At 39.8% G+C, this 126,079-nt stretch overlaps 1 protein-coding gene across 9 annotated transcripts; it reads right to left on the bottom strand.

The window, feature by feature from the left end:
• Window positions 1–9,701: 9,701 nt before the first annotated feature.
• On the bottom strand, window positions 9,702–82,776 carry dock10 (dedicator of cytokinesis 10). Of its 9 annotated transcripts, none has more exons than XM_061719363.1 (57): window positions 82,550–82,776; window positions 48,803–48,922; window positions 43,523–43,612; window positions 41,282–41,364; window positions 39,572–39,644; window positions 39,166–39,315; window positions 38,764–38,898; window positions 37,664–37,850; window positions 36,708–36,793; window positions 35,945–36,028; window positions 35,678–35,836; window positions 35,217–35,465; window positions 35,005–35,127; window positions 34,307–34,389; window positions 34,096–34,218; window positions 33,927–34,006; window positions 33,660–33,847; window positions 33,430–33,495; window positions 33,229–33,321; window positions 32,947–33,070; window positions 32,291–32,412; window positions 32,023–32,109; window positions 30,875–30,967; window positions 30,538–30,656; window positions 30,194–30,263; window positions 28,871–28,984; window positions 28,633–28,704; window positions 28,409–28,555; window positions 28,100–28,183; window positions 27,908–28,004; window positions 27,726–27,758; window positions 27,343–27,521; window positions 26,590–26,706; window positions 25,986–26,103; window positions 25,755–25,876; window positions 24,909–25,023; window positions 24,521–24,587; window positions 23,980–24,027; window positions 21,748–21,858; window positions 20,205–20,314; window positions 20,011–20,126; window positions 19,087–19,224; window positions 18,812–18,994; window positions 18,600–18,710; window positions 17,541–17,756; window positions 17,386–17,443; window positions 16,637–16,738; window positions 15,976–16,082; window positions 15,750–15,872; window positions 15,539–15,652; window positions 14,338–14,484; window positions 14,008–14,218; window positions 13,290–13,480; window positions 13,109–13,209; window positions 11,148–11,286; window positions 10,865–10,937; window positions 9,702–10,667 (listed from the first exon to the last, which is right to left on the bottom strand). In XM_061719363.1, the coding sequence occupies exons 1-57, from the start codon at window positions 82,655–82,657 to the stop codon at window positions 10,609–10,611; spliced, it is 6,618 nt and encodes a 2,205-aa protein (XP_061575347.1). In that variant the 5' UTR covers window positions 82,658–82,776; the 3' UTR covers window positions 9,702–10,608. The 9 variants fall into 9 exon arrangements, with proteins under 9 accessions (XP_061575347.1, XP_061575345.1, XP_061575346.1 ...); XM_061719361.1 differs by lacking the exon at window positions 82,550–82,776 and adding an exon at window positions 60,080–60,471; XM_061719362.1 differs by lacking the exon at window positions 82,550–82,776 and adding an exon at window positions 60,080–60,471 and having other exon boundaries at window positions 32,023–32,106.
• Between the last annotated feature and the right edge of the window lie 43,303 nt (window positions 82,777–126,079).

The following is a 126,079-nucleotide window of genomic DNA, read 5'->3' as shown; positions in this document are numbered from 1 at the left end:
GCCCTGGAGAAGCGGGAACTTCATTGATTTTCAAGAAGGGGAAAATTCACATTTTTGCTCCTACCTTCTTCCACACAAAAGTTCAGAAAGCTGAAACTAACCATGCTAAGTTGATGACACTCACACAGTATGTGTTTGAAAGATGGGGCTAACTGATGAAATAAGTGTTGTTTGTGCAGAATTAGTGAAATCAATGAAATAGTTAGCATGAATAATGGTGACCCCATATATGATCATACGCCCCTGTGTGGTAAAACTAGTGCAAGTGACTAAGGAACCTTTTATAGACATATGCCAGATACTCTAGTAACCCATACTTTGTGCATTTTTTTACAAATACACCCCCTTATGGTCAAACTAGTTCAAGTGACATTGTCCTTTTGTAGACATATGCCCGCTGCATCTAGTAAGTCATACTTCGGGTGTTTTCGTTTTACAAATAGCGCATTATAAGGTAAGACAATATTGGATGTTGCATTGGATGTTGCCACAGATTTGTATAGCATAATATCAGTACCACCATTAATTCTAATGCTATTCTTCACTTCTTGTTCTGTGGCATGGTCAAAGGCATGGTCAACCTGTCTGCTGCTGGTGGAGAGAGAGGGTCAGGAGGTGATTGGACTGATTGGATGAAATATATGGATGGAGAAAAAGAGAAGCCCTATAAGTCAAGTTGTACCATTTATGGAGAAAAGTTCTTATATCTCTATGAAGAGAGTATCATGAATATTATGTTGTAGGTGTTTTTTGTATTTTTATACATATCCAATGTATGGGTACAATTTCACCCTCAATGGGCAAGTAACCATACATGGTAACTTCAGTGTTAGATACAATGTTACTCGCGATGGGCAAGGAACCATATATGGTAACTTGTTTGACCTTGATTTGCATCAAGAATAAAAAAAAAATGAAAAAAAGAAATAATGAAAAATACTCTGGTAGTAGCCCCCAATAACACTCTAGGGTTGAAATTGTAAATTTCCAAGTATTTCAATGAGTGCCCTATAAAGGGTTAAAGTCAGGCCGGATGCTTTTGAGAAAAGATGTATTTTGTCGCTTGCTTTTGAGACCATATTTTTATTCTTCTATAAAAAAAAACTGCTGTATCATCAACAAATTGGCTGATCAAGAATTCCTTCTCCAGAATAACAATGCCTTGAATATCTGATGAGTTTTTCTGTATAGCCATCAATTCTGCAGCTAAAATGAATAATATCGGGCTAATCCGGCATCCCTGATGAATACCCCGTTTAATCAGGATTCAGGAACCTTCTTGAATAGCCATAGCAGAGGGAAATACTACTGTTAATATTGCTGTAAAGCATTTGAATAACGTTGCAAAAGTTTGAACCAAAACCGAAAGTTTCCAATGTTTGAAGAAGAAGGGGTGCTCTTATGTATCGAAATCTTGCAAGAAATCTTAAAATAAAATCAAACTATCATATGAGATCATTTAATTATAATCAAACATATCTAGGACTAAGCGAGTATTATTGTGAATATGTCTCCCTTTAATAAATGCAGATTGGGTTTCATCAATTATTTTGTTTATCCCTTTTTAAGTCTATTAGCATAGACATGTGATAAAAGCTTGTAATCCACACAGGGAAGAGTAATAGGCCTCCAATTATCTAAAGATAGTTTGTCTTCTGTAAGTGTGATTATGGCCCGTTTCATAGTTAGAGACATAGTTGAGTTGCTTATACATTCCTTAAAAGGCATCACGAATCAAATCTCTAATTTCAGTCCAAAAATGTTTTAAAAATTCCGTTGTAAGACGTTTGGGCCCGGTGACTTTCCAATTTTTTCAATTTTTTGGGTCCAGCCTTTTATCGAGTCCAAGAAAGTGTTTGAATCTTGATCAGAAAACTTAGAGCTATATAAAGTTTCATAAAACATAGATATGTGATTATCAATCATTAACATATCATCTATTTATGAACTTTTTAGCCGGTCTGTTTTTTTCCAAGTCAAAGAAGTATGAACAATTTTTTTCCCCGTCCTCGATCCATCTTGCCTTGGAACGGATTAAATCTCCTTTTGCCTTTTCTGTATAAAAAACATCTAATTTTGACTGCAATTAATGTAATTCAAGATTGTCTTCATCATTCAAATGAGTCTGACTATGTTATATTAGGATATTACTATATTATTATTCTACATTGTATAGTGCTATACCACTCTATATGATAATTATTTATTTGTTTAACTTATTTACTCTTGAATTAATATTGTCAATTTATGTATCTACTTCCATCACCTTATCCACACACACACACACACACACACACACACACACACACACACACACACACACACACACACACACACACACACACACACACACACACACACACACACACACACACACACACACACACACACACACACACGTCGTCTTCTGTTGCTGTTTGCACTGTATGTTAATAAAAAAAACAAAAAAAACAAATGAGTCTGACTACAAAAGTGGTTTATTTTAACAATAATGTCTAGCTGTTTTTTCCTCTTTGAAAAAGCCTGCTTTTTACCTTCGTGGATACAGATTTTTCTAATGTTAAATTTGAGCCATTCCCATTTATTAACCAATCCACTTTCGTTTCAACTGAAATTTTCACGAGTGTATGTGAGAGGGGAAAATTTTCATCTGTGTGCACATTTCAGTTGTATATGTGAGTGGATACAGTTCCAGTTGTATGTTTAAGAGCATTTATGAGAGATTTCACAAGTGAGTGTGAGAGGTTTTCAGTATAGTGTGTAAAAGAGTTGGATTTCATATGTGTTTATGAACGCTAATTCAGAATTATGTCCCTCACGGCACCTCATAGATTTGGCACCTCATAAAAATCTGTCCTCTTGTTAATGATAAGTAACTTGAACTTCAAAATTAACAGTGCAATAGATTTAAGTAACATTTCTGCTTCAGTTCTCCATTAACTTGACGCGTAACCCAAAATTGGGACTATCCAGGATGAATCTGGAGTCCAGGTTAACGTCCATATATATGAAGTCAGGAAATGATTTCCAGGCAGTTAATAGCAGTAGCCTGCATGCATTTGAATCGCTTAAATTGTAAATACAACTTTTTAAACTAGTCCATTAGATAGAAATTATACATAAATAATAGTATGGTGTGATTCTTATTATGAGGGTGTAATCTAATAGTTAAAGATAATTTATTTAATTTCATTTAAATATGACAAACACTTCTTTAAAGGAATATATACATGAAATAAACTCTAGTGCATGAATACATTCTTTAGGAACACTGCCTAGAAACGGGTCACATCTTCATGTGGTCTTTTAATCACCCGTTTCAGTTTACATTGTGAGGAAAACAATGATGAAAACATAATGAATGTGATGTCCCTGAGGCCTGAATGAGTAACTGCCAAAGTCCATGAAAGGGCTGTCGCATACAGTACAGATATGTGTATCACCCTGAAACGACAGTTCCACTGGGAAGACAGTCCAGACACCTGATCCTCTCTGCAGAGGGGCCCGTGTCACATCACTGTTGACCCAGCCCAGATTGCCATGGTCAATGAAAGCAACACCCGTAACCAGAGTCCTTTGTTTTTGTGGTCAGGTGTGATAAAAATCTGTCTGTCGACTTACTCATTAAGAGCGCAATCTAAATTGACCTAAATAAGGAGGCTTAACTTGGCTCTGAGAGACAGTCTTGAAGAAAGTTTCAGTTTCAGTTTGCATCATGTCCCATTGCAATATCCAAAATCTGCAAACGTTTGCTCAAGAATCAGTCACCATTACGGAAGCCAGGTCACTGATTTTAGGTTCCTTCTGCTGATTGGTCAGAACTGGCCGGTTAGTGTAAATGTCATCAACAGGTAGAAGAAACGTTACAGTTTTAACCTTCCCCCTGAAAGAACAAGGAAATCACAATTATGAGGAAATTGTAATTATGTTGCTTGAATTTTTTATTTTTTATGTTTTCTTCCATAAATTACAATACCTGTTTTTATGGACAAATTCCTGCAGAGAGTGCCGGTTGGTGACTTTCTCCATTTCTGCTTTGGATGAGTTGCCAAACACATCATTTCCACGCTGTATTTCTTCCTGTAGTCTCCCCCATCCAGAGTTATTATTATGCCTACCCTTGTCAATCCTCCCCTCTGTCATTATCACCCCGGAGAGGTTAGAGCTTGTGGAGTACCTCCGAACGGTCATGACTGTGCTTTCTGTGAAACAGGATTGAACACAATGACAATGATCAAGACTCTGCTTCTTTTTCAGTGTTATATTTTTGGCTATTTAAAGACTAGCTCAATAAATATATTATGTTTTTGTTATAACAAATATATATAAAATGTTGCAGTTCAAAGTCAAAGTGCATTGAACATAATTTACATATGATTATCAGAGCCATTTATGCAGAGTATGCAGTTGCACTGAGCCCTTGTAGCCACTAACCCCCAAACTACAATGTTAAACCGAATAATAACCTTAAACTATTTCTAAGATATGCATGATCTGGTTTTTGAGCTAAAATGGTTTCTTGCAAAATTGTGAATTTGTAAAGTCAGACAGTGATTTTTGTCTCACAATTTGAAAGTTTGCAAAGTCGGGGTTTTATGATGCACAGGTCTGAGTTTACAGAATTCATACTTTTCAAATTTTGGCGAATTTTGAGTCCTGGACCCTCCTCTCTGCCTGGGTTTCTTTTCTTTCCTTTAAATGGCTCTTATACTTCAACATTCTAGCTCAGCCAGCCTAAGCAAAGTTTGCATTAGACCTAGTTTAGAATTATTTTACTAGCTTAGTTTTTATTAAAATTTTGGATTCACAAGTCTAGCTTTTCTTATTCTTTAAGTGTCACAGATCAATGCATCACCATGAATCATCTCAAAGAGTTTGAACGTGCCCCACCAATCTAGAGATTTACCAAAAATGGTCCCTAACAGAATCTTGTAAATTGACTCCCCCCAAAAAAGGAAGTTAAAAACACCACATTACTTTATTTGTTTTGAGATGTTACCTACCTGTAAGCACAAAGATTTGTCAGGCCATACGTTTTTATTTTCTCTCACCTTTGTATTGTCTCTCCAGGACTGGTGCAGAAGCATTTCGTCTCATGTTCACATTTGGGTTTTCCGCAATTTCAGCCTGCTCCTTCCCTGCCGAGGACCCCAGACCGGCTTCTGTTGGCAGGTTCCCAGATGAATGCTGAGAGTGCTCTCCTCGCAGCTCCCGGTTCTCCGCCTCCAGCTTCTGGATCTCATGGCGCATCTCCATGATGACCCTGGCCAGGCCGCGGGAGCTCTCCATGGTGCTGCCGGTGCGCTGCCAGAACCACGGCTTCCCAAACACCGGCGGGGAATCGCGATCCAGATAATCACCGCGGTTCTGCGGTTTCAACATGTTGCCCACAAGACTTGTGTGGTGCTCTTGCTGTGTTCGCTTCTAGGTTCTCTGTTTCTCTCAATCTCGGTCCAGAGCTTGCTGTGTGGAAATAATGTCCTCCTTTCACCACTTGTACTTCTGAAAGGGCTCCAGTGATCTGGCGGCAGCACACGACGGATGTTTTATTCATCAGTCCTGGCGTCCAGTTTCAGGAAAGCTAAGCAGGCGTCGGAAATGAAATGTGCACTGCTAAATATCTTCAGCGCTTGACTGAAGGAAACTTGTTAGATCTCAGTAACTCTTGTTTTCTGATCGAACAACAGTAACTTTATCTCAAAAGAAGAATCTGAAAATGTGTTTTTTGCAAGGTTTTTTTGTGCTTGTTTTTGGGTCCCACACTCTTGCTCTTGGAATTACAATGAAAGAAAAATAAACGACCCACCCCCCAAAAAAACAACAAAAAACAACATTCTAATAAAGAACATTTATACATAATATATTTGCACTGGACTTTTTTACCAACTACCTCCTCGCACTACTGTAAATAATTCCACACTGGGAATGCTGCAATCACCCATGTACATACTGTAACTCAAATCTGTTGTATAATCACATCTCATCTGTTTATAATCTGTTTATAATATATATTATCACTCATTCATGTCTGACCTGCATCTCATAACAACAGTATTTATTAATCTGCACTGTGTACATACATACTTATATATATGTGTACATCCTGTACATTGTGTTTATTTCACTGCACAAGCACTTCCGGTTGCTAACTACATTCCGTTGCCCTGTACCTTAACATGTGCAATGATAATAAAGTTGAATCTAATCTAATCTAAAGTGGATCAATGTTATGGACCCCGTAAACCAGCATCAGCCGGATTTAGTCTTCAAATATTATATATATGGTGACCTGGTGGTTAACACTGTTGCCTGACAGCAAGAAGGTTCTCATTTCAAAACCTGGCAGGGTCTTTTCTGTTTAATTTGCATGTTCCCCCTGCTTGTGTGGGTTTTCCTGGGTACCATCATCTATCTCTCCAAAAACATGTGTGTCAAGTGGGATTCTAGGGATTCTAAATTGTCAATTGGAGTGAGTGAAAGGTTGTGAGGTTGCTTGTCTATATGTGGCCCTAACATTGACTAATCTTCCGAGGGTGTACCATTGCTTTTTACCTAAAGAGTGTTGGAATTGGCACCAGGAGATCCCTGTGACTCTGAATGCTAATAAGTGGATATAGATGAAGGATTTCAAATATACAGATATCTCTTATAAATACAATACTATGTGGTCATATTTTTCATGGATACCAAAGTGTGCAAATTAATGTGTGCCGTTAAGGCCAAGTTCATTGGAGTCATCCGCTGTCCAACTGAGCTGCTTTGATGCATCTCATGTGGCTGGTTGAAATCCTGTATAAAAAAATTGCACACTCTAAGTGGAATCTTAGTTCAGCTGGCATGTCTGAGATATATGGTGAAGCTACTTTAAAATGAAAATAAAATAAATAATTGAGATTGCCATGAGTCGTCAACTGCCAGTTAGATTTCATGAACAGACTCGCGGGGTGAGCAGGTTTTGTCCTCTAGGAGTGGGACTGAATGGTGCTGGGTGAGAGCAACCTGACCCTGGCAGAGTCTAGGCCTCACGGAGGGAGGCAGACACACATGACCCATGGCTGTGAAGGAGCGAAACCCAATCAGCCCTCCACCTTTAGTTCACAAAACAGGGTATGAAGTGGTCAAGAGGTGAGAGAAGAGACAAATAAGGAGAGAAATACTGATTGGGGAGGACAGAAACATGCGTGGAAGATACATGTATGTTTGTAGGAGGTCAGTGCAAAACTATCTGCCTCACCTCAGGTGTGCAGCAGAAAAAAAGTGAAGCACTAGAGGAAGAAATGTGTCAGCCGCTTTCCCAGACAGGGATAGCAAGAGAGTCACAACTGTCTTTTACTACCAGCTGTTCAGGACCACTTAACTTGTTTTTATGTGCAGTGATCTAACCCAAGGCTTAGCATTAATAAGTAAACAACCACTCTGCTGCTCTCTCTATACAGATAGTAATTATATCCAATAACTGCAGAAAGGAACAAAACTGACATTAGATCACTTGGAAACTTTATCAGAGCACATGATGAATTTTAATGGTTTCACTTTCAATGAAACCCCAAATTAAAACATTTTTATTTATCTGTGTAGTAAACTCAGAACAATGCTTTTGTCGCTTGTATATTAGATAAACTCACTGTAAAAAAAAAAAACAATTGTCTCAACCACAAATAAACTTCTCAGTCAAGTGTATTTTGACACTAGCAACCAGGCAACATATTTAATATTCAGATCCAGTGGATCATAAGACTCATATAATTGCTATTTTCTAGTCCAAAAACAAAGGCAAAAAACTGTTTTTATAATTTCAAATATATATCTACCTCCCATTTTAGTATGATCAGATGAAACGGAAATGTATTACTTAAAGACTTAACAGCAAATATGTTGTCTGAGAAGCACACCTGGCAACCTTAGCAATCTGGCCACTCGCATTTTATTGGTTTTGCTAGTCGCTGTACCATTACACACATTTGTACATCAGTGTGCCTAAATACAACGTATGTGAGTGTGTGTATATATATATATATATATATATATATATATATATATACACACACACACAGCTGACTCTATATACACATACAGGTATGCACGGTCCCTACTTATATGAGGACATAGCATTCACATCCTTAAGGTTTAATTTAAATTTAAACCAAAAGTCAGTTTCTACCCAACCCTATTCTGAATTTAACATAAATGACCAACTGGCCCATAACTCTAAAGAGGGCCCCAGAATTTCTTTCTAGATTTCGCTAGAAAAATGCAAATGAGGCACTGTAACAAAACACAATGTTACATTTACTTCCCATAAATTTATGGAGACCTGACAACAAGTCAAATCCTAACATCAAGTAAAGATCATCATCCTGGCCACAACATAACAGCTCAAACTGCAGCTGCGTTACTTTGTCAGCCCCTTTATAGACTAAAAACTACAAACACTTTTCCTTCTGTTTCTTTCAGCATTTAGTGACTTGAATAACTAGTTAGACATTAATTTGTAGCCTCTCTAAGACCGTAAGACAGTACATTTATTTGGTTGTGCTGATCAACTGAAGGACTGCAAGGCCACACCTGGCCCCAATCGGATCAATTACTCATCAATTAGTTACAAACCCAAGTACATTTAAATTTGTTACACAGATTAGTTGTCATAAAAAAAAATGGCTTCCTCCAGTGAAGACTGTTGGACAAAGTGAAGCCTTGCTTATCATATAAATTATTTTTAAAGATTTCTACATACTTTTACAACCACATAGATTTTCCTAAATCTGTGTTGGAATGAGCAGCGTACACACATAAGATCTGCTCCAATCAGTGCTGAAGACTCATCCCTACTCCCTGGATTTAAATTTAAGCTGAACCTCAGCATCTGGTAAATATGTACTTTTTGGGTTGTTGTTTGCCATTTGTCCTGATGTGCATTATGTATCTATTGCTAGTTTGCAGTTTGTTTTGTGTACTTTTTTTGCCCGTAAAACCCCTTTAAATTAAACGTGGTTGATCTAAATGTGTTATATGAATACATTTCACATCACCTATAGTGTTGAAATACGATATTGGTGAAAACCCTCCTTTTTTTTAACTTTTTCTCAAAGTAAAACCATCAGGACAGCGTTAAAGGATTAACAAACTGTACAATTCTTGACCCTTGAAAAACAATAAGCAACAACAACTAGAATAAGAATATCCGTCATTGTTTTCATCTCTCTAGCTTTTTTCCAGCCTAGATAAAGCTTGGATGTTAGAAAAAATGTAAACAGTTTATTTTGTAAAAATGTTTTCACTTACTGTTTATCTAATCAACTTAAGTTCCTCAATGTAACAAAATATGTACAGGGGAAGATCAAGTTAATCTGTTTGGCAGGATACATTTGACTGGTGCACATACACTACCGATCAGAAGTTCAGACACAGTTTTCCATTAAATTGAATTGAAAAGTGTGTCTGATGGCCGGTCGTTTAGGTACAGCTCAAGTCAATGTTTTGCACTGGAAAAGGTACTTTCACCATAATTAGAAAACTGAATTAAAGCAATTATCTCTTTGCAACAACAGGAGATAAAGTTAGAACAATTCTGATGTCAGGAGAGTATGAAATGCAAAAAATAAAAAGAAGAGTTTTTTTTGCATTAAGACGAATGAACATTACCAAATTTTTATTTAAATGTTATACATAAAACTTTAGTTGTTTTTTTTTTCCCGTTTTTTTTGTAATTCAGCTAAACAAATATTTATATATTGTATATTTTATATATATATAAAAAAACAAAAAAAAAATTCAAACATTTTTAAATATTAATATTTCTTATTTACAATTGAAAACAGTACAGGAAACAATAACAGTATCAATGCAATTTCAATTATAAAAATGTTACAAAACGTCTTTCTTTTTTGTTTCCGTTTGAAAATTGACACGGTAATATTTCCAGAATGTTAGCAAGGATCCAGAGTAGCCATGTGGAGCTGTTCTACATTCAAACAAGAACCGGAGGTGCGTTCAACTCCTCGGGTTCTTAAGACCTGTGTTCAAATCCATTTTCTTTTTCACATTAGTCGTCCTGTGAGGCATCTTTAGATAGTTTGAAGTACATTAATATTCCACGGAAAAAAATGTAAAAAGTGTCATCAAAATGCACCAGAAAGTTGCATATTACATGTACAGCTGAACGCACCTCGAGCTCAGTAAGGTCACTGTTCTCTTAAGGGTTGTGGTTGTGGAGAGAAAGGCGCATGTCGTGTGCTTGTGTGGATGAACATATGTGATGCATGTATTTGTGTGCGTGTCTGTCAGGTTGTTTTGATGAATCAGCTGGCAGGGCTGGGGAATTTATAGCACACACAGACCGAGTCTCTAAAAACCAAAACAAACGGTAACTAACAGTCCAGCAGCCTGGCCTCTATTGTAGACAGTCAACATTCAACAACAGGACTACCGACTACCACAACCACGGTCTACACACTTCTTCCCTTCTTTTCTTTACACGCAGCATCACAGTCCACAAACTTGCTGCTCCCTGCAGCCGGGGGGAAAAAAAAAAAAAATAGGGGGAAAAAAAGTCTACAATCAGCCGCCATTTTGAGGCTCAATTCGACAGTTTCTCATCAATCCATCATTCTATTGGCAGTTCAGTAGGTGCTTTGCCGTTCCGTTCCTGGTTGTCTTGTATAAGGAATCTGGACAAGAACATGAAAAAAAAAAACAAAAAAACAACCTGATATTAGAACAGCAAAATGAAAAGAAACGCTACGTATTATTATGAATGGTACTATGACTCTTGGGATATGATGAGTTGTTAGCGAAAGACACTCTTGCAAACAAGTAAGAAGATGACAAGATGACTTTTGCAAAGGATCTTGGTGACCTGACATACCAGTGTTAGAAAGATTGGACAGAGAGCTGCTAGACAGAGAGGAGGTACTGAAGGCAAGAACACATTTTTCAAGCTGTAATGAGAAAAAAAGATGGAAAGGAAGTAGAAGAAACTATGCAGTTGAAACAGAAAACTCATGAAAAATGCAGAATTCCTTTTTAATTAATGCATGGGGAAAAGATGACAATTTGAATACCATGCAACTGACTCAAAAAAAAGAAAAGAAAAAAGAACAGAGAATGGTAATAACATCTACACAACGTTAGTCAGGGTCTTGTGTGACCTGTTCGTTCATGATGCCCGACAGCTCGGTGAGCATGTCCCGATAGTGAGCTCTCATTTCCTCCTGGTACTCCAGCTGGTCCTCCTTGATGAGACGCTCATTCACATCCAAAGCTTGACCGCAGGCTTCCGCAAACTGCCTGTAGAGGGCAAGCAAGGTCCGAATTACTGCAATCTGCTGATAGTCAATGCTAGTATCATCCTCTTAAAGCGACACTACGTAACTTTTCCACCTTAATATCATATTTCCAGTCATTGTGATGGTACATCAACTTCCAACAGGTTTAATGAAACCTCTCTCATGGTCTGAGGGGTCTGTATCGCCTTCACTGGCACTATGTAACTTTGAGGAGCATGGTAGGAACCCTGCCACACTAAAAAACTACAAATCGTTACGACTTTGACTGCTTTACGGCATACGTCACTTCCCCCTCCTTCCCGATTCGCAGTCGAGACGAAAATGGGCGGGGCGTGGAGCGCAGAGCTCAGCAGAAGCTGGTAACCCGTTGCTGCTGCAGCAGCTCCACATAACAGACGTGGGGAAAAGATCCTAATGGTTTAACTTTTCAACGGTTTCCTGCTCGGAGGCAGAACCACGCAGGCCAAGTATCTGATATAACAGAGTAAAAGAGTGAAAGAGTCGTCGGCTCGCTTTGGATCGCGGCTGTAACGACCAAACACCGGCTTCCACACAGTAAAGCCTGAATTAGTGTTCTGCGTTAAATCGACGCAGACCTACGGCGTAGGGTACGTGGCGACACGCAACGTACGGTGCGTGTCGCCGCGTACTCTACGCCGTAGGCTCTGCGTCGATTTAACGCAGAACCATAAATCAGCCTTAAACCACAAACACTCACACAGACGGGTCGGATCAAAACACGGGTTTTATTCCCCACTTCTCCAGCTAAACGCAGTTGCTCGCCAGCTCTCTGCGGTGCAATTAACCCCAATCTTCAGATAAAACTAGTTTGTTGAGGAAAAAATATGAACTCGTATTTGTAGCTGCAGAGGAAAAAAATAATCTCACGAGGAAAACAAAAATATTGCTCACGCCTCTTCAACATAATATAGCAGTCAAAAAAAAAGAAAAGAGATGTAAGAGGGATACAAAACATGTACTGTATGTTGTACTATTATACACATTTATTGAAACACATGGCTCTTCAGTAGAGATTAATTATTATTATAATTAATAATAATTAATAATCATTATTTTCTCCATATACTGCTCCCTGGCTTCCTTGTTTAAGGTATCCCGGTAAATTCCAGTTCCTTTCCAGCAGTTTAACATCTTTTTTTTTGCGTTCTGTCTGTTCACTTGGTGAAACAGAAAAGCGTCCCGTCTTCTATCATCAAAACAAATGCAGCGACGGGAGAGGATCTTTCCGGCAGTACGCGCTGGTGCTCATGGGAAACGTAGTGTTCTTTCTGGTAAAGCACTACCGCTTTTGTCCAAAAGATGCCGCCAAACTCAGAAAAGCTGAAAGATACGTTGTGCTGCTTTAAGTCTGACTTTAATTATCTGTCGGTCTTCATTCCTGGTCCTCGAGAGCGACTGTCCTGCATGTTAGATGTTTCCCTGCTTTGACACACCATGATACAAATGATGGTGTCACCAACAGAGCTGATGAAACAGTGATGATGGTCATTAACTAGAATCAGGTGTGTTGATGTAGGGAAACATCTAAAACATGCAGGACCAGGAATGAAGACCACTGATCTAAGTATTTGACACTTTCAAATCCATTAGACTATCAAGATATATATTTTTAGAGTGGAGTGAATATGAAAAAAACATACTGTAGTATGTTTCAATATGTTTTGGCAGTGAAAAATTATGTCTATTTTGTCCACTAATGTCTGTTGTTCCTACAATATAATAGTGAAAATGTTTATCTTGAAATAAATAAATATATACTACACTATTTATTTTTTGCACTGAACAGTGCTGAAAAGTATTACCTGAAGATCTCTTTCAGAAGTTTGACCTGGTTATCTGGGTATTTCTTTGCATTCTTCTCCTCCAGAAATGCCCTTGCATAAGCCATAGGCCCTGCATTCACCTGGGGGAGGAAGATCAGGAGATATAAAACTGCTCATCAAGATTAACATACGTACATGTGTATTCTGAAGGAATCCTCACCTTGACGCTGACACTGCCCTGCAGCTTCAGCTGCAGCCGGATCATGTCCACCTCCTCCATGTTGCAGAGCTGGTTAAGCTCGGAGACTTTACGAGACATCTCGTCGATGGCTACCTCAATCGGATTCATTTCCGTGCTCTGCTGCTCCACCACCTGGATTCGCTTTTTTAGGTAAGGGAAGCTGGAACTTGCTGAAGGGAGAGAAACAGGGACTGGTTAGTCAGATCAACTGCATTTGAAGAACACGACAGTATTACAGATGATATAAGTATCTGTAATGTTAGCTTGCCCACCACCACTTTGTATTTGAAGTTTGTTTTTAATAATGGATGAAAAATTTTGTTTTTACAAGCCATTTTCTTTAAATGCTGAAGGTTTTGAATATTTCACCAGCTCATAAGTACCTGGTTTAACAAGAATGATTATTTCTAATGTCTGAGGCAAATTTTAAATATGTATGACTAACTAAATACTGGAACTCATGAATGCATCCATTTACTGCTAGTTCGTGGGTCCCTCTCTCTTCCACATTGCTATAAGAATGTAAAAAGTAAGAAACTGAGCATGCTCAGTCAAATGCAAAATCATCAGATTATTTCTGCTATTTAATGACACCCCATTCCTTTTCATTGGTTTGTCCAACTATACTTTGCAACAATTCTTATTCACTGGGGACAAAATTGGCTCCGAACATAAAAAGACAAAAGCCAATACTCACTGGTCAGTATGGTGCGCCTCTTACACTGCTCCTCAACGTCTCCGTGTTTCTTTCCCGACAGAGTGAAAGGCGTCTCAAACACGAAGCGGTTGATGTTGTGGTGTCTCTCAAAGTCTGTCCTTTTGTCGTGTTGTTCTTTCTCATCAAAGTAGGGTACCACGTAAGTCACCTGAATGTAGGCAAACTTGGAGTCCAAGTCCTTAGGATTCACCTGCATTTATTGAATTTAAAGAACAGAATTATTACTATTTCTGTGAAGTTTCACCAGTGACTTTGACAGCAACAGGCAGTCAACCTGTTCCTCTTATATGGTCAGATTCTGTTGCTCACCTTGTTGGAGTCCTGGATCATCTTGACGTTGTCAGCTCCAAACTTGTCTGAGTAGAGTTTGAGCAGTCTCTGGGAGATTTCCGACAGACCTGTCAGCTTCGGCTCTTTGTAGATGAACTCTTTGCTCTCTTCCTCCTCAAAGAAGCCCTATCACAACACACACAAACACACACACATGCAATAATTAACAAAGCCAGCTACATTGCACAGTCTGATGCTGATGTGAGTGCAACGCAAAGATGAATATGACAATCATGTTGCTTTTTTTTGGTTGTTTTTTCCAGTCTAATTTGATGTTCCCCTTTCTGGTTTCCTGAGACACTGGTTTGCAGGTAAACATACACAAATACCCCCTGTCGTTTTGTTAGATTGCCTCACTCTGGACCAGCAAGGTGTCGGTGTTAAGTTTTGGATGGGAGAGTGTGGAGGAGATTTTAAAAATCAACACTGAAGTCCCTGGTAAAAAGGTGAATGAGATTTATCAAATATTATCTTCATATCCCCTGAATGTTCAGAGGGAGAAAAGCAACTTCACCATTGCTCATTATGGGGGAAAAAAAAATGGACCACAGCAAGCGTTACACACACCCCTCAAAGGGTAAGAGCAGCAAGATGTTAATACTGGTAAAAGGACAAGAAAGGCAAAAGTGGTTAGCACTGAGTAAAATTAAATATCATCCAAAACTTACCGCAATCTTGATTTAGAATACAACAAAAAAAGGAAGAAAAGAGCAGACAGATATTAAGTATACTGACTTAATCATCGTTTTAGACCCATTCTTAGCGTCAGAACTCCTATTGAAAAGTCTCCAGACAGATATCCTGTGGATGTTTGTTTTCATGATTGATGGAAAAAAGGAAAGAAAGAAATATCCTGGCTCTCGAGAGTCAAAGATAAGCCGAGGCAAATTTCACTTATTATGGATTATGCTTTTATCAGTTCACGTAAAACCAGAATTACAAGAAAATGTAGCTCTGCAGAGAACTTCAGGTTTGAAATCTTAGTTTACTTTCCTAAAAAAGGCCTACATGACTTGATTTGTGCTTAATTTGTAATTTTTATCGATAAGATCATAACTGCAATACATTTAGTTTCACATTAGCACGTTAGCTGTTCACTTGAAGTAGAAGCCCTCTGTTTGTCTGCGTCCTGTGTGTGGAGGAAAATTCATCTTGTTACTGACCAATAACTGTTACTCACCTGCCCGTAGAAAGCTACACGGTAGTAGCGACCAAAGAGCCGCTTTTCTGAGTTCACCACCTCCGTCACCTTCAGATAGGAGCGATGGATATCGTAGTACAACTCTGACAGCCTCTGTGGACGCACAGAAGTACAAAGGTGGAAATCGGGTCATTATGCATATTGTCACACACATACAGACACACAGAAGGAGAAGTGGAGCAATTGTTACCTTAAAGTCTCTTCTCTTCTCAAAGACAGCAATCACAGGTTTGTTGATGTCAGCAATGAGCTCATATCTCTCCGATTTCCACAGGTAATCCACACACAGCTCCAGCTGCTCCACCAGGGTGTCCTACATAGTTTAGAGAGAGAGTTATTAGCACCCACCAGTTGGATTTGAAACTGAAATCCTGCCACGTTCATAGTTTTTATTCGGATGAGAGGTTAACTCTCACCTCAGTGTATGGTGTGTCTTGTGTGCCAGTATCTTCCTTCATGGCTCCTTCTTCCTTAACATTCGGGCTGATGCACATGAATGCTGCCCAGCCCATGCAGAAAGATGCTGGGGTTTCAAACGGGTGAAAGTGATAATTCAGGTCATGTCATTCCAAAGATTTCTATGGATATTTCTCACATATGTCCCACATCAGTGCTGGTGTTAGTTTCAGTTTGTAACATAAAAATGCATTAAGTGACTAACACAAACAATCTTGTATGAAAATACAAGATGTTTTTATACTCAAGCATCGCATCTTTGCAGCCTCTGACAGAATTACAAACATCACATGTGAACGTGGTTTCAATCAAAACCCAGTGACACCGAGCATTTTTATCCAGTGAGACTTGTGTAAAGATAAAACAGTCAAGCAGTGACGCAAAAACTTATAACTCCTATGGCAAAAACATTGTTCTTCAATCTACACATTTTGATATTGTATTTGAGTCGGCAGCTGGCGACCCACTGTCCTTTGTCCTTTCAATATCACCTCCTTCCACCATGTTTGCAAGATGTTATGTTAATCATAATTTCCCATGCTCCCCCTCTTTTTTGTCACCATTACTACATTCTGAACTTCCAGCCCCAACACCCAGCGGGCCCCAGGCGCACACACTCACTGTCTTGATCTCGGGAGGTAGTTAGTAAGGAGCTACATTTAAACACAGGGCTTTCATCAGGGGACACAGTGGACATCCGGGCCTTGTCGGCGCTCCAGTAGCCTGTTTGGTGGGAGGGGAGGAGGAGCAGCAGGTTTACAAAGTTTACGTCCACTTCCTTTTGACTTTTTTGCTAAAGGCTCACAAATCTGTTGAGCTAAAGGCAAGCTAAACGAGCTCTGTGAGAAAAGGACATGCAAATGGATGCCGGGCACATACAGCGACGCAGAGACATGCTGTAAACAAGAAAATGTGCACAAATACTGTTTGGTAAGGACAAACAGATTTGTAATAGAAAGAAATGCAGTGCAGGAAAAATGCTTTGACATCAGTTTCTATTTCTAATAGAAGCTGGGAATGGTATGTTATTAAAGAGAAATGCATCTACATGTCTAGTTGGCAGTGAAGGAATCCACCCTCATTATTCCCAAGTTGTCCATAAAAGTTACCCTCAAATCACCACTAACATCATTTACAACTCATGAATGTCTAAAGGGTCGATGGCCAAAAATGTCAGAGACTATGTTAGATGTGAAAGAGGTTTTTTTTGACAAGGGGTCACTCTGATACAGTAACTTAGGTTTAGTGTCAGCAGAGATGCTCAGAAGTTTATTTTATGCACAGATTTGTGTGCATATAAACACAAACAAACAAACAAACCATGCTGCAAAAAGCAGGCAAAGTGAAAGTAACAGCAAATTTGAACTAACCTCTCCTCTTCAGCGATTCAGCAATCAAGGCCGAGATGTGGATGTAGCACATGGCGGCCTATAGAAAAGACAGATAAATCACAGCTAAAGTGAAGTTTACTGCTGTTGAAAAGGCTTGTGAAATGTACAGGAGGAGGAAGTATGACGTGAATGACCTCTGACAAATCGCCGTTGCGGACGTGAACCTTGGCCATGCTCTCCAGCCAGGTGCGTCGCAGCTCAGGCGTGCTAGCGTAGGAGTTGGCCAGACTGTACTGCAGATCCACCAGCATCTCGGGGTCTTTCTCATGCTCTTTCATTTGGGCTGTGGCCATCAGGACTGTTCTGATGCGTTTGGTCAGGTCTTTAACCTCAGCAGGGAATGGAGTGTTCTGTAGGAGACACATTGAGAACATGTACTATTTGAAGCTGAAGCACAGTATGAATAAAAATCATTCATAAGAACAATATTATACAGGCAGAGAACCATATTGTATGGAGGTTTGGGGGAATACGTATAGAACTTATATAGACCCTATAGTTAAACTCCAGAAAAGAGCTGTAAGAATAATAAATCAAGTTTCTTATCGTGACACTACTAATAAATTATTTGTAGAGTCATGCATATTAAAATTCATAGATATTGTATATTTAAAAACATTAGAAATTTTTTTTCGAGTTAAGAATAATAGCCTTCCTGCTTGTTTTCAGCATTTCTTTAAATTAAGAGAAACAAATTATAATTTAAGAAGGCTGTGGGTCTTTGAAAGATGTCGTGTGCGGACTAATGTTAAATATAGATGTGTTTCATTTTTGGGAGTCAAATTATGGAATCAACTTAGTGATGAAGTGAAACTGTGTAAATCTCTGTTGAATTTTTAAAAAATATTGAAAAGTAAAATAATTAAGGATTACAATGCTAAATGATTGGAGTATAATTTGGTTAAGCAGAACAATTTAAAGGGAAATTTCTCTTTTTGTTTCTTTTCATATTGCAGATAATCTGGGTTTTCTGTTGGAAAGTACAGGGTAGGCAAATATAAGCTTTGGCTTCAGCCTATTCCTTTTTCGGTTACAGAGTTTATTATTATTTTTTGTGTGAAACTGATGAGTGTAAACTTGTATGAAAGTGTTTTGTCATTTACACACACACACACACAGTTTGAATAGCAAATAATGTAATGTAACCGAAATAAACAATTCATTCATTCATTCATTCATTCAACCTGCTATACCTTGAGTGGTGCATCTCCATTGGCAAAATTATTGATGATGGCCAGGGACTGCTGAAACCTTGAGCCCCCAATTCCAGCATCTGCGATCAACTGGCTCACGGCTTTGATAACCTGCAGCGGGGAAAGGAGTAAAGGCTTAGTGCAACTCTGATACCAAGCTATGTAATACAGAAATTAAACACTTGCACTGTTATCTCTAAAGTCTCACTGACCTGCAGATGTGAGCGGACTATTGATTTTCCTTTTGTAAACTCAAAGTTCTGTCTCATGAAAAAATACAGCAGCGCAGCTGCCTCCGTCTGTGTGGAGCTGGATCGATGGTTACAGCACTTGAGGATCTCGTAGCAGAGACAGCCACACAGGTCTGCCTTACCCTGGAAGAACGCGCTAGGAAACTACAGAAAGAGAGGAGGATAAAACTGAAATTGAGAAAAAAAATATCAAGGTCTTGTCTTTGATGATATTTGTTTAAAGGAATTTGCAGAACCTTCTGTACAAAGAGCCTGAGTGCAGCAAAGATGTGTCGTAGAGTAGCAGTTGACTGGTTGATCTGAAAGAAGAGTAAGTAGGTGTCCAGCACCTTCTTTATCAGCGTGTTCTGTCCTTCATCCTGCAGCAGCTGCTTCTGTATCAATAAATATTTGAGAATAAAAAGGGAGAAACACATTTAATCAAAAAAAAAATTAAAATAAATCTAATTCATGTTTCAATGCACAAACTTTTCCTGCCACCAGGTGGCAGTAAAGTATCAGGTGTTTTAGATTTTAATTGCATCAAATGTCACATGATTTGTGGCATAATTCTGAGATCCAGTGTTAAAAAATTGTTGATGAAATAGCATACATAAACAATTAATTTTTTTGTATATCGATAACACATTCAAACATTAAGATTTCAGATGTCCATGTTTATTTTGTCCATATGATCTGGATGTTGAACAATTTGAGTTTTTCTATAGCTGATACCACAAAAAAAGGATAATAATTGGCCAGCTAAGAGTGTAATTTTTTTTCTTTTACCTTAATAAACAGAGTAAAAAGTAATAATTGATGGTCATTAAAACGCTGATAAAAAAAAAAGACAAGGGGTGGCTTAGACTTTTTTTGCATAGTAATGTATGCAATACCAATTAAAACGAAAGGGGACCTGTAGAGAGCTCCACTTGGGACTGGAACCATGTGACTTCCCACGAATGACCTACCTTTCCCAGATACATAACCCTAAGTCTAACCACTCGGGAGGTCACATTGTTCCTGTTTAGAGTGTTGGGTGGAGCTCCACTCTCTCCACAGTCTGCACCTACTTACTCTTGATTAAAACAGGTTCTTTTTAATGAAAAAATTTAATTAATAAAAAAATAAAGAAATACTGTAAATTGAGTTTTCTTTGTATGGTATGAAGAGTATCAGACCTTGTGATGGTGAACAAAGAGTTCCAGTACATCCAGCACAGTGAGTGCCACTTCAGTGGACAAGTTGGCCTCAATATCTGTGGGACTCAGCGTATCCCCTTCCTGAATGCTGCCATCTGAAAACAGAACTAGATATGAATAACTCAAATAGACCAAAAGTAAGCATATAGTTATCTCAGTGTGACGTGTGTTACCAGTATCCATCATCTGGAGCAGCTTTGGGTTGGTGAGGGCGTTCTTTCCCCTGATGATGGGCATGGTTTGGGCCCGAGCGTGCCGGTGGCCCTCACCTCCAGATGCCATCCTGGACAGAAAAAGGAAGGATCAGCATCTGATATTAAAGACAGTGGCCACAAGGTTTATCTAGCATGTGTTTTAATTCTTTTACAGCACATGTTCTACTACGTATCTGCGATATGATGAAATAAAACATATAACATATATCAGTGCAGAGAAACACCGAACACTGCAGGAATGAAGAGGAGCATGCTGAGAACACTGTTACGGTCTGTGGCATGGAAACACCAGGGTCACAAAAAATGATGAATACACACAGGAGAAAAAGGGGGATTTCAGCAGATTTTATTATTTTAAGTGGGCGAATATACTTGCTGTTCGGAACGTGTACGGTTACGCATCATGGCCGCCACGCGTATCCTGCGTACGTTTGACGCGTCGACAGGCACATACTGAACACATACGCAACCTGCAGTTCTCGCTCTGGCCACGAGTGGCGCTGGTCCAGGTCGGAGCACCAGCTGACCACAAGTGACTTGACGCGGAGGTCGGAAACTTGCAGACTGTTTTGAAGAGAGGCTGAGCAACTGTTATCCTCATATTTATGATGTGACATTGCCGCTACACAGTGACAAACATGCGGGCGGCAGATCAACACAGTCCTGGTGCAGATACAGAGTCGTGCTCGTTATGTCTGTGCTTGTCGGAAGATGCAGCGGTGATGGTGCTGGTTTTGCCCACCGATCAAACGTGTGCGAGCTGCATTCAGAGGTTCTTCAGTCATCGCTCAACCGACACCGACTTTGCTCCAGATATTTCGGTATTTAATCTGACGACATGCGCATGCATGCTCCAAGCGTGTAACTGGCTGCAGGATGACAGCTCTCTGCTGCGGTCTCAGACTCGCCGTGTCTGGTTTTGAGCTGAATCAGTGGTACCATCCCAGGTAACAAGTCGTCAAACGAAACGGAGGAAATGCAGAAATATCACCACTGTTTCTCATCATCTGTTGCTGCATCGGCAGGATCCCGAAGTCTCTGGTTGAACAGCCCGACAAACCATCTCCGATCGCGCTGTTTTCTTTACCAAGATCGCAAGAGAGGTAGTGCAGTGATCTCCTCTTCATCTGTGTTGGTGTCTTGTTTATTTATCCGTTATTCCACCAGCTGGTTTATTACACTACTACCAAATATTTAATTACTTTTCTAACTCTGGCTCTGCTTACTGCCCCCAATCGGTTACCGCCGGTACGACGCATTCTCCTCGTGTACTACGCGAACGACGTTGCAGTTGGTTGTGAACGTGAACGGACGCGAACGCAGCAAGTATATCCGCCCCTTAAGTGTTCACACTGATGTTGTAAGTTGCACCTGCATTTGATTTGGCTGGAATTTTTTTTATGTTAAAGCCAATCAGACGACATTATTAGCATTAAGAACAATTTCATAAACCAAAGACTCAGCATTTTCCACGTTAACTCTGTTTGTGGAGGGTGATTACCATTGTGGGAAGATGCTTGAGGGTTGAGAGGACTGGGAGGGGTGGTTAGAGCCCTTCAGGGTGCCATTGGCCTGGGTTGACTGAGCCAGCTTTACTGCCGCTGCTAGTTTCCTGTTCACAAGCCAACCACATCAAAGCTAACGTTAGTTAGTTTAGTTGAGACAATCATTGGTTTACTATCCATTCAGTGGCGTTAACTGCGAATGGCATGCTAACAGATGTTCGAGCACGGCTGCAAATCAATAAAGATTCTTAATATGAACATTTTGCAGCATAGAAGTTGTTGGGTTTTTTTTTTTTTTTGCAGTTTATAGCAGCTAGGTCACATTGTTTTCAAGCAAGGCAAAATGAAATGGTGAAAGCAAGATCACCAATGTGACCTTGGTGCTACGAGAGCAGCTGGAGTCGGGAGAAAGATCAGCCGATACAGAGAGGAAGGTCAGCCGGATGGAAAGGCTAGAGGCATAGCAGAGTCAATGGTTTTAGTTTGCCATTAGTATATTATTATGCGAATGTTATATCAATTCTTGGCAGTGTTAGTAGAAAGCAGGGGCTAGAGGTTAGCAATAATGTAAAATAGTGGACAGCATGGGAATTCAAATATGTTGATGCGATGAGGCAGAATGTCAGCTTTATCTCAACATATCATATTCAAACAATGCTGACACAAAGTCCAAATGGGAACTAATTTCTATCCAAGTAAAGCAAATGCTGCCTTAGCCAGGCAACAGAAAGAAAATGCAACTGTTGCAGATGGAGTCCAGCCAGCGGCAAAGCAGGGCAAGGGTTACATGCAACATCAATGAGAAAATAATACATGCATATTCAGATCACATTTGTTTATAATTTGAGTCAGCGCAAAAAGAGTAACGCGACGTAAAGGAGCATCAATATGCATGCTGTCACACTGGCGGTCCATTAACAGCAGCTGCATGCACTGACGGGGGGGAGGGAGAAAGCATGCACGCACTGCGACGGAGAGTACAGTATAACAGCACGGTCGAATGCAGAGAAAACATTCAACTTGATTGTTGCTAGTTGGTGTCATCTAATCTACAATCTCCCGATAGAGAAGAATCTGTATAACAAAATATGGTAGAGGAAGAGCTACTGACTCAGATTCAGCTTCTCCTATTTGCATTGACTTAAAATAAATGTCTCGGTCATGTTAGATTTATGAGTTTTTGTGTGATTCAATCAAAAAACTGCAGTGCCATGTACACCCAGGTGGGATTTGGCCACATTTGACTCCAAATTAGCGTCGACAAAATTCCATCACACTACTTTCACACTTGCTTTAATAATGGACTATGAATATTTATAACCAGGTTCGAAGGAAGCTAAAAGGCAGGTGTGAAACACCAGCAAACGCTCTCCCTTGCTTTCTGGCAAGACATCACCCTACTGTTGCATTTCATCACTCTTGAATTGCCCACATGAAGCGAGCCAGGAGCTCAGAGAGGCAGACACACCGACACAGGCACAGGCGCGAGACTATGAATCCCCTCAAGGCCTGGTATTACAGACGAATGTTAAGTAGCTAGCTGCCCCAGACAGGCGCAACTACATCCAAGAGCCCTCGCCAGCCTTCCAACTATCTTTATTCAGCTAATGTCGCCACACGCAGAAAAGCAGTGTGTTCTTTCAGCCTTTTGTTGGCTTACATCTAAGAATCCTATTGCTGAAAGAAAAAAAAGAGGGCTTATTTAATTAGCTGGGAGGAACCAGAAGATGGAAGAGTCTAACAGCCGCAGTGGCACTGCTCCAGTAAGAATGTACACATGCACCATCACAACCCCCATCCTGTGCTTGCCCGCCACTACAGTACCATACTCAGCAGTGATTTCTTCTTTACAGAAACGTGCAGGAGCACCCCCCACCCTCGTTTCCTTTTCTTCCTTTCTACACGTCGTCCCCCTTGAAGTTCATCCTCTGGTTGTGCACATGCATACAGAGCACATATTAGTATTTCTGCCTGATGGGGTTTGATTCCTTTATTTGCGTGTTTTTGCATGAGCGCGGCGCTGCATTTCCACATATGTGCGCCCATGTGTGAGCATGATTATATGAATTATGTATCAGCGGGTGGGGGCGTTTCAACCTTTGGCAGCAGCATGCACTGTATGTTGAATTAATAAGCTTCTCCCATATCTGCAGCATTATGATGAAAGCATGAGAGCGACACCTGGTCCTCATCTATGACAGAGGAAGCGGAGACGGTTGCAGACTCACCTGGCTATGTGCCGTTTCCCCAGGAACCTGAAGTGTTGAAGACATAGCCTGAAGAAAAAGACAATTCAAAAACATCTAAAGTTGGAACTGGCTTGTTTTTGGTGTGTGTATGTGTGTGTGGAGTGTGTGTGTGTGTGTGTGTGTGTGTGTGTGTGTGTGTGTGTGTGTGTGTGTGTGTGTGTGTGTGGGGGGGGGGGTTGGGGTGGTGGAAGGTAAAGTAAGTGCAAGAGATCAAGCTGAGCAGCAACAGAACAGTCTAGATGCTGACACAAACAGGAAACATAGAAAGTTAATTTACAGCACCCCTCAGTGCAGAGGGAGCTCATGCTAGAATTACAGTCTGTTTTTCTTCTCTTTCTCTTCCTGTGTCATTATTTTCATCTGATCCCTTCTGGCTACCTTCCCTTTTCTTCCTTTTTTGCCCCTCCCCATCCCTGGGAATGTTGTATGTTTTTTTCACTCCATGTATAATGATTCACTACTAGCAAAACATCTAACTGAACCCATGGTAATACTCTTAAGAAGACAGGAGAGCTCTTACTCTAGGATGTTAAAGAAGTCTGAGATCTCCTGGTGAATGGCCCGGTGCCAGTAGGACACCAGAACATCTGGAAATAGAAAACAGAAACAGTCATGTTAAAAAAAAACTAACATGCAGCTCACTGTTAGTGAAGTACCGGAAAAGGTTTTCATAGAGTCAGTATTTCTTTGCTGAGGTTGTGCAAAAGTGAAATAATCAAAGCCTTCTGACACTCTTCTGCGCCCTTCATTCAGATCTATACAAATACAGTGTATAATATTCAAATCTGGCATTCAATATAAACTTAACAAATCACTCAACGCCCATTTGTTAACCACAATTAATTCAACAGGTTTTTGGAGTGGGTGAATCTGGCGAATGTCATCTCAGAAAAACGTAATTTTTTTACCTTCAGATAAGGTTTTCATGATGTGCAGAAAACACATGAGGAGACTTCGGGTCTCTGCCTGGTCCAGTTTGTCACAGCGGGAACCATAGCCGATCAGGGACTGGGGCCGGGCAAACTAAATACATACGCCCGCACACACACACACAGTTAAAGACGAACATTCAGTGCCGTTCATCATCTTGGACATTGTTCACAATGATATTAATGTCTTCAATGTATATTACTGGTCATTTTTGAGGAGCTCATTAACCTGGAAGTATAGCTAGACATGAGGTATTTTAAAGCTACAAGATAAATAAATCTTAGTACATCAAGACAAACAAATGATACAAATAATAAGTAGAAGTTTCAGTATATACACCTGCTAAGATATTATTCCATGGCATTGAGAGAAATGTACTTATACACACACAGACACAGACACACACGCACACGCACGCGCACGCGCACACGCACACGCACACGCACACGCACACGCACACGCACACGCACACGCACACGCACACGCACACACACACACACACACACACACACATATATAAAGGTTCTCTGCTAGACTAGAACACTGCAGCGGATGAGGCTACGAGGATGTGCAAATGCCCGTATTAGAGCAGTGTGTTCAGTCCATTTACCATCGGTGGTCAAAAATTGGTCCTTTTCTGTGCACATTCTTCATATTCTGCATATATAGTGTTGCATTTATTATGAATGTCTCATGATGAAAGAGATGCAAAAGAGTACCGGTATGTAAAATATGCCCCACAGATCAGTTTGCACTTTTTCGGCCAGAGACCATGCAGAGCTTCTCGTAACAAAACCCATGAAGGCTATATCTTTCTCTTTTACCTTCTCACATCCATCCATCTTCTCACTGTTCCTGTCACTGTTGCTAGGGTTGGAGTCTACACTGATCAGAGAACCACGAGAGTCAGCCTGGTTACCCGTAGCAACCGCCAAGGATGAGAAGGCTGGTGAGACGGAGGGGGAAGGGTGTCGCATGATTGTTTGGATTCACACCTTTATACTGTACTTATACTGACTATGACAATATAAAACACATACAAAACAAAGCGCTACCTGTAATAGAGTTGAGCACTTCTTTGGAAAATGAGGCATCTACAGAGTTGCCATGGCGAGTGACGGGAATCACCCCTCCCAGCACTCCCCCTCCCATGCTGACGTCATCTCGAGATCCCTGGGAGGAGTGCAGAGAGAGCAGCACAGAGACAGACTATAAGCAATTTAAGATTTGGTCTATCACCTCTATTCATGATAAAACATTATTAAAACAACTCTGAGCACATAGAGAATCAAACAATACAGTGTAGCCCAGACTATGTGGCTCCAGTCAATTTAAAAACAAAACCATGGCTCTTTCACAGAAATCACAGGGGGAAAAAACACGTACATATGACGGAACAGAATCTATAACCTCAACTCCGGGGAAGATGTCAAAAAAAAGTTGCGTTAGCGAATGTGGAGAGGAAACATATGCACAATAAATCAATGTCAAGGACAAAACCTGCAGAACATTTTAAAAATGTAAATTCAATCAGGCATGTAGCTGTAGAGTAGAACAACTTCCACTTCCACAGGATCCCCATTGTTTTGCTCCAATAACACATTCAGAAAAACAGTAAAAAAAAAAAAACATGGTTCAATAGTTCATCTTGGCTCTTACTTGGTTGCTAGAATTAAAGTAGATGGGGAAGAGGTCCCTGAGGAAGAATCGAGGCATGTTGTCCAGAATCAGGCCGTAAAGAGGCAGGTAGAGAGACGCTATTCTTGCCTGCTTCTCCTGTAAAAAGCAGCAAATTAAACAGACATCACTAAAAGCTCAAGACACATACGTGGCCATCCACCAACTTGAAAATCAATAGACCCACAGAGATTCAAAGCAGATACATAAGATTTGTTATTCTCTCTTACATAGACATGTCTCTAATCAAGAATGATTTTGAGTGGAAAACTACTGAATGGTATAATACTGGATTATTATTACGACAGCAAAGAATTCCTGAGAATTTCCAGATGAAAGCAACAGTGCACTGCCATCTGACATATTCTTCTAAGAATATTGTGATTTCAAACAAATCTAAAATGGCTTTGTCATTTTGTTGTTCTCAATTTTATTCCCAACAACACATTTGGTTTTGGTTAAGACCTGAGCAGGCCCAGTCTGGCTCTAAACAACAGCCCTGCTATTGCGTGGTGGTTGGCAGTATTTATCAGAGGGCAGTTTGCTAACTTGATCTGATCGAGAAACTTCCCAGCATTCATTAAACTGACCACAATGTTTCCTGCAGCTGCTGTGAAAAATCACATGTCAGTGTGTATGTGTTTGTACGGATGAGTCACAATGGAAGAAATTTGGCAGCGTGCTCCCGGCTCATTTTCGTGCATTTCAGTTTTTCTCCCAGATAAACATGTCTACCTTGGTGGCATAACGTGCATCCAGAGAGTGTTTGGCCATGAGGGTCTTCAGGGTGGCCAGCGCTAAATGTCTCAGGTCCTGCTCGTCTTGGAGAGCCAGCCCCAGTTCCCGTAGCAACAGGCCGGTCAGGAAGTGCTTTCTGCAGAACTCTCCGGTCAGATTGTACTCAGGCACTGACACTAAAGGTGAGATGACAAATGGAAACCGACTGAGCTGTGCAAAATTTAAACAAAGCCCGACCCAATATTTGCTTCCCATCAGAGTTAATCCACTTCTAAACAGAAATCCGGTTGCAGTGGGCAAATAAAAATGTGGCAAGCGTAGGAACACACACACTGAAAACACAGACAAAACTTACAAAAGAATGACTGGAACATATTTACCATGAGTGCTTTGTGGCTCTGGGGATGCATGGTCTGATATGGCAAAAAATAAATAAATAAATCATAAGAAAAGAGAGGAAGATTGACAGAGTTAGAAAACAAATGAGAGTGAGAGCTGTTTGATGTATGACATTCACCACAGTAACACTGCTGGTACTGCAGGGGATGAGCTGGGCTCTTACCTGTGATGCGAGCAGATGGTAAGGGCAGGCTGAGAGGGATATAGTGCTCGTGGTTACAAACCTCTCTGAGGAACTCAAATTTCATTTCGCAAAGGACCTGTCAGTCATACAAAATAATAAACATTACCGCACTGTGGATTGTATTGTCTTATAGGTTTTTCCTATTACTGTCCATGTCTATTATTTGAATACCTTGCTGTCAGTAGCAGTGATCATGTTAATGTAGTGGCTTATCAGTTTGAATATGAAGCCTCTGTCCATCAGAGTAAAGCAGCGCTGCAAAAACACAAACAGTTTAATTGGAGATCCAATCAAATATTTAATAATAAGAGTGAAAGATGACTTAATAAACACAGTTGGAGGAATTTATTAGTTAAAAGTTTCCTTTGTAGGCTGTTTGTGAAGTTTACTCTAATGCCTTTTTGAGAACAATGCAGTACAGTTAAAAACATGTTCCTGTGAACATCATAATTTACGTCCATGCAACATTTTTGCTCTGACCTTGACAAAAGCTGCCACGGCAAAATTGGCACTGCGTGTTTCTTCTGCCAGGTCCTTGTACTTCCAAAAGATGTGCTCAGACACCGTCTCCACCAAGTTTTCTACACGGCTCAGGTAGGACGAAGGGAAACGCTGGGGCCTTGGAAGCTGCAGTGTAAAATGTTAATTTATAAACGTTTTCACAAAAGTAAAACTAAAGGGCCGAGCAAAGTGGGACAGCTTACCTTTTCCTTCTCAGAGTCAACTAAATGCTGAGCCATGGACTTGACTATGAGCTCCAAGAAGAACCAGGAGAACTGTAAACAGAAAAAGCCAAAACAACCGGTTTTGCTAAGTATTAAGAAATGACAAATGTAGACCTTTCTCTTAAGTCTTTCAGACACAAACAGCTGACAAAACTTTCACTGTGGTTAAATACAAATTCTCAATTTATAATCAATATGCCCATGCATATAGACGGACCTTTAGGACATTCCTGACTGCTGCCTGCTCGTTACTCTTCAGATCGAAGGTCATCCCCTTTGCGAGCTCTTCATGAACTGTCCTGAAGCCATGAGCCTCAGACTTGAACACATACTACAGTCACAGAGGGGAAAAAAGAAGAAAAAAACAGCCGAGGCTGCTGGTCACAGGTGCACTCAGAGCATGGAGACATCAGTTTGTTTTGTGGTTGTTTTTTTTGTTATTGATCCATCTTTTCTAACAGTTGGAAGGCAAAAGGGAATTGTCTGCAACAAAACAAGCAATAAGCCTAAAGAAACATACTTTTCTTTGGGGTTATGGATTAAATTGGATTAAAATGGATTAAATAAAAAACAGAAATGGCATGCAACAGAAACAGAGGTTTATACAATTAGAAAACAATACTTTTTGTATTATTTTACACAGTAAAGTGAATATTTTAGGGGATTTTAGAGATGGTCTTTTGATGGACATTTTGTATTTTAGTTTTGTTTGTAGCATGCTGAATAAAATTTTGTAATTTTAATAAAATTCTTAAAAGCTACATAAACATTAAAATGTGAACATATATAAAAACATACATCATATATATATATATATATATATATATACCGTGTGGTTTAAGAAATTTTATAGCATACAAGTGAATTAAAGCTACACATCCATATGTGCGCAAACAAGCACGCACACACACGCACACACACGCACACACACGCACACAGAACTTTAAATTGGACATAACTAGTCCTGAACGCCATGATAATCTGTTTCCATGGCAACCTTGATTTCATTTGTTCAGCTCGTCCTCTCTTTTATCCCTTCCTCCACTCTGCAGTTGCCTCTTTAAACTCTGCAGTTCGGAGGCCAACATGAAACGGCTCTGGTGGTTTCTCCTGCCCTCTTCTCATTCTCTTCCTGATTCCCAAACAAACATGTCTTGTGTTTGTGATTGAACAGGCTGAGTGTTTTAGTGTTTGCTTCCAACTCAATCAAGGCCGTTTCTTCCCTTTCGTGTCTCCCGCTTGCTGTCTGAATGGTTGTGCGACCATCTTTGCAAATGGTTCTAGCAACACTCTAGCTGGCCCAAGCACACGTGTGCAGATCACACACACCCAATATACTATAAAGTATGCTTCCTAATTGCTTTCTTCCCCCTCATATTTTCATGTGCAGGGATTTCACTCCACTGAGGCAAGCAACAGCTGTTATTGTGCGTTGTCCCTGAATACACAAACTCATCATACACATAAAGACAAACTTCTTATATTCCACGGATCATGATGCAATGACACAATTAACACATAACAATCTGATAGAGTATACCTTTATGTAGGAGTGCAGGTAATGATCCAGGTTTTCTTCATGGCACTTGCTAACAATGTGGACCAGCACTCTACAGACAAATCACAGGAACAACAGTTTCATCCATCAGAACCTTTGTTTTTCCAACTTCGGAACGGGAATATGTTTTGAAAACATTGCTTCTCTTTGTTTTTCATCAATAGCTGTAAACTTTTGATAATTTAATAAAAACAACAGCAAAAAAAAGGTAATGCACTTTTGATAAAAAGAAAGGTGGAATTTTAACCCAATGTGCTTCTGTTGCGGCACTACAGTCACAATCAGGAACACCAAGTGTCAGGAAGTCCTGCAGTACCGCTGCTTACCTGATGGTGGCAGCAGTGACCTCATCGTTGTCATTCTGAGTCAGAACCTTGAACAGCTGGTTGAAGAGCACTGGCAGAAACCGGACTATGACTGAGATCCTCTCCATGCTGAGTAGACCCTGAAGAAGGGTTGAAAAAGGTGTAAGAAGAAAAACGGTAGGGAGACTTTAAGGTGGAATATATAGTAAACTAAAATAAAAATAAAAATAAAAAAAGAGGCTGAACAAAGCCTGACATTGTGTAGCACTCATTAGACACGCAGCGCTTGAAAGCCAAGGTCGTGATTTCTGCTTCAGTCACAGTTACTGAGCTTTGAGAAGATTTTATTTTCTCTGACCTTCAGGCAGTTGAGGAAGTTGGAGGTAGGAGGCTGAGAGAGATCCAGCTCTCTCTTCTGGCACTGCTGGAAGAATCGGTTCAGGTGGGGGTCCTGGCGCAGAGAGAGGAATTCATGAAAAATCTGAATCCAGCAGCTGGAATATTACTTAGAGAGCACTCTCCGTTTTTTAGGTGATCATTAAAACTGAAAGGTAAATCTCACTTCTTCACGACAGCATTATTGAGCGGTTCAGTCTTTGCCTTGCTTTAAAGTCTTTGATTGAACAACTGAGAAAATAACCATCAAATTTGTAGCTTTTTGGTTGTGAAAATGGTATTCAATTTCTAAAGGATTGAATTTGAACATATATTTAAAAATTTTCAAACTATAGTTTTCTTTAACATCTTACCTGGCAAAAGCAGACCACTGAGAAATATTGAATTATATATTTTTTCTCCATCAAATTTAATTTATTTGATTTTTAGAGTCAAATTATAACAAGGATGATCGAATTTAAACCCATCAAAAAATCCCGGGGAAGCTTTCCAGGGCTCCAAACATCCTCTACTGGGAAAACTTTAAATGGAAATTGTCCATTTCCTATTTTCCTAAAGTGCTTCACTACATTTACTAATGCAAAATGTGCCTCTCGGACTCAGATTGCATTGGTTTACACTTTTTTGTAGTTATGTGGTTGGTCTAATGGTCATTTTATCATCATTTACTTTTGCACACAAGAAGGCTACTGTTTATTCTAATTCTGCAGGAAAATGTAGGATTTATTTGGACCGAAAATGACCAACAATTTAAATTTTTTTTCAAATTCAAGAGTTTGACAAAGCATGTTGCCAACCATTTTCCAAATTTCAGTATTCGTCCAGAAATGCGTGTCTGTAACTTATCCCAGAGTTCACCTGTCAGAAGATGGGCATACAAAACTCAAAAGAACCAAGAATATGCCAGGAATATAGACGATGGGTTTATAATAATAATAAATAATAATAAATTGTATTTATAGAGCGCATTTTCACCTGAAGAACAAGTCTCAAAGCGCTTACAATAAAGATTAGAAAAAAGAAAAATAGAAAAAAAAAAGAAAAAAAAAAAAGCTAAATTAGCAAAAAAGCACAAGGACATTCTAAAAGACCAGGACATCAGGGGTTTACCTGAGTATACACTGTTGAGATGACGTTGGTGGACACTTTGAAGATAGCTTTTCCTCCGTCGACCCATTTTACATCTGCTCCATTCTGCTATAAGGTCAACAGAACAGCTCAAGTCCAAACTCTGGAAAAACTAATTCAGTTTAAGCTGCAAATCTAAAACATGTACCATATCTCACGTATTTATGTTTTTACTATACAGCTTTACATTTAAGCATGATTATACAAACTTTCCTTCCATTTGCAGTTCTATCTTTTTCCTCACTCTCACCTTGGTGTTGCAAGCTTCCTTGATGGCCAGGTATCCAGGCGGAAGGTTGCAGGAGACAGGGATGTTGAACTCTTGAGATGACACACGACCTTCTTTGAGGAGGGGCAGCCAAGAATATCCAACTATATAACAAAAACACATGTTAGAAAAAAGAAAAAAAACTAATGGGGGAATGCAAAATTGTCAGGTCCTCATTGGTTCACATGATCTGGTCAGACTTTTAAAGTTAGATACGATTGTTTGGTTTGTTTGCAGAGAATAGACAATTAAATGATGAAAAACTGCATATTTTATCTTTTGGTATCCCTAACCACTAACAGACATGATTTCTGTTTGTAAACTTTAGAAAAATAAACTTTCATGAAGTTTCAGAGGATACGGGGCCTTTCTCAAATACATATAAGAAGGTGTCAAAGTGGCAGGCTAATCACACCGAACAGGCCACTGTTCGGTGTGATTCTAGGATAGTTTTGTGGTGGAAGGAGCAAGGGGTGACAAGGGATGTTTCTGAATATGTATATAATCATCTGTGTTTTTGAAAAGGAAAACTATCAATAAAAAGATCATGTTTTTATTTTAAAAGGGAGAAAAAAAGTGAATAAGAATAACAGACAACGGGAAATCCTAACCAGACTTAGGACCCACTAGCATCTCACCTGGGGTCTCGAGCGTCTCTTTCCTTTTAGAACTCGTCTTCGCATTGATGTCGCAGGTGACGTGGTAAAAGGAGAAAAGTAGATGGTGCTTTTCATGAAGCTGGGTGGGCAGTTCAAGCTTGACCTGAGGAAACAAAAACAAGTTTTGACTGGATAGAATTGTGAGTCATGAAAAGGAAAAAAACTTGACAAAACGTGACCAAATGCAAGAAGTCCTGAATTTTCATGCAATGAGTTTTTTTTTTTCCAAACTCCTCCCTTTTTTGCATTCAGGGATCTCACCTCATCATAGAAGTCGGGGTTCTGAGAGTGATGTAGAACGGTAGAACAGGCTGCTGTGGTGAAGACTGGCCCCCCTGGTTTACCATAGATGCACTACGAAAACAGAAAACCCCATAATATAGAGAGCGTCACTGAACCAAGAATGAGTCCCATGAAAGCCGGTAAATTTCCCATTACGATTTTACGTGGATAATGTTTTACCTTTAAAGGTTTGGCAACTTCTTCATCTGTGCTGCGAAACTCCACATAGACTGCGATGTTACGAGCCTGTGAACAGGAGAACCATTGTAATATTAATGAGGGAACACATTCAAATTGTACAATAAAAGTACATGAAGAGTGGTGGGAAAGGCAGGAACGCTGAAAGTAATTTTACCATTGAGTTATATTTTTCTACATAAACTTCAAGTACTTTGTTGAATAACACTGACCTTTGCAAAGCTCTTCTGACTGTCGTACTTTAGGTGTTTGGGGTAGACGTAGATCTGGTTTTTGTAGACACGGTGTGGCTGCGTAAACTTGGTGGTGTCCTGAACGAACTCCTCCACCTCCACTGTAGGCTGGTGCTTGCTCAGCTCTTCGAAAGGTTTCACCGGTACGTACGAGGATGTCACGCAGTCTGAAAGAGAGTTTCATGCCTAAGTAGGGAGAGTACGGAGGCGGACAGGGGAGCTGTGTGGGCTTAACAGCAGACATACTTGGGTGCTCCATTGGGATGTAGTCCACAGCGATGTCGATTGTCCCAGGAACAGTCTGCAACTTGCTGGTCTTTTCAGCCCTGAACAGACAAAAGTTGGTAGGAAATGATGCAATCAATGTTTTCCTAGAGAGGAAATGTGACCTACTCTCTCACAAAGGCAATCTCACCTCCTAAACTCAGACACCAACTTTATCAGGTCATCTGTGGAAATCTTGTTGCTCTCCTGTTTGAAAAGAGGTGAGAAACGAGACTCTCGATCGAGTGCCCCATGGGTGTCCTTAAAGACTGACCTGCAATGTAGAGAGAATCATCTGTGTGAGGTAAGACAAAACCAAACTAGAAACATATTTAACTCAGCTTTCAAATACCAATACCAACCTAACAGACCACGCAAATGGCATTCGGTACTTTCCCAGTTTGCTGCAAAACTGCTTGTTGGATTTTAAGATCTTCTGAACGGTCTGTTTAAGAAACAAGGGAAGGTTGACAAAAATAAACGTTAAGACACCACATTTGACATTACTGGACATTCTTGAACCCAGTGGGATGTCATCAACCCCATATTCTGGCTGGCCCTGGAAACGTGACAGAGCAAATAAGGGGTTGTTTAACACAGTTACTCAGGCAGCAGGTTGAATGTCTGCTGATTCACTTAGTCATCTAAACAGGGACTGCATGGAGCGCTGCCAGCAGGGAAAGCCAGGAAACGTCTTGGACAGGATCTCGGAAAGAGCTCATTTCTGAAGTACCATGGCATTTAGTGATGAAGATAAACCTCGGCTTCACAGGAAAACATTTCTTTAAATGAAATCTAAACAGTTTCATTGAATTAAGAGTTACTTGTTTTTTTTCTCTTAAAAATAAATGCCTCAACAGTATGTTTCAAATGCCACTTATTCCATCTGGCTGTAAAAGCTTTATGTTTCTGAATGTTTTTGACCAATGTGAAATATAAATAAAGATCACATGTGATTATACTGACTGTGTAAATCCAAATGCAGCACAGTAACAGAGTTGCTTGTGAGTATGTTTAAAAAAAAAATCATCAAAAATAGAAATAAAAGCGGATTCCTGACCTTGCTGGAGTCCGTATTCTTGATATAAGGTTCAGTGCCACAAGCAATATTTCCCATCAGCACCTTTTCCACTCTTGCCACCATCACTATGTCAGTATGAGGGTTGGTCACTGAGAAAATGGCCTGCACGAAACCCAGTGGAGAAGCATGTTAGAGTCACTGTACAAGCTAAATGAGTAAAGAGAAGGGGATGAGAGATGAGGGATGAGTACCTGCTTGGGAAAGCAAAGCCAGTGCTCCAGGTCATGGCTGAGGTGACAGTCACCCGGCTTTTTCTCAGCAGGTGAGCACAGGCCATTCTCCTGACCTCCCACCCCCGGAGCTGGACCCCCTGTCCCGTTGGTGCAGCCTCCGAGCATCTGACGTACCGCTTCGTGGTTAAGGTCTACGTTAAAGTCTGCAGAAACCTTTCTCCCTTCTCTTACATCCAGGAGAGCCAGCGACACGAAGAAAGGTTCAATCTAGTGGGACAGATTCAGCATGGTTACAAAGTGCTTTCAAAACAAGGACCACCTTCCTTAAGCTCGTTTCCCATTTAGATTAAATGTGAACATTATTTTAGCTATGTTAAGACAATACAATTTCAGCGCCAACAGAGACCGATTAACGCAAAGAATGAAGCATGAGGAGAAACGGTATAAAGTTGTAAAATATGCATGTTTGCTTCACTAACATTAGTGACAGGTCCAGTTTCACTTTCGCTGATGCAACCTTGTAGCATGAGGTTGAGGGATCTGCAGGTTACCATGAATCTTCTACCCAGCTTCTCATCAAAAGGACGGACCGATGTGCTGTCAGCTGATGAATGATCAGACCGTGGGCTCCTCAGAACCTGCAGGTGGAGAAAGATGCGGGCATAAACTTTATTTTAACTCAATGATGTCAATGAAGAAATCCAGTTTAAATTGTCATAATAATTATATTTAAGTAAAAGTTTTACAGGAGTGTCAGGATCAAGGGAAAACAGGTTCAACCGCTCTTCTCTTCTGGCAGAGCGAATTCCCTCGTCTGTCTCAGAGATGTACTGTGATGGGACACACAACCAAAAACCAACTCAGACAGTTACAGTACCTTAGTAACAATTAAGGCAGAAAGACTGTTTGTCTGTTAGTATGTATGTTGTGATTACAGCTGGTTCCATATAGGGTGATCAGAACAAAGACTTTGAGACATGGACTCATTCAGGTTAAGCTGTTGCACAGATAAGCTCAAGTGTGACTGTAGAGTAGTTTGATATTCAGATGAGCTTCTGGCTGTGTTGATGACTCCAAGGTGTCAAGGTACTGTGTGCAGCCATTTAGTGAATCTGCTTAGCGGCACCTGACTGCTTCTTAACATCAACTATATTGCTGTGTGTCATCATGCATTACCATAATCAGTTGGTGATTTGTAGAAGCCCCAAAAAAAACTAAAACTGACAAAAATGGTGCTACGCATCATAACAATCCTTGCATGCAAATGTGCATTCACACATACATGACTAGTGTAGATACAATCATAAAAAACACTTTTATATCACCATTACAGCTAGTAAAATATGTTTGGCATAAATATGGCCAAAGGTGACCTTTTTCAACAGTATTATTTCACTTGTTAAATACACTTCCTTAAATCAACATATAAACATGACAACATTAAGTGTTTGTAGTAGTGTCCAGGTTCCAGGACGATTCCAAAAAAAGAAAGCAGCCTTTGACACCAACCTTTGCCAGCTCTGGATTGATGCCATTCTCTGTAGTATCTTCATTTTCTTGCAAACAGGAGTCACTCAGCGACAGGTCAAACACATCTGCAGAGAGAACAATCAATACTCAGTGTCTGAGCATGTTCCATAACTACCATCATTAGTAAGATCGTTTATCCAAAGTAAGCTTGACACAGATGTTGTGCACTAAAACACACGAATAGTAACCACAACCAGCATAATGTATGCATATTTACATGAGAATAAAATATGTCTCTCTTCGTGCCATTAATGGATAACAAGGCAAATAGGCTTCAGCAGCAATACACTCTTCAAGTTGCCTGGAGATATACACTTCCCAAAAGCCATACTGAACAAAATGGCTCATTAATGGTTAGTCACCACACACCCACAGCCTGATTTAGAAGCATGCTACCGGACCGCAGAGTCATGACGACTGGAGCTGTTTCATCATCCCTTCATTTTTCACTAGTTTCAATGCTCTATCGGTGTATGCTCGGTCTGTGAACCGGTGCCATGCTCCAGCCTTTTTTGCAGAGTAGGAGCATGTAAGTTTGTGTACTAACTAGACCAAGTTGGAGTCACTGTCAGGTCTCATTTCCTGAAAGTGATGTAATGCACCGAGGCTGAATCCTGCAGAAATCTCCCACTAATGCCATGGCAGATGATATTTTTAAGTAAATGCAAGTCCGGCAGAGAGGAAGAGGTTAAGGTTTTGCTGACACTCAGGATAAAATCATACCGCTCCTGAGGGCACTATGATTTATCCACATGTTGGAATCACGCAAACATTTCCTGTCCATCTCTTTTTAAATGCTAGCTTCTCCTCTAAATTACCATTTATGCTTCCATCCTTTTTATAATTTCCAACTGCGATTCTGCCAAGTCCCTCAGCACCCACTGCAAGTGAACCTTATATATGACTGAATAAAAAAAAAACATAACCACGCTCACCCTGTCGATGTTCGTTGAGGTCCAGACTCTTGCGGTCTGGAGCAGGCCCGTCATGGGGACTGATCTGCAAGATGCGGGTCAACGTGCTAATCCAGTCCTCCATGTCCTGTTCGCTCTCCGCGGCCAGCACGAAGTACGTAACCTCGTTCATCTTCAGCTCAAAAGCATGTTTTCTCAGGCGGTTATTCTTTAAGGGGTGAAGAAAAGAATGGGAAACACCTTGTATATATATAGATGAATTCTTCATACTCATCTTTTGAAATTAAAGGTTACATGTAACTTAAACCATTTCAGTCTAAAGCCTACAATGTGTTTTTTGTTTTGTTTGTTTCTTTTAACCTACAAATTTCTCCTGTATTTAGTGTAGTAGTTTGCAGCAGTTTTGAGAGAACAAAGTGTGTGAATCCGTGTCTTCCCTGCATTACTTTGAATATATAGCTGTTTATGTCAGAGCCCCTGAAGTGTTAGAGCTGATATATCTTTATCTTGTGTGCACAAGATAATAACTTGTGGCATTATGTAACTGTCATTGCACAACACAAGTCATTCAAATGAATGGTTGTCAGAGCTGTAATTGTCGTGTGAGGAAGCCTGAATAATGGCTCTGGAGTTGCTCTGCATCTGTTTCACAAACAAGTGTGTACATCGTTGCCTTTAGGAGGCAGTCACGTGAGCGTGAGGAATAACGTCGTAGTCGTGTAGGTGAGTTGTTGCTGGTGCAGTAGCTTTCCTCTGTTGCGGAACCCATACAATTCATAGTGGAAAATATCTTTAACGTGGCGTTACAATCTATCAAGACTGTCCACTGCGTTTTTTGCCGGGGCTTTTTTCCGACGACTGATTGCTGCGCTACTCCTCTCAGCTCAAGCTAACGTTCAAGCAACAAGCATGCAGACAACTTGTAGCAGCAACTTGTAGTAGCAGCTTGTAGTGTGCTGTCAGCTTTTTGAAGGTCAGTTTGCGTTATATGTATACCTAAAATCCTTCACCGCTTTCTGTAAACCGTAGCTACACACTACCATTAATGAGCTCTAAGGTACATGGTGTTAATTTAATGAATACCACTAAACTCCTGCCTTTATGAGTCCACTGATGCTCACCTGTACTACACCTGTGCACGAGTCGAGGAAGATGCAACCTTTGGGTTCCTTGGAGATCTTTTCATCTTTGTAGAAGTTCATAATGTAAGAATTGTCCGTCAGCTGGGTGAGCTGGAAATACCTCCTCTTGAAAGACTGCAGATACAGAAATGCGTTTTAAATAAATAATTTATTTTTATTTCATCTGATTTGCACATAATGTCCCTGATGAACAAATCTGCTTTATAAATCATTGGTTAGCCTGAACTGTGATGAACTGAAGTCACAATTCAGATTAGGACACAATTGTGGAAAAGTTTTAAACAGTTTTAGGGTGAAAAAAGGGGAAGAACTTGGGGAAAAATTGAATGAAGATCGACGGTATGCAGGTGTAGAGAGGGAGGGTGGCAGATGTTTCCTCACCCGGACAGTGATGCTGTTGTTGACGGTGCTGTTGAAGTTCCCCTTGTACAGCCAGCCAGACCGAAACACACCAATTCCTCCCCCTCCACTCCCTCCTCCTCCCCCACCCCCGCCCCCGCCGCCTTTGGATGAGGACAGAGAGGTGGTGTCCTGTAAAGCAAACACAGTCAGTGATGGATGCATTGGCTCTCTATTTATGCGTCTGCCACCAAGCAGCAGATCAATAGAGATGGAGACTCTAGAACAACCGCCTCTCACACAAATTATGTTTATCAGCCTCATTCCACTGAGATGTGATGAAATAATCAATCTAACAAAGCATACTATAAAGGTAAAAGGGTGTAAAAAAGTAAAAATAACATCTACAATGTAACAAAGCACTTTAGAGGAGGCGGTCGTCACTGACCTCATCTTTATCCACATCTTCATAGTCAATCTCAAAAGAATGGGATGGCAGTTTCTCTGCTTTGTAGAGTTTTCTTTAAAGGAGGAGGGAGAGAACAAGGACATAATGACAAACTCGATAAACGATTACAGTGAAACACTGGATGAAAGAGAAAATGGATTTTGGGATTCAATTAATGCACTTAATAAATGACTGTAAGCGTCTGACTCTGCTCCGTCAGGAGTCGACAATAGGTAGACCTTGCTCGATCCCGCTCCACTGATTTCACAGGCGGACCCGTCTTTGTGTGCGAGCTACGGGATAAAATGTCTTTGTGTGTAAGCTGTGAAGTGCAGACAGCATGTCTGCAGTCTGTGGAGGACAACACCGGACCCGCCCCCCCTGCTATAAGTCACACAGCCGTTAAAGCTGACGAGGAAAATCTCTTGGTGGACTACTTTTAGAAAAACAGTGATTGTGGGGCTGGCCAGTGACAGGAATGCCACTACTGGCATACACAAATGAAAGCCTCTCCACTGAAATCACAGAACTGATGACTGCTATAGCTGTAATTCCCCCCCCACGAACGCTCAAGCCCACCTCAGTTCAGCTTGTTCCATTAATCTGAAAACCAACAGCTAGTTTACTAGTAAAGTAAACAAACAGTACAAAAGATGTGGTTCCCACATTTAATATGACAGGACCACTGAAATCTGTGGAATGAAACAGTGCTGGGTTTTAACTTGTGTTTGAGCCTCTTTTTATTTTGTAGTACATCCTTGATGTCACTTCAAAGGTCATGTGAACTGCCTGAAAGAATACAGTGGCACCCCCATGGGACAGAGGAGTGACATTCCTGTGGCTGCAGGACTGCTCTGAGCCAGTCTCGGTGGGAGCCACAAAACTCCGCTTGACTGACTGACAGCAGCCGGGTTTACTGTAAAATCAGAGAGCGATTCAAATTAATGTCTGACTGGAGGACTGACGTCCAAAAAAGGGAAAGAGGGAGAAGTGAAAGGTCATTATCGAGACCAAGATGGTGACCGGGGCTGAGTGAGGGAGAAGATAAAAAAGGGCGTTCCCCCCCAAGAGTAACAACGTGAAGTTATCCTTGCTGTTAGCAGCGACTTATAGGTTTATTTGTTCATGCAAGGGGAAAACAGTTTGTCAAGCTATGAAGTCAAACAAACCTAAATACCTAAATACAGCATATCACCACACAACATAAAAAAAAAATCAGAAAACAACATATTAATTATATAAGAATGTGTAAACAGCAAAGACATTACAATCTGTAGATTAGTATATTTATAATTTCATGTATAGCAGCATGACACGATGATTCTGTCATCAAGGCACTATATTATTGTGAACTTTTCAAAGTTTTCAAAGCCTAAAAGCTCCACCTGCCTAACTAATCACTTAGTTATTGAAATACTCCTGCAACAGCTGATATTAATGCAGCCCTATCGTAACTAAAATGACAGCATTCACAAGCGGCTAATCCTGTCTGCAACTGCCTTTATAAAACATCAACGAGGGATTTCCAGACACTAAAAATATTCACATTTACGCAAGCAATACTTCACTTCTACATAGTTTTACTTAGCTGCTTGTTTGGTATTCTTGATTTTTTTTTTTAAATGCTTATAGCTAGTTTCAGATTAGGGATGCCAGGGAATTTAAAATTAAAAATAAAAGTACAGATAACCATTGTTAAAAGTGTATTACCTTGGCAGCAGGCGGTAGTCTCCAGCATAATCATCATACTTGAACTGCACCACATTTAAGTCGGAGTTGTAATATTTGCAGGCCTGGAGAGGGGGATGACAGTTAAACATTAAAGCATGACTTGCATGTTGCGCTTTGAAAACAGCACTTGACCCAAGTGGTGCACAAATAAATACTAAGCAATGACTTTATTTAGCAATAAATAAAACAATAATAAGCAATAAAACATAAACAAAAAGGAAGAGGGATGAAAAATTGCAAATAAAAGAGGTATATTTGCACCAAATATACAGCTCAACTAGGACTAGAATAGACTTTGAGTTGTGCTTTATAGTGACTGACAATCTTGGTAGTGCTCATGTGGATTTGAATGCTGCCCCAAAGATGATAGTGTGCCACAAAAAAGCCCCCGTCATCCCTATTTTTGTGCCTGGATGTAGGAATGACCTGGCACGATTGGGTCATGCATCTCAGTATTCTGGATGGAGTGTGAGGATATAAAAGTTCAGACACGCATGGTGGCGCCATGCCGTGGAGACTCATAAAAACAAGTAATAAAATTTAAATGGGACCTAAAATGATCAGTTCAATGCATTTTACGATGCACGAATTCAGAAATTTGGAAGAAAAACTAGGAATTCTGAGAAGAACTTCTAAGAAAATCGCATTTACTTCCACAGAGCATTATTAATATGTAGCATTTGGAGTCTCTTTGCTTCTGGAAGATTGTGTGAGGTTTTTCAGTTGTGATAAAGTTAAGAGGTTGGTTTTTTTTAAAAAGATCATCTTCACAGTGAATATTGTGAAGTTTTCCTAACCCAACATAGCCACCATCACAGCAAGTTCTGTTTTAGCTTATTTTAGACAAGAGGATTCACTTCTTGAAGATCTGATGAACTTCCAGATGGGGTGTAGAAATAGGGAGCAACATCCACAAATAAAAAAAACAGAGCTCTCAATCCTATAATAACGGATTTATCATATATCCATCCATCCATTATCTATACCCGCTTTATCCTTTGCAGGGTCACGGGGGTCTGCTGGAGCCTATCCCAGCTCATTTCAGGTGAGAGGCAGGGGTTACACCCTGGACAGGTCACCAGTCCATCGCAGCCCTGCTCACCTTCAAAGATGCTGACCCAACAATTGTCTTTATATGATTTATCATATACGATATGTGAATTTCTGAGAGCTCATCCCCATCATCAGAAAAGGAAAAAAGAAAGTTTTGTACTAACCAATAAATGATAAAAAAAATATAAACAATAGAAAAATGATATAGCCTACTTATCTAATGTGTTCATAATGACAGGAAACAATTATTTAAAAATTGTTAAGGACTGAATTGGTAGTGTTTTTAATTTCAATATATAATTAACACTTCAAATTAAAGATTTTTTTTTTTTGGGGGGGGGGGGGTCGTATTTTAGACATTAAAGGGTTAATGCCAACACTTTTGGTCATTCGGGATGCTAATAATGGCATCTCTGGGAAAGGTGGAACTTGACCAGCTGAAATATATACAGATAATGTGCAATAAATAATTAAAATGAAACCTGCTATTGTGAATATTACTGCATTGATAACATGTGCAGTCTGGTGTGGATGCTGATTAGATTATTTGAATAATACATGCATCTCAATGGAAATGTTGTCCTCCTGAGTGTCTGCAAATAAAGATATCTTTACATCTCCTAAACTGGTTATCTGGTTGATACACGACTCTTGTGAACCGTGGAAGTCGCAGAGGATGCCCGGGTAGTTTCACATCCTGTCTGTTGAAGGCCGTCTCAAGTTTCTGTTCAATCCATCCCTATCCAAAGATATTGAGTTTTTGTTGATTTCACAAATAAGTGGAAGTCCCAAATTTTTACCAGATGCAACTATAGTCAGGAAAGAAAGTAAACACAAACGCACAAAGAGAGACGGACACGCTGGTCTCCAATGAACTGTGACAGTCTGGGGGGGTTTCCGCATACAGTACTCCGATAATTTTAACCAACTGAACCATTGAGCATGTGGCTGATTTGATCTGGAATAATCCCTTATATGGACAAACACCTGGTGTATTTTAGTGGCACGGTGAAACCACACCTCCATTATCAGGAACTACTATAATAAGAAAAGCCTAAACAGACAAACTACCACCAACTGAAACCTTTTCCACTTCACACCACAGAGGTTGCATTTGCAGGAAGTCCAGCAATCAAGAGGATTCACAAAGACACACTCACACCTTACCTGTCTGACCAGCAGACACTCAGACTGCAGTTCTGCCCCTTCAGGAACAGTTGAGATGAGAGTCCGTCTCTCCTGAGGCACCGTGGAAACCTGGAGGGATGAATGAGGCGGAGGAGGGTTGATTACAGGGGAAAAAATGTGGTCTGAACATGACACAAGTCTGCATGAAAAGCCATTCATTTTTCTTTTTTTGAAGCCTTTTCAAAATACTTCCACCTACCATACAGTTGCACAAGTTTAAATTATGTCAATCTGTTATTTCATTACTTTATTGTAAATATTAAGTATTACATTCATTATCTATTTATCTATCGCTCGATCGACCAATACATAGAGGATTTATGAGATGCCGTTATTGTTAAGGCTGTCATCTTTTACAGGAATGTGTTTTAGAAGTTTCACCCCGCCCAACAGTGTTTGGGGAACTCCAAATATTGTTCGGGTCTTCCCGGATCCTTTTGCTGTCACTCCCTTCAGGTTCACATTTAGTAAACTACTGACATTAAGGAGGAGAAAAGCTGAATAAAAAAGTGATGAAACAATGTGAGACTGATCACAGAATGTAGATAAAATATGGATGCCGCCACCAACCCCATCACGTAAAGACAATGAGAAAGTACCTGCAAGTGCGAGGAGTGTCGCTTATGAATCCCACCTTAATATATTTTCCTTACAAGCCATTTTAGTGTCATTAATCAGACTGACCTCTTAGTTTACGTCTTCTTAGCTGTGTGCTTGAGATCTATGAATATAATGTAATGTTTAAGTGTATCTTTTGCTTTAAAGGAGACCTATTATGGCATTTAATGTATATTTTAAACAGGCCTTGAATGTCTTAAAAACAATCAAAAGCTTATTTATTCTACATACAGTAAATCAGAAATTCAAACTCTGGGCCATGTCTCTATTTTTACCGCTTCTAACCTTCACTATGAGGGATTCTGAGGGGCGGGGAGGCTATGATAATGAGGCTCTGTGCTGATTGACTGCCTGAAAGACGTGTAGCAGGGGAGGCACAAAGCCTCGCTCCGGGCAGAAGAGCAGCGGCTGCGTACACCAGGGTTTCCGTTGTCCGGTAATTGCTGGACTTTGTCCGGTAAAATATGCCGAAGTCCGGTATTTTATAATCTCTCCGGTCAAAATGTCCGGTGAAAATACTCACTGGTGCTGCGGGCATATGATTTATTTTTAACGTCAATAAATTCATATAGCCTATGTGACCGGAATTTCAAACATTTGTCCGGTAAATTGAAACCCTGCCGGTCACATTGTCCGGTGCCAATTTTTTCTAGCGGAAACACTGGCGTACACTATTAAAGCGTGTCCCATGCGATGCTAGCGAACTTCAGTGACAAAATCAATTCCATTGCTTTATTTTCTATTGTCTGTCTGTTCTGACTGTCCTAACTGGCTGCGAGTTTAACGGTTTCAGTGTGGACAGAGAGCGTCCGATGTCACGCAGCTCGACGCGATAGTCGGACGCTGGGATCTTAAGCCTGAATTACGGTTCTGCGTTAAATCGAGGTGTACCCTACGCCGTAGGCTCTGCGTTGGTGTAACGCGGAACCATAAATCAGCCTTTATGCGATGCAAAACCTAATTTCTACTGTCCCTCGTTGTTCAAACAGCCCGAGGTGAAGTGGTTAGCACACACTATTCACCGCTTCAGAACAATGGCGGATGCTCCGGCCGGAGGAGTTAGTTGTGGGCGTGGTTTCAGCAGCGGAGGAGACCGAGGCGTGGTTTGCATTTTGGTGACGTAACGAAAATGCGCAAATCTGAACGGCTCGTAGAAGCCACATGACACTGGACGGCTCATCCGGGCGGCTGTACAGACACTGCAGAATTTGGATGCTTTCCTCCTTCTCTGAGTTGTCAGGCTGAGGGGAGACCACTTTATATATGTTAAAGCAAGAAAAAAACGTGTTTTTCATAATAGGTCCCCTTTAAAAAGGTATGCATTTTCCCCATGTAAGTCTAAGGTACTTGGATATGGATTCCAGATCTGTCACTTGTGCTTCAAAATCACCAGGGCAATTGAGGGTTTGAGCAGCCGTGATGCATTCTGGGAGTTTGTTCCACAGGTGAGGAGCATAAAAGCTGAACATGTGGCCCTGGTGACCTGAGAGCTTTGGTTGGTTCATAATGGACCAGGAGATCAGAGATGTATTTCAGTCTGAGACCTTTTAGAGATTTATACCAACAGCAGGATTTTAAAATCTATTACCGTATGTGACAGACAGGAAGCCAGTGGAAAGATGTAAAAATTGGAGTTATATAGTCCACTCTCCTGGTCTTAGTGAGGACTCGGGCAGCAGCGTTCTGAACTAACTGCAGCTGTTTGATAGATTTTTTAGGGAGACCCGTGAGAACAGCGTTACAGTAGTCCGGTCTACTGAAGATAAAAATATCGGCAAGTTTTTCTAACATCAGTCCTTTAATCCTCAATATGTTCTTTCGGCTGACTTTACTACTGTCTTAATGTGGCTGTTAAAATTCAGGTCTGAGTCCAGAACCACTCCCTGATTTCTGGTTTGACTATTAGTTTTTAGGTTCATTGCTTGAAGCTGAGGGCTGACTTTTAACCTTTCTTCCTTAGCTCCAAACATTATTATTTATACAGCACTGCATTTCAATAAGACCAAGACTGAAACGTTGCTGATACCCGTATTGGAGTGGATGTCATTAAGGACCTTTACTAGAGCTGTGTCGGTGTTATGGCCGTAAACAGAGCAGACTTTAGACTCAGGAGGTTATACAACTGTTGAAAAACAGCCTTTTCTATGATTTTACTAAGAAATGGGAAGGTTTGATACAGGCCTTAAGCTGTTCATGAGTGACCTGTCTAGACTATTCTTTTTTTTAATAGTGGCTTAATGACGGCATTTTAAGGCACTGAGAAAAGATACCTGAAAGCAGGAATGTATTTATAATCTCGAGAAGATTTGAGGAAATACAATGTGCATGACTTTCAAAAGGCAAAGTATCAAGGCAGCAAGTGGTGAAACTCAGGCGACGTATAATTTTATCCAGGTTCTTATGGGTATCTTTCAAAAGTGTGTCATGGTTTCTCTACGTAGGAGTACTGACAGTATGTCCAATTTTCTGAATTTTGTCCATAAAGAAAGAAGCAAACTTGCATAGAAGTACAAAGTCTACCCACTCAGGGGGACTTGTTAGCCTGTCAACAGCAGTGAACAAAAGGCATGTGATTAACTCCAAAAGGAGATACAATAAAAGCCTGACTCCGGACTGACTGGGCAGAAATACAAAATCAACACATTCTCCATCATCACCAATCATCCGAAAATATCTTAGGGATGACTGATGTCCTTCCCCGAGGAGCATTTAAGAATGGTTTCTGGAGGTTTATGGTAGCCCAGCATCAACCTCATTTTTTAATCTTATTCTATTTTAATTTAATTTTGTTGTAAAGGATCCAGCGACTTGCAGCGTACACGAATCATTATCACTGTGAGCGTAGCAGCACACCGTTATGCTCAGATTTTCTTGCCCTAAACATCCAATGAAAATTTGGATTTGGTATTTTAATGCAATGCTCATTTATTTCTTCTTGAAATAGAATCTGCTGACTCAAAGATCATAACAGGGGCTCGGTTTCTCTGCATGTATTTAAAGCCTAAAGGCCTCACCTACAAATCATGCAACTTTAATCATAAGAAGTGCATTTTTTGTGATCCATGAAACAGAAAATCAATTCCATCTTTGATGAACAACCACATGTACAGTAAAACGCTGAGATTTATCTCCATGTCACTGCTCATGTAGAAAGCCAGTAAAAATAAGTCAGCGTAAACATACAGATGTTGACTGAGAAGCTGAGAAGTCGGCTGGCCACAGCTGTGTCCACCAGTTAGCTGGCAAAGAGGCACACTAGTAAAAGCTTTTCGTTCATGACTAATCTGGAAAGCCACTTTCACTTTTAAGTAAAGAGACTGCTGATCAAAAAAAAAAAATGGAGGACAGTGTTCTGTAGCCAGAACCAGCAGGCTCCTGCATTAAAGCTTCAGCTTTTTGGTCCACAAGCAAATGAAGACCACAAACAGCCAATTAGGTTGTTGTAATGTGCATTATGTGCATGTGCAGCAAAGCATTAACACAGTAATGAAGGCACTAATGAACAAAGAGCTGAAGGGAGCCACAGAGAATAAGATACTGACTGTAATGAAATGCCTGTAATGCACCCTATACACGATTAGAGTGAATGAATGATCGGTTTCCGTGATGTATTTGAAGGCAAGCCATAATGCCTTTTAAACTTAACTGTATCATGTTGGACTTCACAGCTGATACTTTGGTGTTATTACTGTACACAACTAAACAGAATGGTGAAAATGCTTGGTAGCTTCCCATGGTTAGTAATCAAATCACTGTATTCAAAGGAGATTTAAATTCTTGGAAGAGATCCAACTCAGGTCAGCCGGCATAAACCTGCTGCTGGTGTACGTTATGCTGTTGAGACATGTGCATGCATGTTAATAGACTTTTTGCAAAATTATTTTTTACCCTTGAAAAAATTCAAGAAAAGGTCAAAACTTTAATGAACATCTAGCTTAAAGGATCTGGGCTTGGGTGTCTGGCATACACCACGACTGCTTTTAAACACAAATCCCAATCAAATGTGCCAGTTTGCAACACAGTGGAAGTGAGAAAATGGAACCATTCAGACTCTTTTACGTACTTCTGAAATAAAGCTGTCTGCTTCTTATACTCATTTATACAAGCCTGGATACTTCAGAACCTCAAGCCTCTTCAACAAAATTTCCCCTTGGGGATGAATAAAGTCATCTATCCATCCATCTATCTATTTTATGCTCAGTTGAAGGTGGATGGGTACTACTCTCAGCTGTCTGTTGCATCATCAATTATATATCCAAGTTTCTCACAAGAGCTGCAGGACTTCCCGACCAACTGATGACCCGCATTAAACTGGGCGTAAGACACGTAAGACACGTCCAGCTCTCTCTCCCACTGCCACTTGAACAATGGTGATCATTGATGCCAAAGAATGTTTTTTCTCTTTTTTAAGATTTAAATGTATCATTTGTTATCGTTGGCAGATGTCTCTTTAGTAGTGTTCCATATAATCAATCATAGATGACTGCATCCTGTACCGTGCCACTAATTTCCCAAGATATTTCATCCTCGACATGACCTGATGCCAATTCTTTTATTTTTTTTGTCATTTCAGTTTCCTCCAGTTTTCGTCATGATTGCATTAATTACTAAAGCATCATATTTTCATACATGGATGCTTACCGAGAAATCATTGTCGGGGAACAGTAACAAGTCTCTAGAAGGGTCCTCCTTCAGGTCAGCCCCCAGCTCAGAGATGACAGCTTCATAGTCAAGGGGATCGATCACCTTCGGCTTTTCTTGCTGCAAACAGACACACAAAAGGCTTCATCAATACTTGCTTGTGTTTACATGCTGAAGCTCCATACAGAAATATAATGTTACACATTAAGATATAATATAATGCAGTGGGTTACAGTACAATATGATGCAGTGCAGTATCATAGAATTGGATACAATATAATATGTTGTAATACAAAATCCTACAAAACAAGATAAAAGATGGGATATAAATTTATGATTCATTGACTGGAACACAATAAGATGTCAGCCAATGTAGTACAGTACAATTAAATATCAGAGTGTCAAATATTTAGCCTCTTACACAAGAGTGATTTCTGAGATTCCAACTCTAAAATGCCCCGACTAATTTAAAATGAGTATATCTTAGCAAAAACACTCTGCACTCAAATAGATTTGGTATCAAAACAAAGGTACCACATATGTGAGATGAAAGCAGAAGTGCAAAACTAAGTATATTGTATATTATCAAGGCCACAGTAAGTCACAGTAAGGCCAAGCCACAGTAAATGAAGATGGAAAACAGTTAAATAAAGAGCCATATCTGCATCTGACAAAACATTTCAGTTTCACAAAGTATGAGAGCCAAAGATCGAAAAAGATTATGATTGGTCACAGAGACTTGAGATTTCATGAATCTAGTGAATCTAGACTCTTTCACTGGAAAATGATTTATGCTGGCAGAACACAGAAGAAGAGACTGAGTTGAATTCAGAGTTGATTAGAGAAAATGAAGATGCCTTTTTTGTTGTACTTGAACCACTAGCTCTGAGTTTTTGTCTCAAGAGTTGTCATCTTTATAGTGTTATATTCTGTGGTGTTTTAGCTTTAAACCAATAACATGACACTGTTTGCAGAATCTGCCAGCTGGTTGCTGGTTTTCTGTGGCATGCCACATTCTCATAATTTTACTACACATTTACTTAGCTGCTTGGTGCTGGTTAAAAATGGCTTGAACGTTTTCCGAGTCATCTGCCCCCAACTCAAGGAACACATGTAGTAAACAGGTTAAAACTACATTATTTATTGAATTGAATTAAAAATGTATTTCGAATATGAAACAGTAGTGAATACAAAACAAAATAATAATAATCAATAATAAATAAATGTAAATAAGAAAACAAATAAACACAAATATAAATAAAAACATGCAGCCATCATAATTAACATGCTCTAAAATTAGTAGGAAGAAGTAAATCCTAACCCCCTATTCATTATAATCAAAATGAATTTAATTTCTATACAAAAAATAGAAGATATATATATATCACACACACACACACACACACACACACACACACACACACACACACACACACACACAATGGCATATATTTATACTTAGGTACCTGTCATCATATTTTGTTATATGAATGATCTGGTAAAAAAGTTTGAAATATATATATATATATATCTTACTTTGCCAATAAAATACTTTTTTTACATTCCTAAAACTTGGATGTCACCGAAAAGTGTTTTTTAGGCATCAAAATCCCCACATCAAGTTATTTTTTAAATGTATACATCATATTTCTAAGGTGTAAGCATGCAGTCTTAAAGATGGAATTAGTCACAGTCCACTTTTCATAACCAACAAGTAACTTTGCCATTTACCAAAAATGGAAACGGGACATTTCCTGTGTTTGCTATGACATCAATGGGACCTAAATAAAGGTTTTGGAGGAAGTACAACTAAAGCAATGCTTTCGCACAACATGCTGAACAACCAAGTTTGTGTATTAAAGGTGACAAATGATTAAAAAAATGTTTAAGTGGTATTTTTGCTAAATTATATCACATATATTTCATCAATATAGGCTACTGCATCAACACCTTTTTCCACACACATTATATATTATAAACAGCCACATTAGATAAAACATCTAAATTTTATCTCGTCTCAAAGATTCAAAATCATCTTGAATTATAAAGATCAATACGTGAATCAGTCAGAAACTAATAATTACATTCCAACTTATGATAGATGACAGCATTCAATTATTTCTGACTGTCAGAGTTTAGCAACAGAGCAGAGAGCAGCAATCGAAAAGCAAAGGGTGTGCAGGTTGTGGTCAGGAACAGAGGAAATTCAGATAACTAGTTCACATGTACAGTGACGTTAGCTCTTATACACCACAGCTAACACTTTGAACAAGCATTGCTATACACGGCCAAAACTGAGCTGATTTTAACTGTCTCAGTGCCACTCTAAACACAGCTAATAGTTTTAGCCTTTCCTCTTATAAAGGTGTAAAACATTTCACCACACTTAAACACTTAACACTTTTCACTTATACAGTTGCGCAAGTGAGAGTTGTAGTTTACATTGACCCCCCCATCATTTCTGTTCAATTCGGGATTGGTGTTCACTGATAAAACCAGCTCTGAAAAGATTATTAGCTGATTTACCCTTTGAAAATGTAAAAATAAATTTAAAAAATCCAGATAATTTGGTGACATACTGTATAATAAACCAAAAAACGAATTAAATAATTTAAAAAAGCTACCGAACAGACTAACCAATAATGGAGTAATTGTTTTAGCCCTAACTATGAACACTATTTAAAATTTGCTTTACTGCTAACCCCTAATGAAAATGTGCATGACATTTGATCAAATAAGAAAGCATAGGTGCTTTTTATCTGAAGAACGGGACTCTCCTCTCACTCATGTGACAGAGTAAATATTTCAGAAGACACCCTGGCTTTCCCCTCATGAGATGACATAAATGACATAAATGACTCACTGTAATGTAGCTTTAGCTCACAAAGACATGCAGCACTGATATATATGCAACAGTCAAATGAAAAATATGATTTAATCTTGCTCTTCTTGTAAATGTCAGGCTAGACCAACTGTAACAAGGACGTACTTCAAATAAGAGGAAATAAAGTGCACCCTAATCCTCATGAAGGCTGTAATTTTATGAAATAACTATCAATACCACAAATGTTAGACCAATATAAAAAAATGTGTAAATCACGTTGTAAACAGTAACCAAGAGCAAATGTGAGTCACTCTTGGACTTTTAACATCCATTTAGTACCAATTGAAGGTAAAGCACAACACAATAAACAGAAAAAAACATCAAATACATACAATACTGAGCCGGTTGAAATCCGATCGCACCCGTTTGCTCTTAATCTTCCTCCTGAAGGTTATTTTGCTCCTGAAGCTCATTGCCAGATGAATTGACAGCACCAGTTACAGTATTATCCTTAAAACGTTATCAAATGCAGCATCTAAAACACGCATTGCGGGCATGTGCTCTTTCAGAAGCAGAACTAGCTCTCTGTATGAGTTTCTGTTGTCACACGTGGAAGTAGAGGAAGTTGTTGAGTGACTGTCCAACACACACGGCAACCACACACACACAGACACACACATACACTGCACAAGTGTCCATGCAGAAAAAGAAAAAAAAATGTTAAACCTCTCCGGCGTCAAAATGTCACAAATTCTTTGACTTAATTTTTAGACAATTCAGCAAGAAAGTCTAATGTAACATCTTCAACTCTGACACTTTCATAACAAAACATAAATCAATTAAACCCCATTTTACCAGCAGAATATGGCACAATGGCACAATAACAGCATCTTATCTTCTTTTCTCTGAGTTTAGCTCAATATCAACTGAATGTTCACCAGGCAAGCCCAGAAACCATCAACTTCCTGTTCTAAAGCCATAGCTTACAGTAGATCCGTGCATGACTGTATGTCTGCCAACTAATGTACACATAAAAACATGCATAAATACTGACAATTTTCAAAATAAAAAATATAGACTGGTTGAATACTACATGAAACTAATGACATAAGATACAGCTGCCAATATATTATCAAGCAGACAGCCACATTTGTCTGTTTGTCTGCACACACAAACACACACTTCCCCAGACTGAGGCTCAGAGGAGAACAGAGATCCATGCAAGGGGAAACTACTTTTGATGATACAACAAACTCCTATGTCATGTTAAACCACCACATTAGGCTCCCTGCCAATATGGGTGTGGGAGGTAGGGAAGCACCGATCCAACATGATCTTGATAATGATACTGATGCCTGTGATTTGTGTATGCGTCAACACTCCATAACTGGACAAATATCACTGCTGGATTAATGTGGTGTATACATTTCGAATTGATAAGTCAAAATCAAACAAAATAACACAGTTATACTGTAGATGCAATGAACTGTTATTCATTTATTACAAAAAAATAAACAACTAGCAGAAGCATTGACATTACAAATATAATATCATTTAAAAGGTATTGTGACATCATTTTTAACATGCTTTTAACACTATTAAAAGTCTTGGCCAACATCCCTCAAATGTGTCTAAAAGAGTGTAACAAGAAAAACTTCACTCTAGTACTCCATTCCTGGCTTTTTATTAGTGTTTTTTTGCGCCGTGAAAAACGCTTCCATTTCCCCCTTTCCTGTCAATCATTGCTCCGCTCCTCCTCCCAACCTCCTCCTCCTCCAGCCATACGCTCACAGCGGCGTCGGAGAGTTAAGCCGGGAGCGACAGGCGAAACATGCACGGAAAAGCAGCACGGCGAACCACAGCAAACAATCATAAAAATAAAGGCATGCAAGCAGCAGTCCCCTTATCTTAAGTCCAGTCAGTGGCCGCGGGTCTTCTTAGCAGTTTTCCTCCGGTGATTAGAACAAAAGAGGCTCTAAACAGCTCCGTGTTAAGCCTGATTTATGGTTCCGCGTTAAATCGACGCAGAGCCTACGCCGTAGGGTTCAGCGTACGGTGCGCCTCGCCGCGTAACCCTACGCCGTAGGCTCTGCGTCGGTGTAACGCGGAACCATAAATCAGCCTTTATGGTGCGCTGGAGAGGAGAGGAGGCAGGGAGCTGGGTGGACGGGGCGGTGATTTAGCGGGTTTATACGTAACGACCCGCCACCAAACCAGATGCGCCGTGCATAGTTATGCGGAAAATCCCAGAAAGCACACAATACACTGAATGTTAAAAGTTCATTGTTTTTTGGGTGTAATTGATGTCAAGACACCCAACAAAACACAAAAAATCAAGAAAAATTAGTTTTTCATGTCACAATACCTTTAAGAAAAATAAAATAAAATCTAAATAAAACCTCAGTTACAAAGAAGTTAGTCTGGATGTCGTGAGTGTAGGTATGGCAGTTCAGCACCAGATCTCTTCTCCTCTGAAACCATGCAGTTATGATGGATACAGAAGCATCAACCAGCATTGTATTGCTGAAACATGCAAGGCCTTCCCTGAAAGAGACATTATCTAGATGCACATGTTGCTCTAAAACTTTTTGTGTACTTTCCAGCATTGATGGGGCATTTCCAGATGTGTAAGGCATCCGTTCCATTCTAATGCAATGCCATCAGAGATGGAGGCTTTTGAATAAAGCACTGAGAACAGGCTGGGTGGTCCCAATACCTCTATAATCTGCTGGACACGGCTTGCGTGGTTTCCAACAAGAATTTCTAATTTTGAACCATCTGACTGCAGAATAGTTTTCAATTTTCCCTCAGAGTATTTTAAATAAGCTTTGGCCCAGAAAAGACGTTGGCATTTCTGGATTGTGTTCACATATGGCTGCCTTTTTGCACAATAAAGCTGTGAGCTGAATTTGTGGATTGGCCTGCAAACTGTGTTCACAGGCAATGATCCCTGGAAGCGTTCTTAAGCCCATGCAGTGATTGCCAATGGAGACTCATGTCCGTTTCTACTGCAGCACCAGCCAAGGGTCCGAAGCTCACCAACATCCAGTTTTGACCTTCAGCTTTGTGCATTGCACACAGAGAGTCTCTTAATCATTCGATGAAATAATACACTGTAGATGAAATGTACGTTGAGGAATATTTTCCTGAAATGGTTCCATGATTTTTTTAATGTATTTTGTTGCATATTGGTGAGCCTCTGCCAATCTTTACATCTGAGAGACTGCCTCTCTGAAGCGTTCCTTCCATACCCCCCTTTTTGTGTGGTCACTACAAGTCTCAAAGTCTCATACCATTGAGTCTGCAAGACTTGGGCACACAGGATTGATGTTACATCACAATCCAAGGGCAATTGAAAAATGAATAAATAATATGTGACCACATACCTACACTATATATGTGGAAAAGTACCCCTGATACTGTAAAAGAAGATATTTTGCATAAATGGCCTCTCTGAAACAAATAGTTTTTAACAAGGCTCTTAAAAGTGGAACTGCACACAATTACAATCTTCTTTTTTTTTTAAACATTTTACTTTAATTTATAAAATAGGTTAAAACCAAGACTTGAGTTGCAATTTACTGCAGACAATCAACATAAACTTTTTACACACCACACCACATTTTACATTATGTGTAAGACAGATACAGATAAGATATAAATGTATAAAATGCAAAGAGTTTGCATCCTGTTATGCTGTGATTGTATAAATAAGTAGAGATGACATGACTTATAATTGTTAAACTTAATTTGAATAAGTGTGAACACAAGCGATATCATTGTCATAAACAAAACACTTGTCATGGAACTTTACAGTGTAATCGGTTGTGTCTGGGGGTGAAGACTGTTTGAGATGTCTTCTGACAGGACTAAGGCAACATCATTTATCATAAACTGGCCATAAAAATGCCAACGAAGAGCCGTCATAAAACTTAGGGAAGCAAATTTAGTTTAATATGTTACAATACAGTAAACATTTACTTGGATCTGACATTACAAGATAGATTGAACTGATTTTAACTATAAGCATAAATGTTTCCCTTGAAAAGAAAAACATTTTTTTTTAGAAATATACAGTATTTTAGCATTTGAACTCACTGCGAAATTAAAGAAAGAAAAGAAAAACACAATCCTATTTATTTCAGTTTGAAAATGTCAGCGTGCGAGCTGCTCATATTTGCATGATGCTGCCATGTTACAGGACCTACTCAGAGCACAATTATCCAACTTCCCTATGTTTATCTTCGCTCATGATCTCTACCCAAAGTCAACTTCAATCATGCATATGCTTTACCTCAGAAATGAGAAGTTGAAACTCCTGCTCCTGATTTTTTTTTTTCATCAGCTGATTCTCATCAACAGTTATGTAGCCGACTTAACCAAAAGAAGAGCTGAGTTAATGCTATGCTTTACTGTGCATAATGTGGTATATATGGAAGCATAACTTCCAACTCACGCTTTTCCATTTCCCTATTTGTATTTCAGTACACAAGTATAGTTGCAAATGCATTTCTGTTTCAAACATTGGTTAAGGAAAACAAAATAAATTAGCCCACATCAGCAAATATTTAAAAATGTAATGGAAAAAGGGAGACGAGTGAACCAACACTGAGACCCGGGGTTTACCAAGCTGATCTCGGACAGAGCATTCCTGAAGTTATATTTGGTGATTTACAAATATCCTGGCTTTTGTTACTTCTTTGCTATTTCTAAAACTTAAGCTCAATACAGGAGGTACGACAAGACTATGCCCTAAAGAGGAACTGGTACCAAACATCAGTATCCAGATTTGACATTCAAGTCTTTTTTGTGGCTGAGTGAGTTTTGCTTAGTGTGTTGTTGTGAGCTCTCATCCTAGGTACTGTATGCTCTAACATATTAAATGAATGCTCCTAAAAGGGTTCCTGAATGTAATCTATGTCTAAATCTACATTTGCAGCATGGCTACATGGCAGCTTGATGCTGTAGGTGAGGTCTTAAATCTAAAAATACTCCCGATGGAGGAAAGTGATGGAGTGGGGTCAAGCGCCTCACTGTATCCTTTAGCTGCTGTTAAAGAAAGAAAGTAACATCTGAAAAGTGAGTAACACTGCCTTTCTGTGGTAGTATGACTAATAAAGGGTTAAGACCCTGGGAAATTGCATCAAGTTGTGAAACAAAAGACTGCAATATGTTTCATGACTCGTGCTCATTAGAAGTGAAACTAAAAAAAAAGTTAATAAAAAGTGAAAAAAGAACCACAAAGCTCTGAACCATTTATGTTTTCTTAAACTGACTGTTGTACTGAGTGTTTGATGTTTGTGAATGAACCACTGAATCGTAATCACCCTGTCCGTGATGCAGTCCTCCAACTTCTGAGGCAGTGAGATCTTCTCTGGCTCCTTCAGTTCCCTCTCCTTTGATTATCTCTCTGTCTCTACTCTTCTTCCTTGTTTTAATGCGGTTAAAAACATCCTTCAGTCCCCAGCCCCTTCGTTTCTCCCTCCCTGACTCTCAGCAGGAGTAAGGAAGAGGGTGTTGATGTTGGTAAACTACAGCCACAAATAGAAGAGCAGACTATTGGATCCCATAATGACTGCACTCCAACATAACTATGAACAAGGGAGTCTGCTCTAAATTAGCCAGAAGAATAAATAAAGGATTGAAGATGAGTTGAGAAATCATTAAGGCGGACAACCCTTAAAAGACAAAGACAGAGTGAAATGAGACGTCTCACATCTGCGCATATACAGGCTTGTCATTTTCAAGCACAGATTTAAGAGCTTCTTATCCTGTTGAGGCAAACGTGACGAAAGTGCGTCAAAAAGAGAGGGGGAGTGGGAGTGTGGGGGAAGAAAAATGGTGTCAGAGACTGATTTGAAGTAAAGAGAGGGAGATAGGAGGGGACAGAGGCAGCTGCTGAGACAGCAGAGAGAAGTAAAGCCCAGACACAAGCCATCTGCTTTACATCATCAGAGCAATACCGGCTCTGGTCGAGATACTGTGAGACTAATGGGGATTTATACTTCTAAGAGAGGTCACTCCTCTGATGAACAGCGCTCGCTTCTTTTGGGGGCCTTTTGATAGTCTGAGTTAGTGTTGATGCCAATTAACTCTTTTCTCTCTCTCTCTCTCTTTTCAAAAACACACACTACATCTGTTTCCCTCTGAGCACACTGGTTCCACACTGAAATAAATACTTCTGAAATAATTTTGCTGTTATGGCAAATCATTTCGACCATACTCAATTGATCAAAGATACTAAGAAAATTAAAGTGTTCAAAACGAGAAACCAAAAGCAATGCTCGTTTTAAAAAGTAGTGCGACACTTCCAGTAAAACACTGTATAGAGTGCATCAAGCTTAAGCAACAACATGCAAAGAAAATCCTCATGAAACATCCACTTCCAGAGAATTAAAGGAGATTGTAGAACGCTAATTTAATTATTAGCCTTGATTTATACACAAAGATCCTTTCTGCACTTCCTTGTCTTTATCAGGTGACAATAAACGGTATATGTGCTCCAGCACTGTTTAATTGTCCGGAGTTTTCCAGTTTTCAAGAGGGGAGGCAGCCGCCTGAGCTGCAATCAGAAGAAACATGCATGTAGAGCCACGTTTAACCCAATATAAGCACGTTTTTGAAGAAAAATACATTCAGACTGCTTTTACTTTCTCATTTGGTAATAGCAGGTCTCTGGCATTTCAGAAAAGCAATCTCAGGCAATATTTGGCACATTATGAAAATAAAATAGATAAAAGGAAGTATCAAATTATTGAACAATTAAAATCCTATATTAACCAAATGTCCTGAAGCTTTTAGACCTTCAAAATGCATCCAATGCTTTTCTCCTCTCCAACTCCTTCTTTCTCCAACTTTTTCTAACCATGCCACTGGGATCAAATGAAAAAAAATAATCTTTGTAGTATTTCTTTTAACTGTCACGATTTATATGACTTAATGTCCATTTTGTACTATTTTCTCAGTCTTTGTAGTATGTCGTAATTGAATCTAAGCTCAAAGGGATAAGTAAAACATTACGTTCTGTCCTTGTTTACATGTTACAAAAGGTCCCCAGCACTACACCCTCAAAAAGGGCTCTCATGCAGTTTTCTGCCTGCTGTGCTAGAGATCCAAGATTAAAATACTTCTACATGGCTCTGGGCATGTAGAAGCATCAAATCTAGTTATGCCGAGTACATTTCTCCATCTTTTCCCCATTCATTCAGATTATTTTTCTTTCTTCTTCTTCCATAGCAAGTCGCGAGCAATTTCACAGAACAATCGCAGACAACATTCTGTTCCAATCCCCACTCCACCCTTTTTTCTTTTATTTTCTTTAACCAACAACGTGACACAACTGATGGTCTTCGACCATGAACCTGCAGCAACCTGCTACTTATTCTGTGTTGTAAATGATAGAGCTAGATGAAAACATTTAAAATCACAAGATTTTATTCCAAAATTTAAATTGCAACTGTGCTGAACTAGGTTAGTTGTTGGAAATGATGAATGCCCCACTGTGATGAGGAAATGCTTCATTCTAAAAGGGGCCACAAAATGCTGAGTTGGTGCACTACTTTCCAGCAATACCTGGCCTGAATAAGTTGTGCAAGTGAAAAAAAAGTGTGCAAGTTAACATGACTGTACAGGGTGTCTTAACTTCTGTTTCCCACACAGGCCAGGAAATGACCTCTAGGAGACAAGGTTTAAGCAAGTGGAAAAAAATTAGGCTACACTTTTACTTTTCCATACAGGTTGACAGAAACCAGGATCTTTCCTGGAATATTAATGACAGAAAAAAAATGCCAAGCATAGTCAATAGAAACACCAAAAGGCTGACTGGTATGCAGTGCTGTTCTCGAAAGAAATGGTCAAGTGTACTTTCATGTAAGTAATTCGTCTGTGTCCTAAAAACTGTCCTCTCTTTCATGCAGTGATTTATTCATTAATTCACTTATTCGCTCAAAGAAACAGCTCTAACCCTCCATATTAATAATGGCTCTGTTTAAACAGCTATTTTTATCATCTCCTCTGCAGACCATATGCAAAGAAAGATGATTTTTTTTTCCCACAGAAACTAGATTCCTCACGTCAGACACCCCCACCCCTCCAAACTCTCCTCCCTCCACTTCCGTTCTTCTGCACATCAGCTGTGAGTGCAAACAAGCAGGCCCAAACCACCAATCATATATCAATTTCCCCAACTAAGATGCAGCAGAAAAGAGAAAGTTGGACAGAGAAAGTGAGCAGAGGCTAATTCGTCAAACTGGAATAAACATTCAGCTTTGGGCCCCAAAAAGCCCCTTTTCAAAGCAGTTTAACTTGCATATATATACAAACTAAGTCATGAAAACATGGAAAATATGATGCCACTTATCACAGGATTACTTCACGTCAATATAATGTAGCCCCAGCGTCCTATCTACAAGCGCATTCAGCAAGTAACTTAGAGCTGTAGGCGTGCTGGTTACCATTATAATGATGGTCACAGGTGAGTTGGTAGTGGTGTAACCCTCTAATGTAGGTGTTGCAGCTTCCACGGACATCTGGTCCTGTCGTGAACACATGTGACCACAGTCGGCTCCACCCACAGAGCGTAGAAGCAGGACCACGCTGGCCGAGCAACCCATTCTCCTCTGCTGCAGTCTCCCAGTCCAGCCTTGTCGTGTCCAGCAGTGCAGAGCTCGTCCTAGTCTATCAGAGCTGAGTCCAGGGAAGCCCCTGGTCCAGCCAGAGGTTGTATGCTCTCTTCTAGCCCAATGCAGAAACTAATTTTCAATCCGACCATGCCTCACCCTTCCCTCCATCTGCTCTACCAGCCCTGCGCTGCCAGATTTTTCAGTTTTTCCCAAACTGTTCTGCTCCAGGCTCCAGCTCCTAATGTTAATGCTGCTGAGCTGACACACTGGCAGCCCTAAATGTCTCTCTCCCTTCCTTTCTTTTTTTCCCCCTCTCTCTCTCTCTCTCTCTCTCTCTCCAACACACACACACAGACTGCAGCTGTGTGTGGTTCAACCCAGCCCAACTCATTCAACAAATCACACTCTGCCATAGCTGTCAGCTGACCAGAACCAGACATGCACACACAATCTCAGCATCATTTTTTCTGATTTTCATAATGCTGCTTGCTCTCTCTCTCTCTCCCTCTCTCTCTCTGGCTCCATTTGTCTCCCAATCACATAAATCCTTTCATCTGTTCATGCCGGAGTTCTGTTGGCTGCATTTGTGCCCTTGCCATTTCTGCACCAAAGACCTGCTCAAGGCCTCTCAGTGCAGATTCCGCAAATCGTGGCTGATTGGGAAAAATAAACAACTGCTATTATGAAGAAGTAGTATAGTAATTTTTGTGTATTTTTAATCTGTACGTTTGCACAGCACTCTGCCAGATATGAGGTTGGAAGAGTGTGAGGCGCAGAGGAGAGCACGGGCCTATTGAATGGAAAGTGGATGGAAATTGGAGTGTGGGTGGCTTTACAGATGAAGCGGTGCATGCGTTGTTTTAGAAGTAACATCTAAAACCCCTCCCCAACTTTGGTTCGGCACATTAACAGGCATTAGCACGTCGACATTCTCCACGTATAAAATTCCATTCTATCGCTTTTGATGTTGCCGAGTACCAGCAAGATTCACTTTCACCACTCCAATTTTTCGTCAGGTCACCACAACATCTGGTCTTGTTTTATTCTTCATGTTTCAGTTTTAAGTGGGACTGAACTAAAAAAGAAAGAAAAAAGAAGCATTCCCAGAAGAAAATGGTTCTCATATGTTGTACGGTAATTCAAAATTCTTGTCATCATAAAATCCTCTATGTTCTCTTTGCCAGTTGTGTTTGTTGGGCCGGAATCAGAGCAAAATGTAGATTGGATGCAACAGCGTGTGCAGACAAATTTTGCTGACTTGATTTTGGTTAAATACCCTCTGCGTTTTTCAACAAAGCCCTCCAACCTTAACATGTATTTATGTAAAGTGACTGTGACTGTATGTCTGTGTTAAGAAGAAGGAGAGGTGGATCTGAGCTGCAGGGACGAAGTGCAACCAGTTCAGAGGTTGAGACACCTGTCACTCAATCAGAAAATACTTCCCCTCTAAGCAATAACAAACTTTTAAATACCCAAGACACATTGAACTATATCTCAGACACTTATTAAGTATTATATTCACAGCTACGCTGATGACACACAGCTGTACATTGCCATGTCTCCTGAAGACACACAGCCAACTGGCAATTGCATAGTTTTAGTTATTGGTCCCAAGGCTAAGAGAATGAAACATTTGTCAAAATGACATGCACCAAACTGATCAAGTAAAAAACCTGGGCGTCATTCTTGACTGAGCTCAGTTTTATTCCACATGTTAAGCAAGTGTTTAATACAGGTATTTTATCATCTTACAAATATATTCAGAGTCCGCTGGTTTCTCTCTCAGGCCAACACAAAGATGCTAATGCATTCTTTAATCTCAAATCGCATAGATTACTGCAATGCCTTGCTTTCTGATCTTCTCCAAAAAAAACATTTCACACCTTCAGCTTCTTCAGAACTCGGCTGCTCGTGTTCGCGAGGACCGGAAAGCGAGCTCACATTACACCGGTTTTAAAAATCACAGCTTTGGCTCCCTGTGTCTTTCAGGATCGATTTTAAAAGGTACTTCTTATGGTTTTAAAAGTCTTAATGGTCTTGACCTTTCTTACCTGATTGATCTGCTTTAACCATACAAACCTTCACGGACCCTCAGGTCCTCTGGCACCAGCCTTCTTTAAATTCCCATGGTGAGACTGCTTTCAAATACTATCTCCCATATTTATGGAACAGCCTACTGGAGAACCTGAGCGCTGCGGAGAATGTGAACGTTTTTGAAAAACAGGCTCAAGAGCAATCTTTTTAATCTGGCCATTAACCAATGTCCTCATTGTTTTAATCCTGTTTTAGACTTTACATCTTAGATTTTCTGCTCAGCCCTGTTTTTTAGCACATTTTACATTATTCATTGGCGATATCTTATCTTCTAATTCTATTACAATTCATTATTATTATATTGTTTATTTTTATATATTTATTTATTTTTACTTATTTTTATTGTCACATTTTTCTCACATTTTACATTTTAACTCCAGTGTCCCCTCATTGGACCACCCTACCATTCAGTCTGCTGTAGCACACCTGTTCTCTCACGGGTTCTTCGGTGCCCAGCAATGTTTTCCATGTTATCTATTTTAATCTTTGATTGTGTTTTATCATCAACAGGGATTAGGGTTGGTGGGGAAGGGGGGTGGGTGGATGGATGGTTAGGATTGATTTAGTTTTAATGTTAAGCACTTTATGCTGCATTTTATTCTAAGAAAAGTACTATACAAGTTAAGTAAATTTTGAGGAAAGAAAATTATGTCATTGATTTCCATAGAACCATCTTTAATCTCCATCCATCCTTAATGTGTGACTTCACTTCTTTGGGAGCACATGACATAAAAGTCATTAAAAAAAAAGAAAAACAAAATGAGCAAACCAAGAGTCAGACATTTCTTCAGCTACATTTAGCCTAGAGTTAACATCATTATATTACGAAATCATATGGGAAAATATTTCACACATTTTTAAAATGATGCTTAATGATTCAACTGGAAATATGTACTAAAAAAAAAAGGTCATCAGCAGTTTTTACACATTTGCACACACATTCCTGCAAAGAGAAAGAAGTAACCATAGTGATGCCAGGTCACGATTAAGGTCATTAGTGTACGTGTCAGCCTGGCGGAAAATCCAACCCACCACCCACATCCATGTTCCCCATTATAATACGTTACATTGCTAAATATACACAGCACACACACAGAGATACAAAGAGAGACAGACTAAAACATACACATGCAGAACTGCAGTCCCACGCAGGGTACAAATATTAACATGCCTCACTCAGTAGGAGACGACAATGTCCAGTGCATCATATAAAGGGGGGAAAAAAAGAGAAACATTAAATCGTGCCCACCTTCAACCCCTCCTCACCACCTCTCTGCTTCCAGATAATCTGCCTCTCACTAAAGGCTACTCAGTGCAACATGTCTTACAGCAGCAGCTATTAAACACAGAAACCACAGAGATGGGCTTTGTTTGTGTGCCAGGCTCCCACAATGGTCCTGTCATGCAAATATGCCCACACAAACATGCCCTCTATGCTTGCCAGCAAAGTCCCCATGTTACACAGATATCCTGATATCATACACTCATTCACTGCCTTCACGCCATTTCCAGATATATGCAGATTATTGCACACGCTGTTTCCTATAAAAAAAAAAAACTTGCAAATTTGAAATTATTCTCCAAATGAAGCTAACCAAATTTAAAAGTAAGTGCAAAAGTTATTACAAAGATTTAGTTTGACATTTTAATATATCACTTAAGGGCCAGATTAGAAAAAACTTAAAGTTAAAGTAACATAAAGAAACAAGATTAAGGTCCAATTCTGATATACTTTGAGGAAAGATGACTGAGACACTTTAAAATAATAAGAAAAATCATGAACCCTTTATTAATCTGGATGCAAGTGCGATAATGAATAGTAAAATTTAGTCTAATTTCCTCTTCTTCAAAAGTTTCGGAAGACAATTGGTGATATATTCTTAATGATGTGATCATCAAAAAACATTAAAGTATTAGCCTCCCATTAGACTATTATACTCCTTACATGGGTGTTAGTTTTAATGGACAAACTTAAGATAAGAAATAACAGGAATCATTTCAGTCGCATATTTCCTTTCAGAAGGAAGACTTGTTTCATTCAGTGCTTTACTTACAAAAACTCAGTAAATCTCTATGGGACTACAGTCATTCAGTTACAGAATTCAGTCATTTGATTTGATGTAGAAACCTTTAGTCGTTGGGGAATTTAGAAAGAAGAGTAATACATGTGCACGATGACGGGACTCTTTACATCAAGACAGCTCTTTCAGATTCATAGCTTCATGACATTCATCATACATCTACTGCTGTCAATCTGCGGACCATTCTACTATGTAGAAGTCATTTATGCACTGAGTTATTATGAGACTCTGCAAATCACTATTCAGGTACTATTTCAAAGCTAAAAATGAGAGTTGTTGCTGAAGACTGTCATTTGAGATTACAGAACCAGTGACCAGATGGTCTGTTATGGCTACATGTACAACTATACATGTTTTCTTTTCTCTCTGACTACTTAGTAAGAATGTCGAACGTATCATTATTTAATACTTAAGTCAGTCTCACAGATCTTTTATTAACTGCCCTCTCTGTGGTTACAGTGAAAGGGAGGTTGGACACCAAGTCTATGAATGGGAAGAAAGACATCCTGCAATTGCTGTGGGTGATGTGGAATATAAGTGTCAGGTAAGAGGGGAGATAAATAGGCTGTCTATTTCCGTTTGGAATAGCTGTATGCACTTGATTGTACCGGGAATTTACGTGCCACTGAAAACAGTTTTTATAAATATAGATACTGAATGATCAATAAACCTTATCCCATGGGAGAAGCATGTCTGTTTCCATTACCCCCACTGCGCAAAACCTAAATATTGCAATGAAAACCCTGTAAAAGAAATGCCTCTAATTCAAAAAAACTGCCAAATATCACAAAAACCGTTTTAGGCTTTCATGAGGGGGATTTTAGATGTGTAATCATGTGTATAGCCCAAGTTTAATGGACCCACTTTTTGCAATTTGCACGTATCTGGCAGTGCCGGATGTTACATAGCCGGTCAATCTAGAGTCATCAAATCTAGTTTCTAGCCATTTCTGGCCTCATTAATACAATCTAGTTGTGCCATGACACAACTTAATCATTCTACATTACTGCATAACATAAGGGCTTTGCCTCTAAATAATCATTTAAATGGTCATTCGCTGCCTTCATCCTATGTTTACTATTTTTGCAACAGCGGTAGCAGCACTTACAATATATTGTCCAAAGCTAAAAACAATTTCATCCATCGTCTTCAAGTGGAGATCTTCTTTTTCTTTGATTTGAAGAAAAGTCTCGCAGGACGAGGTACAATGAGATACAGAGATATGGAGCGAGAACTAGGAGAGTTACGCTCATAGTTTCGCTTTTGTTTTGCCAAAAAGTGTCATGGAAATCCACCTCGGGTCAACGTATGCTCCATTTTATAAAAAGGGACCTGAAATGGGTTCATAGTACCAGTCACTAGAGGGAAAAGAAAGTTTGGTCTGGTATTTTCTTAAACATTACAAAGATATCTTCTGTAATTCTACAACTTCACATCCTCTTTCATAATCGAAGAGATGAAAAAAATAAAAACACTGGAAAGTACCTATGTTTTTAACAGTGATTTCAGTTAGCCACTAAAAATGGTACAGCTAAACTTGTGTACATTTACAGTGATCTATCATTTCTAACGACTAAAGAAGACAGAGATGTTCAACAGATGTTATTTAAAAGCAATGCAACACAATAAAAATGTCACAATTTAAGAAATAGTTGTTATAATTACTGTAGCTTGTTAGGGTAGTGCTGTGTTTTCACTAAGTTAAATTTCCAACAATGAGAGATGTTAAAGCAAACAATTTGTCTTTTATACGCATAAGCAGAAAGCTTGATAACTGCAAGCAATTTAATACAAACGTTTGTTTAAAACATTGGTCAAATATTGGCAGCAGTGAAATAAAGTATTTGCATACATATGGACATCGGTGCACCTTTGGCATGGTGTGTTAGTTTGTCTTTGATTGCTTGGGTGCACTTGTGTGTGACAGGGGTTAAACTGTGTGCAAGAGAGGCTCTACAAAACATACATGACATCATTGGGGAGAGCGGGGCAGAATGCTCCCATCATTTGTGGAGTTAATGCATTCCAGCTGTGGAGCCTCAGACGCTGTAATCCCTCTTTTCCCAGCTGAACTGTTACTCTGTACAATGCTCGAGACTACAAACCAGCAATTTTACATTCCACGTTTGCACGAGGTTTGAGGCGAGTGTGCATGTTGCATATGCATGTAGGTTAAGTACTTAGGCAAAACACAAACATTAGCAGTGTTACTAATTTGAAATACTTCAGCCAAGTAGGCCACAATCTATTAAAACTCCTGCATACTGCTTTGTAAGCAGTTAGCTCTGCTGTAGTTGGGCTCCCTGCAGAGCTGGAGGCTGACTCATGGCAGCAGAATTTGATGTGGTGGTGGAGCTCCACTGAGTTTACTCGTGAAAACACTTTTCTGTTCCCATGGCAACCACAACAGGAAGGATGCTGTCACTCAAGAGGGCAGTGTCCTGAGCACACACTACAGTTTGGCTCTTGGCACTCACAGAGCAACGGGGACACGGGGCGTAACTCTTCAAGGCTATTTTATGCTGTATTCGCAAACCACATGTGTGCGCACACACAGATTCACACACACACACACACACACGCACACACACACACACACACACACACACACACACACACACACACACACACACACACACACACACACACACACACACACACACACACACACACACACACACACACACACACACACACACACACACACACACACACACACACACACACACACACACACACACACACACACACACACACACACACACACACACACACAGTCCTTCCCTCCACCTCACTGCAGAGAGAGAAAAAGTTCACCATCTGTACTGATGAAAGCTGAAATATTTCAACTACTGAATACAAATACATTACAGTCATTGGGATAACTCAGACTGAGAATTCAAACATGAGATAATAAGCAAACTATTTTTTCAAATGTATCTTAATCTTTCCATCTGATTCTCTGTGCTTCCGTTTCTTCATAACTTATCCAGGTGCTTTGTGCTAAATAGAAAAAATAAGCTCTCAGCAGATCAGAGTGATTTATTGATTTGCACTGACAGACTTATGTGATACTACGAATACTTCAACAACATCCCATCACAAGTCAGATGAAGAGTCTCTCCAAGTCTTTCTGATATGCTGTTCTGAGTAAAACCTCAGCATGCGGATGCATCTCCACCACAACACACCATATCACATAAACAGGAAGGTAGACTATAGGTGTACACCAAGTTGTTGTCGTTGATTCCTTTTATCTTTACCTGATGCATTTTGTGATAATTTTTTCAGGTAACTATATAAATCGGTGATGCTACTCTGCAGCTGACAGACAATGATACTTCAGAGTTGTACAAATTCAACTGCAGCAGATTTTTAAAGTTGGTCTTATATGTGTTGTTTTTGATTTTGTTTTAAAAAGATCTCCCTCTTGTGGAAATGCAAGAACGCTGTTATGCGTAATTATTTATCGAATTGATTATTTCAAATACAAGTAAGCATACAATACAGAGATTATACAATGGATCGGACAGCAGACAAAACAGGAAGACAGTGTGCACACTGAGGCGGTGTTTATGTAATTGTGAGCATAGCCCTTCCCTGGAGGAGGTAACAGAAAGAGCAGAGCCACAGCACACTGCCAATGCCATCTAGTGCTGAAGACTCAACACAGCAGCGTGTGTAAACAAGACAAGAAATGCCTCCATATATACCAGTCTCCTCTTCTCTGCACCGCTCATGCCTTCACTAACATTTTATGAATGACCTCTAGGAGGCGCTGTGTGCCAGAGATGCTATCTGGTCCTCTGGCAGCTGCATTGTTTAAGAAAGGAAGCTATTAAAATGTCTTTAACTAAGACTAAAGTCCCGAGGCAGGAGGGATGTTGGGGGAAGGGGCAAAAGAAGGGAGATAGGAGGGAATAAATGGGAGAGGGGCTGTAAGTGAGCAACAAATGCTGGGAAAAGAGGGCATTGTGAACATTTTCCATGTATACTCTTTACTCAGTTATTCTCTTTTGGCTGTGACGTTTATTCTGAACCCAAACAGTGGAGCATCAAACTGTGACTCAACTTGATTACTGTCCACTCATATCACCCTCAAAAAAAACTGTAGAAATATTTTCCACTTTTTTTATATATATGTAGATACACACCAATCTTACCTTATAGACATGACAAATGAACAGACCAACTTTAATATTATTGAAAATCTGGCTGCATTCCTGATGAAAGCCCTCTTAATGAAGGAATGAGAGCAAGGGTAATTTATCTGTGGCTATAAACTGCATTTACTGTATTTAATCAAAGTTTCAGAATGATTAATGTCTTTATAGATCATAAAATAAAGTTCCTGGGCCAAAATGCCTAAACACTGCAAAAGTTCCATTTTAAATTAGGTAATTCAAACATCCAGGAAGCATCAGCACTTCAATAAAAGCAGGAGGTGAGGTCTGCTGCTGATCTTGAAGATTCAGCTGTGTGCAAACATGATATCAAGGAGCAAAGCCATCTAGTGATCTTAACAAAGCAATTGTTGCGGCACAAAATGTAATACCCCTCCCAAACAATCTGGAATCCATCATTCTTTAATGGCAAAGATTTTTCACAAACGGGAAACATCCAAGGCTGTCAATACTCTCAGGACTGGACAAGCCAGCAACTTCACCCTATTGTGCAGACTATGGAATAAGAAAGATACATAATAATACATAAACAAATACTAATGATAATCAAATACAGCATCCAGACTCTCCAGGCCTTCATTAGCACATTAAATGTAGAAGTCCATGATCATGGAGACTGAACTAGTGGGGCTTGTTTGGAAGGACAGCCAAGTTTCTTCTCCCAAAGTGTAACATGGCACCATGACTTAGTTGTGCAAAGACTTATGTAAAGAAACCACAAAACATCTAGAACAATGCCTTTAGGGCAACTGAGACCAAAGCAGAGATGTTTAGCAATCATGTACAGCGCTTCATCAGGTGAAACCCAAACACAGCAAAGCAGCACAAGGCAGCTGTGGATGAGCGATGATTTGGGCTCGTTTAGCAGCCACGGGGACATGTGAGCCTTGCAGACACTGAACCAGCCAAAACTCCTCAACTAAAATGTGAGAAACTTTTAAGGTCAATCTTTTTTTTCTAAATTTTAAGGTCAATCTGAAAAATGAGTAAGCAAAGGCAGCTACTGAATCATGAGGTGTAGCACCTGGCTGAGTCCAGCAAGGTCAGTGATGTTTTTTAGTATTATTATCATCATTATTACACCCTGATATACCAAACCATAGAAATGAAAGACTTTCTACTTTCTTTTTCACATCAATGTGCACGTCACGTTGCCTGTTTTGTTTTTTGACATTCAGAAACATACATTCAAAGGGAAAAACAAACAAACAGACAAACCAACTCTGACTTCAGACGCAGAAAAAAGCAGACCATTATTAAGCAGTGATGCAGTAAGAGCAGTAGAGACACACAGCTACTGTCACAGGACTGGTGCCTCATTATTCACTCCCCCACGTGGCATCTCTCCACATCTCCCTGCTGCTCTCCTTCCCTCCCTCCTTCTCTCTCTCTCTCCCTCCTGTCCTGTCTCAGCATAAATAGCTGAGGTCACCAGTTTCAGATGCACTCTGCAATAAACAGCTGATGAGGAAAAAAAGAATCTGCAAACAGTTAAATGAATGGATTAAAAAATAAAAATTATTTATTTAGTTCATTTACAGACCCTTACTTGTAAAACGGACACATGTGAAGCATCAACTCAAGAATAAATTAAAAGGGACATAAAAAACAATAAAACAGCTGTTTCTTGTTTGTGATTTTCCACCCCATGTTTGTGACTCAGAAAGAAGCTTATGCCAGTATTAATGTGTCCATCAAAACTTGATCTAAAGAGTACTACAGAAACCCATATGACTCCTGTTTCTTACTCAGACATTGTGTCTTCGTTGTCGTGGCACTGCTGTTGCGTCTCTCGTTTCCTGTTTCCAGGTAAAAGCCCGTCCAACGCACATGAAAAATCACAGACTTCTTCTAAGTAACGAATACTCAACATCTCACTCAACCTTCACAGCACACCTGGGCCCCCCCGACACCATGAAACTGTGACGATTCCTCACTCAATTATTCTTAATGGTTTCTGTATCCTGCAACTCTGTTAGCTTGAATAATGTGTCCTTCGTGTGAACTTGGCACATTCATCTTAAATCAGGCCTGCAAACTGATCTGCAGCATTAAGCTACTTCATTTATGAACAGTTTGAACAATGGCATCAACCGATTATAACCCTGGGAAAACTTAATCCCAGCCCCGAAACCTACACCATCACTGTAATATTAAAAACAACAAAAATGTAAAAAGCCAACCGAATGCTACTTTGCAATAAACAATTCAGTCATAACACCTACACAAAGCCTACATGTAACCTCTGAGTAACCTCCAGACCCGTGCTAACAATCCACCAGACACCCACTCAGCAGTGCTCCCTCTCCCTGAGGTCCTTAGTTTGAGGACGCAGCTGCTCTGAAGACTTTTCCTCATGCTTACTACACGTATTATCCCCCTTTACCTTTCCCCCCTTTCCCACCCTCTATCTCACATTCTCAAAATCTCTCCTCCATTCCTCCTTGATACTTTTTTTTTTCTTATTTCTTTTGCAGATCCCCTTTCAACTCTTTGGCTGACATTTAAGGCACGCAAAATTGATGTACCCACAGCAAGATGCAGTGAGCTAATACAGATGTGCAAAAGCCCTGTAAATAAAAGTAATAGGACAGAAATACCACAGAGTCCTGCTGTCTAACTTAACCCTATAATGCCGGATGCATCGTATTTAATACATGAATGGCTGAGACCTCTGAAACACCCCTATGGTAAAAAAAAAGTACCAAAAAATGTTTGTAAAAAACAAAACTTTTTTTTTTTTAAAGTGTTTTTCATTTCAATATATAATAAACATTTCAAATTCAAAGAAAACAGTTGTTTTTTTTCAGTGTTATTCCATATGTCACGCATTAAAGGGGTAATTACAGAAAGGCGTCCACACCTTTGCAACCGTCCGTTACTGAGTTTTACGGGTCTGGGCCATGTTTCCTGTGGGACACATGTCAAGGTGACACTTCTTTGTGTTAGTCAGCAGGAGTAGGAATGAACGCAGTCTTCGAATCGCATCGATCTTTACGTGTGACATGAAGCAACACAGATGGCAGATATATGGCAGACCGCATTGACCAAACATCCTCAGGAGTCGTTATAACTCAGAAAAATGCAAGTTAAATGTGTTCCAACATAACCAATTAGAATGAATAATTAAGATAATATATCTTTATTCTTCCTGCCTGAATTAGGGAACCAGATTATATTCACCACTACGTGGCAGCTTTCGAGGTATCAATGCACTATGGTCTAGGTTTACTTCATAGATCCCTCTTGCTCTGAAGTTGTCTTAAGTGTGCTGGAATACGGCATACCAACCCTCGGGATCATGTTTTTAATGCTCTTACCATAGAAATTGACTGAGTCTTGACTATAACCATGCTCCACATAACCAAATGTTTGCAAATTTAAAGAAAAACAAACAACACACATATACACACAAATGTTAAATAAAGTCAATCTTTATCATCAGTACAGCAGCCCACGGTCCTTCACTCCATAAAATGAACACAGCTTAATGTATAGAGATATTGTTTACTTCAATAGATGGGAAAATTAAGGGTTCAGATTTTGCAGGGAACCAGATTTTGGCACAACACGACTTGTTAACAAGCAGATGTTTCACCCGGCCACTGCCAAACTTTTCATGCGCTTTAGGGGATTTGTAACTTTTAAACTCACACAAAACACATCCATTTAGTCCAAGAAGTTCACAGTGTGCAGGAGTCTGAGTGGATGAAGTACATTAGGGTCAGTAATCCAGTCCAATATGATTTACAGTAATATGATTTGACCGTCCCATCCTTTGGCATCACAATTCAATTTCTTGTCATTATGTTCGATGTCTCTCTCTCTCCTTTTCCATCTTCACCTCTTTCCTTCTCCCACGGATCTGACCCTTTGAGACTACATTTTAGACAAATGAAAAGCCAATAAGGTAACAACAGTAGCAAGAAAGTATAAGCAATGGAAGAGAGTTCATCGTAAGGTGGTGTTCCCAACATGGAAAAAGACGCAATATACCTTACGTGAAAGTGTGTTCAATACTGGCCTAAACGCAGTTGTGAAAAAAGGTGCTAACAAACCTGCAAGGACATCTAAAACACAGTGTCCCAGTGAAAAAATTGGCAGGCCTCTATACAGTATATTCACTTCATATTGTGTTTCACTTCAGTTTTATACGGTAAAAGACTAGAAAAAGTGATCTCCAGAGAGCTTAGATTTGGAGATCACCTTAATGTTGAGTTAAGTGGCTGCTGAAGCCACATACTTACCCAAGAATTTTACTCATCTGGTCATTTAATTCAAAAATGTGTTTTCCAAAAGGTGGATTCATACTTTTAAGACATAATGCTGCTGGCTCACTGGTTCTGGTTATATATAATTGGCTTTTGCTATGCTTGCAAGTCTTGCAAGTCTGGCACCAGGAAGTGTTGATCACACCACTGCATTGGCAAAAAGGGTGGAGATTTATTAAAATGTAGAGCAGTGCATAAATATTAGTTCTATTTATGATACAGGGTAAATTCAGGCTGCAGAACCATGTATTTCCTAAGACCACTCTTTCTTTTTTGTTTGTTTGTTTTATTGCATGTGCGCAAGCAAAACACAAAACGGTAATAAAACTAAAGTACCAACACAGTTTCTAAAAAACAGTAAGGACAACTTAAGGTTTAAATAAAAAACAAACAAACAAAAAAACAAAGAGCAGCTGAAAATGGTCACTGGTCATTCAATTAGAAGACTAAGGCCCTGTCCCAATACTACCACTACCCCTAGTTTTCAGTCCTACCCCTAAATTTTACGCATTCCCGTGAGGGTAGTGGTGTCCCAATTCCTCTTTGCATCTGGGGCTAGTGGGGATATCGAGGGGTAGTGTGTATGAATCTACCCCTTCAGAGCAAGGGATTTCAGATGCTGACTCACTGACCGAGGGCTAGAGAAATTTCCCTGAATGCTTTACGTCATCATTTGCAGACTGAATCAAACAAAAAAACATGTCGGACATTACTAATTTCTAGTGAATAAAATCAATATTTTGAGTTAGCTTCTGCATAAAAATGCGTTTTGATTACATTTCTAGCGAGAAATATATATTTTACTTTCATAATATTCACTCAGTGAATGTACATAATCACTCGCTTGGTCGTTGTTGCGTTGTATCTTCAGATCTCGCCAGAATAAAGGCTGATTTATGGTTCCGCATTACACCAACGCAGAGTCTACGGCGTAGGTAACGCGGCGACGCACGCCGTACGGTGCGCGCCGTACGGTGCACGTCGTACGGTGCATGTCGCCGCGTACCCTACACCGTAGGCTCTGCGTCGATTTAACGCAGAACCATAAATCGCCGGCAGCTCTTCTCATCTCCGAAAACATCGGAGCAAATTTCTTAACAGGCGTTATTTGGATAAACTGAGCCCAGGTTGGGGATCTTAACGGTTACTTTTAAGCCTGAAAAAATATTAAAACTTAATAAAGTGGCATATTAACAGCGCTACAGCGGAAATTAAAACAGCTTTTAGCTCTCGGCTTCCTGATATGGTGCGATGTATGTGCAAACGTAACTACGCAGTGACGTAGCAAGTGGTGTCCCAATCCCTAGGGAAGATTACAAGGGCCCTACACCTTGTGGCTTCATTTTTAGGGCTAGTGGTAGTGAGTGAGGGCTAGTGGTAGAAAGTAGGGATGTATTGGGATTGGCCCTTACACTTGTGCCACTATCTGCTCCCATCGTTTCTTTCCACTTTATCTGGTGAAGAAATAAAAAAGCTTCTGTTTTTGCTCTGGTTGACTTTCTGACAAAATGGCCATGTGGACTCCCAAATGGCAAAATGGGATTATTAGTGAGCCCTTGGGACTGATCAAAGCTTCCACACAAGAGTTAGACAGCACAGCAAATACAGACAAAACGCTTCTAGGAGGAAACTATGCAACCATACAAGTAAAGCATGCCTTTGTCTTTACATCCCATTAAACTGTTTATGTGCTCCGTTTGTCTCACCTTGTCCAGTGAGTACCGCTAATAAGGGAGAGTTTGGACCTTGTATCACTGTGGGTGTGAGAGGAGAGCAGAGCAGGGGGGTCGGACGGCTGTGGCAGCAGCACATTCAGGCCTCCTACTCTGGAATGCAATATGAAGGAGAAAGACAAGACTGCAATTCACTTGCAGAGTCACTGAGCTATTCTTAGTCTAGTATGAGAAGTGGACCCCCACCACTGCTACACTAGGACTGTGAAAAGAGTGTGAGTGGACAAGTGGACTGTGGAAGGTACAGAGCAGGATGGAGAGGCTGGATGAAGAGCTTTAGAGGAGAGTTCATCTTCGATAACGCAAAGCCTGCTCAGGAATTTTTCTAGAAAGAGCATTACGCCTCGATCTGAAGTCTCATACTAAGAATCGGACTCGTACAGGACCTCTCTCTCTGTTTCATCACTTTGGATGTGACCTCTCACAAACACTATCATACACTCTGTATATTCAGTTTTACTACAAAAGGAAATATACATGTCTCTCTTTCACAACAAGTGACAATTAGACACAAAGATAAAAAGGGGGGGAAAAGGTCCTGTGCTCACTCAGGCCCCACACCCCTGAGATCACTGTGCAGTGCACCGAGCACTGCTCAAACAGTGGGGGGATTCAGTAGGACACAGTGTCAATGGTGACAGTGACAGGCTCAGATTTTTTTCCCTCTGCTTTTATTTCTCTGTCCCCTCTGAATGAGTCATTGAGAATATTGGGACCTCCAAACACCAAGGCCTGGCAGTGCAAGTCCCTTCTGCTATTGGGCCAGCATAGCCACAGATGCCATCAGATTGGTACACCCAGGAGGTTGAGTAATCCCCCGCCCCCAAGATCCTAAAAGCAGTTTTTTTTGTTTTGTTTTGTTTTGTTTGTGTTTATTTTGTTTTTGTTTTATTTTTATTTTATTTTTTTTGTTTTTTTTAGGGGGGGGGGGGGGCTGGATTTAACTAAGCAAAAAGATAAGTGTCTCCCTTTGAAAAAGTAAAACAGCGATTGAAATGCTTGTCTTGCATGTCAGTTAACTCTAACATGATGATCCAGTGAACAGCTTCTCACTATTTAAACAACCATGTTGGATGTAAAGACAAATCACATGTTTGTGAAAAAAATGTGTCAAAAAGGGTCAAATTTCTGGATATCTCCAGCAAACAAAATGAATAAGGAGGCCATGAAAATGCCAAAATTAGGAAAGCACCTGTCCTATACTGGTATTGGAACCTGGAAAGATAATGGTGAACTATCATCTTTTAAGAAGAAATTTGTTTGCACAATTATCTTGAACGATCATGTTCAGACTATTTAAATATTTGCTACAATCTAACCAAAGGAAGTGAAAAGTAGAACTTACAGCGGTGTTCGACGATTTGTGAAACAAAAAAAAAGTGTGAGCCTTAACAGCTGTTGAGCCTCAAGAAACCCACTAATCATTGAGGCTAATGGGTGGGGAGAAAAAGTGCATCAGAGAATTAAGAGCAGCAGATGAAGAGATGTACCCTATGCCTAGTCCTAGTGTCCAACTTCCAAACCTATGGGGGCAATATTATGGTCTGGTGTTGCCTCAATTAGTCAGATGCTGGTTCAATGCTATGTCCCAAAAAATATGAGAACAGATGTCTACTAGAAATATACTGCAGTATATTACATTTATTCTTTCCTGTTAGCATGGACCTCTTCCAAAATGACAATGTCAGATTTCGATTGTGAAACAGCAGTTCAGGGAAAAGAAATATCTTTCTCAGACATGGATTATCCGCTGCCAAGTCTAGACCTAAACTCCACTGAGAAAATTCAGGGTCTGCTGGAGGAGACGTAACACAGCAGTCCGACTCTCCCATCTTCATAAGACCTTGATGAAAAATGAATTCCTTTCTGTGTGGAAATAAACGTTATGACATTGCCTAAGCTTATAAAAACAATTTCACGTCAAAAGTTTGACGTAACCAAAGCTGAAAGTGGTCCAGCAAACTGCTTGTGTGTGACTCTTAACTACTTGCACTGTAGTATAAATGCTTATATGAACCTATGATGGTGAAAGGACATTTTCCACAAGGAAGGACACATAGAAGAGATGTGGTGAAAGGAAGAGGAGAATAAGTACATGTCACCCTGCTCTAAAGTGATATAAGCATACATGACAAATGCGCCGCAAAAGACGTGCGCTGCTCAGAAATACCGTGCTGAGATGTTCACAGCAACAGATTCCACAATGTCAGAGAGAGATAAAGCAACCATGACATCCTGTTTCATGTTGCCGGAGTATGCACAAGCGTAGTCTACAACGTTAGACCTTGTGCAATTTCTGACAATGTGGTTTGACACCATGACTAAGTGAGATATGATAGAGATGCAAACTGAGAGGTGGGGTGCGCTCAAAGTGAGGTGCCGCTCGCGCTTTATTTGCAGTCCTGCAGCCTGGAACCCTCCCAACCCCCCACACCCGACTTGACAATAGAAATCTAATTATTCTGGGGAGTATTGGCTGGAAAAGGTTGCCTGCATGTAACACTATAGGTCTTGGGGTGTCAAGAAAAAAAATATATATATATTGTGTAGTCAGAGTCACAATGTATAGGATTAAGAGGGTATAGAAATGGATGGATATAGTCAGAGTCTGGATCTGTCAGTCAAGGAATAGGCAAAGATTTGAAGCTGTAACCATAACAAGAGCATTCTGAGCATGGCCAACATACTAGGCTGCTTTCTGTCAACATTATATATCCTAATCTGAATTTGCCTTATTAAACTCCTCAACAATAACAGCCATTAACTAGATGCATCTTCTTTTGTTAACAGTTTTTGAAGATGGTTATCTCCATCTCCACATTAGCAAGCCCTTATTAAATAGTGTACAAGATCTGCTTTGTGAAACACAAAGGCCGTAGGTGCATTTCAGCTCTTTTTGTTTGAGGAATCAAATTTTAATGTATTAAAACGCTAATGGTCTGAAAAGGCACATCCTGATAATTATTCTGCAAACACCTGATGTATTTGGTCTTTTCTTGGCAGAATCAACAGCTAACAGCTCCTCTCGAGGTCTGTCTTCGTGAGAGAGTAACTTTTCCTCACACAGCCTTGTGTTTACAGCTGTGAAATGAAACTACATTGTGATTTCCAAAACCCTAAACAATATAATCAGTAAAAACTGTATGGAGGAGCAATGAAGTGCTGTCTCTGTTTATCAGCAAAGTATCTTCATGTTAGAATCTGTGGAAACTGAGACAAAAAGTAAAAGCATTTATTTACTGTCCTGAAACCAGCATTTTTTAGAAATGGAACTGGTTTTTACAGTAGTATGAATGCTCATAAACACACCAAAACAAATACTGCAAGGAAAGAATAACTGAATACGAATGCATATCAACCACAAAATGTGTTTATGTGACAAGTTATCTGAAGTAGAATTTCTCTGGAAGGGAAGACAGAGAAACTGAATCTTTCTTTTGCTTATCTCACTCATATTCCCCTAATTTTCACATTGGGTTTCCCCCTTCACAGTCTAGCTCTCTACAATTATAGAGACTGGTGACGTATACTCCAATCACAGGCGATCTCCGCCTCTGCCTGACACAGCAGGATCTGCACAGCTCTGCCTCAGAGTAAACATCTAGTCTAATTCAGAAGTGCCGTCCTTTTAATGACACCTTAACACAAGCGAAACAAAAGAAAAATGGTCAAATTAAGCACCAAATGGGATCAAATATAGGGTAGGTCTTCAGAAAGCTGTTTTAGGGGACAAGTCACAGATACAAATTAAAGAATAAGTCTCACATCGTGGGCCTCCACACAAATAAATATATGAGATACCTTTGGAAATCATGGAGGGAGGAATGTGGGAGTGGTGATATACGAGATGAAGTGTGATAAACTGCAGAGGAAAAAAGATATATGAAGAGTGATGGGAGTGTTTCCTGTTAGAATTCCATCCTAATTGACCTTTCATTGTTACCGTGGTAACAGAACCAAGGCAGTAGGAGAGTAATTACTGGTAATCTAGCCAGTTTCTTTCCTCTGAGATAATTGATTTGCAGGATTATCAGATGGACAAACAGACGTGAGACAAACGTATTAGCTGGTACTGCATGCAGCTAGTAGCTAATTAACGTATCAATGACAACTCTCTCTTATGACACTGCAGTCATACGACTGACACAGATCTGAAACGGTTACAAATATGCACATAGTACTTTTTTGGAGCTTTAATGGTTGGTTGTTCATTAGGCACCAAAGTACAACAGGGGCACATGTACACACACACACACAGCTATGCATGCTCACTACACAGATCAGTCAGCGGTCACACACGATGCACCCCAGGATGTCGTCACGATGCATCACGAAGAGATACCAGAGTCAAACTGACAGCATGTCCTTCTATGACCCCAGAAAGCTACATCACATCCAAGCACGGTGCCCACCAAGAGTGCCCCCCACCACCACAACAGACACTGTGAGTGAGAAAGCGTACAATTTTCATTAAAGACTGTAAGACTAGAACTGAGAACCAATAAGACTAATATGCGACCAGACTCGAAGCAAGCGCTGCCATAAGGACACAGATGGTGCCATCCCCAACGAGTGGCATTATCTGCCAAAGCAAAAACATGACCATGGTGATGTACCATCCAGAACCGGAAACTATGTTGATAGGCCTGAGCATGCATATGGCCTAAAGACCGAGGGTGACTGCATACAAGCAACCCCTTGCTACTGGGCAAACTAACTGAGCTGCATCTGTGCCAGGGTGGGCATGTTGGCCCCAATCTCTGGCCGCGCGGTTGGTGTGGCTGCCATCATCGAGACATGGCATGACATGTGGCTCATCCCAGCAGGCAGCCAGAGTCATAACAAGAATGACACTTGTGTCTATGCTGCTATGCTGCTATGCTGCTCACTTCCACTGACAGTCAGAATGAACACTCTCCAACAGTCCAAGATACAGAGGGGTTTGTTGTTAATGTAGCCGGGCTGCTACCGTCTCTGCGTAACATGTATTAAATATTGCAATACCGACATATGTAATACAAAATCTATGTTCGGATCTGTCTTGCATTTGTCACTCTGTTTTTATAATGTATTCATGATTATTTAGTGTAAAGCAGCTTGCTGTCAGAATCCAGAATCCAGAAAAGATGTAATGGGAGATCCAGTGCTCACTGAAGCAAGCCATTTTTTTTCTTAACCAAAGCTCACCCACCATTACAAGCCTTCACTCTGTATCTATCTACTCTTCCATGCTCCCTGCATATTTAAGGATGGGTGGCCTGACCACTCAGAGAAATGATTGCTTTCACAGAGCTGCTCATCAGAGGAAAAATGTGGCATGCACAAGAAGGCTTTGCAAGGTATCATGTATGCTACAGAAACACACACACACACACACACACACACACACACACACACACACACACACACACACACACACACACACACACTACAGAAATAGGTCTAACCTTAAGTTGGGATCCATGCAAAGCACTGAGACAATAATGAAAAAGATGTCACATACAGCTCAGACACAGATGACAGTCTACCATAAAGAGAAGGGGAGGTAAAGTCGGTGGAGAGTGAGTGACATTAAGTAAATGAATAAAACAGTGGCTATGAAAAAAAAGAGACCAGGGTCTGTGAGAGGGAGAGTTAACGCTTCAGCGACTGTTATGCCATAGGGCCCGTTTCTGCTGACCTGCTTTCTTTCACCAACAAAGACTGTGAATTAACACACAATAACATCCACATCATGTATGGACATTTACAAACCCACTTAACTTTAGCATGTGCCCACAAAAAACCCTCCTCAAACGTCCATCTTTCTCAAAATATCTCTGCATATCTCTATACACATATATGAACTAAAAGTTGCTCCTTTTCATTTTTTATAAACATGACTTTTTCCATGACACAGAAAAGAACTGAGACCAAACAATCATTCACATCCGTCACAAAAAAACAGGGTTTTTTGCACAGGTTGTGGTTGTTTTTTTAGAATATTAGTCAAGGTTTCAATTTCTCTTTTAGGAAAAAAACACCTACTCTTTCTTTCTAAAAGAACTGCTATGTGATTCAGTAAATTCTAAACAACAGCTGACAATTTAAACTGATATTCCCTTTAATAATGTGCCACGCTGTGCAGAAATGGGCAGGGTTTACTAGATTTCTGGAATAAAGGGGTTAACAGTAAAAAAGAAAAGAAGAGAAGAAAAAAAGCCCAAAGTGAGTTGTATGAAAATCTTCGATGGAATTATGTAAAAAAAAAAAAAAAAAAAGGACTTTTGTTTTTGTAGTGATCCACAGTTGTTGCCACAACTCATGGAAACATATAATAAGTTGTGGTGTTAAGTAGTATTAAGTCAGTACCACAAAAGACACAGCATGAGAAGAACAAAGTCAAATTGAAATGGCATACAGAGCCAAAAAAACAAAACAAAAAATTCACACAGTTGCTGTGAGGCAACAAGTGTATTAAAATTTCCATCTCCTGAATTACTTCACAGGAGTCATTAAAGCACTGACCTTTAATGGCTTAATGAAATGCACTTTCCAGTTTAGAGCATTTGAACATATTTTATAGCTTTTACATAGATGCTGACACAATAAGTCCTCAAAAATAATAAAATTGTTATTTTTATTTCTTAATATATCTATCAAAATCTGTTACTTAGAAAAGACTGATGCTGTCAAGTAAGTGACATGTTTTACAACACAATTTCACTTCTATTCTAAAATAACTGGCAGTAGCCTTCCTTTGCCTGAAAACCAAATACTATCATCTATCTGCTCACAGAAAAAAAATGTAATTTTTACAGGGACAAGTGGGATTCACTGAATAAGCCCTTTATTCCTACAGTTATTTAAATCCTGTCATCTGGCTTGCAATATTACAATATCTCTTTATTCCAACCATTCATCACTGTACTCTCACTATAATACCTCTGTCCCACTGACACACTAACACCAAAGTGAAGAGGATATGGAGGAGGACCAAAAAAGCTGATTGGAGTGATCCATTTCCACGCTATTCTCCAATGAATGGCCAGACACAAGCGTGCACACGCGCGAGCTAAAGGTAGATGATTTGTCTCAGTGCCAGATACATCAAAAGAACATTATCAAAATACAAAATCCTCTCCCTCCTCTGTGTCTGAGCATGTCCTCGTGAGCCACAGTGTTTCATTCCCCCCTGGACTGCCCCTCCTTCCAGTCTTATCTGTCAATCAGAGCCCCTTATTACATGGCGTGACACACCCACTGGAGCAAATCTTTCAAATCTCACAATATCATATGATGAGTGATAATGTAATTGGACGGAAATCAAGCGCAGGGATCGTATTCATTTCTGTCTTTTGATATTTTACGATTTTCTCTTATTTCCCAGCGTTTTGTGCACCAATAAGCAGATGTAAACCGCTATTCCCCCCCCAGTCCTACTACCAAGACTCTAATTGACTGCATTTCTGTCACTTATCCGGACACGTTGAAAGGAAACTCCAACCCACAGAAGGCTATTACAGGCTCCAAGTCTTTAAAGCCACGGTTCTTGTCAAAATAAGCGGATTACCAATACAAAAATGGGATTAAATGCGTTGATTTCAGCAAAGAGATGTATTAATTTTAGATGTATTGAATTGTTCCCACTGCAGAATCAATACAGCTGAACACCACTGCTGCACCACTGCACAGAGAGATGCAACATGAATGTCAATGCCGGGTTTGCTACAAATACGATGCAGCGGTGCAGGCTGGTGCAGATGAGCCCGAATTTAATTCAATCTCATCTGACCCCATAAAGGATTCAGGTCTTGGGATATAAAAGCGCAGTGCTGCAAAGAAGAAAAAGAAAAAGCTCCAGCTGACAGGTTCTGAGGGTTTTTTTTTTTTTTTTTTGCTCCTGACATTTTTTTTTTATTTATTTTTTTTTTTTTACAATTCACACAGGTCCACTCACCGTCACTGCGGAGTGTCTGACTGCGTTGCACGCCGTCTGCCGTATCTCCGCCGCGGTCCCCGGTTTCAGCAGGTTCTTGGTGAATCTCCGGGTCGATTCGGCTGCCATCTCCTCATCTGAGCGGCTCCTGGGCGCAGTTCAGCCAAGTATAATCACTGCAACGCTGAGTCCCCAGCCCTGGCTCCAAACATGAGCCTTCCCCAAGCTCTGTTTACACACGTAGTCTGCACACACGCTCCTCAGACACGACGGGCTCACACGCGCAGACCGCCGTGCTTCGAGTTAAGCCTGGTTTATGGTTCCGCGTTAAATCAACGCAGAGCCTACGCCGAGGGGTACGGCGTACCCTACGGCGTAGGTTTCTGCGTTGATTTAACGCGGAACCATAAATCAGCCTTTACGTCAAGTTTGCTGGAATCTGAGCTGCTACGTACGGCCGACACTTTCAAATTAAGATACAATTTGGCGAACCAGCAAGACACAGACCGTTCATACAGACGTGTGTACTTTTATTTTGAAGGGTGAACATAAATTCCAGTGGTGCTGTTTAACATTTTCGGTGTTATACAAAGCACGTCGTTGCCAGTGTTACAATTATGATTTTCATAGTCTCAACATAGACTATTTTTTGTAATTTAACGCCATTATAACCGAAATGATTTATTACGGGCTCTACATTTATTCGACAACCCGCAGTACTTCGATAGTTCAGTTAGTGCAGTATAAATGAAACTTCTCCTGAAATGCTTCAAACCGTCAACCAGTCATCATTAGCAGTCCAGTCACGTCAAAGAAGGTTAGAGGAGACATTGGGATACACAAAGGCCAACAGCGACATCTGGCGGTGGGACTGATGGAGCGCTTAAATACTTCATCAAACTTAGTTTAGTTTAGTTTATTTCGGTCATGGCATCACAAAAAAAAAATAAAATAATAATAATAAGACAACATCAAAATAGCTTTTAAAAAATTAAAAATAAAATAAAAATGACAACAAGGAAACGAATACATTGTTCATAGAAAACATACACAAAAAAGTTACCAATATACAAATAACATCTAGACCGAAAAAGGTGTAGGCTGAAGCAAAGCTTATTCATTGCCTACCCTCAAAAGGATTATTTAAAGTAATGAAATAAAGCAAGAAGTAAGAGATAAGACTGCCAGTTTGGTATAGAGAAATCCTCCTTCTTTTCAATGTTTTTTTTAAAGGTTAAGGTTCTACTTGATTTCAAATCCCTCCCCAACTTATTCCATACATACTTACTGTTTACAGTTTACTGATCAAAGAGCCCTTTGAAGAAAGGAGTCAAATTCCTCTTAAAGAGGACGGTGCTGTTGGCGATGAATCTGCTTTGGCCCATTTCTTAGCACCACATACAGGGGCGTCAATTCAGTATGGCAAGGTATGGCAGCCGCCACACCTTGGCTTCAAGGGAAAATGTAAATGTTTGTTTTTTTAATACATTTATGGAATTACTCTGTGTCTATTTGTATTGATTATTCTATTACTTAATACATATAGAATAACTACAAATGCAAATCAGAACAACATGATCGATTTCACTAGTTATTATACACTGTAAAAACTGAAAATCTTAACAAGAATATTTATCTTATTTCTAGTTCAAAATTCTAATTTTTAGTCAAAAAAAATCTCATTAGATTTAAGAAAAGACTCAAAAACAACCATTTTCACCTGTTTCAAGTAGATTTTCACTTAAAATAAGTGGAAAAATCTGCCAGTGGAACAATATTTTTTTGCTTGTAATGAGAAGATAAATCTTGTCCCACTGGCAGATTTTTCTACTTATTTCAAGTGAAAATTTACTTGAAACAGGTGAACATGGTAAAATAACAAGTTATTTTTCTGGTGATGACTCTTGTTTTAAGTGTAATGAGATTTTTTGACTAAAAATTAGACATTTTAACTAGAAATAAGACAAATATTCCTTTTTTTTTTTTAATTTTTTGCAGTGAGCGAGACTGCATTTGAAAAAGTTCCAATTTTCTTGACCACACAGATAAGCTACATAACAGACTTCTGTGATGAGTATTTGCTGGATGTGTTGATTGATACTCTAGTTAAGTTCTGTGACTCGTAACCTTGCCATACCTTAGCTTCTACTGAATTGACGCCACTGACCACATAACACCTTTCGGATATCTGAATACTGGATCACATTTGCTGGTGTTAGTTCTCATTATCATGTCTAGTTCCCGCATAGCCCCAGCGAACAAGCCCTTTTTAAAAATGAATCTTTTGCCCCCTCTTTTGCTCATATATAGTACTGCAGCAGCATTGAGAAACGTATTTTGCATCACCCCCGCCTGTCTCCCCTGTGTCTCCGTCAAAGAGCGAAACAGCGCCCCCCTATAAAATAAATGCAGATACACTTCAAACAATGTATGTGGTGAAAGTTGGTATTACACATCCATGATCAGCGCCATATTTTAAGTGTGTCGGTGAAGTTTTCTTTCTCACATAATGTTGATAGTTCTACAAAACACGTAATAAAGGTAAACTGAATAGATATTTAAAAAAAAAATGGGCAGTGTCTGTATGCAGCTCTTAGCATGGTATTTGAAAAAAGAAAACGACAACATTTAAGGTAACCAAAAGGATACATCTTCAAAAGTTAATTAGTGCCACAATTTGCCCCATGGAAATATTTTACAGGGGTAACAAAGACAATCCACACAATCATCACATCCCAGAGCAGTTATGATGTGATAAATCACTCCACACGAGGTGAGTCAGACTCCAAACTGTGTCTTATGTTTCATTTTAACTTAGCTATTGTTGGTTATGGTTCATACTGTAGTAGATATATAATGCAATAGACCACTACAACACAGAGTAAACGTTAAATATTTTGTTTTTACTTTAGTATGCCAGTTTTTCTATACTTACATGTTAGTGTTTTTGTGAGTACATTTGTAAGATGACCTGACTCCTGTTCAAAACAATTAATTTGCCAAAGTGGATGTTTGGTGACAGACTTTAGCAATCAAAAAGCAATCAAAGGGGATCAAAACATGTGTTTTCAGTACTTTAGTTGGATATGGACCTTGGGCCATCAATTTACATCACATATACTCTTCGTATGGTGGAGTGGATACCCATGCATCTGACACTTAATCTAAAATAGAAGTTCAGATTGAGTATATTGCACAATTCTATCACCCTGTCATTTAGATATGTCAGCTCAACTTTATGAAAACCACATGTTGTTTTTCAGTACTCCTAATCCCATGCTCTAAAACAAGTCAAAACAGGCTTCTGCAATACATCTTCTATGCTTTAGAAACTAAATCTAATAAGTTGCATTCTCCAAAACATTCATAATGATAATGAGTGGATATTGAATAACTTTGCATTTTTGTATTTTCAATGTGAGTCAAAATAACTGAGAACATAAAATGTATTCCCCATTTTAATCTGTAGGTGGCAGTATTATATTACAAATTGCTTTGGATAGGTTTGTCAACCTAAGTAAAGCAAATATCTGTTTAACTGTCTACACAAATGATTAAATACTGGTCATATATGTAATATATATAGTAATATATAGTGGTAACACACAGCTGTCTCTCGTAAGGAACAGTAAATCTACTTGGATTACAGTCAAACATGTTGTTCCACAGAATGAACATGCTTAGAGAGACATCCAATAGTCACTATGTTTTTAAGTTTCTATTCTTGCTTTTGTATTTTGAGTTTAGTGCTTGTATTCCAAAAGTTAGGTTTGAAAGTGAAATAAATACAATTGATGCTTAATTTCCAAAACCAACAGTACACATTACTTTTTTCTGCATACAATATAATTGGTATTGCCAGTCTGTTGCCCCCAACTTTTACTAAATAGTATCCAGCATACTTTATTTAGTAAAGTTTTTTTTTTCTTTTACACAGATGTATTTGATTTAAATAATTACTATTAAATAGTAGCCTATACAAGAGCTGAAACAGCTTTCTTGAAGCTGGTGTAGACTCTTAATCATCCAGGTCATGGAAACTCTCACAGGCTTGAGAGAAAGTAACTAAACTTCCTTTTTCTTTTTGTTCTTGAACATGTTTTTTTCACCCTCCATCCTGAAGCCTTCAGGCAATTTGAGCATTACCTTTCTAACTTCCTAACAGAAATCTCTGGAAATTATATATTGTTATTATCAGTATGAAAATCCACCTGCAGCGTAGAGCAACTTGGCTAAAATTCTTTCCTTTTGTTTTAAATCACAATTGTTTTTTGTCCCGTCAGATTATAACCCAAGAGTTTAAATGCTTTGTTGTGTGCCTTGAGCTGTTTGTTAGAATATTTGAGTCATGTTGTCATATCTGCTTTGTTATAATAATGTGAAGGTGGTGGTGTTTCAGCATTTCATTGAACTTTTACAAAAGTATTTATGGTATTTCTTTATGTACAAGCGTTAATGTTTGGGTGATGGCTTTTTTTTTTTTTTTGTTTTTTTTTTTGTCTTCATACATTTTTCTAGCTACTGATTTGTAATCGATTCTGCCTTCACCTATGCAGGGTACATTCACCCTGACATTTTTTTTTATTGATTAATTAGTTCGAGTGGCAGCAGAATTTTAAATGACATGACAAAAATAACTGGGTTAACCTCAGAACTGCAGGTACAAAAGAGGCAGACTGATGGGGATAGGGCTGCATATGAAGACAGGGTAGTGGTAATACTGTATGAAGTATCATAAATGAAGTACTGTACTAAAGTTATGTCTGGACAAATTAATTGGTGCTCTTCCACGCAAAAAATAACAACCCATAACTTTCTCTGAAATGACACATCACAAAAAAGACTGAAAAAAAGTCAATAACATCTGCTCTTATTAATTCCATACTAACACATATCAGACTTTACTTTTTGATTCCTGATTCGGCTGAATATTTGAAACTGTGACAATGCCATAGACAAAAATGATCCTTTTAAAGTAGCTGTACCAACTAGTCATCTTTATAACATGCAATAGAGCTTTTGCATCTGCGAGCAGATATTTTGGCTCATTTATCCTAAGCTGTCTGTTCTCTCTAGTTGAGGTTTGAAAGGTGCTTTTTCCACACTGATTTAAGATCATTGGGTAGATGTTCAAGAGGATTCATATGGAGAAAAACTTTTTAAAAAGTCCAATGTTTTCTTATCAGTCCGTCTTGGGTGCTTTAAGCTGTCTATTTTAGGTGTATATATCCTGCTGGAGGACCCATGACTGGCGACTGACACTGCACATTATGATTCGCTCCAGGATGCCTTGATAGTTCTGAGACTTCATTGCACGCAGATTCAACGACTCTCATAACGCAGAAAATCAGATTTAAAGCACAAATTAGCCCCTTCCATGTTTCACAGTAGATATGATATTTAATTTTAACATGTGAGTTTTTGTCTCATCAGTCCAAAGGTCAACATGCAACTCAAATCTAACTTTTTAATGCTTTTCTTTTACTTGTGGAGCATAACATTCTTCTGGATTTTCTTCCATAGAGGCGCTCTTTGTTGAAAAAGTTAAAGATTTCACCATCAGACAGTGACAATACAGTATCTTGACCCTGACGTTCAGCTTGAATGTGTTTGGATGTTTTCCTTGGCTCTGTGTCAGGGTTGCATTTCCTCTTACCACTTCCTGGAAAGTTGATTGTAATCCCGTAGACCTCCATCCATCCATCTTCTATCCCTGATATATCCTTTGCAGGATCACAGGGGTCTGCTGGATCCTATCCCAGCTAACTACAGGTGGACCTTATACTCCTCAAATGTGTAACAGGGACATGAAGCTAATTGGAGATTGACTCAACACATGTCTTAATAATTCTCTTTCTGAGCTCCTCAGACAACTCTTCTTTTCCTACTACTACTATGTTCAGTGTGGCATACAAAATGCCACACTACACAGTTTTCTTTAATCAAATTAGCTGTATGGCTGATAAATATATTGAAGACACCCGTAATACTAAGTTAAAGGTAGATAATTCATGATCAATTTGAGGTGTATCAACAAATCTGTCCAGGCTGTGTCCAGACTGTTTCAGGATATGTTTGTAAAGGGAAGAACAAACCCTCCCTTTTCACACTTATATTGGTTTTCATACTCAAGGCGTTGTTTCAGTGAGCTGTAACAGTACCAGCAATTTTATCCAGACTTGTATTAGTGCTGGTGTGTGCATAAGTGATAAATTAATGTCAAAAAGTAATATTCAAACTGTCATAAGTGCACTATGAGTACAATCCTGATCCCTGGCAATTAATGTTAACTGAGAGGTGACGGGAAAAAGCAGGACATTGAAAAGAGCAAATTAGACAGCCAAGGCAGTAAAAAAGGGAATGAAGTGGGTCAGAGAAAGGCTGGATCTCGTCAGGCAGAATTTTGGACTTAGAGCAGCTTTAGGCAGTCTATATTTCTTGTCAAGTCCCTCGATTCAATAACAAGATAGCACTCTCCAGCATCCACAGGTTGTTCAATCTTGAGGACAGGGAAAAGAGAGAGGTCATTCGAAGCCTTCAGGGAGAGCTACGAGATCACATTTCTGCAGGCCAGTCTATGCCCAAGCGTCTAATTCTAATTTCCTTTTTCACAAGCTAACACACGAGGACCGCATGTCCATCTGCAGTTGCATACCCCTGTGGGAGGCATGGAAAAGAATAGTGTTTTCAGCGGGCTGGATCTCTGTGTGTGTGAGAGATTCCTTAGAAATTGTGTAGATGATGTGTAGAAGAATAAGTGACCTTACTTGTGTAAGATTTCGAGAGAAAGGGGAAATAAGAGCTTTTGGTAGGAGAGAACAAGCTGATGGTAGATGTAGATCCTTGTTGAGAGACTTTTATCGAGGGAGAAACGTGAAATTGAAACGCAGAATAAGAAGGAAATAAAATGTGTGAACTTTAAAAAAAAAACAACAACAAAAAAACACAACATATGGACAGTTGGGCGTTTTGAACATATGGGTCCCACTGCGGAGGGCAAGTAAATGTCAAGAGGAAAATCCACTGAGTAGCCGAAGTTAGATTTTTCTTTATGTGCAACATGTCAAGCAGTTAACCTAATAAATATGAACCCGAGTCACCCCTTTCCGAATGCAAAAACAGAGAAAAACTTGTAGTCTGCAATGAGTTCAAGAGAAAAAGCCTGGCTGTGCTTCAAGCACAAACCTCGTGTTTGTAAACGTCATCCTTCCAAATGAACTGTACTCCTCAAGTATGCAACATCAATTGTTCCTTTATCTGTCAAGCCATTCTTGAATATCACATCCAGCATACACAACATAAGAAATATGCGCTCTGGGGGTTTGAGTAATTATGTTTATCTCTTTTTTTTTCATAATCTGTGCTATGCTTGAAGTGCAGATGCAGTAAACAGTAAGCTGATATGGTTGATGTGTATGTCAGAGATGAATCAGCTCATAAAGAGCTATAATGCCATGCAGTAACAAATGGACAGTACAGAATTCCTTTCAGACTTCGGTTGTTTCAGAAATGATGTAGGCTTGCAGAGGCATTCCACACGTCTGCATATTTACACGCACATGTGCGCATTTACAGTCCTGTAGTTACGTGTTCACAAAGCTAGTTAAGGCAGCAAAAGCAGCATTTGTTTCAAACACAAATAAACTTTCTTGTTTCATGCAATTTTTTATCTCTTATAAATATGTTTTCAGCTATGAATTTTCTTTTTAGAGCTTTTGCACAATGACAACTCTTAAAAAAAAAAAGAAAAGAAAGTTTTCCATAATCATAGTAGGTTAAGGTTAAGGTTTTTTAATCACTCCACTAGTCAGTAACATGGCTCATTGTTTTATCTCTACTGTTAACTTTAATGTAACACTGTTTAACATATTTCCCCGAATGAAAGCCACACATTTTGCTTTATTTAAAAAACGTGTGTCCACTTTCAAATTTCACCTCAGCATCAGCAAGATGTCTCCTTTTTGTCTTTCTGCACACTGAAGTTTTTACAAAGTCAAGCACATATGTGAGGCATCACTGCAAGTCCTGGCAGATATTAGATGACGCGCCCCTTTTATTTGTTTTGTGCTCTCACTCTCTAGTTTTCTTTTTGTTCTTTTATATATGAATAGTGATCAACTTGTCTTAGTCCTCTTTCATTCATTTGTGTGTGTGTGCATGTTTGTATGTGCACACGCATGCTAGATAAGAGTGTCTGGTGCCTGAGGTGAAATCAGGCAGATAAAAGGCAGTGATGAGGTCTGGGTCTTCAGCATCATGACAGCTGTAGATTAAATTAACGAACTTCTGACAAATCAAACAGATTTCGCTTTCTGTCTCTCCTCTTTTTCCCTCTATTCCTCTCTCTATCCTTCTTCACCCCTAGAGCCCTTATCAAGCAAACTGGGCATGAGCTTGAAACAAAATGGATTTCATCTTTAAGGGCTTGTGTAGGCTTTGAAACGGCACCAGCTGCCGGGCCTGCTTGTCTCTTTCTTTCTTTCTCTCTCTCCCTCTCTTTTATTTTATTTATTTATTTATTTATTTATTTTTCACATTTGGACTCATTGCCCCGCCTTTTTTTTTTTCCTCCCAGATACTTCAACAAACTTGAGCCATATTGTGACAGATAAAGGTAGAACATCAGAAATTCAAACCTTGACAGTAATTGAGAGATGAAACGGACACATTTTCCAGGTTCTAAGAGGCCCGCTCCGACCAGCACATCAAACGCTCACACTTGGGATTCCAGGGAATGAAAGAGAGCTGCGTTCTGCTCCGACACGATCTAAAACCTGCCGTAAGAAGATGTTAGCATTTGCTAATGTGGTCTATTGCCAGTTAAACTTATGCTAATATGAAAATACATGTCAAATAGGCCCACTGCAGATCCAGAAGCACTCAGACACCTTCAGAAGTTACCACCAGAAGAATGAAATTGTGTGTCATCGTCTCTTGATGTGGATGGAAGTTGAACATCAGTATTAGAAAGTGCCTTATTGCTGAGTACCGGTTAAAGCTTCCAGTACTCAGTTACTACAACATTCATTCATAAATAGAAAATAACATCCCAATAAGGCATTCTTAAGTGTTTTAAAATACATTTTTATTTCTTGGAAGATTACACTTTGGTTTTTGGGTGAACTGTAGCTTTTACCTTTGTGTTTTAACTATAGTGACAGCAGTGCACGTGATGGAGAGTTAAAAGAAAAAAAGATATAATTAAGAGTAACTTTAAAAACATGGTACTGGACCGGTTACATTTAAAATGGATGCGTTTTTTATGTGGATTTCTCTTTGGTGCTTATTTGATGAGTCTTTAATGAGGCTGAAAAGGATTAGATGGTGGATGTTTTCGCATTTTGTTTAGATGATGTTAAAACGTTTCATTTTCCTCAAGCAAATCCTGGGTGCAGTTTTCAGATATTTCGTTTTCTGTGGAAACTGGATGTATTTAGTTTATAGTTATTCATTAAAAAAAGAAAAAGAGCGAAAAATGCATGTCCTTAGAGTTGAGATAAAGAACATGTGGTCATATTCCTTGACTAATCAGGTTAATGAAATTGATGTAGATTAGGAAATCATCCATGAATCAATCACTCAATGAAATATCTGTGATAATTTATTTGTATTTGCCTTTAAGATTAATTACACATTTACTGTAATCTATGAATTTTAATACTTGAAAGTCATAGTTTTCTCGACTCCACAAGAAAAACTCACAATTATAAGAGCACACAGTTTCATCAGCAGCATTTTTAGTCACTAGAGAGCAGTGTTGGGCAGCAGAGGAGGGGACATGCCAGCTACGTGTGTGTGTGTGTGTGTGTGTGTGTGTGTGTGTGTGTGTGTGTGTGTGTGTGTGTGTGTGTGTGTGTGTGTGTGTGTGTGTGTGTGTGTGTGTGTGTGTGTGTGTGTGTGTGTGTGTGTGTGTGTAAAACAGTATGTGGGCACAAAAAGCCTAGGCTTCAGCAGCTGGCCAAACAGGCCGAACAAGGGTTCAGACAGGAACTGTCTGTGTGTGCGTGTGTGTGTGTGTGTGTGTGTGTGTGTGTGTGTGTGTGTGTGTGTGTGTGTGTGTGTGTGTGTGTGTGTGTGTGTGTGTGTGTGCGTGTGTGTGCGCTCATGTAGAAGACAGAGAGGACTGGTGCAGACTGCAGAAGAGAGGCCTTCTTCTCACCCGACTCCTCAGCCCCGCTGCTCAAACCAACAGAATTAATAAGCTCGTTTGCCAAGAAAAACACTCTAATCAGTGGGTTTCCTCTCATTAAAAGTTAATTAGTTTGACACGAGTTTCCTGCAGAAGAAAGTATTGGCCACTTAGAACTCATTACAGCCAAAGGAAAACATCAAACTGAGGAAAGCGGGAGGAGAGGGGAGAAAGAAGGAACGAAGTGTGCACACACACACACACACACACACACAGCCTCACGCTAGCTGGCAAATCTGCAAGCATGGCTTTGTCATTTCAAAATGTTTGTGACATATGTAAACACACATGCCGCCAGCACATACTGTATATATACATAAAACCCAACAAAAGTACTGTACTTATGCTCTCCTCTCTCTCTTTTTCTCTCTTTTACACACACACACACACACTTGCAGCCCTGCAATCAAAGTCATGGCATTTAAATTTAATTCTGTGGAAGTTAAATGCCATAATCACCTACAGTATGTGGGTTCATCCAAAAACTCTTACACTATGATATATACATTTATCCATAACCTTTTTATGTTTCTATTTTAAAGTTTATTCAGTTCAATGTGAAAATACTTAATTAACCCCAGAAGGGAAATTAATTAAGATTTATGAACTTAGACAGATCTGACTGGGATGGTAGCATCATCACTACAGTTGCACAAGCAGTCTGATGGCGGTTGAAAACATACTTCCAGACATAATGACTTTTAAAGGTCTGCTGCTGTCATATACACTGCAGACAGGGATGTAGGAGTTTATTTTATTTTGTGTACGTGACCCATCCAAGTGGATATCCGTATGTGTTGCTGTTTGATGAAACTGCAAAAAATGCCTTTTTTAAAGACGTTTTGAGCTGCAAAGCTTCAAAGAAACAATATTTTACAAACACAATTTTTTTTAGATACCTTATTACTCATGCAAATGTACACTTAATTATTCTGTTAAAACTCTGAGGTACCATCACATGAACAGAATTGTCAAGAATAAAGTGACAAATGAAATTGCATTTGACAAGGTGAGGGTTAAAATGATCTTAACTCAACTCTTAACACACATTTTTAATCATCCCTTTGTCAGTAGGATATAGTAGACTGCTGAAAATAAATATAAGCAGGAAAAAAGAGGACTTTTATGTTTAGATTACAATCTCACCCTTCAGATAGTTTTCCGTAATGTATCTAAATGCTGAAAAACCAAAGCAGGACAGCTTCTCGGCACTCATGTCAGTATTTCAGTCAGCGCTTTGCTAAAGGAAATTAAGATTTGCTTTGGAGACAGAGAGCACAGAAGTCATGAAGGATCTGCAAAGTGGTTTGGAAAGAGGGAATGGACAAAAATAACTGCTATCTGAGTGTTGGAAAAGACAATTGCGGAGTAATGTGATACGATTGAATAAACAGCATCTCAAATGCTGGCGATTATCATACTTGCATGTGGTGAATACAAGCCTCCTTGAATTTGGGTTTTGCCTCTACGCTGTTAAAGAAAGTTGGCCACCCACACCCTCTCCATTTCCTCCCTCACTCCATCCCTCCACTGCTCTCCAGTCTCATTGATCTGTCCAGTCTGCTCAGACTTCCTTTTGCTAATGAATCATGAAGTTTGACTTTTACTCCTTAATAAGCGGTGTTTTGCAGAGAGCCAGTGGAAAGGGGAGAGTTTGTTTTTGTTTAATTAGCCTGGCGGGTTCCCTGGGCACGGGGCTCAGTCCGGGGCCCGAGGAGCAGCATCGGACGAGGAAATGCTGAGAGGCAGCCGCGCTGCCAGGTGGCCGTAAGACGAATGGGCGCAGGCACAGACTGAGACGGGTCAGGAAACATAGTGGCATGATGCTGTGAAGTGAAGAACAATGATCGGAAATGGTCTGGAGAAAACACACTGGCTCGTGGTGAAAGACGACTGGAAAGAAAAAGCGAGAGGGGGTAAAGAAAGACAGAGTTAGTAAAGAAGAGAAAATGTGATACACAAACCAAAGAAAGGCTGTAAAAATAAGGAATGGTATAATGTAGAGATGGAGTGCATGAACAGAAACGTGCATAGACTGTAGGAAGAATGACAAAGTCATAGGTACACACATTTACTCATTTTCATTTTCAGACACTTGTACTTTTGTTACTTACATAAAAGTATTGCTGTTATAACTCAAGAGAAAGAGTAGTTATCTTTCAGTCAGAAGTTTGTTGTAGGTCAGAGGATTGCCAGGCACGATATTAAACCTCACTTATTGGTCACTTTGGATATGAGCGTGATTAGTAATTTGATAGTTACGAGTTGATTTCTGACATTCACGGGACAGACGTTATTAGAAAATTACAAAAAAAAAAGTTTTTGAAAAAAACAGTTGACTTGTCTTATTAGCAATTAGGTCAAGAAGCTTCGATGACTTACAGTAACATTTTTTTTAATTCACAAAAATCAAACTTGTTGAGCATCCAAATACTTAGAAAAGATGAAGGACGAATGCCAGTATTTCATTGGTTGGCTCGTCATTTTAGAAGGAAAGAAAGAAAAAAAGACAGAAAGAGCTTTCATAATATATTTAAATGAGGGAGTTTCTGGTGTGTCCGAAGCTTAAAACCATACATAAAGAAGCATACTGTACTGTCGGCTTATAACTGATACATATAAATGAACTTTACTACATTGCTGTGCAGAATGTAAAGGGTTCTGTCAGAAATCAGAAATAAAACACTTCAAAACAAGTTTGTTTATCTAAAGACTGTCTGAATTCCTCATCGTATACTTTTCTACACATTTCTACAACAGGTTAGAGATGACAAACCAAAAACTTCCTCTAAAAAGGCACTTTCATATTACTGCGTTTTAAGGAGCTATATTGGCTTTTTGGTTTTACCATCACTGCAAGCAGAGGGTATTTGCTCAGTTGGTCACAAAACACAACTTTCCCACTGGATGTCTCTAAATCTTACACACTGCTCCTGGAAAGTCTGGCCCCAAACCTTTAAAAACTAATTTATATGTTTAAAGAATCCCTTCATAGTAAGTATTTTTGATTTTCATCTGTATTTATGCTATTGTCCTTTTTTTTTGGGGGGGGGGGGGGTTTATTACTTCCGTTAAATTTAAATTGTCACAGATAGTTATAACTTCAACTTTAAACATCTGAGGGCTTTTTGCAACATTTAAGTTTTGTCTTTCTGGATCAACAGGGTTGCGGCAGTTACGGCAAATGTTGTCCCATCAATCAGTATCATAATCTAGGATAAGATAATAGTGTCATCTTGCACAATTTAGTGTGAAAAAGATCAGCTTAGTGGTAAAGGATCCGCAGATTATGTCAGGAAATTAAAGTAAAATTTGAAGTTTTTTCAGTTGTAGAGCGTTCAAATTCAGTCCGCACAAGAAGAAAGAAAAATAAGCACATTTTTACTTTTGGCCCTGAGGCAATCTATTATCCTCATGTATTGCTAGAATAAATACCTGGAATTGAAAATATTTTACTCATTTTGTCCAGTTTGGGCTCTAGATTTTTAAGACAGGTTTTATTTTTAGAATTTGGATTTGGTGTAAGATGTAAGGTTGGGATTAGGCCTTTAGTTGTGGTGATTACAGTTATTATGTAGGTGACATTATGTAGGTGAGAGTTATAACAAAGACAATTACAAATAAGCATGAATCTGTGCAACTGTGTTTACACCATAGACCTGTGGGATCGCAGGTATGAGACGCTCATCAGGCTGAACCTTTGTAGAGTCAATATCAGAGGTTTCACCTCAGAGCCTGACCTTTTCAGCCTGTCCCATTTCTAAAATACCCATCCCTACACTCCACCTCCTCTCTCTGTCTCACACCCCCCACACCTCCATGATCAATCTTCTCCCGACCAAAGCCAGTCACATCAACATGGCTGGCATGGCAAACTCTGACAAAATGTCACTGAAAAGGCTGTGTAAGGAGTATGTGTTTGTGTGTGTGAGGGTGAAAGACGGCAGAGAAACTGAGATTCTAGTTGAAAGTGGATATAAGGCTACGGTTTTGTGTACTTCTACTTGTGTATTTCTTCGTGATCAGTTTTGTGATCAGCGTGGATGCCGACCCTCTAACTAAGCATCTGACAAAGCTGTCATATCATCAGCAGCTGATATCTGGGAAATGTTTCTGTTCTGAGTCGGATGAGTTGAGCTTCGTCTGCTGAAATAATGCCAGAGGCCATGACGATAATGTCATCATGTCATTCCTTAATAAACGGGCAGCAGTTGATTTAAGAGAGGAGTCAACTAACAATAAGACAACACAATAAAGCTATGATATAGTTTCATTAAAACATCAGGAAATCAATTTACTTTCTGCACACTCGGGTCTAACCCCAAATGATTAGGCTTCACTTGCACTAATTAAACGAGTGATCATCCTTTTTCCAGAATATATAACAAAATATGGCCGCTGCCAATATGATGGAGCCTGGCCAACGCTGCGTACTGTATATTATCGCCTTACCTGGTGGTATTGTGTGTTTGTGTGAAGTAGGATGCCAAGATGAAATGCTGGAGCCCATCCGAGTCTCACGTCCTCAAGACAGCCGCCTGCGTTCTCCTGCCAAGCTTACCTGGACTGCTTCACCTGTAGTTGTGACCCAGTGGTGCAGTGCAGCTCTGTGTGTGCAAAGCCGTTGGCTGAATCAAAGAAAAAGTGGAGTGCAACACTAGTGTGCAAGAAAGAAGGTGAGCAAGGTGCAGAACAAACACTTACCGAACCAGAGAAGGCCAGCAATGACACATGTTGGTTCTTTTGGTGCATCGCCGCATTTCTTGTGATGTGTAATATTATCAACACTTGACAGCATCACAGTAGAAGAGAGGTGTGCCATTTAAGACCTGTAATTGTATAAAAGTAATAGTTCATGTAATGAGGGGGGTTATGCTATGTAATAGCAAAGATTTAACAGGGATACGTTAGGGTTAAACAATAGAAAATGCAGAATCAGGGTAGTGATTCTTGTTTTAGGTAACAAAATATTGCTCACCTATATATAGAGAGGAGACAAAAAATGGTTCCTTTTAAAGGGGTAGGTTCTAACGTTTTATCAGGAAAAAGGTTCAAAGTTGAAGTCAAGGAAATTATATGACCATGCACAGTTTTGAAACTGTTTTGAAACAGACTTAACGAGATCTGGTGCCCATAAACAAAACTCGAAATGCCATGAACAAGTAACAAATGTGCAGTGGGATTTTGTTTTCGACGCACAATACTGTGAAGCACTTCAGCTGCATCGTAGCTTGTTCGAAAATGAAACTAAATTATTATTCTAAAACGTAACTATTGGATGTATTTTAAAATATATTCATTTATATCGGTTGACAATCAGCTTCTTTACACAGCGGGTGTTTATTTTGTCAAACAAGAAGGCCAGTGGAGTAGCATTGGTTATGGTTCTGCTTACTAGGACACTGTGTGTAATTGATTTAAGCATTTACTTCTTTTTTTTTATTGCAAAGCAACAATGACATGTTGGAATGACTCAGGACATTAATCCAGTCATCCCCTCTTAGTTTGAACAGCTCTTGAAAAGTATAAATTAAAAACTCTTAGCTTGCAACAGACTCCTATGTATAGAGTTTATGCACCAAAGATTTTCAAATAATTTCATTTTATCGGCATGTGTGTACTATAGCCATTCATACCGTTTATTTGTTCTTTTTATGCAAGACAACATGTAGAACTTCTGTTGGGCTTTGAGGCTCATCTGTGCACTGACAAAAACAATGAGGTTGATTATCACTATCAGCTTTAAAGGTTTCATCTAACAAGCAGTACTTCATGTAAATTGAAATTTTCCATCAATGTTTTTCCCTAATGAGAACAGTTTTAAAAATATGTGTATTGAAAAAAATATTGTTTTAACTAATCTGTACAAAGACAGCTCCCCTTACAATTGGCTTGGTTGTGAGTAGCTCTGAGGGGTATGGATCGATGTTGGCTGGGAGCAACTACATTGCAGACATCAGAAACATTTGCATTGTTTGATTGTGGATAAACCCGGTTTTTGACATAAGAGTATTAGCCCAAAGGTTGGCTCTGTCCTTTGTGTTGTTTTTTTTTAAATATATATATTTATATATATATATATATATACACAGTGCAGGGAAAAGCGGGGTTATATTTGGAGAGATTGATATTCTCCATTTACAGAATGAATTTTATTAACCAAACGAGAGGTCGCTGGCTCTGTCTTGCATGTTTGGGGCTAAGGGAGTGTCTGGAGTTGAACAATATGAGTGTAACCTCTGCTTTAACCCCACATATGAGCACTTATTGATTCATTCACTTTGAAGAGGTCTTTGAAATAGTTTCGATGAGGAACTATTGCGGCAGTCTTCTGGGGCACCCAAGGCACCAGTCCAAATGAGAATGTCTCCAAGCTGGAGACAGACGGAAAGACAAAATCACAAAGGATGTGGGGAGAGATAGCCAGACAGACAAACATACACAGAGAAAAAAATGAAAAGAGGGAGAAAAAGAGTAAAGGAGCTATAAAAAAAATACAGAGAACTCCTTGTTTCAGAAACAATGACTTTCCTGCCAATAGAAAGTGATGGCTAAGCTGTTGCAATATCCATGTCTCTGACAGAACTCAGAGCATATCAGGTTTATTGCATTATCTGGAAAAAAGGGAAAGGGTAGAAATAATCAAAAATGCATCAGAAATAATGCACTTTTCAGACTCTATCCATCATTGTTTCAGCACCCTCGATCCTTTACGAGAAGTGAGTGAGTGGAGGGAGGGGGCGAGGCGCTTGCTCTCGCTCCCGTCGCCAAAGAGCAGGATGGGTAATTAAATTGCGTGTCGCTCTCTAAGAACTAAAATGAATGAAATAGATGAATGCTATTGCATTATGCCACAATCGTGACCTGCAGAAAACTAATGGCAGAATAATAGTTTTAAGTACTGGCTCTGTTTCTCTGACAGCCACTTGAGTGAATATGCAACAGCATTTGTAGTCAGAGGGCTTTGTCCTACACCTTGACTATGTAATGCTCTGCCCATCTTTCAGTCTGTTAGCCTGTTTGTCTGCATCTGTACTTCATTCACAGTTATCAACCAATCCATTTGTCCATCCACCCACTAAACTATCTCTCCTAAGCTGTCACGCTCTCATCAGCCCATTCAACAGGCCAACGTGGAGTCCAAAGTGGCTAAAACGATGTAGTTATTTGTGTTGTTTCTGAAGCATGCACACAAACCAGTGGTCTTTTTCTCTATTCAACATGCCTCCCAGAGACGGGCGCCTTGCTTTGTAGTTTGTTGACTGTAAAGAGCTGAGAAAATTGTCCTGAAATCCCGAGCAAAAAGGAGTGTAAATAAAAGATCAAACCAGGCCTGTGAGCAGAACCAGCAGCCTCGTACTCAGAGCAATAACTCACCGCGCGTCGTTGTGTATTAACTTGATGCATTCACTCCAGGGTGGAGAAAGGTAGCCAGGAGCTTTTTTCTCCGCTGTTGCTGTTTATTGTACAATCATCTAAGAAAATACAGTACATTTTGCTGTAAAGAAATTAAGTCTATCGAAGTGATGCATTTTCACAAGGGACTCATCAAAGATTACATTTTATTCTAAGACTAAAGAATTAAGAGTGCTCTCATACTGAAAATTATTTTTGCATGAAGAAGGAAAAAAATAAGTCTTGAAATTAGTTCAGAGACTGCCAAACCTAGATTCGATGAATAACATTACATCCCTGGGATCCCTGTAGCCTTTACTTTGCTGGTATTGATCAATTAAGGTTTAATAGCAGGACCTGGCGCATTTGCGCTCCTTGTGTGGCGCCTGGCCAGAAGATGGCAGCACCCAGCTATGCATCAGCCTCCTCTGATCTCTGCCGTGCCCATCTGTGTGCACACGAGCACATCAAGTCCGGTGATGGATAGAGACGTTTTGTTTCTGCGCTTGCTACACAGTGTAGGTCACTGGGCTGACCGGGGGCCTGGTCCTCCGCGCTGCTCTCCACGTTTAAAACACGCTGACCCAGTTAACCGCGACTTTCCTGGACCGGCTCACAAATCAACAGCTGATCAACAGAATCGCTCATGACACATCCTGGCAGTGAATACTAAACACAACTTAACAAACAGCTGTCTAGGGAAATGAAGGAGAAGATGCCAGTCGTCTCCGAGTGCGCGAGAAGACAAATGTAAACAAACCTTTAAAATGACTGCTCAAACTTTGCAATAGCCTTGAAGTAAAAGTTGTTCTCCTATTGTTAGATATAAACGGCCCAGGTTTATTTCTGTTTGTATATGCTGGAGGGGGTTGTAGCTCTGCTCCTGTTGGCCTTGTTATTTGATTTCCTCTTTTACAAAGGGCACAGTCAGAGCTCATGTCAAAAGAATGCATGCAATAACAAAACAAGCTTGACTGATAAATACCCACTTTTTACTGCATGTGTGTGTTTTAATGTCGGCGCGTATCTTCGGGGCTGCGCTGTTAGTGATCTTCCTGGAGTGCGTCTGACAAAAACAGTCTCGCACAGAACCAAAGCAGCTTGAGACTCCTCCAACCCTCTAATGATGTTTAATGATACCTATCAGTGATGGAATACACACACAGACGCACAGACGCACACACACACACACACACACCCTTCAAACCCCTCCAGGAGCAGCAGCACCTTGCCGACTGTGGAATTACACACAGGCGATAATCAGGTCAGCCCGCAGGTCTTCGGGGATTGGAGGTGTTCATAAACATTCCTGCTGCTCTTTTGTGTTACTTCCTGCGGTAAAACAGTGAGGCGCTCCAGTCGAGCCAACACAGGCCTGCTCGCCCCTGGGTGCGCCATCCCCATATCTATGTGTAGGGAGACACACATACATACACACACAGACACATACACTCCCTCCTTCTCAGGGATAATAAAACATACTCAGGCTTCATGTAGCCATATCATCAGAATATTAACCACCTTATTAGCATAAAAAACCCTCCTAGTCATCTACATCTGATTTGACATTTGGCATTGAAATCAGTACCCCGACTTAAAATAATATCTAACAGCATTATAAATTTCTTTTAAAGGCTGAGCAAATGTGTGTGTGTGTGTGTGTGTGTGTGTGTGTGGTGTGTGTGTGTGATATTACTTGAGGTTGATACTGGAAGCCAACTACCTCCTCCTCCACGTACGAACCTTCAACAAACAAAGACCAAAAGAATACAAAGGCGTGGGTTCAGTACATGCCTATTTTTTTTTTTTTTTTACTTTACCAAGAATGTCAGCCTCTGCTTTTCAAAGATTCGACTCAAGCGCTGCAGTCAAATAAAAACCTTTTGGTAAATTGATTACACTCCGTAAACTTTTCAGGTTTCTTTTCATGCAACTCAACGTGAGGTGTTCAATATTTTGCTCGTTCACCCTGCAGAAGTTCACAAACGTGTTGGTGTGTCTCTTTTCTCGAGTCGGGGACCCGGGGCCTTCTCTCTGCTCTAGCAGGTGCAGACAGGGCGTCTTAAAGGAAGACAAAAAAAACCATCCTTGTGTGGCAAATGGTATATGTGTCAAGAAATGTAACTTTTTAAGGACATGTTGCAGTTTGTTGTACATTCAGTGCAACTTCATTATCTTTCTGTATCAGACAGATTTGCCAATATGAATCCCGTGAGCAAAATTAAAGACAGTTAAACACTTCCTCTAAGTTTCACTGACATCTCCTGTCCAGTACCATCCATTTCCGTCATGCTATATTTGTCTTGCATTAACTCTCCTTGCCATTGTTCCTGCTGTCATTCAGCCATCATCAGTCTGAAAAGAGATATTTTTGAGGTTAGATGAGGTTATTGATGCCAATACCCTCCATTAGTTATCTTGCCAAGTTAACTAATGGATATCTTGGCAAGTGAGCTCAGTTTAAGGCTGAGAAACTCTGAAAGTCGGAATTGGGCAGCTTTCTGACCTTTTGACCGCTATGTCATCTCAAATTTACTTTTAGTGGAATTTTCCCTGTGTGACTATTAGGCTTATTTAAACTTTAACTAAATGTCCATCTTATATCAAACTCTACCTTCTTTATAGTGTGCCTTCTCACTAATGAATGGTTAGCTAATTCAAACCAGGCAGTAGCTTGTTTTTAACAGTTTTGAATTGTTTTAGGATGGACGTTTTCCGTCACCGCTGAATATTTTTCTTCTCTCTAATTTTCTCATTCTTCCTACTCTTTGTCCCACAAATTCTGACCCTCATTTTGGGTCTTTATTGACCTGCTCTTCCCCACAAACAGACCCAACTACTGTCCAGGCGTTGAGAGCTTTCTTCACCGCTCCTCAGTGTCAACATGTCTCCAGCGGAGTTATGTAAACAGCTCGGCCACAGCGCGGAGCCCACTGTCAGGGCCTGATTACCTCGAAACAGCACCCAATCAAGTGGAAGAATGAAATAAATCACAGGTGATTAGCTTTGCTTTAAGGGTCGGGATTTGGCTGCTGTGTCTAAACCTGAGGGTCAGGTTTAATGCTTCAAAATAAACAAGTCAGACCAGCTTTGTTTGTTGTGCACACCAGACTATACAATACAATTTTTGTTGTACTTTGCTTTTGTGGTGATGAATCCGAGAGAAGATGGAGGTCAACTCTCGGTGGAAGAAGTTTAAATTACTTTAGGGAACAAAGTGATACTCCAAAATACAAATACATATACCCCTCCACAATTAAAATCTACTTATTGAGCACTCATTGAGCCAAAAGTAAAAGCATAATTAATTTTTTTTTAATACTAATTTAAAATGGTAAAATACACAAAACTATAGATTATAGATTATAAATAAATCCACTGGAGTTAAATGAGGGACAGATTTCACCTTTCATTGCAGAGGAATAGTAATGCGATGTAAAAATAAAAACCTGTTCTCAGTTATTTTTAATGATTGTAATAGAAGATGAAAGATGTTAAAACAGTAAAGGAAATGGGAAGAAAGGTCTATGTGGAAGTGCAAAACAAAGGGCCAAATAAACAAAGATTAGGAACTAAATTTGATACAGCCTACTGTCTGTGTGGGACTGAGGCAGCGGTTATGGTGTGAACACGATGCCGTAAGTGTGATAGCTGTGTAATAGCATGTCATTAAACTGTTATGGTTACACAGCTCGGTGGAACAGAACAGTGGGTGTAAAACCTTGAACAAGGCAAGGCCCTTCAAGCTAAAGCCAAAGCAACCATGTATAGGGCAGAGGGGAATGTGTGTGTGTGTGTCTCATCAGCACACCATCTGATTTGTGTATTCAACATTACAGTTTAAATAAGCACAGCGACCTTGTGCCACTTTTCAAGTATTTGATCAAAATCCGATATATCTAAGTAAAGCAGAGTTATGGCCCACTACCCAAAGAAAATACACTGATAAAACCATGTTTCAGCTGTGAGCCTGAGCTCAGGATTTAAAGCACGAGAAGGGAGACGTGGCAACTGCAGCAAGGGGAATTTCTGTAGCCTTTGCACATTTGTTTCTGAGTTATTTTCATGCTGAAGCTGAATGTTTACTGCCATGACTCAAAGTGCTTTTATTATTTTACCTCAAACAACCACCGAAAACATGAAGACATGCACAAATTGTTGACTGGACTGAAAAATGTATAACAAAAGTCTAGCATCCCGATTTTGAAGAGTGTTTATAGAGCATGACCTTGCAGGGATCATTCTCATCTCGGTCCAAATGTGGTTGCACCTCTGTCCTCTTCTGCCAAATCTGTCTCTTTTCCGACTCGTTCTCCCCTCACCACAGCTGGGTTTCGAGCCCTTAAAAAAAACATCTAAATTAAAAATCTCTGTCCTGACCAATGTTATTATGATCTTTAACATGCCAGTAAACACTGATGAAGGCAAGCAGTAACGTGAGCTGCATGTGGATTTATACAGCCATGTGAAGGCTGCCTAGCTGTGGCTTGACGGTGCAGGAAAACTGGTCTGTTGTCAGCCTCAACACCAGCCCTCTGATCTCCCTCTTTCTCCCTTTTGCTCCTCTGCTAACAAATCCTTTCATTTCATTTCTGGAAAATCTGTTCTTCATAATATTGGACACAAAGCTGGAGTGGGAAAGTGGGGAGACGCCAAGGGAAGGCGAGAGGACTGAAATGTAGGAAACCATCCAGACAAAAAGACTTGATTCCTACCATATTTCCCTTCCTTGCGGATGTGGCTTGATTTCACCTCGGAGGACGGCTTGTGTGCTTTGGTCAAAGATTCGATAAACTGTTCATGTAGGCTGTTGATGGAGTGATGTTAAACGGTGCAGGCAGAGATGGGATTATACATATGGAAGTTTCAGAATATGGATGAGCTTTTTCCCACCAGAACCACAACATATAGATAGAGTTCTGAGTACAGACAATTTCATGTTCTTGAGTAAAACTATTAAATGATTGCGTTGTCTATGCTATAAATATCATAGCTATGTGGATTTTTATGTTGATTTAAGTTCTCACATTCTGCCAGGTGTTTTTTATGCAGGTTTTTCTCAGCATTGATTTTGATTTATTTAATTACATTCAACATATCTCAGACACTGTAACTTTCACATCCTCTAACAATTCTTTCTGTTCAGTTTGATCTGGAAAGTATTCTGTGACCTATAACCAATGTGGCCAAAGATCAGCTGACTTTATTTAACGACAACTGTTAAGGGAGGATTAAAGTCATGGTTTAAATACAATTCTTACGGCTGGTAGTAGAAATAGTGTCTAATGTTATTTCGCTTTTCTTCTTATAGTCCCTCTTCTTGTAATAAGATGGGAGAGGATGGGGGATGGATGATGAATGGGTGGTTTGGGGGAACCATAGTCTAACTTTGGATCATCTTTGTCATAGTCGTAACCCCAATGAATTCACAATACATTAAAATCATGTGTTGTAAATTGTTCTGGTTAAAAAGCCCAGTAACATTAAGAAAGAAAGCCAGAAAATACAACAACAATGTAGCTTTTAGGTGCTGAATTGGGTGCTGATTACCATGGTAACAATATATGTTTTGAAGCTTCAAAGCACTTGGATCAGTTCCACTCAGTAGCTGCTTTCTTTGCTTGTCTGCTGTTTGGCCCTGGGCAGGTACTGTACCACAAGTTTATTTGACCTTTTGTATGGTAACCGTTGCGGCTGCTGCTGCTGAAAATAAAGAACCAAAGGAGGTGATATAACTAAATCAGCAATAAGCTGAAAAATGCCCAACATCAAGAACTGAGTCCTTAAATGCTGTTACTACATCTCAAATAGGCCGGAGGAGTGCATCTCTGGTTGGCTCATTTGATACATTTGGGGGGGGGGAAACCTCATGAACTCAATGTATCCACTGAAAGAGGAAGGAAGGATTAATGATGAGATGAATGACAAGTTTTGTAATGGCAGGAGACAAGAGGCAGCAGGATTGTAACTCGGTAAAGAGACTAGCACTCGGCTTGACCTTCACTGATCTCTACTGTCTGTTGCACTCAGAGCTGAAGAAAGCTGATTCACTTTTCAAAAAAACAAAAAAACATCACTTGTCAAAAGGAGCTGTCAGACACTAAGGCAGGAAGGCACTTCAATTAGAAGATAGAAAAGTAAGGACCCTACCTTGGATGTGACATTTCTGTTGATCCAGCATTTTTCTCCCCCAAAAAGGAGCTTAGAGATGAAAGAGGCCAAAGGAGAAGAGGACAGACGGATACGAACTAAAAGAGCATACTCAAGCAAGCATACTGTACGTTTTAACTCAAAGCAACCTCTACTTGACAAAAGAAACTCCAGCGTTTTTTCCTCCTTTTTCCACCATGCTTGCAGCCGTTTGCTTAATTTCGTATCGGCTCAACTTTCAACTGTTCTAGTCTACTCAATATAAATATGTCAGAGCAAATTCACATTATGCCGGCATTATATTTGTGAAAGTGATATCATCACATGTAGTGCAGGTATTCAAACACACATGATTAAGGGAATGGGTAATCACGCTGCATAGTTAAAACTGGATAGTTAAAACAGTGGGTAAACCCACTTTTTCTGAAGTAGACTATCTAAAAATGGTTGCTTCTTGCGTTGGAAGTGACTGGGGACCAGAAGACCATAAGTTTAACCAAGAGAATATGAATTTCACCAAAATATGCAAGTTGATTTCAATATTGTAGAAAAATAAACAGTGTTGTTAAGGAGTTTTAATTAATAACTTAAAAGATTAACTGGTTTATTCATTAAGGTAGTGGAGTCATTGAAGGCATAAGAGGAAGCAAGCCAACCATTGAGAGAGAGAAAATATTAATATTCTCCTTTTTCTGTCCTTCATCTTCCTCTACTTTCATGTCCTTCCTCTAAACATCCCAACTTCTCCTCTTCCTTTAACCTTCTGTCATATCCATTACTTCTTTCCTATTTTATGCGAGCTTAATTACCTTCCCCATTTAGCTGCTCTTGTTTCTCCGTCTTTATTCACCTGCTCCTTTCTTCTTGTATCAGCTCTTCGCCTCTCCCCGCTCCGCTCCTCTTCTCTCCCGCGAGGTCTGTGTTGAGAGCTCAACAGCAGAATTTGTTTTACTGCCTCTCATCTGATTAGTGTTGATTTTTCTGCCGCCAAGCCGCAGATTAGCAGAGTGGATGAACTTCTTTAACTGTTTATCAGAGGCACATTTGCACCAGTGCAGCAGCCCCGGAGTTAGTTACGTTCCATTTACTATGAAATTTGAAAAAAAAATTGATGGATGTCGAAATGTCAATTTTATGGTCTGTTGTTATTCAGATCAGTGATGGTTTCCTGCTTAACTGGACATGGAATATGGGCCCCACTGGTGTGCTGATGGAACAGTGGAAAGAGGTCTTTCTTTTTTTAATATAATGCTAGCTTCAGATTTATAGGGATAGCAGTGCTTTATGCTTGAGTCTGGAAAAGATGCTCAGTTCTGAAAGTGTGCATTGCTTTTCTCTGGCTCATGTCTAACGTCTGGGTCAATATGCAGCAATTTGTTGTTCAATAATGAATTATAATATCCCAAATGTGGCTGTTGGAATCAGGCATCTTGGCGACTCTTCTCCTCCCCATTCTCTGTCATTTACCAAACTACAAGGGACTCTAACAGCCCTCAACGAAACCAGTCGTTAACTTGTAGCCCCCTCTACTCAAGCTGAGTTGTGAGCCAGACAATGATGACACAGTGTCCTGTCACAGAAGTAATGACTAAGATTTACACTCTATTATTAGAGCTGGGCCCCTGTGAGTTACCAGCAGAGACCCCATCCTCTCTCATCCAAATCCAGAGAGAGCGAGGACAGAGACACAGCACAGATCACAGCTAATGGACTGAATCTCCAATCCTGTGATAACACACTGATAGGAGGTAAAATTACAACGCTCACTGAGCCTATATGTCTTCATCCCTCCCGTGCTTTTTAAGACTCGGCAAGCACATTTAAAAAGATGTAATTCTGGAAATGGTTGTAGAAATGCGTCTTATAAGAAATTTGTCTTTGCAGAAACAGCAGAAGGTGTTCGGTCTGCTTGTTAACCCCATAAGCTGAACAACTCGTGATAACACTCATAAGAGCTCAGTAACCAAACAAGATAAAAGAAGAGCCAGCCTCCCCAGCAGACTGCATGTTCAAGTACTGTTCAAGAAACTATGCCCTCTTGCAGTTCTGACCTTGTTCACATGAGGATTTTTATTTTTTTTTTAAATCAAGTGACTCTAAAAGTTAGGTAAATGCAGCTCAGATGAATAACAACAGATCACATATTGCAAAGTAACTACATATTGAACAAAACGTATACAAAATGCAGAAGCAGTGTGTTAAAATTAGTACGTCTCATGATTCAATGGCTTGTAGAACCAACTTTAGCAGAAATAACTTGATGTAACAGTTTTCTCCATGGCATTATCAGTGTCTCACATCATTGTGGAGGATTTTTGGCCCACTCTTGAGTTTGTTGAGGCATTTAGGTAAATATCCCTGTACGGTGTTTCAGTTGGGCTGAGGTTTGGACTTTGACCAGGCCAATAACTTTATTGCAACAAAACTTAATTATTTTCCTTTCTAGCCATTCTGTTGAAATTCTTTTTTTTTCCTTTTTTTTTTTTCTTGTTGATGTAATTGTTCTTCTCTGGGATACAGTTTTCCGCAAACTCTGAGACATTCATCTGTCTCCTGAAGAGTTTTACAGAGGTCATAGTGTACTCAACGACTGCAAGATTGCACCATCATGCTTGACAATGAATTCATAAATCATAGGCACTGATATGCTGTATCCATGTGATGCTGTGTATTATGGTCGGCTTCGGTCTCGACTGTTCAGAAGCTATTTTTCTAGAAGTATTGTAGTGTGTCCAGATGCAGCTTTATGAATCTAAGCTGCAGTGTCATATTCTTTCTAAAGTGAAGGGCCTTTGTCTTGGCAATCGCTCTAAATAACTCTTACTGGTGAGTCTTTGAAATTGTTCTGTCATGAATTCTAACTGATGTCTGTAGACTCTGAGAGGTATAGCTCATGTTTCTCAGAACACTGTCTGACCTTCAGGTGATCTGGCTTGGACATTTACTTTATTTACATATTACAGTTATTATTATTATTTTTAACTTCAGAATAATCTTATTGTACTATGATGGACCCAATAATATTTGGAAATGACCTTTCAAGATTGATGTTAATGCAGTTATTACTTGCCTCAAGTCACACTGATGTCTTTTCTCCTGTTCTCCTTTCTCCTTCCTTATGCTCAGCTGTTACAGAGGAGACTCTTGATGATAATCAAGTGTATCTGATTGAAAGGGTCTGGCGGTTACCTACCTTCATGTACGTGAAGTTACTAATGAAACCGTCTTATATGTGTTGCTGCTCATCTGTTTTTTAATGACTAGATGACTTGTTGTCATTTCCGTTTACATTAAACCGTAGAAATAAAACAGGGTTTTCACATGACCGAGTTGATAAGCGACAGGACCACCGGGACATGTGAGACATGGAGCTGTAACTCTGTTGTCCATCAGATTAGAAGTGAAGTCTATTAACACCTGTTCACTTGCATTTCACTTTGCTTTGAACTCATATCTGTATTTGCATAATATACTCCCCAAACTGTCACTCAAAGGGTTAACACAATCTAAAATGAGTATATAACATAAACACACACTCGCACGTGTTCACAAATATTCAACAAGTTTACACACTTTTATCAAATGTCGAGTTTTTGCTCCCGGTGAGTCAACACACAACATGTAAACCAAACAGGGAGAAAGATAGACACACTTTCTCATCTGTTGTACATAAACGTGCACGGTTGCATGCTCACATGCACACACAGTCATGCACTCTGCCTCAAAGAGTGAAACTCCAGGGAGGGAAGCTGCTGCCAAAGGAAGAGCAAAAGAGAGGCAAAAGGATGGGCAAAGAGGAAGACACAGGGAAGAGTGCAGTGTGAGGAAGAGAGGAAAGGGGCCCACTGTCTCAGCAGGCGATTCAGAGCTCCCTGGCAATGTCACCATGTCATCGCCATGGGAACACTGAGCCAGCAGACTCTTTTTGACTAATAGGCAGTTGTCAAGGCAATGATAAGATAAATGTTGTGTTTGATGGAAACATAGTGCGATGGGCCTGATAGGCACCAAGAAGGACCCAAACAATCAGCAGAGAGCTGCCGTGAGGGAAGAATTGGCTGCAGGCGGTGGCTACAGCACAGTGGCTAGAAAGTGAGGTGGAAAAGAAAGGGGGGTGTTGTAGATTAATCGGAGGCGCAACGTCAAACCTCTTTCTCTCCCACTGTCTCTCTTTGTCCGTCTGACTGTTGGCTTTTTCCTCTTGATTTCTGACTCATTCCCCCTCTTGGTATATGTGACATGCACACCAACACTTGATTGTGCAAGCAATCCGAACCCGCTGCTACGCGTGTGTGTGTGATATGTTCATACGCACACATGCACACATGTGGAGAGGAGGGGGTATGTGCTTATCTAATGCTGAGGATTGAATTCAGTTAGTCCCGGTGGGATTGGGTTTTGGAGATGTCAGAAAGATAGATGGGCATCATGGTACGACACCCAGGCCTGCTACACCCCTTAAATTGTTTTGCATGTGTCTGTTTATCAGGCATATCACATCCACCTATATGAATCCCTAACATTTTATAGGTAATACTTGCTATAAATGTGGCGCAAAGAAACTTCATATCTACAGAACCTTGGTGTAATACGATTGTCCTGTGTATGTGCACATTATATTGTTTTGCCTTTTGCATCCGAAGCAATATTTCATTTGCATAGTGAATAATGCAAGATTGGTACGTATAACCCCACTTACAGATATTCACTAGACCGAGGCAGGCTGGGTGATACATGCAGCCTGGAACTCTCGTATCTATCAGATCCCAGTGGTCTTTGTCCTGGTTGAGAGTGTTTGTCTCACTGATCTCCCAAATATCACTACATACAGTATCTCCTGTCCTGATAAAAGCTAAAATCGCATTGAGTTGGAATCTAAGTATTCTGAGGATTATAAGATGATGTGTAAAAATATGTGTTCATACATGCTCAAGCCACGCTTTCAGCCTTTGGCCTCCATTTGGAGTCTCCTGGTGGTGTTGTGGTCATGTATTGATTTGCAGATAGCTGTACAACACAGTCTGGCTTCTCTATCTCGGTTTTCTTCCTGCTTCTTATTCTCCCGTTTACATATCTATACACACACTCACGGCAGAGTTATCTGATTCAAATCAAACATGTCATTTTTATGAGATCACAGTCCAACTTCAAATGCTATGGATTCTTTAACAGCTTTATGATTTAGACCCAGAGCGACACAGGGTTTCTCTGCTGTTCGTAATTGTCGCACAAACGCATGCACGCAGACATACAATCAAATACACACAATCTACCTGTATGGATGTGAATGGCCCCGTATGATCTTTTCTCCAGAGAGCCTGATAGACTCTGATGCCCTGCAGTGATGGCTAGCCATACCTGCCCATAGCTGCATTCTCATGGCCTTAGGCAACTGCTCAGGAATTCCTCTCTGAATACAATGAGCTGCCGGCGTGCACACTCTGAACACAGACACACACCCACAGAAACACACACACACACACACATCCACCAGACCTCTTTCAAAGCTCCTGTCCAGTAATGAATTTCCAGACCTTGGAAAGCTCCTTCTGATACACTTCAAACAGGTACTAACAAAAAAAGACAGACTATTCCTTCATCTTGCCCTACCTCTACCTTCGGTGTCTGTATAGCCTCATGAAAACCAGATAGAAGTACATTTATGGCTCCAGACCACCAAAAAAAAAGGAGAGGAAGAACTTTCTCGAATACATCCTTACAATTTTAAGAACATGGAAAGCTGAATTTTAGATTGTGAGGATATGTCAACCTTGATGGGGGACGATCTGCATATTTTACTTCTCTCATTCTCTCCTTCTCTCCTTGTCCTTGGCTTTGTTGTTTGACACTGGTTAGTTGTACAAAGGAGTGAATCGCAGGAGGAACAGGATCCAGATATGAAGACATGCCAATCATAGGCTTAGAGGAGGCAGAGAAGAGAGAGGACAAGAGCGCTGCCACGGCAGCCTCTCCAGTCAGCTTTTGAAAAGAGGATAAATATCTGTCACACTCGGTTCCTGTCTGGTGGATCTGCCTTTTAGTACAAGGCACACTTGGACACAAACACACACACGCACTTGTTTTTTAGGATGTGTTCTCCATTTAAAGCAACTCAACACATACTGTACTGTCAGATGACAAGACATATGAACTGTACATTTCGCCAATGAGAACATTTTTGTTTTTGTTTAATTTTTTTAATGATTCTGTTGAACCTCATTCCGAAAGCAATGTCTGATTTTCTTTGGTCAATTTTGAGTAAATTATTATTCATATTACTTTTTTTTGTTTCAAGTTATTATCAGTAACCATTGTGGGTTTTTCTTTCTTTAGTGGAGGGGTGGCAACAAATTTGTCCCCGTCTGTAAACACATCCATGTGCATGCTTCGTGCTCTTTAGCTTTCACAGCAAATTTGTCGTTGATTTTTAGTCAGAAAAGCTTTAACCTCCTGCGTGAAAATGTACTGATAAACAACCATGAGTTCCAATTCGTCAAAGCCCTTCATGCAAATGCAATACCAGAAAAAATATAAGATAGAGCTTTGCACATATTTCAGATATTCTGGTTGATTGCAGCACAAAGATGAATTTGAAAATGGAGCGTAAACGACCAAATCAGCCAAATTGAATCCACGTGATGTTTAATTAAACCCAAACACCTTATCACATAATAGTAGTGGCCTCTTCTGATTCTTTTAGTTCAGATGTGAAAGCAGACCTTACGTTTATTTGGGGACTTTGGATTTTCTACAAGTGCTCTTATCTGGTGAAGAGATTGGAACATGACGGTGGATTTCTTCTGTTTCAGTTGATTTCTTAGTTTACACCATGTGTGTGTGTGTGTGTGTGTGTGTGTGTGTGTGTGTGTGTGTGTGTGTGTGTGTGTGTGTGTGTGTGTGTGTGTGTGCCAGTTGTATTTGAGGGCAGGGTGATGTAGAGTGGTGTAAATATAAAACCCTGACTTCCTGCTGTCTCCTCCATTATGGAGGCCACAGAAACATAATCTGCCTGATCACTACAGCTGCCTGCCAGCCTCCCTCACTCCTTTACTCCTCTGCTGAGTCTCACCATCGTGCAGCTGCTTCTTTCCTGCATCTCAACTTCGTCTTTCACTCTTTCCCCACCACTTTTTCTGTCATATTTGTTTTGGAGCAAAGCTTCTATGTTTTTTACTGTGTAGCCTAATATAACCTGTTTCAGAACCGCAGGTACATTGGGGACAGGTGACAGGACAGCAGGAAACGATGAGACAGACAGATTGAGGGAGAGAAGAGGAGACAAAAACGGAGGGCAGAACAGTAAGACATTAGATGTGTGGCCGCAGTGGGCATTCAACACATTTATTTCCTATCATGGATGTTGTTGCCCCTGTGTGATTACTTAAGTTCCTCTCTCTGTCTCGCTCTCTTTTTTTCTTTCTTTTTTTTTTTACCTTGACCTTGTGCTTGGAGGGTATTTTCCTGTCAGCAGAACGCTTTATCTCTGAGAGCAACAATCAATAAGGATAATTAATGATGCCCGCTGCAATGATAGCCTCAGCAGTCATTACCAGGCATTAATCCATGCAGTCAGAGGAGGGTCAAGGCCGGCCGCATCGCTCACCTAGAGGCGTGGCACAAATTAAAATAATCTACACACCGGCCGCTCTGTCAGGCCTTTTCTGATGCATGCACCTCCGTTAGGCCATAATTAAAGATGGCCCATTGCTAGGTGATGGGGCGCCGGGGTGACAATCCACTGCGTTGTCTCTTTAATATACAACACTTAGCCCGGAGGATGACACTAACAGCAATCTGTAGGAACTCATCTCACCTGCAAGCGTGGGAGGTGTTCTTTTTTTTTTCTTCTAGATATGCTGAGACATAAATCAAAGACACAACATGCAATTTTCTAATAATGCGGCGCCATCAGAAATGTGATTTAGCTGTAAATATAATTTGGTCTGGGTGTGAGACATATCAAGTGAATGTATTATCTTTGCAGTAATGCTGTGCTGAGAGAATAAAATATCACAAAGACGTGTTTTAACCAGTGATTTTAGGGTAACTGAACACTGGAGACTCATGTAATGCTCAAATATAAAATATAAGATTGGAGACTGGAATAGATTGTACTGAACACATGATGTCTTGTAAAAAATTCAACAGTTTTCACTGAAAATCTATGTTAAGGATTACGTTACACTGCAGCAGAAAATACAGATCAGATGGGGAGAAAAAAAAATGTTAGTGATGATGATCACTGAATATCTCAAGCGGTCTTTCAGTTTTCAAGCAAAAGAACAGAACCACCTAAGAAAAAGCGTATCCTGCTCTGTGTTTCTGTCCCCGCTTTTGATTGGCTGTAGCAGCGCATCAGAGGAAGGTGGCGGCAGAGCCAGCTGCCCACCTTGTTGTCAAGGACATTTACAGTTTAAAGTTTAGAGTAGAAATTCAGCTTGATTCCATAATTCATGGACACTTCTCTTTTTTTATACTTAAACTTTAGGGTAATAATTGGAAATGTGAGATTTAATTTCCTGTAATGTTTAAATTACTTTTCACTTGGCCGGCATCCAAACGTGGGGAAGCGCCGAGGGGCAGAGAGGAGATGTTTAAGCAGAGAGGTTGCTCTGCCAGCGGAGAAGTGGAGAGAATCTATAATAATGAAAAATGCATTCATCTTCTGCTGCCATGCCTCCTTTTCTCCCTTCTGAGAAACATTGCGGTGAAGATGCAAGTGCGTTTGAGAGACAAAATAAGGTATGTGTCGCATTTAACATGCGCAAGCAAAGTGAAAAGTAAGTACTTCAAAATCCAGAAGCCTCAAATGCGATGAGCTGGAACTTATCCCGAATGATGAGGAAAGTCAAACTGCCGGCATCGAGAAGGGCACTTGATGATGATTGACAAGCATTGGTTGTATCTCACTCCCACGCACGATTACACCATTCTCATCTATCCTCCAGCAGCTCCCTCACCTTTAGCAGTGTTTGGTTAAAGTGAAGAGGCGTGCAGGCACAGCGCTAGATGCTCATGTGATGTCTATCAATTCCGTCTCATATAGTTAACTTCTTTTTTTCCCATTTTAAATGTTCATCTTACTGAACTTATAACTGGTCAGGAAACGATAAGGAGCCCGTAGGTTAAGGGTGTGAACACCCATAGCAGCGAGTCAAAAACTCACAGATGCAGGCTTTAACGGTTTGAGAATGTCAAACACAATAAGTGCAATAAAAACCTGAAAATGTTATCCTTTAGTAAATTATTCTTCTTGAGCTGATTATTTTCAGTCAAACCAGCAGTGGAGTTTGTCATGCCTGCGTGGAGTAAACACTGCCAACAGGCCTCAGGAATATGGCAGTCATGTTAACATTTTCCAGCAGGCACCCTTGTCACTGTGACATTTATACTTTAGCTAACTTTCACATCACATTACTTCTGATTTAGACCAGTGAACTAAACACAGGAAAAGACATAAATCTGTTCATTGCAAGCCTTAATATGAAAAAAAAACCTTGAGTTTTCTCCAGTATTGTAACTCTGCTCTCTATGTTCAAAGGTCAGAGACTAAATCAGTATCTAATATTGTAGGTGGTTGTTTAAACGTATTACATATTAATTTTTAATTGATCCCTGAATTTGGAAAATATTTGACTTTTTTTTCCTCAACTGATCACTCTGTGAGCAAAGTTCTCTTAATTTTTTTTTCCCTCCAATTTCCACCCAATAAGGTAATGAAGAATTACAGAGATTAGTGATAAGCATATAAAAGACTGTCAATCATTTAAAATTAATTCTGTAAAGCGTGTGATGATGTGATTGCGAGACTGCTGATTTCCAGACATGAGCCCATCATTAGGAAACAGACGGATTTGTTTATGGAAATCTGCCTCTTCTGCTGCCTCCGTTTAAGTTTCTGCTGTCTGCTCTTGTCCCTGTATCTTTGTGATCATTTTTAAAAGGAGTGTGGCATTGTTGATGCACCAAAACGAAAGCATTTTATATGTGTTAGTATATACCGAGAAGTATCATGATTTACATGAGCTGGTGTGCATGTCTGGGTGCGTGCTGTCTTGAATATTTCTGAATGTGCGTCTGTTGTGCCCCCGGTCACACCCTGGTCCTGTCATCAGTTTAGCCAGTAGGGTTCCCGATATCGCTGAAAGCTGCCAGCTGGTTAATTAGAGCAGGCATCCAGCCGCCCTGGCTTCATTTGACTATCAGCCACCAAGCCACTTACTCCATAATTTCCTGCCTGAATTGGAGGGCTTTACTATCGCTCACTCAGGCAGATCGGAAGTTTCCCTTTATCTCCTACATAAAGCCGGCGAGCTGAACCTGAGCGAAGCGGGCCCAGCACCACAATACATATACATTATGATTACAAGCTGGAGGTGTGGAGTCGAGCCACAAGACAGCATCAAACCCACAGATAGGATTGCTTGCTCTGTGTGTGTGTGTGTGTGTGTGTGTGTGTGTGTGTGTGTGTGTGTGTGTGTGTGTGTGTGTGTGTGTGTGTGTGTGTGTGTGTGTGTGTGTGTGTGTGCGTGTGTGTGTGTGTGCGTGCGTGTGTGTGTGTGTGTGTGTGTGTGTGTGTGTGTCATGTTTACTTTGACATTCTTGTGTTTTTTTTGCCTGCTTGTGTGTACATTTCATATTTGTGTACACAAACGGAGGATGTTTACGTGTGAGTGTCTGCCCTTGTCTGAGTGCGTATAATCGGTGCCGTCCACTTTGTCACTCTGGCTTTTAAATTTTTATGGTTTTCTCTTCATTAATTGAAAACATGACGGGGTGCTCTCGGGGCCTGATGGATTGAGCAGGAGAATTGAGAAAGCCATTAGCTTCAGTGGAATCACAGCCTGTCAAGCAGTCAATACACACCGCTTTGTGTGTCTGCAAGCAAAGATGGAACAATTATCCCTTTTATTAGGCAGCCCCGGCACGTGCAAACACATGACTTGTGCGCACACACACACTCTGCATCGTAGGGAAGAGGAAGGCAGCAATGACGATCAGCTAAAATCAGTCATTCATTACTGTCAAATACACCTGACTCTCAGCTTATTAAAACGTGGTTTAGTAAGAGGGAGGAGAACACATTTTTTTAATCAGCAAACAATTTGGAAACAAAAATACATTTCTGGCTTTCTTACTATATAAACAATTAAGCTAGACATGATGCGCACCATTAATTTTGATATAGTCCTAGTTCCAGGCGGACACCTTTGTCATAGTGTTTTCTTTTGTGTTCTTGAATCTAGAATAACCTGAATTGGCAACACTAAGCTTGTGTTTTTAATGAGTCTTAATGCATGATAAACACATGCAGACGCAGGATGATCGGGGGAGCCATGAATAGCACAAAACACATTCCCAGAGTGTCTTGAGCCTCACAGCCCCCTTGTGGGGGTCGTGCCCCCTCACTGAATGGTGCTGAGCAGCCGGAGGTCATGAGTTCACAACCCAGGGGCTTGTTTAGTAATAGCAGGACACTGCAGGCTGTCTGCGAGGGGATGGCTGGGGCTGCGATCGATACAACAGGTACAGGAGCAGCAGAGAAAGGAGCAGGAAGAACTCCTCACTGGGGAGATCGGCGTTATCAGAATTTACACAATGAAGAACAAGGGCTTTCGCTGGAAACAAAGAAACATGCAGCAACTTCAGTGTAAGTTCACATACAGGAACTTGTCAATTTCATGTTAACCCTAAGGATTATTGCGAATCATGGATACAAGCTCCATGTTTGGAAATACAACTTGTTGGAAAAACTATGCTGCTTGTATGTATGGCCAAAAGAAGTAGTAAAAAAATAAAGGGACTGTATGTTTTTTTCACTACATCTCTGCCATTTCTATATACGCAGTGAAGCACTTTACATAAGATTTATTACATCCAAGCAGAAATATTATCTTCTGCGGGTGCCATTCATCACCCAGGCCACGAGGCGCTGTGAATGATGCCACCGAATTATGTAGATCAGCCGTGTCTGAGGAGACGATTCAATTTGGTAACCTTGGTAACCCCAGGTACTCTGAACAGCCAGACTCCCCATCACATGCCTTTTTTTGGCACGTCCCTTCGAACGTGCAATGATACTATACATACTCATAAACATCATATTAATGGAGTCTGCACACACGTTCAAACCTACTGACACACAGATTTAAACATGTATTAAACACACAAGCTCACAGGAGGAAAATAACTGCACTTAGGAAAAGCTTAAATATACAGTTTTTGAAAATGGATGACTGTGTGGGGGGAGCAGAAGTTATTGACCTCTGAGCCATAGATTGACTTCAGATTTTTATAGCTTTGTTGGGGGCTATGTAGGATTTTTGTTGACCTCCAACAGGAACAAGTTTGTCGAAACCATTGGATGGTTACAGGAGTAGCTCATTAAATGATTCTCATCCATGACCCTTATCTAGATTCCTCATTGATTACTCAATTCATAAATTACTTATGTCTGAAATGGAAATGCTCATGGTTATGGTTATCTTTTCTTTAGTTTTTTTTTACCCCACCTTTAATCACGATTCAGTGTCCATCCACCATCATCAATGGTTGTCAATTTTATTAAACTTTTTTTTTTTTTACTTTTTACAACTCACTTTAAATAAGTTAACTGTAAATTAAACTACATGATGTAATACAATGAAATAATTGCTGGAATTGTTCAAAACTCCTGGTGTTTTGCACAAAGACGCCTATTGTTTGAACTATTCACATGTATGTTTGTTATCAGTACAGCCCGAGTCTGACTGTCCAGTTGTTGTTCATTTTCAGGATGTTTTGGACGTGGAAGTTCCTAAAATAGCTGTGGGCCTTACAGTGTTAAAGATGGAATGAAACCTTTTTGGTCCACTCATAGTACATGTTATTTTACCTTTACTTGAATGGCATTAAACATCTCTTAGAATTTTTAAAGTGGCCCCCAAAAAAATCCTCTTTGTGTGAAATTGTGTGAAATTATTGGGTGGAAATAAATTTGTTTGCTTAGATTCTTTTAAGAGGCAGAAACTTTGTCTTATATGCTCAAAAGTCATTTTTAAGTAAGAAAAAGCCTTGTTTTAAGAAAAATTGAAAACTATTTTAGACTATTTTGCTAGTTTTTAGAATTATGGTCAACCCCATTGGCAAAGATATTTTGCTTAAGATAAGACAATTTTGACTCCATTTATAGAATATTAGGTTCATTTCTAGAGGGATTATTTTTGCAGGGTGCTTATTTTTTAAAACCCATCATGCTGCATTCATTTGCTATTTAACATTTAACTTTCAGTCAGGGGATTCCGCTGCTCTTTGGACCTCTGAGAAGAAGCAATTGTCATCGATGAAAAATATCGCATAATAACAAGTTCAGCTCCTGCAGTTTATTGATCCAAACTGCCCACATGTCTAAACAATGGTAAGTATTTTCCATATATTCAGTTGCTTTGACTCGCGTATTATAGAAGCGGTTACTTCTTCTCTCATACAAAGCATGGAAAAATGTTTTTTATAAAATTATACAACTTGCTCTGAGCCCACGTTGGTGTATCATAATTACCAATAATGTCTGAGCGTGTTCAGAAACAGGCATCTTTTCCCTCCACACTCTGCCGTTTATCCAGCACAGAACTGACTCAATTATGATGCAAAAGGGTGTTTTTGAAAAGCCTGGCTCATTTCTAATTAAGCCACACACTCATACCTATTTGTAGCTCATGTCCTGACATAATGCAAATGCTATGTAAATTAACTGCACTGATCTGCCTCCAGCTCCACATTCAGAGCTCCGCGGAGACTAGTGAGGCATTTAGTCATACTTTAGACTAGTTTAGTTTCTCATTGGCTGAAACGAAGCCAGAGAAGGATATCCTGATTGTTCGCGAGGAAATAGAAGGACTGTCGTCTGCAAATAATTTGTGTAATTGTTTTCCATCTCAGTCTCTCTCCTTCTCTTTTCTCTGCTTGTCAACATATTGATCAATAATGACTGTCTGAGTCATCCCCTCTCTTCATTCATTCTGCCTTCATGCCTTCACATCCCTTACCTCAAGCCTGCAGGGAGACCGCAGGGTTTGAGCATCCTCCCCTCCCTCTGCCACTGGCCCCCAGCTGAGACCGTGTAGAAACACCATTAACACGCTCACTCTGCCGTCACTAAACAACCATACAACGGCTGGTTAGGCAGCTGACTGACCGTAACTGAGCGGTCACGGCCCTATCTGTGGCTCCACTATTGGCAGAGACACTTGATGTAACACCTCGAAGGATTACAGACTGATTTCTGAGGGTTTAATGGCGCTCGTCGAAGGCCTTCAGAAACACGTTACAGCTGCACTGCACAAACAGACTGAGTAAAATTCCTTTTTTGACAAATTATGTTTGAGATTTTCTTTCTCATTTAAAGCTTTATTTCTATACACTTTGATTAAAAACCCTCTACTTCCCAATACAATGCTACAGAGTTGTCAACTATCAAGAGACACAGCAAAGGGGAGATATGAGCTTTTCTTGAGCTTTGTTATAGGAATCAAATAAATTTGATGTAATGAAGCTGATTTTCAATTTGATTAAAAAATAGTATTAGATGTGAAAACAACATTTTGTAAATACTGCTAAACCTTATTTACTGATAATGATGATGATATGATCAAAAGGGCACCTGAAAGACTTTATGTTGATTTCTGCAGCAGCACATGGCACATCAATTTATCTGAGGATAACAAATTGAGTTTTCTTTATATGAAAATAAAGACTTTATGTGTGGTGCGGTACAGGTAAAGCATTTCCATTCTTTTAATAAAATGAATCCTTTTTTTGTTCTTTTCAAGGCAGCCTCTTTTTTTCCCAGTCTGAATTAGTTGTGAGGTTCATTTTTGACTCACAGTATTTCTCTCCACTGGAATTTAAGCAAACATCTGCAGTATTTGAGATCATTTTAAATATTTGAACACCCAATGCCTGCATTTATAATTCAAACCTAGCTAGGCAGAAAAAGAGAGCAAAGTACAATAGTATCAATCACTACTGTTAATCTGTCCAGATTTAGACTTTTGCCCACTCTTGAATCATCTGTGCCACCAGTCATTGCTTTGCATCTTTGTCTCTCTTCTCTCCACACATCTCTGCGTCTGTGCTCACAGGCCATTAATTGTGCCCGAACAGTGCCACATGCCTCAATGAAAATAAATTGCTTTTAATTTAGGCTTTCCTTTTTGCCACGGCCGGCATCACTTAATTTCATTAGCTCTGAACCTGTAGAGCGCTTTCTCCAAAGCGGCGTCTCATGGACGCACTTGAAAATGAAAAGAAGCGCCTCTTTTTTCTCTGTCTCTCTCTCTCCTTCTCCTTGCTGCTCTCTCTCTCTCTCTCTCTTTCTCTCTCTCTCTCTGTGCTCCTCAATTAACAGAATCGTTTCCTTTCAACTAAAATGAATGTTATTGAAACCAATTAGCATGGACTGGAAAATCTCTCGTTAATGAGGGGAGTGTGGGTGAGTAAACAGGAATGAAAAGATGAAATTAGAGAAGAGGCTCTTCTTGTTGGCCTGGAATAATGACATGCTTAGTCGCCTAATTGTCTGGTGAAAAGCACCGCTGCGATAGTAACAGATTGCGGTGTTCATTAGGCAGCAATGGGCCACCTGCTGCTGGGGCGGCGAGCCCGCAGTCCCTGTACACGTGTTTATCCCAGGGGGCACTTTTTTTTGGACACGACACTCACTATGAAAAGCAAATGAGCCTGCCAATATGCTGCAATGTTGTGTCCTTATTGCCAAAGCATAGAAGCATGATATGTCAAATCAAATGAAATGAATGAAACCCAATAGTATGAAGCTGGAGGGTTTCCTCTCTTTCTTTTTTTTTTGATGATGTTTAGTGGGAAATGACCTATTAAAATAGATGGGTTAGTAAAACTATGGTATTTCATTAGAAAAATTAACGACAAGTATTCTATTCATCATTTCTGTTGTCATATCTCATCATAGGGCTCTTTGTCGCTGCTTTTGAGACCCGGTTTGTAAAGAGTGTGAGGGTTGAGAGAGGGATAATGGCCCTCTAATTGCAGTGTGGATCAGGTTGGGAGGGGGTGGTACTCTTCCAGCGTTTATCCCCCTCCATGAAATATTTAATGGCTCGCCGGGAGAAACAAACTCTACACACATTATCTAATTCATAACCTGGAGATAGTCTTAGACATGAGAACATAATGCATCCATATCTCGATCTGTGCTCTGCGTTTCTCTGCGGCTCTTTCTTTCTCTCCCATTACCACGCAAAAAAGGGAAGAAAAATAAAGGTAGGGAAAGATTTAAAAGCAGATGCTCTTGAGTGTAATGTTAATTAATTCCTAATTAATTCTCACATTAGGACGAATATGAAGCGCACATTTTTTTTCTTAATCTCAGTGGGGTCCTCTGTTGTTTTGAGGCAGAGTGGAAAGTTTGAAAAGATCCATGACCCCTTAACGTTACAAAATAATAAAAGTCATTAGCTCAAGCTTATTTTATTGTCTTCATTTCAAAGTAGCATAAAGCTTCTGCGTATCAGCACAGGTCGTGCTTGTAATTATCCCTTTTGTGGATCCACTTTGTCTGTGTATATGTGTACATATTTGTGCGTGCATATCAACACTGAGTCATTCATGTGGGCTGGCACTCCTGACAGACCTCTACCAGCATGCTAATAAGTCCCATTGTTGCATGTTGTGCCGTCTACAGCTGTCGGCTATAATTATCTTGCAGATAACTTAAAGGGTGTCAATTAAAACGCTGCTCTTTTTCGCTTCCCTCATCTATCACGCACGTGTCCCCCTCCTGTACCCCGCCCTCTGACTCGTGGGGAGCGGAGGTGAAGGTTCAGGGTGAGGGTGGAGGTGGGAGAGCGGGGCGATTAAGGTTTGACTGCACCAGGATGCTTTCCTAAACAGCTTTTTTTGGTTTTGTTTTGTTTGTTTGGGTGGTTGGTGACATAAATACCTCAATAGAATCCCTACTGCTATACTACTATACTATTAAAAAAAACGTGCACTGATTTATTTTACGCGTTCATTCTGCTCACCAGTTGAACACAAAACATTTAATATTCATTTAATTTCTTTATTTCGATGACGGGGGGTGGGATCGTCCCTGTGGACCTTCCTTTGAGGTCCAGGGTTCTGGGTCTTCATTGAAGAGGCTAAGCATACCCTAGATAGTTAGACACGCGTGCACGCACACACGCCCTCACCAAGCTAAAGTCTCCTCCTCCTCTCCCTTCAGGGACGCTTACACCTCTGAGCTCCGTTGTTTAGCTGCACAACCTCAGCACACCACATTAGTGCACGTAATCAGTGAAGTCTTTTGTTTGCTGTTGTCTGCAGTAATTGGTTAATGTACATAAATAACTCAGAAGATAACAGTGGCTTTTCTACCCTGGATCCTCAGCATCAGACGGATGCTCTGCAGACGTAGATGTTTTGCATTTGAACGACTCAAGCATGCCCAGGTACCAGGAGAGTTGATTATGCCTTATGGTTTTTCATAACCTAATTTGATTAAAGATGGAACTGATCAAACATCATTAAGTTCATAGCCAAAAAAGAAAGCAAGAGAAACCAAATCAAAGCTGATTTTTGCTTGTGGGCTCAATGGCTGCAACCATGAAGACTAAACATGTGGCGAGAGAATGGTCAGGGACTTTGTAATGGAAATACAGATTACTTTTATAAATTGTATGTGTATATTGAGAGTCTTTAGGGAGTTGGGGACGGAAAGCAACACCACGCCGGCTCCCTTGAGATCCCCCTCCGCTTAAGTGATTTACTTTGTAAGCAATGACACAGCCATTAGCGCGTCTATCGGATCACGCGTCACTGGCACATGCTGGGATCGCGGCTGTAAAACTGACAGGTTTTACCAGCTGTGGCCTGCCAGGACTTCATTCTATTGTTTGGTTTCCTAAAAACGAATAAAAACAATGGTCTTATATTGTTCTCAAGGCAGATTCACATGTTAAAAGTCCCTCAGTTTGCCGCATTTCCAATCACCTGTTTAAAAAGAAATTGAGCAGAGGGCTGGCTCTTGGAAAACACCCAATGGCACATCACACAAGAGAGACACAATATGGGATCAGGAATAAAATAATGAATGAAATCAGGGTTAATGATTAATATGATACAATATAGGATTGATACAGCTAATATGTGCTCCTGAGTAGTGTTTTAAGATTGCATGAGACTGTCTTTCACCATTTCCTCCTACTTCGCCTTCTTCTCTTATAGTTATTTATAGGTGCTGGCTAAAAAAAAATAAAAAATAGGCTAAATGTTTACAGGATTTACTGTGCATGAGTTTTGAAACAATCCTTTGTTTAATTCCATAATTAGTTTTTGGCATGTTGTTTTGTTTTATGTTATTTATTTATGTGGCAACAGATTCCTGAATTTAACCACATTTTCAGAGGAGCTTTTCCACTTGACGGTTGGACGGATGGATGGACGGATGGATGGATGCATGGACAAATGCATGGATGGATGGGCTTCACTGCGCTGCAGTCCCATCTCATGCTATTGCATGTGCATGACTAAAGCCTCAGAATATCTCAAAGTTTTTAAACTTTCACTTCCGCTGTGATTTGATAATCTAACACTTACTTCCTGGTTTTATAATCTGACATTTCCTGTTTAGCTCTGTATTTCCTCCAACTGGAATACACTGTGTATAGAGCAGGGAACTGGGAGCTGTTGTACTTGATTTGATTAGAGGGATGTTTATCTCTATATACTCTCTTTTTGACCTCAGGAAAACAATTGTTATCTCCCTGCATCTCTCAGCCCTTTATCACTTTCTGTGTTGTTAGTGTACTAACTGCTGTTGTGCAGTTATCCTATGACATTTCTACATTTGGTCTGTGGGACTGTTTATGTTTCAATCATGTTAGCATGCTGCTTGAATTGAAACTAGTTCATTATTCAGACTACTGAGAAATAGTTGACAGTAGTTTGATGATCCGCTCATATTTTTTTAGGAAAAGAAGATTAATGCCAGGGATCGCGTGGCTCTGACCTCTAAAATGTGACTTTAACAATTGTATTTTGGATGAGAAGGATTTGTGTATACAACCCAAAGTCTGTTAAACATAAACAGAAAGTCTTGAGATTAGTCAGAGTTTTAATGCATTACTGTCTCCTAGTCCTTTTCTTTGAGTCTTTAATTTCTTGACTTCATATTCAAACTTACACTATGATTCTCAATTCATATAATGGAATGAGACATCTCCATCAATTTGTTTTCTCCCATCAGATAACATGCATATGCAGCCTTAATGTATCAGGGTCCATTGCTTAGCCATAATCCACTCCAAATACACTTTGACTCTGCTTTAACCACAAATTGGATTTGGAAAAATAACATTTTGATTAATGCATGCTAACTACATAATAGAACTTGGAAATGTAATTAACAGAAACTCCCTCCACACTAATTGCTCTAGCTTTGTTATTCATTAGATTCCACTGAGGGCACAATATGGGATATTAGATGCATATTAGTAGCATTACTTTTTCATGTTAGTAACACAGTTTAAAGAGGAGCATTTATTATTTATTGTCTCTTTTGTTTTCACAGCTACAAAAATTACAGAGTTAGTTCCACCACTAGTCTCCCTAAAGCTGCCTTAAAGTGTGTTAGTCTGGCTGTAAAAGTTAAATTTACACATCTACATGTCATTTTTCTCTCCCTTTTTACACATCCTGCACACAACAACATGAAGGTTTTTAAAGTATTGGTGTGTTGCTGCTGATTAAGCTCCTTCCTGTCCTCAATCCAAAACAGACATGCTGCTCTCTAAACGTGTACAGTA

Source organism: Cololabis saira, chromosome 4 (genome assembly GCF_033807715.1).
Source record: "Cololabis saira isolate AMF1-May2022 chromosome 4, fColSai1.1, whole genome shotgun sequence".
Classification (NCBI taxonomy): Eukaryota; Metazoa; Chordata; class Actinopteri; order Beloniformes; family Belonidae; genus Cololabis; species Cololabis saira.
This window is presented reverse-complemented; position numbering and strand designations above follow the sequence as displayed.

Bases quoted from the DNA above. Each gene is read 5' to 3' on its own strand.
- dock10 (XM_061719361.1), bottom strand. From the start codon at position 60,238: ATGGGTTGCTCGGCCAGCGTGGTCCTGCTTCTACGCTCTGTGGGTGGA. The intron at 35,128-35,216 runs GTACTCATCCCT...GGTTTCGTGCAG, and splicing joins GGCTTTGCTTTCCCAAGCAG to GCCATTTTCTCAGTGACCAA. The intron at 16,083-16,636 runs GTGAGTGTGTGC...TTGAAACCCCAG, and splicing joins TACCTCCCGAGATCAAGACA to CATCTTTCTGCATGGGCTGG.